The sequence below is a fragment of the Euprymna scolopes genome, chromosome 33 (assembly GCF_053919585.1).
Source record: "Euprymna scolopes isolate OS-2025 chromosome 33, ASM5391958v1, whole genome shotgun sequence".
NCBI lineage: Eukaryota > Metazoa > Mollusca > Cephalopoda > Sepiida > Sepiolidae > Euprymna > Euprymna scolopes.
The window spans coordinates 18620768-18764946 of record NC_136514.1 but is presented as its reverse complement, the minus strand read 5'-3'; the positions used below and the strand labels follow the sequence as shown (position 1 = coordinate 18764946).

Genomic DNA, 144179 nt, shown 5'->3' with positions numbered 1-144179 from the left:
GAATCAGTAATAATTCGTAAAAAAAATAAAAAATAAAAAATAAACGGTAAGAAACGCCTGAAACACGTGAGGAAGAAAAAAAATCAGTGGAGGGAACAAAAAATGCGGTAAGTTTTTACAGCAAATGAATTCGATCGAAATAAAAATGGATGCTATTTTTTTTATTTATTAATATTTTTAAGAATTAAACAAATTTATTTTAGGTAGGCTTGGTTTTAATCAAAACACTTGGAATTTAAATTATTTTTAAAATGTAATCTTGGAATTTAAATAAAAAAATGGAATTTTGGAATGCGAGATGCTGTAAAAAAAAATGTAGAAATAAGATTGAATGCAAAAAAAAAAAAAAAAAATAGCAAATGAATTTTTATGGAAAAAAAGAAACTTAGCAAGGAATTTGTTGAATATCAGAATAAAATTTAAAAAAAAATAAACGGAAAGAAACACGTGAGGAAGAAAAATGCGGTAAGTTTTTACAGCAAATGAATTCGATCAAAACAATTTTTAAGAATTAAACAAATTTATTTATATAACTATGAAAATAGTTCCCAATGTATTTTAAATATAAATAACATTAAATTTATCGGGTTTGTATTACTGTACACATAGATTCGAAAAAGTTGTCAAAAAACAAATATATAACAAATAAATGTTATCAAAGGCAAGATAAGTTACTTTTCTACCTAAATGGATATGTTTTAGTGTTTATATTTAATGTAACATATTTAATCAGCTCGAAAAACATACAGTGTTTACCGATGTATTGGAAAATTTAAAATGGCAGCCGTAGCCGACTCTCTTTTTAAGATGGTAAGTTTGGGAAAATGAGTTTAAATAAAAAAAAAAACAGACAAAATACTGTTAGAAACTCGTTCAATATATGTTACCGTGACATAGGCTGACATATATTCGGCGGGTTTTTAATCGTATTTTGAATGTTTTTTTTATTATTATTTATAACTCCTTTTACCATCCGAGAGAGGGTCGGCCGCCATTTTGAATTTTCCAATACATCGGTAAACACTGTATGTTTTTCGAGCTGAATAAACATGTTACATTGAATAAAAACACTAAAAACATATCACGTTGGATAGAAAAGTAACTTATCTTGCCTTTGATAACATTTATTTATTAAATATTTGTTTTTTGACAACATTTTCGAATCTATGTGTACAGTAAAACAAACCCGAACTTACTTTTGTAAAATGCCTACAGCGTCAATTTTATTTATTTTACGTGACGACTCGATTTATTCTTAAACATGTTGTAACGATAAATAAAAAATAATCCTTCATAAGTAAAAGTAAAAGTGCATTTTAGGTGTGAAAAGGGGTCAATTAAAATCACTGATTGAGCTGACAATTTATTCATTGTAAAAAAAATATGCTACGGCGGTTTAGCTATCGTCATCATTGGTTCATGGGAGATAACTCTATTTTACTTAGCAAATCCTTCAAATTTGCGTAAAAGAATTTAGGACGCTAATTACATAGTTACTTGCAATCGCTGTTATTGGTTAAAGGGAGATAAATGAGATTTCTTTTTTTTTTTTTTTTGGTATGAGAATTTGGAACGCTAAAATTTTGTTAGGTAAATATTCAGATACGTTACAACAGAACGGTTAAAAACGACCCTGTGTCTAACTCTGTCGTCCCGTGGGGAGGCATTGTAAATTTTTTTTTTTAGGGGTAATGGAGGTCGCTGACAACGAATCTGATAATCAAACCCGGGCAAATTTACCGTTTGCATGGTATTAAACCCTGAACCCACGAACTACTTTCCGCCATTTTACAGTTTCCGTTTACGCTACGCGCGAGCGCGCGGTAACATAAACGACGCCAGTTCAGTGTGTCTTCACGTAGCAAACTGTCTTTTCACATGGCGTACGAATGTTTGGCGGGAGGGATAGTGTCGGAAAGACTTTCTTTTTTTTTTTTTTTTCAGAAAAGAATTAAATTTTGTTTTTTTTTTTTTTTTTGTTGGCGGATAATTTAAAATTCGAGGAAAAATTTGTCTAAAACAAAATTTTAAAAATACATTCTAGTACTTTGGGGGTATAGAACTTGTGTGGCTTAACAGGTGCTTTGCTTCTGCAGTTTAATTAACCGTTTTTCCGTAAGTAACGCGCCGACATTTACCGATTAGAATACATTTTAATATTTTTAGGAGATTTTACAGTTTTCTGTTGACATTGGGGGAGGAGGCGGGGTGGTGTGTGCACGCGCGCCCCAACACCACCCTCGCCTCGTCCCTCAATGTAAACAGAAAAGGAAGGTGTTTCTGCAGTTTAATTAACCGTTTCTCCGTAAGTAAAGCGCGCCCGCCGGCCCCGCCTCCTCCCCTCCCCCCCCCAATGTAAACAGTAAAATCTCCTAAAAATGTTAAATGGTGTTCTAATCTGTAAATGTCGGCGCGTTACTTACGGAAAAACGGTTAATTAAACAGCAGAAGGAAGCACCTGTTAAGCCACACAAGTTATATAACCCCCCCCCCCAAAGTACTAGAATGTAGTTTTTAAATTTTGTTTTAAACAAATTTTTGCTCGAATTTTAAATTATCCGCCAATGAAAAAAAAAAAATTTAATTCTGTTCTGAAAAAAAAAGAAAAAGAAGTCTTTCCGGCATTAGCCCCCCCCCCCCAAGATTCGTACGCCATGTGAAAAGACAGTTTGCTACGTGAAGACACACTGAACTGGCGTCGTTTATGTTACCGCGCGCTCACGCGTAGCGTAAACAGAAGCTGTAAAATGGCTGAAAGTAGTTCGTAGGTTCAGGGGTTAATACCATGCAAACGGTAAATTTGCCCCGGGTTTGATTATTAGATTCGTTGTCAGCGATCTCGATTACCTTTCTAAAACAAATTAGAGTGGTCTGTGTTCTGTTGTAACGTATCTGAATATTTACCAAATTTTAACCTTAAAAAAGACGATATTGTAATTTTTATGTTAATACATTTTGGGGACGAGGCATTCATTTTGCAAGTACATTATTTTTTTAGATATCCAAATTTAGTACGTGCACAGTTTAATCAAGACATGATAAAATGAAAATATCGAAAAAAAAAAAAAAAAACGTTTATATTGTATGATCCCGTTATGGAATGAAGTTCTCAAAAAAAAAAAAAAAAAAAAATTTCACTTAATTTACTCAAGTAGTTTTTTTTTTTTTACAGTGAAAAAACAATTTGTTATGATACCGAACAAAAGGTTCGATTTTTAGGAAGAAAAGCTATTATTAAATATGGGGAGGGAGTGTCGGCGCTTACAACTGAGTTATCTCCGTGTGGCATGTTCTAAAATCCAAACAAAATTTTTTAAAAATTTCAAAGAATCTACTATTATAAAAACGTGTTTTTCCACTGTAAAAAAAAAAAAAAAAAAAAAAAAAAAAAAGGAACTATTCGATCAAATTAAGTGAAATTTTTTTTTTTTTCGGAGATCTTCAGTTCAAAAAACAATTAAATGACAACTTTCTTTTGCTATTGTTTATGTTAATTTTGTTAATTAGAGACCTACGTACATTTTTTTGGAAAATAGGCATTAAGATCAAGTTGACTCCCTCCCTCCTCTGAGATAAACATCTTTTAATAATTAAAATACTTTCAAATTGTAGTTAAATTTGCTATTTCATAATTGCCAATAGTCAATTTTTATATTATATGAAAATATTTTTTAATTGAAAAACCTCATTCAAAAAATTGTAGAATATTGAAATTTTATTCCATTTAAATCTTTTAAAAATTAATTATTTTTTATAATTCTGTTTTGCTGCTCTAATTTAAGTAATATATAAGTATAAGTATATATAATATAATATAATATATTTATATAAGTATATATAATATATTTAATATAGAACTAATTATATAAGTATATATAATATATTCAATATAGAACTATTTATATAAGTATATATAATATATTTAATATAGAACTAATTATATAATTATATATTCAATATAGAACTATTTATATAAGTATATATAATATATTTAATATAGAACTAATTATATAAGTATATATAATATATTTAATATAGAATTAATTATATAAGTATATATAATATATTTAATATAGAACTGCATGCCTGTGGAACTCTGTTCCGTCTGCTTGCTTCTCACCTGACTACAACTTGGATGTGTTCAAGTCCAACGTTAACAAATTCCTAATGAACTGCCCCCTTAAGTAAACACTTCATCAAATCTCCACACTTACGTAATGTACTTGCAATAACCATTATCCCTGAGTGGCTTCCGGGCCTTGATAAGTGGTGACCACTGTGTAAAAAAAAAAAAAAAAAAAAAAGTATATATTTTTGAGAAAAAAACGTTGATTTTTAAAAACGTAATAATATTGATTTTATGCCCATTTTTTATTTACAACTTCAAGGTAAATAAATAAATAATCGGTTTATCTATGTATCTATAAAAGTGAGAATGTGTGTTGTGAGAACACTTCTCAACCTATATACTCAACGGATTATTGATCTACAGACTTGAAATTTGGTATATAAGGTATTCAGATATGTGGAAAACTTATTAATCGGTTTTTATTTGGAAAAACGGGCTGCTAAGGGGTAAAAATTGAAAAATTGATATGTGGGGTTGTCGGATTTTTATCTATTTGCTAATTGTTCCACGAATACGCATGTGTGAATGGTTCGCATGACAGATTCATTATGTTAAAAAAAAAAAGCAGGTTTGAAAACACTTTTTAAAGGACGTGTCAAGCTGGCCTAATGGTCATCATACTTGACTTAATGCCTTTAGGTTTTGGTTTCGATCTCAATCGGAGTATTATTTTTTTTTACTTACAAGAAGTGAACTGTTTAAAAAAAAACATAATACTCTCATGCACATGTCTCAGTTTCTGCATGAATCAAAATATAATATTCTTGCATATTTTATAACCAGGCAACGTCGGGCAGCCAGCTAGTATATATATATAAAAATGAGTATATTTTCATTACTTAAACTCTTAAGCTTTATAGAATGTTTCAATTTTTACTGTCCTAAATTTATTTCGTTTTGTTTTCATAGCATGAAATATGGGGGGGGAGCACCTAAAAAAAAACAAATCCCTCACATATTTAGCGAAAAATGCTTATAAAATAATAGTTAATTTCAAATCGAATACGTATTGAAAATTTCATGAAAATCTGATAATTAGTTGAATTTTTGCTAGATTTTTAAACATAAATATGTCTACGTCTTTGAAACAATCACTACATAGAACGTTGTTTTAAGGTGTCGATAGTGTGAATACAATTTTGCTCTTGCATTTTCATTATTTTCGTACGTTATAAAAGTTTTTCAAAAATATTACTAATTTATTTGGAACTTCTTTTAAATGGCATAAAAGTTATGATGATAATATTAAATTGCAGTTACATCGTATTACATATGGGGTAAATCTTTGTCTCATGTTGGAGGTATGTAGCAGAAAAAATCACAAGGAACACAAGCAGGAGCACATTCTCGCAGCTGGAGATTTACATTTAAATCAAAGCTTCCCTACACAACTACACAAATTACATTTGAATCAAAGCTTCCCTACACAACTACACAAATTATATTTTAATAAAAACTCCCTACACAACTACACAAATTACATTTGAATCAAAGCTTCCCTACATAACTACACAAATTACATTTGAATCAAAGCTTCCCTACTACACAAATTACATTTGAATCAAAGCTTCCCTACACAACTACACAAATTACATTTAAATCAAAGCTTCCCTACACAACTACGCAAATTACATTTGAATCAAAGCTTCCCTACACAACTACACAAATTACATTTGAATCAAAGCTTCCCTACACAACTACACAAATTACATTTAAATCAAAGCTTCCCTACACAACTACACAAATTATATTTGAATCAAAGCTTCTCTACACAACTACACAAATTACATTTGAATCAAAGCTTCCCAACACAACTACACAAATTATATTTGAATCAAAGCTTCCCAACACAACTACACAAATTACATTTGAATCAAAGCTTCCCTACACAACTACACAAATTATATTTGAATCAAAGCTTCCCTACACAACTACACAAATTACATTTGAATCAAAGCTTCCCTACACACCTACACAAATTACATTTAAATCAAAGCTTCCCTACACAACTACACAAATTATATTTGAATCAAAGCTTCCCTACACAACTACACAAATTATATTTGAATCAAAGCTTCCCTACACAACTACACAAATTACATTTAAATCAAAGCTTCCCTACACGACTACACAAATTATATTTGAATCAAAGCTTCCCTATACAACTACACAAATTACATTTGAATCAAAGCTTCCCAACACAACTACACAAATTACATTTGAATCAATATATGGTAAATGTCGGTAGAGGAATTTGGGCAGATATGACTATTAAAAATCTCATTTCATTTGACTATTTGAAGAAAAAAACAGTTCATATATATTTTATAAACAAAATGTCTTTAAAAAAAGTGCATAAATATTAAAAAAAAAAAAACAGTTTATAAACATATTTTTATTAGAAAGGTTATGAATTTGTTATAAATCTTCAAATAAAGATTGTTTGAATAAAACTTCTATTTTTATATTTGCTTTAAAAAGAAAATACATTCTATAGAGTTTTGGTCATCTGTAGCTAAAAATTTGTCTGCTGCCACTTACGCCAGATGACTTTGCAAACACTGGGATGCGAAAGGTGAATCTAACCTCAAAACTTCTCTACACAGCTACACAAATTACATTTGATTAAAACTAAAAGTCATTAATAAGAGTCGATGTTTTCATTGTAGAAAGTTCAGTGAGAAATGTTAGAAGTTTTAAAATGAATAAATTTATATTTTTGCTTTCAATAAGCAGACGATAGTTTGAAAGAATTAACGTCTTGCAGAATGGGTATGCTTATGATTGTGTGCGTGCGTGAGTTGAGAAATGCATTTTCAAGGCCCGACAGGGAGTCGAAGGAAGGTGATGAAATGTTGATGCTAGATCTGTCATGGATTTTGGCTCAACTATTTATTGAAGAAAAATAAAAAATCCTTACTTTTTACGCATTCGGGGTGGATCCAAACAGCAAATTTGATAAATTCAGAGAAATGCATCTGATTGACTCAAAATGTTTTTTGTTTTTTTTTTGTTTTTTTTTTTCATTAAAATTCAGGCGAGTGTATATGCAGACATATGTGTGTAGAGACGATTCCACATTGATTTAGAGTTAGTAGTAGAATTAAGGAGGGGTTTATTTTCTTTTCAAGTTGTTAAAAGCGTTAATTTTTTTTTATCATAATTCGAGACTTTTGCAAAAGAAAAAGAAAAAACTTGCAAAACTTAAGAAAATAAATTAATATTTGCAAGTAGACAACAATACATAAATGTAAGATAATGAATCTATTCTGTAAGGAACAATACTGAAGTTCGTATCAGGTAGCAACAACAGTGTCATTTAGCACTTTTCCTTGTCATTGAACTCAAGCAGTGCCGATTTAAGAGAGGTGTGGTCGGGTATTGCGCCACCCTTGCTTCACTATTACATGCAAAACTACCCTTGCAGAGGTGTATTGTTACAAATATGTGAAAAAATATATATAATTTGAGACAATAATTACTTTTAATATTATAAAAAAAAAAAAAAAGTCGAGAGAGAAAATTCTGTTTTTATCGCGCTTTATATTGTCGTCTGCTCTCAGTGAATTTGTAAACATCCGGAAAAAGAAAAAGAGAGAGAGAGAGAGAACATACGAAAATACAGCAAGGGGACGCCTATAAACTGTAAAGAAAGAGAGAGGGGGAGAGAGAAGATATGAAACTAGAGAGAGGGAAAGCTGCAGGCATCCGCCTCGCTTATTATTGAGCGAGTGACGCGAGAGAGATGCAGGTACATACAGTGAGAGAGGGGGCGCCAAAGAGAGAGAGAAAGGTATACCATTAGAGAGAGGGAAAGGAGTGGCGCAGGGTGGCGAGACAGTGATGACATAGCAGCCGAGGAGGAAGGTCAGGGAAGCGACAGTGTTGGCGATGGTGACGACGTTTGTAGTGCTAACGACGGCGAAGAAATGAACGATATATTTTGACGACAGAGAAAACGAAAAATAGGCGATAATGAGGAATGACGATGTATCCCATGGACGAAGGAATGAAATTGTTTCAAAAGAAAGGAATGCGACAGAAATATTTAAAACCCGACGCTGAGTGAGTCGATTGTTTATTTTTCTCTCTCTATCTCTCTCTCTCATATATGAAAACAATAACAAAAACAAAAACACAAAAAGGATGTCCTTCCATTTTGGAGTTAAACGCAGACGACAGGATGTGAACTGTTTATTTCTTTTGCGCGGAAATTCTCTCTCGAATCTATTTCAAGTTTGTTTGTTCATCCAGTTACACATTCTCTTTTACTTTCGTTACAATATATTTTATATATGTAAATAAAATTGTGTTAAGTTTTCCATTGGCCTCGGTATTGTTACTTGGATGTGTTTTTCCCTGTCTTGTGTTTATAAATGTCTTTCGAGAAAATGGATATATCCCTCCCGTATCTAAAAACCCGGGAAAACTAATTTCTTTTAAATAATTTTTTTTATATTTTGTGTTACGACTTTTACCCCTAGACATATCGGGTCATAACAGTATCCATTGTCTCTTGAGACTGAATGGAGGCATCGCTTGAGCAAAGTCTTTAACCTTTATGTCTCTAGCATTCGTGTGTGTGTGTGTACAACTCCCAATCATCAAAGAAATATAAAGGCCATATGTGTGTACATGTCTCCTGGTCAAGAAATATTTATGCCCATGTTAGGATACTTCTGTCAAAGGAGACATTATATTGTATACGGACTTTCAATATATACCATTCTTCAAACCACTTTTACATTATTGAGTTACGGTCATTGATATATTACATTAAATGAAATCTATTTAAATAATTACCTCGATGACATTACTTATTCAACATAAAAGCTTTGTTTCAACTGTACTAATTAATTTTTTTTTAATTATTTAGTGTATTTAAATTTCAAGTTATATTTGATTTAACTTATTTTATCTGAAATCTTAAACCGTTTTATTTTCAAACCAAAACGCAGAAAATCAAAAGGGGAACTAACTGTGATAGTTTAATTGAAAAAATGTTTTAAATGGAGCACGTTATTAAATATTTCCTGTTTTTGTTTTCATTTCGAAATATCATTCTAAGCTGCATTATTATTTTTACTTTTAATTTGGAGGAAATTTTTTTCCGCATATTCTTAATTTTTAAGTAATCTTTTTTATTTGTTAGAGAAAAATAATCAAAACAAATGTCCTCGTTTACTTGCATCCTCACGAGGGCAGAGTTAGTCAGAGACACATGTGAAGAAAATCCATCATTTCCTGCTCTTTTTGTTTTTTGTTTATAAAATTTAATCAGCGTTGGCCAGGATTTATTATAATTATTATACCATAGCAAGTGTGTTTAATTGCTTGCGAAACAGGTTTTCTTTATAATTCATTTAATATCTTAAATTAAAAATGGTCAATTTTTATGACATGACCCAGCGTCGTTTAACCCCCAGAAAAAAAATGGTCAATGTAAGGTTTCTTTCCAACTTCACCAGAAACTTGTAAATAACGACTTTTAATGGTTTTCGATGGTGCTGAAAACGAATATCACATTTAAATTTGGGGCAGATAAGTAGTTTTCATGATATGAAAAATTACTTTTCCAAAAAGTGGATGATCAGTCACTTTCCTATGTAAATTTAGCATAAAATGGGCACCCACTTTCAAACTACCTAATAACTTCTTCATATCATAAAACAAATTTAACTATGATATTCGTTTTCAGCACCACTGAAAACCGGCTCTGTTTTTTTGCTAAGAGATTCGTTTATTTTTCATAATTTAGGACGTAAATAATGCTATCAGTAAGCTTACATGAGTGGTTTACAAAAATATATTTTTGTTTTTCATTTTTTTTTTAGGTGGATATTTAATTATAGAATGTGTATAGTTTTACCAGGTGCTTCTGTAGTTTACTTAACTGCCTCTTAATGTAAACAGAATTTTTGTGAAATGTTAAACTGCAGAGGAACCTGTTCACAACTATACAAGTTGTATAATGAAAAAAGAACGAAAAACAAAAGTATGCTTTTGTAAACTTACTAGTAGCATAATTAGCGTCCTAAATTATGAGATGAAAAAAATGAACGCATCTCTTAGTAAAAAAAAAACAGTGTTAATTTTCGAGGGTGCTGGAAACGAATATCACAGTTAAATTTGTTTTATGATATGAAGAAATTACTAGGTGACCAAAAAAGTGGGTGCTCATTTTAAGTTAAATTTATACAGGAAAGTGATCGCCCACTTTTTGAAAAAGTAATTTCTTCATATCATGAAAACTACTTACCTGCCCCAACTTTAAACATAATATTCGTTTTCAGCACCACCGAAAACCATAAAAAGTCATCATTTTAAAGTTTTTGGGGTAGTTGGAAAGAAACTTGATAATGACCAAAAAAATTAAGCCCTGGTTTTTTGTGGTCTAATACGTTTAAGCAGTCTTTATAAATAATATGAAAGAAGAAATTTTGAAAAATGAAATTTAACATTTTAGAGTGGGGGATAACTTTTCTGTATAAATTTAATGTAAAATGAGCACCCACTTTTTGGCCACAAAATCTTCAACCAGACATGTCATCTCTAGCATTTTTTCAAGTTTGGCGATCGAGGGGGGGGGGGTACATACAGGACAAATATAAAAATTTTAGTTTTTTGTGGTTGGGGGACGGGAATTACATTTGAAACATAAAATAACGATAAATTTAATTAATTTTTATGAAACCATTCTGTTCATTCACCTAACAATTTTATAAACAGAACTAACCCCAAAATATGACAAATTCAATTTCGGGAGGGGGGGGGATTACATTAGAAATATAAAATGACGGAAATGTCATTTAATTGTTTTTTGAATTAATTTTGGTAGATCTTCTTTTTTTTTCTTTGCACAGGCATTCACTGCTATTTTTATTGAAACAAAAGTTGTAATGATTTATTTTTAATTATCTTTTCTTTGAGGGGGAGGCAGTCTTTCTAGTGCTCAATATCCGGAGAATAGTTTCTTCTCTTTGTAGCCCTTCTGCCGAAATATCTGGTGGAGAGAGTATCACATACTTCTTTTTTGGGGCGATTACATTTACATGTTTTCATCCATTCTTTTATTTTTGTTGTGGGTGTATCCGCATTGCCCATGATGAAAATAATTAGTATACAGGTGTGTTTCAAACAGAACTTCATGTCAACCCAGGCAACGCTGGGTACCCATGCTAGTATATATATATATATATATATATATATATATATATATATATATATATATATATATATATCTTACTCTTTCAATGAGATTTTGTCTTTCTAGTCTACATATTCTATCTAAGGGGAGAGAACTCTTGCAATATTACTTTAGTGCTCTGTCTTGACGAGAGAGAGAGAGAGAGAGAGAGAGAGACAGACAGACAGACAGACAGAGAGACAGAGACAGAGACAGAGAGACAGACGCGGGTAGAGGCTGGAGAAAATACGTGGTTACAGAAAAATGTGTGTTAAAAAATAACTGAAGATATAAGAATTAATCTTATAGACTGTATGACCAACGCATATACTATTTTGTAACAAAAGAATTATCAAATGAAAGGAAAACAAAGCTTTTTTTTATAAATGACAAATAATATATTTAAGTGATCTACACTGTTGGGAGAAGGTTGTGCAAAGTTAAACCGACATTGTCCCAGTGAAGAAAGTAAGGAAATAATAAAGAGAGGATCGGTCGCTGAAGTTCTTTGAGCAATATACTTTTCCAGTGGAGAATAGCCTTTCTTGAGGTCAAACTGATCAAGGCAAGAGAGGAGACACCCTTTCTTTGTTGGTACCTAGGAACTCTCTCTCCTTCCTGCTTCAATTTTTAAAGCAGCTGGAAGCATTCCTTCACAATTCTAATAGAAATTAAAGTTAAATCCAAAAAACTCAGTTCCAAAAGTTAGGAGGCCGGAAGTGGATTCGGTTTACCTAAATATGGAACAGAATTCACTAAGCATGAAACGAAATACGAAACAATATGAAACTTTTTCACACAAATATTTAAAATCAAGTTTTTGTGTGTGATAAGATAAAAGCACTTCATACATTTTTTGTGAGAAAATTCTGTGGAAAAAACTTGTGAAAGATGTATTCTAAGAAATTTTTTAAATAAAAGTTTATTTTTTATGGTTTATTTGTTTTAAATATTTATTTGATATTTAGTATATTATTTCAAAAAGACATTTATAAAAAGGCAAATAATAAAAATTCTCATTAGTTTTTTTTTGTTTCCTGATAACACAAACGTTTAAAATATATATATATATATATATATATATATATATATATATATATATATTTATATATATATATATATATATATGTATGTATATGTATATGTATATATATATATATATATATACATATAAATGTAAAAAAACAAGTTTTTTTTTTAAATTATTGTTTCATGAAAGCACAAGCAGTTTTAAAACTAAAATAATTTTTTAAAACAAATTATTTTCGTATGCTTTCATATTTCGTTTCATGCTTAGTAACTTTCATTCCATCTCACATTTTTTTTTTAAATAAATTATTTCCATATGGTTTCGGTTGTATTCATAGAAATGTGATGTCAGGATTACTGGAAATTATAATAGCAAGTAGACAGGCTTGTTGTATTTTCAACACATTTTATTCGCGGCAGAAATATTGAATTATTTACAGAACGAAATAAATAATAAAAAATCTCATTCTTTTTATTGTTTCATGAAAGCACAAGAAGTTTTATAACTAAAATAATTTTTTGAAACAAATTATTTTTGTATGGTTTCATATTTCGTTTCATGCTTAGTAACTTTTATTCCATCTCATATTTTAGCTAAACCGTATCCATTTCCGGCATCTTAACTTTGGGAATTGAATTTTTGGATTCAACCAAAATTAATATATATATATATACTAGCAAAAATAACCGTCGTTGACTGGGTTCAAAAACAGCCTACAGAAAATGGACTCTGATTTATGAAAGTATGATAGGGTATGAAAAGGAAGGGTTGTAAAGAGATAGCTTCGAATTTGGGGGTATCAAAACCAAAGCAAAATATGATGAAAGTAAAAATAAAATAGATAAACCCCATAATTTATTATACCATATCTGTTCACACTGAAACACTTATCACAATATTCTGTGGATCTATATTAAAAAAACCTTGTTAAACTTTGTGACATATTTCCATTCTATGGCGATCAGGCGCAAACAAACACCCCATAATTTTATTATACCATATTTCTTCAAACTGAAACACAATTATCAAAGTATACTTGCGCAAATAGATATGAAAAGTCTTTATTAAAGTTTGTGCCTATTTCCATTCTATGGAGGCCAGGCGCGAACGTAGACCCCACCATTTTATTATATCATCCCTATTTAAGTTAAAACATACTTATCAAAGTATTCTTATGTGCATCTATATCAAAAACACTTTTAAACTTTTTTTTTTAATTTTAAAATTTTTTATTTCCATACTTTGTGGACCAGGTGTGAACGCAGACCCCACAATTTTAATGAACCACCGTTCTGCCAGATCAAACATACTCATTCCTGTGTCTCGATACATCTTCTATCATTATATGTAATCAGTTTTTTAAAATAGTCAACCATATAGGAGCCTATTCGTGACCAAACACACACACACACACACACACACACACACACACACACACACATACACACACACACACATTCAGCTTTATATTATATATATATATATATATATATATATATATATATATATATATAAAGTAAGAATTGCAGTTAAGTTTACCAAAATGATCCAAGATGGCAAAACTAAAGTAAATTATAAATATTAAAGAATTAATATTTATAAAGTAATCTCAACCAGATATCGAACTACTTGTTCTTATATATATATATATATATATATATATATATATATATCGCTAATAAAAACATCTACGTAAAAGTGATACATTAAGTAGTCCGGCGAGGTTAGCACCGTGGTAGAGGTTTAGGCTTCTTATCACGAGGTGCCGCTTTCGAATCTCGCTAGATTCAGCCACTCTGATGAGTCGTGGACGACGAAACACGTGTCAGTGGATAATTATATTTTAAAAATAATATATATGTCGCTCCCCATTAAAAGGGGGTACCAGATTGGTCAATGGGAAAATTATTCCCAACAAGCATTTAGGTGAAAATGCACTTTCGTATAAATACTTGAATTCATTCAAGAAAGTATCGCTAACAAAAACAAATAAAAACATCTACGTAAAAGTGATAAATTTAGTAGGCCGGCGAGGTTAGCACCGTGGTAGAGGTTTAGGCTTCTTATCACGAGGTGCCGCTTTCGAATCTCGCTAGATTCAGCCACTCTGATGAGTCGTGGACGACGAAACACGTGTCAGTGGATAATTATATTTTAAAAATTATGTATATATATATATATATATATATATATATATATATATATATATATGGAGTCTGAGTGACCCTCATGAAAGGAAATAAATGTCAGTGTTTATGTAGTAGTACTATTACACGAAACCATCGTAAGACGTATAAGAGTTTCCATTAAAATTTGAATCTGTGCATAATTTCTGAGCTCGGTGTTGATTGGTACAAATATTTAACTTCCTTTCTGACCAATCAGAGGCCATCTCAAGTGAGCTGAGCATGGGACAAGAGATTATAAAAGGGTTGACACAAAACTTTCTCTCTTCTTGGTCAGGAGATTATACTGATAGCAACTTGTAGCAGCAGGAGCACTTGCTACTTAAGATTTTGAATATATTTGTTTTATAAAGTCATTGCTGATTGGTTCTAGCTTGTCCAATCAAAGATCATCACTCATGTGAGTTGACCACGTGACTGAGTTTATATAAACGTTAAACACATGGCAATTCTCCATCTTTCTTCTTGGCTCTCACTGACAACACACTCCTCTGTTGGGGCGCAACTTTGCCCGGGCCTTTGGCCCTGGGTCGACGAGAAGAAAAACAAGCCAACATGGCTACCTCCACACATGGACTTGAATGCAATACGCACATGAACTCTCCTTTTTCCACAAGACTCTCTAATCTTTTATCCTTGTCCATACATGGCTGCATGCTTCTACTAACTTCAACACACACCCATGAACTCTTTCTCTTTCAGCAGGTCTGTCTAATCTTTAATCTACGCTCATGCATAACAGACATGACAGGAAAACAAATGAACACATATCTAAAGAAATGGCAAAAACGTTAGAGGACAACCTCCAATCTATAGTGGAATAGGGACAAAAATGGATGGTCACATTCAATGCTGTCAAGATAAAACTTGTTTCCTTCAATAACTACAAGAAATCTTCTTTACCACCAATAGCAATGGCCAAAGGCTCTTTGTCTGAAAGTATATCTTTTAAACTCCTCGGCCTAACGTTCACAGGAAACATGAGTTGGAAAAATTACATTGAGAGCATTGCCAGGACCGCTGCACAAAAGGTAGGCTCTCTCTACCATGCTAGAAAGCTACTAACGCCCAAAAGTATCCTGTACCTCTATAAGGCCACCATTCGCCCATCTATGGAGTATTGTTGTCATATTTGGGCTGGTGCATCTGCTACTAGTCTCTCACTCCTAGACAAGGTTCTAAAGAGAGTCGCCAACCTGATAGGTCCTGAACTGTCATCTAAGCTTCAGCCTCTGCCCCATCAACGAAATGTAGCATCCCTCTGCCTGTACTACAAGTACTTTAATGGTGAATGCTCCGACGAACTGCAAGCACTTGTACTCCCTCAACGTAAATACCCCCGACAAACTCGACAAGCAGAAAAATCCCACCCCTTCACAGTTGAGATCCCTAGATGTAAGAGAGCCTTCTACTCCAGTAGTTTCTTCCCAGAACAGCTAGACTTTGGAATTCCCTTCCGGGTCCCTGCTTCTCCAACTGTACTGACATGCAGAAATTCAAGTATAACGTGAACCGACATCTTGCTGCCCAACTCCCCACATAGTACCCCTGTAGCTTATGTTCCTGATAGTAACCCCCTACATCAAAGTGGCAATGTGCCTTGTTTGGGGTGAAAATGTAATAAAAAAAAAATGTATGTTAACTCTTTTCATACAAGTCATACTAACGGAGATAACCAGTAAAGTTGTTATTAAATGTTGGAATACTAACGGAGATAACCAGTAAAGTTGTTATCAAATGTTGGAATACTAACGGAGATAACCAGTAAAGTTGTTATTAAATGTTGGAATACTAACAGAGATAATCAGTAAAGTTGTTATTAAATGTTGGAATACTAACGGAGATAACCAGTTAAGTTGGTATTAAATGTTGGAATACTAATGGAGATAATCAGTAAAGTTGTTATTAAATGTTGGAATACTAACGGAGATAATCAGTAAAGTTGTTATTAAATGTTGGAATACTAACGGAGATAATCAGTAAAGTTGTTATTAAATGTTGGAATACTAACGGAGATAATCAGTAAAGTTGTTATTAAATGTTGGAATACTAACGGAGATAATCAGTAAAGTTGTTATTAAATGTTGGAATACTAACGGAGATAATCAGTAAAGTTGTTATTAAATGTTGGCATACTAACGGAGATAACCAGTAAAGTTGTTATTAAATGTTGGAATACTAACGGAGATAACCAGTAAAGTTGTTATTAAATGTTGGAATACTAACGGAGATAACCAGTAAAGTTGTTATTAAATGTTGGCATACTAACGGAGATAATCAGTAAAGTTGTTATTAAATGTTGGAATAAGACTCTTGTCTTTCAATTCTACAAACTTGCCACATTGTTTGGACAACTTCCAAATTTCTCTTCTGGGACTTAACAGAAACCTACCCAAGACTCTGGCCTTTGGTTCAGCTTTGACAGAAAGACGCAAGAAGCCCTCATGGCTACTACTGGACACACATAACACACATGTGCTTGCATACACACGTAGACACAACACGACTTTCACATATGTGTATGTAAAAGCATCTTTCCTTTATATATGAACTCTTTTCTTTTTGCAACTTTCGAATTTTTCTTTCTCGTCCATACTTATGGACATATTTATTTACTAACACCTTTTTCTTCCACTCTGCTTTTATTTACATATTAACAAAGATGACTCAGTAAAGTCGTCTTGAATATTAGAAATGGATTTCATCTTTTTTTTTTCTAAACAAGAATATGTAGAGTGGGGAAAAAAGACATTACAGACTCTCGGGTTTATATCAGATTGGAGTATTGTCTTGTTCAGTCTCAAATAGCTTTTCTCCCAAGAATTACCTTTACACACTGACTCAGTTTATAACTCGTTACTCTTAACAAAATCAGATGCTTGATCTTTGAACATCTTAGACCTTCTTGTGCCGACTCTGTTTATGACAGAACATTTCTAAAAAAATGAAATGTTTACTCATTGAGCACTGCAACTTGTGTCACCAAAACTGACGCACTTCCTTTGTATCATCATTCAAGCCAACCAATCAAATCTCATCAAAATCTTGTATTAACAGCAACAGATGGAAATACATTATATAATGGATGCGTTTCTCCACTCAGCTGCTCACTCAGAAACCATGACACTCTGGCGTCTTCACTTAAAAAAATGCTGTCTCCCATATCTCTGCCAACTACCCCTTCAGCTTTTGGTATGTAGTTGATTTGATGCTTGGTTAGGAAAAAAGTCAGAACGAAAAATGTAACTTAATAGAGTTGTGTCTGGTTGCATCTGACTGAAAAAGAATACTGAACAAGAAAAGTGTCACCATCTTCTGTGAGTAAGACTAATACGTTCACAACCAAATATCAACAAACTTTTATTCAAGCGAACACCAGAATATAATGAGAATTGTTTGGTTAACTGACTTTTGCTGATAAACGAATGCTGTATCCTGGAGTTTCATTTTAAAAGGCCACTTATGTTTAAATGACAAGAACAGAATAGCACATCATATGCAGATGTGATCAAAACTGAGACCGATTCGCAATGAATGTGGTGTGGTCCCTGACTTTGGTATAGGTCATCTTCGAGTGTCTTTGAATAGAGCCAAGAACCATACTGTCATTTAATATGAATTGGGGTAAAAAGTTATTGTTTTAATGAAAAAAGAAGATGAACGTGTGTGTGTGTGTGTATATATATATATATATATATATATATATATATATATATATAACGGGCATGCATAATAAAATGGACCAGTCAAATGATAGAAAAGTCACCAGATAACAAATGTTATCTAAAACATAAACAGAGTTTTATGGATGAAAAACGAGAAATACAAAAGTTTATAAGAAAACATTTTAATGTGAGAAATAAAAATATAAAAGTTATTTCAATGTTAGTTAATGTTCACAGTCAAAATATTCATTGTATGAATATGTGGATATTTGACACCATGGCATTGTATATGTATGTATGTGTGTGTGTGTGTGCGCGTTATGTTTGTTCTTGTTAGTGCATGTGTATATGTGCACAAATGATGAAAGGCTGGATGCGTGACACAATGAATTCTTTTGCCTTGTTATCCCAGTTCAGGGGCAAGGTGGGATGTTAAGTAGACCTTGGGTTCCTTTCGTTCAGTTGGTTGGGGGAGTCTTTCGCAAAATGATTTTATTGACGAGGTCTTATAGGATTTTCTATGTTCACACTGGCTTACTTTATTCACATATAGGTGTTACTTTTTGGAGTTTGGAAATTTTCCATTGAGTGAAAATACTTTGCTTTAACACCTTTAAAAGTCGTAAGCTTCATGAAGTGACGAAGAGAGCATTTGAAAACAAGATGGAGAAAGAAAGAGGGTAAATTAGGAGACCCATTTGAATTTTAGTATTTGTTTGAATCGTGTCTCGATGTCTAATCTACCACACATATTTTTCGTATGAAGCCTCGTTGATGCATCTTTACTTCCACACAGTTTTAAAACTTTCTTATTTCACTTTACTTCACTGTTCCGTCTGCCTGCTTCCCACCGGACTACAACTTGGATGTCTTCAAGTCCAATGTTAACAAATTCCTAATGAACCGCCCCCTTAAGTAAACACTTCATCAAATCTCCACACTAACGTAATGTACTTTCAATAACCCTTATCCCTGAGTGGCTTCCGGGCCTTGATAAGTGGTGATCACTGTGTAAAAAAAAAAAAAAAAAAAGTTCTCAGAAACCAAGACACCCCTTTCGTAGGTTTGACACTTGATCTCTATATGACAGTGGTTCCCAACGGTTTTTTGGTTCGCACCCCTCAAGAAATTTCCCTCAAACCTCGCACCCCTCAAAATTTCTGAATTCACATTAAAATACTATTCCTGTTGACGTCCAGCCCTTTCCAGTTTCCATTGATTGTCTAACTTTTTCCAATTCCTATCAGCATCCTGCCATCCTGCCACATGATATTACACATACATTTAAACAAAATAGTGTTGTATAGCTTGGAGTGTGTGTATATTTACGAGTGTATATATAGTTATTCAGTCCTGTATTTAATGGACACTTAATAACAATGCTTAACACTGAAATGAAATCGTCGCAGTAGTGAAAAGATGCCAGGTCTTGTTTTTTCTTTTTTTTCTTTTTACATAGGCATCACCACTTATCAAGGTACAGAGGCCACTTGAGGATAAGGGTTAAAGAGTGTACAGTAGTCAATTGGACAATATAGTAATCGTTAGTTGTAGAAATTCAGTAAATTTGTTAACTTATATGGAACGACTCATCAAGAACTTGTTTATGTTAGACTTGAAGACAACCATATTGTAGTCAGCTGGAAAGCAGGCAAACAGAAGACAATTCCACATGTGTGCAGTTCTAAGAAAGAAACTTTGCTCATGGAATCTATGTTTAAATTTTGGCACAGATAAAGAGTGGGGGAAATTATTGATAGTGTTTTCAGCTAAACGAGTGTTTCTTGTGAAAGTTTGGCGAGGGGGGACCATAGATTGGAGCTCAGACGAGCACTTGCCATGTCTAGCAAAGATTTGTGGAGAACAGGTAAGTAACATTTGCATGAGGGACCTATTGTTATGTTGGGCACTGCCAGGGCAATGACAAGTGACCTAGGAAATAATAATAATAATTATTATTATTATTATTATTATTATTATTATTTGTTATCGAAGACTAGATGATGAATATGAAAAATACAATAAGGGAAAATGTTGGAATAGCAAATTGTTTGGATAGCAGAAGAATTTCTTGAGTTGGAAGCCATGTTTAGTTTCAGAACAGTTTCCGATGGTTAGTTGTCCTATACAAGTCCTGGAGGTGACTAGTTCTCAGTAGACAGTTGTTCTGTAGTCACGAAGCAAAAGATTCTTCCCATGTTGACACATAGAAAACATATGCAGGGTTGCTAAAGAAAAGGTTTCATTTTTATGGAGCAATTCTGGTTTCTGATTGGTTGGTAGCAGAATGTGAATTAATTTGATTCGTCAGTTTCTAGCAGCATCGTTTATAAATAGAATCTTCCCATTGTGAGGAACCATACCACCATTATAAATAAAAAATATTGCAACAAATGTGTAATTTTAACATAAACCGAACAGGTTAGGAATTTTAGTTTATAAATACCAACAAATGAATATGTGACAAGACATCAGGTGATTTGATTCTTTAGGCTACGTGTATTGATGATGTAATTTCAAGATAATTTTTTATGTACACATAGAGTATAGTTAGTTAGCAGAGAGTTTGAGAGACAATCAAGCGGAGAAACATGCTGGCAACCAGTCATAATGGCTCTGAACTCCAAAGAAACTGTCGGGGCAATGTCGATAGAATGTAGAATTTAGGACAAGCGTGCAACTTTCCAATGAGGAAACATCTGAAATAAAAGTTACTTAAAATGCACCTGAGACTTCTGATCGTTTCTTGGGAGGAATCTTCATTTGCAGTTTCTAAGATCCATCAAAACAAGACCCAAAGATGAACAAGGTATGTTTGAATATTGACCAGATGTAAAACCCCACAGAACTGTGTTCCGGCCCTTTGTATTGTCCGTTTGTTATTTTGTTATAAGTCTTACTGAACACATGTTATACATGTATCAACTATACAATCACGAAACAGGGAAACTGGAGACAATCACAAACACTAAAGACTCTTGAATACATGAACATTTATGCACATCTACAGTGAACAATAGATAAACACAAACATTACTAGATGATCATAGAGACTCCTGTCATAAATAAATATATACACTTGTAAATATACACACACCCCAGGCTATACAACAGTATTTTGTTTAAAAGTATGTGCAATATAATGTGTTAGATTCAGTTGCGGTTTAGCTTACAAGCCCACTGACCTACCCAGTGAACCAAGTGCAGGAGAGATTCAAACAATTGCACTTAAAGAGGGCAATTAAAATCTTTAAAATTAACAAATATAATTATATTGGAAAATATTTCCGAACTGTTTAGTTCGGTCATTTTCTAGTCTCCAGAGAAACATTTCTACCCCTTATAGAAATGTTTCTTTATTAAAATCTTTATAAAAATGCTGTATAAAGTCGAGACGATTGATTTCAAAATTGATTCATTTGAGCTTTGATATCCTTTTGTAAATAAAAACATTTTACCGGGAAGTTGACCTGGGTAAAGAATTACATATTTTGACAAGAGTCAAAACATTAAGAAGAATTGTAATATTTGTTTTAAAATATTTTGGAAGAGATCCAAAATATTAAAAATATTTTCAGTAAACTTTGAATGTGTTGGAATTTTTTTGTACCAATAATGGTGCATCCCCCCCCCCGTTTACATTTATTATTTTTTTATCTGGTTCTTGTATTTGATTTTTCGTATTTTGTATCTTTTTTTGATTCTTAGTTTCGTACATTTTGGGTTTGTACGAAACTCCCTTTAATTTGGAGAAAAGGGAAATGCTAGCTCTGTGATGACGTCACGAGCCCAGCGCCAATTTCGGCCTCTTTTGAAATTCCGCTGACGTGGAGATTGGACGTTTGTTTCATTGCCCAGCGCTAAAAATGGAATTTTGACGAGCCTCCTTCAAAGAAGAAAACCCCCGGATATGTGACGAGACATACTTCTGAAAACTATCTACGTGACTACGGTTTTGCACGTATTTTAGAAGGAGTGGAATTATTTTAAAGAAAATACCTTATTTTACATGACAAGGAATTTTGGAACCTCCTACAAAGAAGAAAAACCGGTAAAGAAAACCCTGGACGAGGGACGAAGCCATACTTCTGAAATCCATCTGCGTGTCTACGGTTTGCACGCAAACATGGAGGGAGAGAAAATTCTAAAAGAACTTTAAACCAAAAAAAAAAAGAAAAAGACACGTGCCTGACTGGCTTTCAATTTGTGAGTACGCTCCTAAAATTTATTTCATATGCGAGTGTGATTAGGAGATACTATTTTGAATGTTATTATCGTATTCGTTAATGGATACATCTTCATTATAAGAACCAGTTTTATTTTTTTCATTGCTTGTTACTTTGGCGTTTTTTTAATTTAATGCCCGCAAAGGGAAAAATTTGCAACTAATTTCATTGTAAATAAAATCTCCTCTTCGTTTCAAAGCAAGATATTTATATTTTATTCTCCCCGCCTCTTTTGTTTCATGCTGTCATTTTTTTTTTTTTCAGGTTAGTTACTTTAGCGTCGAATTTATATTCCAAGAGTGAACTATTTATCTTTTGGATAGAAATCCGAAAGTTTCTAGTCTGTGTGACTACATTGTTAAAAAGAATATTAACTATTTATTGTAAAGATGAATAATAATAATAATAAAGAATATAAGAGAATGATGCAAGAAGAGTGTTTCAGAGTATTCTCTAAAAAGAATATTAACGAAAGATTTCTTGAGCTCAAATGATTTTTAATTCATTATATAAATTCAAAGAAAAAGAATATGAAAAGCTATATTTAGTTATTTCGGCTGTTTTTCAGCATTCTTCTCTTTCAGATTCTTAACAAATTTTTCCTGAGAAAAGAGCACCCCTGAATTGTTTTTCTTAAAATTTCCTCAGTCTGGCAAGATTTCAGAAAGGAAGAAAAAAGAACCCAAAAGAACTATTTACAATAGAGTTTCCGTCAAATTGCAAGAGAAAAAAAAAATAGAACTCTTTTATAAAAGAAATTGTTTGCATCCTTTATTGTAAAGCTTTGTTTTAAAGCCCCAAAAGATCTTTATGCTAAAAAAAAATGTCTGCTTCTTTAAAAAAAAAAAAAGAGAAAAGAACAAAGCAAAGAAAATACACAAACATTCGCTGCATTGATTCAGAACTTTTTTTTTTGCGTGTGTAAAAAAACTCAAACTGTGAGTAGTTTTTTTTTTTATGTTAAAAAGTTGATTTTTTTTTTTTTTTTCGCATACGTACCTGCATGCATTGTCTTACTTATTTTTTTGTCTTTTAAGATAAATTTCTTGTTCAACTTATGCATGGATTATGTAATTATTCAAGCGATTATTGTTTTTAATCCTAATTCAGAGAAACAATAAACGCACTTATTTATTGCAGTAAAAAAAAAAAAAAATAGTTTTCTCAATGTTACCACCTATTATGCAAATGAGATGGTTGGAGATAAAAGAGGCCTGATTTTCACAGAGGGTGTTCATTTTGGAGTTGGATTTTGAAAAAATAAGTTCGATCAGCAGAAATGCTTTTGAAGTTGAAAGAGTAATACCAGAGAGTTGAGGTTTTGGATTAAGGAATTTTGGCAGCAGTGTGTCTAAATCTAACAATTGAGACTTGACTAATTTAACCACAAGCTTTTTCGATTGTATGATCTAGCCCCATCCCTAGGTATCCTGCTAGTCCAGTCCAATCTTTTGATTGTATTGGCATATACATCAACCGACTCCTGTCCACTTGAACCGTTTTAGCCTTTCGTACACTTGATTATCACTGGCCTCTTCCAGCAATAGACGTGGAGGTGATAATGGACAATGGCACTGTTTTTTTGCTCAGAAGTTCTTCAAACGATGCCAAAAAAAAAAAAAAAAAATGGAAGATAAGAAGCTATTACAGGGCAGCCTATAGGCCCGGAGGAAATGGAATAGTAGAGCGACATCATCGGATGGTGAAAGCAATAGCTGAGAGAAGAAGGATATCACCTGAAGGCCATATTCTGGTACAACATGACTCCCAAGGTCGGATAGAAAGAAGACACCGTGCCACATAGATCAATTTTTAGTTACAAATGGAGGCATCCAAGGGATACGTCCCCAGAAAGTGATGAGCAAGGACCCTCCAGAATCCAAATAGGGGAAGAGGTTTGGGTGAAACCTCTGAATGCGCGACGTATGGCACAATAGGGGAAAAGAGTGATTACTGGGGTGCAATCCCCTAACAACTTGAGTGTAGATGGAATGCCACGGCACATTTTAGATTTAAGGCGTGTGGTTCATGAAGACGATGATATAAATGGTGGGCCAGGGGCCAGGGGGCAGTGGACATGAACCAGTAGAAATACACAGACCACAGACAGCCCGTACTGATCCAGTATGGGCACGGGATTATGTAATGTAAAATGATCCTTAAAGATCAAGGAGGGCGTGTAGTCTGAAATGTTTAAAAAGTTGTTACAAATTTGGGTGGACCAAAAATGAATGAAGAAATAAAAATGGCCGCCTGATATCCAAATGAGATGCTCCTGGTTGGAGATAAAAGAGGGTTGATTTTTCAGAGAGAGTGTTCATTTTGGAGAAGTAAGTTTGATCGGCAGAAGTGCTTTTGGAGGTAATAGGGTAATAGCATAGAGTTGAGGTTTTGGATTAAGGAATTTTGGCAACAGTGTGTCGAATCTAAGAATTGAGACTTAACTAATTTAACCACATTGAATCAACAAAGTTGTTTTTAAATGTTATATTTTGTCTTTCTATTCTATAACCTTTTCCAGTTTCCAAAGACGCCATCTTAGCTATTTCTGCTAATCAGATTCTGTTAACGTCCATCATAACTCCCAATCATTTATTTTCATCTTTTATACCTTTTAGGTGCAATAAAAACAAGTTATTTTTACATTGTTCACCTGCGTTTGTCAGTTCTTTTTTGTTGACATATTTTGGTCTGTCCTTTTCTTAGGTGAAAAACCTGATCATCAACCCCCTCCTCCTTTTAGGGTAAGGGGGGATTGATTCATTGCCGGTTGCCTGGGACGCCCTTATCACTTAATGGAAACAAATCCAATCTAAACAATTTTTTTTTTCTATTCACCCCCCCCCCTGTTGTGTGTGTGTGTGTGTGTGGTGGCGTCTGGATTTACCATTATAAACTGACGTCATGTCTAACTGTGTGGGAGGTTGGTACAGAAGCAGTGTGCTTCTGAGAAGCACACACTAAAAAAACAAACAAACAAAACACTAAATATTTTCTCATCAATGCCGGGTCGCCTTGCTAGTTAATAATTGTAAGTAAAAGAAACTTTACTGTGAGTTGCTGAACTGTGAGTTTTCGTAAATATTTCTAAACTAGAAACTATTTATAATCACGAAATCTACTTTATTACTCCACTGAAGCGTGAACGCCGAATTGAAGGCGGGAAAAAGCTGTAATAATTGTTTGAACTGTCACGTGTTTGAGACTAATCCGAACATATGCTCACCATTACATGGAAAGGTTATACAGACGAGTCAACACTTTTGCTGGAAGAGTGACACCCTCCTCCTGCGCGGCTTCTTTTCACCGCCGGCTTCACTTCGTTGCGTTTATTTTGAGGAAACAGAAATCGAGCAACCAAAAGAAATTCATTTACTTAAGCAAAAAAAAAAAAAAAAAAAAAAACATATTTCAGGACCCTTTTTCTTTTTATTGTATTAACCTCCTACAAAATTGTCAGGTGAGTTTGGTTTAAATAATTAATAATTTTATTTCTGGAATGTTATGACTTTTTTTTTTGTTCCGATCGAGATGATGCAATTTTTGGGTACATATGCATAATACGGATCGTGGTATTTTTATTTATTTATTTTTTAGATAAGATTTTCAGATTAAATTCAAGTTTTGCGGTTATCCTCTTTTCCTTTGTGTTAAGAGTGGTCTTGTCGTCTTCTAAATATTAACATTTCTATTTCAGCATGGTCCGTATTCTGTGTAAGTGTCAATGGTGCTTGTTAAGATAGTCGACAGATCGATTTTTTTTATTTATGTGGTTTTAAGCAAAAACAGTACTTGTCATGTCGAAAATAGTAATATATCCCAAAATTACGAAACTTCATCGAATAAAACAACTGCTTTTGTGTTTTAGTAAAAAAAAAAAAATCTATCGCTACGTCAGCCATTAAAGTGGCGAAAACTGCTTACATCTAGGAAAAAAAAATTACCTTTAACTATAATTAATTGGTGCTTGCTTTAGTGCTTCTTCTTCACTTATGTTACCGCGCTATTTTTTTAAAAATAGTATTTTCAAATTAAATTAAAGTTTTATGATATTTTTGTTTATTAAATTGTTAGGTGAAAGTACGGAATAGTTACAAAACACCCCCTCGCATGTTAAGAATGGCTTTCAAAATAACGATATTATTTCAACACGGCACAATAAATGCATTGTATCACTGATGCAATGCATGCATCATCAGTACCAAATAATTTTCCACTCGATGAGTTTTCGTAATTTTGGGATATGTTACTATTTTCGACATGACTTAAGTATGTAATTTTTTTTTGCTTAAAACCACATGTTTTAAAAAATAATCTGTCGACTCTATCTTAACAAGCACCATTTTAGGGGGGGGTACTTGTACAGTTTAATCAAGACATTTAAAAAATGAAAATATCGAAAAAAGTTTGTTGTACGTATCCGTTATGGAATGAAGTTCTCCGAAAAAAAAAAAAAAATTCATCAAGTAGTTCTTTCAGCGAAAAAACAATTTATGATACCGACCAAAAAGGTTCGACTTTTAGGAAGAAAAGCTAGTATTAAAGATGGGGAGGGAGTGTCGGCGCTTTAAACTGAGTTATCTCCCCATGGTGTGTTCAAAAAAATTCAAAGATGGCTACCATCAACGTGTTGTCATTAAAACGTGTTTTTCCGCTGTAAAAAAAAAACAAAACAAAAAAAAAACCCCAAAACTACTCAATCAAATTAATTAAATTTTTTTTAGATCTTCAGTCCCAAGCGGATTCGTACAATATAACCTTTTATATTTTCATTTTTTTAATGTCTTGATTAAACTGTACAAGTACCCTTTTTAGTTAGAAACAAAGAACATCTTAATTGAATTTGAAAAAAAATAGGTTCTTTATTGTACCTATTTACAATGCCTCTCCACAGGACAGAGTTAGACACCAGGGTCGTTTTTTAACGTGGAGAAAAGGTACAAAAATAAAAATTGTCTCGGTCGTGAAGGATTTCTCCTCCACCGAAAGAGAACGAGAAATGGAAGTGCCGCATCTGAAGAACAGATGGTATTTATTTGCTCCCCCACCGAGCAAATTAGGCACAAGGCCGATTTTTAATGTGAGGAGTGAAGGGAGGGGGAAGGGAAAAAGGGGACCAGCTCCCGAGAGGTGGGAAATGGGAGCTGGTTAATGGTCAGGCATGTGGGGTTGCCCCCACATCTGGTCTTTGCTAGTCAGAGCTAGTCATAGCTTGCAGCATCTGCCGGAACAGATACTACACTTTGATCTTGTCCCCCGTGGCCACAGAGGGCCGGCGCATCTGAAGAACAGATACTACACTTTGATCTTGGCCAAAGCGATATTCGAAAATTGAAATATTGAATTTCAAGTGAAACTAATGGTTTTTACCTAAATGTCGCAATAATGAAAATATTCAAAAATTACGAAAAACGATAAAGTAGAAAATAAATCATTAATGAAAAGTTTATTGGTGAAAATTCAGTCTTGCTAAATTGGCCAAAGATTGGTTTCAGTAAATATTTACCTCCCTTTTGTTACAATTAGAACTCTCCGTTTTTTTTTTTTTTTCGATTTTTGCTGATTATCTTCGAAAATTATTTTCATTAATAATTAATTTTCTATCTTTTATCTTTTTCGTAATCTTTGGATATGTTCATTACTGTGACCTGACAATTCAGTAGATACTATTGGTTTCACTTGAAATTCAATATTTCAGTTTTCGATACAATAATGAAGAACCAAAAATTATTCATTAATTTTTGTCTGTCTTTAATATGTCCCTATTTGTCCCACCACTCCTCGCGATGACAGAGTTAAGACACAATTTTGGTTTTTGAAGTGGTTAAAACCAGCTCCCCGAAAGAGGAACTTTGGATTGGACCAGAAATAAAAATTGCCTCTGTCTAAAAGGATTTCTTTCAGTGACCGAGGACAGAAATTATGGAGTGTAGTATCGGAACAGGTGCTACACTTTCCTCCAATGCAAAAAGACAAGAATGTGTTAAGTTTTAAAAAATAAATTCATGTTTTTTATTTGAGGGGGGGGGTACTTGTGCATTTATTGTACCGTGCTGAAATAATGTTTATTGTTTAGTGTTAAATATTCGCTCACAGCGGTTTTGCCCTTGGCAGAATAAAAAGAAAACAATCAGAAATTATAACAGGCTCACCTTAAAACTTCAGCGTAAATTTTATTAAAGTAAAAAGATCCAAATTGCAAAAGATATGTCATTTTTAGCTATCTGCCCAGCTGGACGGGTAACACCCGGAAAGGGTAGTAGTTCATAGTTTATTTTACTGTAATGCTGGATACAATACTCCGCTGATGAAGAAAAGCTGCAACAGGTCGATGAGTTAAGTGATGCCTTCCAAAGATGAATGCTGCTTGACCGGCAGTCCTCATGGAGTTCACTGTACATAACTGTCTAAATGGCGGACAAAGGACAGGTCAAAATATAGACCTTAATTTCGTCTCTGAGAGACATCATCTATTGTAATGATGAAAGTCAATTAATTCACAGAGCACAACAGTGTACGATTAATATAATATTTCACCCAACATAAGGGCATTGGTGTTTGCAAATAACATTTCACCCCACATTAGGGCATTTAAAACGTCTCAATTAGATAAAGTGGGCTTTGAGGCTACAAGTCTCGAGTGAGTTTTCGTACATCCATCTCAACCTGTTAACAGTCTGTGTGAAAACTGGCAGTCTGAAAAGATAAATTTGGCGCCAATAATACCGTCAGCAGTTAGTTAGAACAAGCAATCTGATAGTTTCAAAGAAAATCGTGGGCGGTCAGACCGACCAATGAGAAGCCTGCTTATTTCTGCAGAATTTCTTGCATTAGAAAGCCATTCTTAACATGGGGAGGATGTTTTGTAACTATTCTGTATTTTCACCTAGCAATTTAATAATAAAAAAAAAATATAAAACATGAATTTAGCGCAGTGCAATAAATGCAGAACTTTTTTTTTCTAATTAAGGTAAGAAAGGACCGAAGTTCATGTTTACATTGAAACAGTCGCTCCCAAAATTAGTTCTGTCTGATTTATTTAAATGATGTGGATTAAATTGAGTTGTTTTTTTTTTTTTTCCAGATTCTATTTTCATTTTTATTTTTGCAAATAATAATGAATAATCCAAGCAAACAGCGTGTTTTTTTTTTTTTAAATATTGTCACTCAGACTTAAGGGTAGTGAAAGGGTATGTTTTGTTTTGTAAGAAACAAATCATAAAATCAATGTTTGTGTAAATGCATTTTAGTGTTCTTCTACTCAATCATTTTTCGTAATTTTTATTAATTTCGACACGACACGTAATTATACAAATAATGTTTTTCACTATTTGTGTAATTATGTGTCGTGTCGAAATTAATAAAAATTACGAAAAATGATTGCATAGAAGAAAATTTTTTTTTTTTTTACAAGGGTGTCCCCACTTATTAAGGCCCGGAGGCCACTCGAGGATAAGGATTAGGGAGTGGACGGTGGTCACCAGTACAACAGCGTGATAAATAATTATTTAATGGGATGCCTCAACCAGAAATTGTTTACATTGGACTTAGAGATGGCCATGTTGTAGTCAGCTGGAAAGCATGCTAGTGGAACAGTTTCACAGGCGGGCAGCTCTAGGAATGAATTTTTGTTCATGTAATCTGTGTTTATCTTGAAGTGTAAGCCATGTTTAGTTTCAGAACAGTTTCCGATGGTTCGTTGTTCTAAACAAGTCTTGAGGTGACTGGTTTGCAGTAGACAGAACAGTTTCCGATAGTTTGTTGTTACACACAAGTCCTGAGAGGTGACTTGTTTGCAGTAGACAGTTCCATAGAGCAAAATATTCTTACCGTGTCGAGACGGAAAAAACATGCAAAGTTGCTACAGAAAAGGTTTAATGCTTATGGAGCAATTCTAGTTTCAGATTCGTTGGTAGCAGAACGTGAATTAATTCGATTTGTCAGTTCCTAGTAGCATCGTTTATAAATAAAATCGCCTGACTGTGTGGGATCATACCCCATTATGAATAAAAAATATCACAACAGTTTAAATTTAGGCACAGTTACAAAGTGGTAGAAACTATTGATGGTGCTTGTAGCTAGTAGAGTATTTTTAGTGAAAGTTTGGCAAGAGGGCACCATAGGTTAAAGATGAGCACTTGTCATGAAAACAATGGTAGAAAACCATTGCCGTAATTGGAGTGTCAATAATGGCTCAAAATTTCTATCAGTATTTTGTTTAATTTTGAATGTTTGAGTCATTATTGACTCTCCAAAGATGGCATGTTCTTGTCGGCCATGTTGTCGGTTTAACTTACCAACTTTACTCTACTTATTTTTCAAACCGAATAAAAGCTTTAAAATACTTTAAAATACACAAAATTTATCCAGGTAAGTGGTAGAGTAACTTGCCTTGCCTTTGGTAACATTTATTTGCTATATACTTAAATATTTTACCCTTTTTTCGTTTGTTGGCCTCTCTGATAAATACCCGAAAAAATAATATAATATAGTGGTTAACTGTGATTGGATAGGAATGCTGAATCTCATAACTGTATCCTCAGGAATACTGCTTTCCATAATTATTGTCTTACCAGGTTTTAGCCAACTAATCGGTTTCGTGAGTATTTTTTACCATGAGAAAATATAAGTCAACACATAAGAAATTGTTAAGTGATTTCTTTCGTTGGAAATTTTGAATTTTATTTTGAATACAAATATATTTATTAGAATTGGAATTTTTTCTATTTTGTTTAAAATAGTCAGAGTCCTCTCTTCTTTATGTTGAGAAAATAAAGTTATTAATTCTTAATATGGAAAGAGGTGAGTGTTGTTAACTACTATATATTTTCAGCTAACAATTTTAATAAACAAAAGAAAATGTGTTTTCGTTCAATAATAAGAATAGTTAACAAAGTCCCTTGTGAGAAGGTAATATAGCGAGAACTTTTGCAATTTACTACTAACTGCTGAATATATTCTTAGCCGGAAGTCGCAAATCTTGGTCATTATGCTAATTTACCCATTGTTATAGTTTCAGAAACAGAAAATGTTAGTTATCTCCCTTTATGACTTCCTTCTCTTTCGTGCTTAATTAAAAGAAGAATAAATAAATAACCGCAAAAGGGTGGGGTATTATTTAAATTCTTCATATTTTTTGTTGATGACAAAAAATCTTTAAAATCAGGATTTTCTCCAATTCACATATTTTTCTGTGAAAAAAAAAATATATATATATACAGTGTGGTACTTGTACAGAACTTGAACCGAATCAAACCGACTTTTGCTGAACGAAACCTAAAACTTAGGTTACAAAGAAAGAAAAAAATCAGTTTAGTTCAAATTCATCTTATATATATAATAAGCGAAAGTGTGTGTGCAATTTTTGCGTATGTCCGGCAAAGGCTTTTTTGGTGGGCGCGCTTGGTCGGGTCGCTCCTTAAAACTTTTTATATACTGTCTAAATCATAATATATACGAGTTATGAACGGAGGTCGCGTCAATCTTGCATTTGCCCGACTTTTACGTGCTATTTTCAAGATTTTTTTCAATTGCTGCGTCTTTGTTTTGCTTTTCAGTATAAAAAACGTAAAACTGAATCCGTATCACCAGTTCCCCCCCGGCACTTGTGGCAGGGACGTCCAGAAAAGCAATAAAGTATGATCAGTGCGAGGGAAACCTCTTATATCAGACAATTGCTATTCATTGGGACACTCCCCTTTTTATGAGGAGCTGATTTCCCCCTCCCTAACATCTTTGGAAAACAAACAGCCAAAGTTGGGGAACGAAAAAAGAAAAAACAAAAAAACAGCCTCGCAGTGAAAGCTGACTGCGGGATAGGTTTGACCTCATTATCATTAAAATCGCACATTTAAGTTAAATTAAATCACATTTCTGTTACTCTGCCGTGGTGGGCGAGTGGGTTACATGCCAAGATTTTTTTCTACCTTCGCCTCAAGGTTCCAGGTTTGATCCTACCTACCTACCAAAACTTTTTTTTTTTTTACCACCCGAGCGACACCGGGCAGTTTTGTTTTTATTTTTCCGATTTTTTTTAAAGAAGTTTAACATCGTTTTTAAATTATTTTTTTGTGCCCCAAAACACACACAAGCCTCCGAACACTCGGGCAACGCTGGGCATCCTTGCTAGTCCTCTATAAAAGACAAAATTGTGTGTTTGTATGCTTGCCAAAAACGTTCGACACACGCGATGGATCCTCACGAGATCTGTATCGTTTGAAGCTCGATCCTTCAGACGACAAATATTTAAAAATTGGCAAAAAACATTCATTCCTTCACCCTCAACTCAGCCATTTTTTACAATTAGGGGTCGCTTTTTTTCGTCAGCATTTTCACAAGTCATCGTCTCTGTTGAATTGACTACACCTAATTTCAACGCTTGACTTCCGCTTGCGCTGTAGACGCATCGGCTAAGATGTTACATTTTTTTTTTTTTTTTTTTCTTCCTTCACGGTACGGTTTCAAGCCTGCTTGCCTGCCTGCCTACTACCACTTTTTTGCTTTTGTTTTTAACAACACCTCCCTCCACCCAAACTGCCTACTATAATTTTGATCCCCCCCACCGCTACTACCACTTACTTACTTACTACACTACCTACACACGCTCGGGCTACGCCAGGTAACCCCCGCTAGTTAGAAGTAAAACAATAATTTTAAAAATTCAGGTACTGATCCAGAACCTGACCCAAAGTCACATCAGCATCTTCTGATTGTTTATGCATGGTAAGCAACGAGAAAAGGTCAATGCGATTTGTAATCTGTTGTCATCAGACGACAAATTTCAATTAAATTGATTGGTTGCAACAAAAACATTTTGTTTTTAAAAGGGAAAAAGAACTACAGCATACTATGCAAAATTATTAAATCTCCCTGAGGAGTAATTTCTTTTTGTCTGGAAAAGAAGGCTTGTAGCTAGAAATAAGAAATGCCAAAAGTGCAAAAGTCTCTCTGTAAGATGACTAAAAGAAATCTTTATTATGAATAAATTTGCGTAGATGTGCACAAATACAAAATATAAAACATACCCTTCCATCTTAATCTAACCTTCTAATACTTTTCTTGAAAAAAAAATATTCTTTTGGACCATAGTTGTGTTTTCTTTGAAACATCTGTTGCAAAAAAATAATAATTTATATACTTTTCTTAAAAAGAAAATATCTTTGATATAATTAAACCTGCAATAAGTCTAAAGTTCTGTTTTTAGTATATTGAATTTCTCATCTGGCAGCTTTTTCCAGCAACTTTCCTGCCTGCTCACTGTAAACTATCAGAAGATGTCAACGTGACCTTGAGTCAGGTTTTGGATCAATTCCAAATTTCATTCATCATTTCTTTTAGAAAAAAAATCATTTAATTTTGCTTCTAATTTTTTGAGATGAGGATTGATAATGCATATTATTTGGATTATCCTAACTACTGTTCTCATTTCCTAGACTTAAAAAAAATGGTTAGAGGTCCATTGTCAGAAATAGTGAAAATAACCCTCCAGATAAGGACAGTAGTTTGAATAATATGAATCTTTTAATTTTTTTTTGAAATTAAATTTTTTCATTAAAACATAACTTTATATATTGAGTTTAAAATTGATATTTATTCTAAACTAGCCTGGGTACCCGGCGTTGCCTGGGTGTTTGGCAGTATGTGTTGAGCAAAAAAAAAAAAAAAGTGGTTGTAGGCAGGCAGGCTTGAACCCGTACCATGAAGGCGGAAAAGAATATGAAAAAAAAAAAACGTGACGTCTTTGCTGTTGTGTCTATCGCCAAACCAGAAGTGACAAGTGTTTAAATTAATTAAGGTTAGTCAATCGAAAAGAGTCGACTTTTGAAAATATCGGTGAAAAAAAACGACCCCTCCCTGTAAAAAAGTGCCCAGTTGAGGGTGAAGAAATTAATGTTTTTAGCCAATTTTTTAATATTTGTCGCAAAATACTGGGACTGCTGTATTGCCATTTGGTGAGTGGATCTGGACCATGCAGTAGTCTCTGGTGGGGCCTCTCGATGCTATACTAATGGGTAATTGTTGCGGCTTTACCTTTTCGTGTGCTACAAAAAAAAAAAAAAAAAAAATTTTCCTGTCTTTTTCTCTCTTACTTTCCCTCTCTGTACTGCTCTAACCAAGTATGCCGACCTATTCCACAAATCCCAAAACCTCAACATGAAATATCTCCAGAATAAAAACTCGATTAAACCTAGAACCCCATCTTCCAACGTAGACCCCTACTACTAGGTCTCCTTCTCCAACATCAGGGGTCTACGTTCCAACCTTCCAGAGGTTGAAACCCAATTACAGGAGACGAAACCGGACATATTATTTCTAAGTGAAACTGGAATAGGGTCCACCACTTCCCTAGATGAGTTCATAATTAACGGATACTCCAATTTAACAGCTAAATCTGACACCCAAGATCGCCATGGGCATGGAATATGTGCCTACATTAAGGATGGCTTCCCGTGTAGCAGGGATATCTCTAGAGAAGATCCTAATTTACCTTATATGTGCTTCAGGGTTGCACTTGCTAACACCACTGCATTTATATTTGCCCTCTATAGGCCCCACAACAGCGGAGTTACTATCTTTAAGAGCATATCTGAGAAAATAGACCACATACTGTCTTCACATCCCTCGGCTAACATCCACATCTGTGGTGACTTCAACGTCCATAACGTGGAATGGCTGACCCATACAAATAAGACAGATGATGAGGGGAGGTTTTGTCATGATTTTGCCATTGCTTATGATCTCACTCAGATTGTTCGTGAACCCACCCGTGTGCCCGATACACCTGGTCAATATGCAAGCCTCTTAGACCTTTTTCTCTCAACTTCCCCTGAGCTATGTTCCGTTCATTCTCCTCTAGGATCCTCCGACCACTCCATCTTATCAGTTAAGATAAAAACGAAATGTAAGAAACCCCCAGACGTACCCCTCCACCGTACTGTATACCGATACTCTATGGCTGACTGGGATAGCTTCCGTACATTCATATCTGATTTACCTCTGCACTCCATGTTTAAAAAGGAAGTGTCCTCTATAGTATCAGATCTGACCGAATGGTTAATTGTAGGCATAGACCAATTCATACCATCTAAAAAATTCCAACAAAAACCTAACAGCCAACCATGGTTCTCCCCAGAATGTGCTGCTGCTATCGCGCACAGAAATCACTTTTTCCATAGCTACCAACGTAATAGATGCACTGAGACTAAAGCTGCTTTCAGGACTGCCAGCAACCACTGTAAAAGAGTAATAAAAAATGCAAGAGAGCTATATGCCCAGTCTGTTAAATCCAAGGTAGCTCCCACCAGTTTTGGCAAATAACAAATAGGATCCTGAACAGAAGTGTGCGTTCTATCCCAACCATTATCAATGGACCAGAGGTCATCTCGTCACCATCAGACAAGGCCAAACTATTTGCAAAGAACTTTGCAGCTAATTCTACCCTATGCGACGAAGGCCATCAACTCCCCATATTTCCTCCTATAACACAGAACAAACTAGGTAACATACAAATATCCGTGCATGAGGTCGCCAAGCTAATCAAGAACCTAGATTCCAGTAAAGCAACTGGCCCTGATGGCATCCCAATTATAGTGTTAAAAAAGCTTCAACCAGAACTTGCTCCCATACTTACGAAACTATTTAAGCGCTGCCTTAAGGAGAAGTGCTTTCCGACTCCCTGGAAGACCTCTTCAGTTTGCCCTATATTTAAGAATTCAGGTGATAAGTTATCTCCCTCTCAATACAGACCTATAAGTCTCCTGTGTGTTATGAGTAAGTTGCTGGAATCCATATTAAATAGAGAAATAGTCAACCACCTCAGCAGGAATAACCTTCTTAGTGACACACAATATGGTTTCCGCTCTGCAAGATCTACCGCAGATGTGCTGACGGTTATATCCCACAGGATAAGTGAATCTCTTGACAAAGGCTTCCTTTCTAGGGCAATTGCTCTTGACATATCAAAGGCCTTTGACAAGGTATGGCATAAGGGTCTACTTCACAAGATTTCCAGCTACGGTATAACGGGAAATGTTTTCTCAATCATTAAATCATTTCTCTCCGATAGGCTCATAAGAGTAGTGGTCGATGGACAAAAATCGGAGGCCTGCAATATAAATGCTGGAGTCCCCCAGGGGTCAATCCTGGGCCCAACTCTCTTCCTGATCTACATCAATGACCTCCCTAAACACATACTTAAATCATTCGTTGACATCTATGCTGATGACACAACCATCTACGGCAACACATCAAAGGCTGTAAATGACAAAGTTCTCTCTGATTCTCTCTCCTCTGATCTCGAGCGTGTGGTTCAGTGGGGGAAGACGTGGCTGGTTACCTTTAATGCATCCAAAACCAAACTCCTATCCTTACATCATCAACGCTCTGATCCCCAGCTGGCATCAATTGTGATGGATGGCTCTCGTCTGGGTGAGGCCCCGTGTTTTGACAAGCTTCTGGGTTTGACCTTTACTCCAGATCTGAAATGGAACACGTACATCAAATCTGTTGCCAAGGTCGCTAGAAAGATGGTGGGATCCTTCTACCGCTCCAGAAGATATCTCACTACTGATGCAATTCTCTATCTATATAAAAGCCAAGTACGTCCAAGGATGGAATACTGTTGCCATATCTGGGCAGGAGCTGCTAAAAAAAGCCTATCCTGCCTTGACAGAGTACAAAATAGACTTCGTGGCTTAGTGGGGGATGCCCTTTTCTCTACCTTGCAACCTCTCTCCCACAGAAGAGACGTTGCGAGCCTATCCTTGTTTTATCGTTATTTCCATGGCAGGTGCTCGTCTGAACTCCAATCTCTGGTTCCCCCCTCGCCAATCTTTCACGAAAAACACCCGTCTATCTGAATCCACTGTCAAAATTTCCCCCACTCTTTATCTGTGCCTAAATCAAACGTGGATTCCATGAACAAAGCTTTTTTCTTAGAACTGCACGCCTGTGGAACTCTGTTCCGTCTGTCTGCTTCCCACCTGACTACAACTTGGATGTCTTCAAGTCCAACGTTAACAAATTCCTAATGAACCGCCCCCTTAAGTAAACACTTCATCAAATCTCCACACTAACGTAATGTACTTACAATAACCCTTATCCGTGAGTGGCTTCCGGGCCTTGATAAGTGGTGATCACTGTAAAAAAAAAAAAAAAAAAAAAAAATTGACCCCTCCTTGTAGAAAACTGTCCAGTTGAGGGTGAAGGAATTAATGTTTTTGGCCAATTTTTTGATATTTGTTGTCTGAGACGTCTAGTTTCAAAATGATACCAATCTCATGAAAATCTGTCGCCTCTATTGACAGTTTTAAGCAGAGATACATACATACATTTAAACAGGCAGGTGAGATTTATATTATAGATAACAAAAACAACTACATAAAACGATCTTTAACAGCTAAACAGATTTTTTCTTGTTTTCTTTCACGATGACAACCTTTTATAAAATTACTCCACAACTTTGGTTATTCGCACTTGTTCTAAATAGTGAAATTAAAAATGCCACCAAATTTTAAGTGGACAAAAATCGAAAAAGAAAGTTTATAGAATGAACTGGAAATTGCTAGAGCAGTTTTTGATTTGAAAGCTGCAGATAATGTCAAAATGGCACGTGAAGGATTTTCCCTCTTCAACGAATTATAAAACTCACTTTTAACATGGAACGGAGGGTGTTAATTGATCCTAACCTTTAAGTCAGGGAGAAAATGGAAATAATTGTTTTATTTAATGCTTGTACTAATTGACTGTCTTGTGGCAGTTTGGCCATTTCTGGTTTCCATTATAATCACAATCGAAAACGTCCGTATTAATGTGGTTCTTGTTCTGTAGAAATATCCCCAAAATACATTTTACATTTTCACAGAGAGGGATCAATTTTTCTTTGTAAGCTTAACGTAAAATCGCCCCTCCCCCCTCCCCTTTTCCTACTTGATTTTCACTGTGAATACTGTTTACAAATGCCTTTTTGGATTATACTAACCAGTTATATCTCTTTAACGCACTTTGCATGACCATCATCAGGCTTGACAACAGAGTGCGCGATTCTGTTTCTCAGCAACAACTTTACATTCTTTTCCCCTTTATCTATCTTATCTTCTGTGTAAGGTAGGGCCAGCTTATTTCTTGTGTGATTAATGGCTTTTTTTTAATACAAGACACTTTTATTTCGCCAATTATTTATGGCTGTAAAAGTTAAAAATATTTAACCCGTTACCACCAAATTATACTTTCAAGTCGCCTTTCCAAAAAAACACCTGTATAGGAAATATTTCTTACTCTTATGGCTTGTCAGCTCAACTGGTCTTCAAAGTTCAGATCTATGCATGGCTTAACCTTTTGGTAATCATTTTTTTATTTTTCCTTTATCCCCCTTTCCTTGAGTCAAGAAGAACATGAATTCATGATTAAAATATTTATTGCATAAAAAAAAATTCTGGCAGTAAAGGATTAACTATTAAGAACTTGTAAATAAAGTCCTAACCTTGCAACTAACCCTAAGTTTGAGTGTGAAGCTCTTAAACATAGGAAGACCTTTAACTACAGGAAGGCTGATTGGGATGTGCTTCACAGCTTCATATATGACATTCCATGTGGTCCTATCTTTGGTATGTCTTTAAATGCTGGTACTGCTGCTAAGGAGATTCTAAGGACTGACTTCTTGGAATTGACACCTTCATTCCTCGTCATAATTTTCAAACCAAATTTCATTCACCTCTCTGATTTTCATCCGTTTCTGCTTTTGCTATTGGTCTTCATAATTATTTCTGAAATCTGTATCCTATTTCTTATTTTCATCACGCAACATGTGAAAAACGTGATACCCTATCCTCATCAACTGCCAACCAGGGTGATAAGTTTTGGTAGCTCAAGGCGTTACTAACACTCCTGGTGTTACCAAATAGCTTTCACCACCAGGTAGGGTATTAAAAAAAATAAATAAAACTGAATACAGATCAACAAGGAGAAATTATAACAGGGTCATTCCGTGTCAAATCATCCAGAAATCTGGGATTTTGAAACCCATATCCTCAGATCTAGCTGTAGTTTGCACTGCAGATAGACAATATAGGAAGTAAGAAATCCTGGAAATTTGAGCACATAACTCCAAGCTGTTTCCGATTTAGAGCATTTTTTGTTTTGGCATTAGTCGCATGATGCGACGTCCAGGCGACAATTTTGTGATGTCATTTCTTTGAATATTTTCTGATTGAAAGATCGTATGGCCCTGAAAATTCACTCAGGTAAGGTTTTTGACCCAATGAATCCAAAAATGGCATCAGATTTTCTCCAAAATGAAGTCTTATAGAGATATTAAGGGTTTTCAGATTTTTCTACATGTGCCCCAAAATCGAATTAAAAAAAAAAAAGGGTGTGGCTGGCATGGTAACGCATTACTTTTTTCATTTTTTTTTTTTTTTTTTTTTTAGACAATAAATTGTCTCTGGACCAAAAATTGATTAAAAGTTCTGCTTTTTCTCCTTTTTTGAGTGAAGAGCATTAAAAAAGAGGAATAGCAGACTTGCCACGATTAAAGAAGAAGAATCATAAAAGATTACAAGTAAAAAAAACAATTTTATCGTAAATCGCAAGTTTATTGTATTCTAAAGTTCTAGGTGATCTTCTATTCAATCATTTCTCTCCTCCCCTCAAACAAGGCACAGTACCGCCAAGTTGTAAGAGACTGCTATTTGTGACCAAATTTGCAGGTGCACTATGTAGGAAGTTGGGTAGCAAGATGTCTGTTCTCATTACATTTGAACTTCTGCATGCTAGTACAGTCAAGAAAGCTGCCAGGAGGGTGGGAGATTCTAAAGTCTATTAGCTTGATGGAAGAAGCTATTGAAGTAGAAGGCTTTCCAGCATCTATAGATCTCTACAGTGTGGGGTTGGGATTTTGCTGCTCCTCAGTGCTTTGAGTTTGTCCAAGCACTTTCCATTAAAATACTTGCAAAATAAGCACAGGGATGCCACATTTCGGGAATGGGGCAGAAGTTGGAGTTTGGCTGACAGTGTAGGACCTATTGGATTTGTGACTTTTTTTTTTAACCCTATCTAAGAGCGACAGACTATTGGCAGATGCATCAGACTAGATGTGACAATACTACATGCATGAGCAAATAGTAGCTTTGTATTTTAAGTGTGACGTAGTTTTGTATTTTAGCATGACATGTACGGACATCAAAGTGTTTTTATGTGAGATGAGCTTTTCAGTTGTGGCTTGTATTATCATACTATTGCTTTGTTATTGATGTTAACCCCCCCCCCCCGGGACAAAAGAGGGGTTGGATCTAGTAATTCACTCCCATTTGTTTGTTCTCACTTTTTCCAATAACCACACCTTGGATTTTTAAAAATTTTTGCACAAACATTAGTGATGGTAAAAGTAAATTTTTGTCAGAATGGATTTTCTGGGATAAATGATCCCCCCTCCCCCCAAGGGGGCATCATAGGATAAAATTGCCCCCAAATTGTACGTCCGTTCATACTTTTTCAATAATCACATTTTAGATTTTTTTTAATCTGCACAAACATTAGTCATGGTGAAAGTAAATTTTTGCCAGAACATTTTCCAGGATAAATCTGGTTGATTCCCTAGGAGGCATTATAGGGATAAAATTACCCCCAAATCATTCGTCTGTTCATTTGTTTGCACTTTTCTCAATAACCACGCTTTGGATTTAAAAAAAAAATTTGCACAAACATTAGTCATGGTAAAAGTAGATTTTTCACTTGTGGAGGGGGGCCCCCACATACTTGGCTTGTCTCTATATATAATATTTTGATTGCAGAAATTCCCCTCTGAACCAAATTACCGTGGGTTTGCAACAGCAGATGCCACATACAAATTTATTATGTCTGGACTATTAGCCACTATCTTATGTAACTTTAGAATGCTATTTTAGACACCTTTATTTGTTATAATAAAATCATACATTTCATTTTAGGAGCAACACCATCACAATCACAACCATCTTTAGAGGAAGTAGTTTCTAAATGTGAAGTTCTAACACCCCAGTCATCATCGGGAGGAATTCTGCACTTTCAACATATATGGAGTTTTACCCTTAGTAACTTGATCATAAACACAGACATACCATTAGCTTACACTTCTCCGACTCCTAAATAATAATGTCTTCCCAACCAGATTCCACGTAATCTCATTAGTTGTGATCTGACATTCTTATATTCTGGAATGATTGTTGCCTACATAAACGAACACTTCAAGAATTCTCTAAAATGGCGTCGCTCTCTACAGGAGACATTATTGCTTACAAAAAAACATGTACATACATATTAACTGCTCATACACAGATACTTAAATACTGGTACTCTTAATTACTGGAACAAACATGCACAAGTAAAAAAAATAGGTAATTCTGCATAAAACCAGACCCTAACTTTCAAACATGGCGGCTGGGCTGTCAATTGAGGTATGGAAGCACAAAATGGATAAATATGTCCACTATTCTTCAAAACTACTTATTTATAGATTTGGCCAACCTATAAAGATTTTTTTTTGTTACATTTTATGGCGTCATTTTGTATTTTTTCTCTCTCTCTCTCTCTCTCTCTCTCTCTCTCTATTCTTCACAACTCTCTCACTTTTTACATTTCTTTTTATGCAAAAAGAAAAACAAAAACATTACACAGTGATGCCGACAAAAAACAGACATTTATTTCCTCTCTCTCTCTCTTTCACTTGCTCGTTTTGTACATTTGTTCCAGAATTATATTTTTTTTCAAACATAATTGTTTTTTTTGGGTTTTTTTTGTGTCGCCAATTAAATAATAAATGTTTCCACTATATCATTTACTGATTCATACTTATGTTGTTCGAATTTAATGTTTTCTTAACATATGTGAAATATTCACATTTTAAAGTTGTTAAACTATTTTTATAATTAACTATATTTTATGTTTATTTTTTTCACCACTCCCCTTATAATAAAAATCTATAAAAATGCATATACCTTTTTATCAATTGATTATTGTTTTAATCGCATATCTTTTCAAATAACCGTTTATGTTATATATTTTTACTTATTTCTTATTTATTTACAGAAACATGAACAAAAAACTATCAATGTATCACATTTTTTACAGTTTCAGCAGTTACAAAAGGGGAAATGAAAACAGTTTTAAATTGTGAATATTTCACATATATTAAAATAACATTACATTCAAACAATATATTCAGTACGAATGAATCCTATAGATGCTTATTCTGAAACATTTATTTTTAAATTGGCAACAATCATAATAGATTCCGGACTGATTCTTAAGATTGCACACACATTACCTTTTTTTTTTTCTTTTTTTTTTTGTGAGGTGGGGGATAAATTTATACATTAGGTCTACCTCCACAACTCTCTTTAGAATGACGACTTTTATAGGTTTTTGACCATGCTGATTCAGAAAATCTCATTCAAATTTTGCAGAGACAAGTACTTATAAAGAGCATTTGTAGGTGGGTATTCTGACAATGATTATCATGGTTAAATTTGGGGGAATTATTTTCCCGCTCCTCCCAAAAAAGGGGGTTGTCTACTCCGAAAGCCATTTTTTACATGGGGATTTTGAGGGTGTCTATTCTGAAAACTGTTCCTAACATGGGGAGTTTAGGTTGTCTATTCCAAACGCCATTCTTAACATGAAAATACTCAAAGAAATGAAGTAAAAAAAAGATGTAATTGTTTGTTTTTACACATTAAAAAAAGATGACATAAAGTGGGAATTTAATTTAACACTATTGGTGGAAGAGTTGAAAAGAGAAAGACTTGAACAACAAACGAAAACAGCTCTGACTGCTACCACTGATTTTGATCACGCAAAACAGTTCCTATACAGGGAGAATCCCTAACTTCTAAAACTTCTGTTTTTACTTTTCATTATAATTCTAATGAACCATTCTTCGTAATTTTATTAATCCATACTGATTTACACATTCCCTTAATTGTTTTTTTTTTTTATTTTTTAATTCAAACAGTACGTGCATGTTATTGCCCCAAACCAGCACTAATCGCCAGTGAAAGCCAGATTATTTCATTTCGTCCACGGCCGCCAGTGTCTGCAAATTGTTCGGGACGACAGTGGCCACCAACAACCGTAGTTTACTTTTTTGTGAGGTGGGGGGGGCAGGCTTCCACTAAACAACGGGATCTGCTAGTTTTTAATAAAATGTTGTTCTTTTACAGTTGTCAAGATGAAGAGCCAACTGACTAGTAGCGAGGTACGACAAGAGTTCCTTGATTTCTTCAAAGAAAAAGACCATGAATACGTCCATTCCTCAAGTGTTGTGCCGCATGATGACCCAACTTTATTATTTGCCAACGCAGGCATGAACCAGGTAAAAGAGAAAATCATTTCTTTTAAGCATAAAAAAGTTTTCGTGGTAAAATAATTAAATTTCTGTTTTAACCGTTTATGACCTAGTTGAACTAATTCATTTAGTTTTAAATAAATGAATATAACGGCATAAATAAAGTGGGAATTGATTCAAATGTGCCTTGTATGTATTAGTTCAGTATCTGGGTAGATGCCAGATACCACCAGATTGCAACTGTCCATTGCTTACATTCAGTATGCTGCCATCTGTTTCAGAGAGTGAAGGATTTTGTTTGTCGTCATAAACAGTTTTTTTAAGCACAATGGATAATAATCAAAGTAAGTTTATGAAATGCAAAAATTTTCAGTGGTAGTTTAACTATTGAACTTCATAATTTTTCCAGTTTGAAGATAATCATAGTATCATTACTAGGACTAGGACAACAGCATATTTTTTTCATTGTTTTGACTCTCGAGTGTGTATCCGTTGGTATCTTACATGCTTTTATATAGAGTTATGTGGTTCTCGGTTGATTAACTCTGTCGGATATATACTCGGGAATCAAAACAATGAAAAAAATATGCTGTTGTCATAGCCCCAATCATTACTAACTAAAATTAACAATAAATATTTTTTTAGTCCTCTACATCATAATTCAGGTCATAAAGAGTTAACCAATGAATCAAAGCAACCCAAAACCGTAGTTATCGAAACACAACTGTCTTTTCCTTTTATTTGTTTTTTTGAATCTTTGTTTTTGCTGAGGATCCTACCACATGGCAGAAATTCATTTGCTATTTCAGAGTTTTCAACCGAGAGATCTTTTTAGGATTCTGTCACTTTAAGTGCAATTGTTTCTCTCTTGTTCTTGGTATATTTGCCAGGTAACTTTTGAAATTCTTTTTTTTATGAGTCCACTAGCTTTTATAATTACTGTAATTATTGAAGCCTTGCTAAGCTTCCAGTTCCATGTCTTGCATAAGACCTTGCTATTTAGTTTTCTTCTCTATCTCGACTCTTTTGGTGCTACCAGATCAGGATGTCTGAAGATACCGACTTTCTGACCTAAAATGCACCAAACATTTATGTTATTGTTTTTTTTTTTTTGTTTTTGTTCTCTGCAAAAGTCAGTCATGTTCTACAAAGCCGAAAACAATTTTTCACGACAAAACAACCAAACTAAACATAAAATAAATCAATGCTTCTGTTCAGTCTCAAAAGACAAAGGATACTCCCTGTAGAAGAAGCTGCACGTGTAATAGCGTTACAAGGGTTGCGCAATCCTCAACCACACCTCTCCTGAATCAGCACTGCTTGAGTCCAGTGGCAAGGAGAACTGGAAACAATGCCGAGATAAGCGGAGAAGAGCATATACAGCACCTGAAAGTTCTAAATGGTCACCCATCTGGTACTGTCCAGGCTCAGAGTTACTTAACTCCGGTTATCTTATGGGAACCGGTGTGTCAAATGTGATTATGCCGGACAAAATAAATACTTGAAGATATAAACAACTTTTCTCCAAAATTACTGGATTCAGCATTAAATTACTTGAAAACGTGTTGGAATGCCTTAAAACAACCAAACCAACTTATCTCTGCTTGATTTAGGCCAATATTATTAGGGACGCTAACTTCTTTCATATTTGTATGTGCATGTATGGTTTATTGTTGTGTGTTGTCATTACAAGCAATAGTTCTGTTTTTAATATTCTCTTTCAAACATTAGTTATTAATTGAATAAGGATGGCTGTATGAATTTACTGATACGTCTTGCTTCTGCTTTAGTGATGTTTGTGTTCATATTTTTAGTAGCACGTTCGCATACTTATCTACAATTCCATACACTAACATTTAATAATCAACTATGAAAGTGTTGACAGCCAGGAAAGAAATATACGCATTTCAGAGCTGTTTTGTTCATTTGCATAAAATCCATGAAATGCACAAGACCTGATATGTCCCTTAGTTATTAACAAAATATATTTACTAGATTTACAGCAAATATATATATTTTTTTTTGTTAATCTGATGGCAGCTCTCTGTCTTAGAAGACAATGGTATTCTGCATCTAGTCTGGTGCACTTCAGCATCTGTTGTGGTTATACGATTAGAAACTGGAATTGTGTCTCCAGATGCAAGGGTTATCGGGCGGTAAGGAGACCTAGGTTTGGCCAGTTACCAAGGTAACTTTGCGTTGCAGACAAAGTTTGATGGAAAGGCAAGCCAATAGGGTCGGAACCGGTGCAGCTGCAAGAAAAGTATTGCAATGTTTCACCATCTGCCTATTGGGACTCAAACCTGGATTCTTCGTCGGAGTTTACTCCTTTAGCCTCTGCCTTTCCCACGGCATCCACGAGGCAATGGAGGTAATTGCCCATAGCTGGTGAAAATTTGAAAATATTTCCAATTTTTATGAAAACAATGGAGATTCTCATTGTAGTTATAGTTGTATCAAAATAAAAGCGACATCCTCAAATGATTCTTCTTGTTAATCATTAAACTAATTTCTCGTTTGGTCAATGTCAATTCTGTATTAGTTCATTCCAACTCCATAAATATATTTATTTTCAATCACAATTGTATTTGTTTCTGGAGTTTGATTTTATTTATTTTTCAAATTTGATATGTGTTTGTATGTATCCGTTTAGTGTGTGTGATTGTATTTGTTGAAGTGCACATTTCCACATGTTGCAATATAATTTTCCATTTTTTGACATCTTCCAGTTCAAGCCAATCTTTCTTGGAACTGTCGACCCTTCTAGTGACATGGCCAAATGGACGCGAGCAGCGAATACTCAAAAGTGTATCCGTGCTGGGGGCAAACACAACGATCTTGAAGATGTTGGAAAGGATGTCTACCATCACACGTTTTTTGAAATGTTAGGAAATTGGTCATTCGGCGATTATTACAAAGTGAGTGAATGTTTTTTTTTTTTTTTTTTTTTTTTTCAGAATATTTTTATTTTTTCTTTCAAATTAATATTTCTTTCAAATTAATAGTTATTTCTTTCAAATTTTATTTCTATCAAATTTTATTTATTTATTTCTATCATTTTTTTTTGTTTTCAAATCATTCTATTCTAGCTGGAGATTTGGCAACTGGTAGGATGCCAAACATTCATCCAATATCTTATATGTTCCATCCAAGTGATCTTTTTAAGGTTCTATCCGTCCCTTTAAGTACAGTTGTTTGTATATGTCTTACACTTGGTTCAGCGGGTATATTTGCCAGATAAAATTTAAATTCTTTTTCATGAATCCGAATGACTGAAATCTTAGATTCCAATTACTGTTCATGTCATAAGATCTTTGCATTTTGTCATCTTTTTAACCCAGCGTCATTATTGTACATTGATATAATTATGTGACATCCATGTAAATGTATATTGCGTGTGTGTGTGTGTATATATATATATATATATATATATATATATATATATATATATATAATTTTTTTTTTTTTTTTTTTTTAAAGAGTAAAAAATTACTTCTAGAAAAAAATTTTTTTAGAGGAATATTTGTCTACACAAGGCAAATATTATCAGCATAATAATATGCAAAGGCACTTCATTGTACATACATTATCCCCTTTCACCACCCTTTTAAATGGCTTGATGTCCAAAAATGCAATCCAAAAATAATCTTATAAAATTCCATTTGATGTCGCTGTTGTATCAAATCTGAAACTTGGAACTGAAATACGCTGTCTTGGCCTTCAGGCTAGGACCAAGTGTAGTATCTGTTGTGTCCAAAAATGGTACAAAAATAGTGTGGAAGTCCGACCATCGATTGACTGCAAATATGTTACTAAATTCCTAAAAGGGTTTTGAAGATAGTCCCCTCCTCCTTCTCTCCCCTTCATTTCGTAGATAGATTCTGAAACTACAGTAACCAGAGTATGTAGATGAGTTGCAGCTTGAACAAAGGTGATACAATAATATGTTCATAGAATGGAAATATTTTTAAGCACTGTAGCAATGTACAGTAGATGAAGATTGCAAATGTGGAATTTCCACAGGTCCTGTTAATCTATTATATAAATCTCACCTGTCTGTTTAAATGTATGTTTGACTAAAACGTTCAACAGAGGCAACGGATTTTCACGAGATCGGTATCGTTTTGAAGCTTGACCCTTCGAACGACAAATATTGAAAAATTGGCTAAAACATCAATTCTTTCACCTTCAACTGGACAGTTTTCTACAAGGAGGGTCAATTTTTTCGTCACCATTTTTGCAAGTCATTGTATCGGTTGGAATGACTTTACTAATTTCAACGTTTGAGCCTGCCTGCCTGCCTGCCAGCCACCACTTTTTTTTTCTCTCAACACACCTCCAAACACCTGGGCAATGCCGGCTAGTAATAAATGGACAACGATTGGGGGGGGGGTAATTATGGAAAATCTACAGAAAAAATTCCGTTTGGATTTTTTATTTTTTTTTTTTAATCTTTAAGAAAAAAAATCTGATGCTTACTCTTAAAATAAATTAAATAAATGTTTCGAATTAATCGCATTATCCCTTTCATATCAGCGCTTCTTCCTTATTAGAGTGAAATACAAAAATCAAAATATTAAATTTCAAGTAAAACTAATGGGATTTACTTAATTGTCATATCACAGTAATGAACATATCTAAAAATTACGTAAAATAACGCAGAAAATTAATTATTAATGAAAATAGTTTTGGAAGAAAAATAGCAGAAATTACATTTTTGCTATAAAAAAACTCAAAAAAGACAACAAAAAAAACTGGAGAGTTTGAATCTTAACAAGTGGTACAGTAGAATCCCAAATACAATGTTTTTCCGGACCCTGGTTACGGTATTTTGCTCTGCCTTAGTGTTATTTATAATGTCATTTGATTATATACATGTGTATTATATACTGTAATGTATTTTGTTACTAATTTTTAATGCTGTATCCCAGGGTTCTACTGTAGTTATTTTCTGGAAGTTTTGAAAATCTTTTGACCATTTCTAGCAAAACTCAGATTTCGCTAATTGTTCTCGAAAACTGTTTTCATTAATAGTTAATTTTCTACCTTATTAGTTTTCATAATTTTTGGATATGTTCATTACTGCAACATGATGATTAAATATACCATTGTTTTACTTTAAATTCAATATTTCGATTTTATTTCGCTCTAATAACGAAGAAGCACCTCTACATATTTGTCTTGATGATATGAGGCAGCAGAACACTTGTGTGCACTGTTATCGGTGCAACAAGATTGGTCTCATCTGTTTAGGATTATGTAAATACTTCCTGTAATATTACAACTTTTTTTTTTTTAATTTTTAAATATTTTTTATTTTATTAATTTTTTTAATTTTCAATTTTTTTTTTTTTTTTTAATTAAAAAAAATTTTATATATTTTTTTTTTTTTTAAATATTTCTTAAAAATATTTTTTTATTTTTTGTTTATTTTTAATTTTTTTTTTTTTTTTATAGAAAGAAATTTGCACTTGGGCATGGGAGTTTCTTACTGAACGAATTGGTCTCGACAAAGATCGTCTTTATATCACATATTTTGGTGGCAATTCTGATGGCACTCTGGAACCAGATGAGGAATGCAAACAAATATGGATAAGTCTTGGGTTAGTCTTTGTATTTAAAAAAAAATCTTTTCTTTTTTTGATCCTTTTCTTTTTCCTTTAGTCATAAGAAATGTTTCGAACCATACGTATCATTTTGATTGTTCAGATTAGTGTTCTCATCTCGATTGTTATTCACATAACATTTTGGCCAATATAACCTTTGACCTTCTTCAGGTATATCTTGTTGGAGTCGGGGAATCTTTATTTAATCCACAGGCATAGCATGCTCTTGTTCTGCCAGCCATAAGTGGGTAGAAGTCCTAAGTAATTTGCAATTGTATTTTTAGTGTCGCTTTCAAGGACCCGTAGGATAGTGGATAAAGTACTTGGTAAGTTACACTCTTCTGGAGGTTGAAGTTTCAATACTCAGTGTGGGGCAACATTTAACAATACAATTGCAAATTACTTACAACTTCAACCTAGTCATAGTTGACAGAACAAGAGCATGCTACCTCCATGGAATAAATAAAAAGTTTATTTGAAATTCCATACAGATTCCCAAGATCTACATGATACACTTGAAGAAGGTCATAAGTTATATCAACCGAAATGTTGTGTGAATAAGATTCAAGATGATAACTTTAGTCCGAAGAATCCAAATAATATGGATTATCAATCCTTGTTTCAAAATTTTATAAATCATTTCGAGCCATGTGTAATCAAGGTTGTCATGTGGACCTGTAGTTTTTCTTCTATTTAACTCTTGCTCATTCCTAATAAGGCATATCGTCACTTGGACATATGGGGCTACTATATCGGACCATGCCTAGGAAAGATTAACAAGATGTTGGTTTGCATTACATTTAAACTTCTGCATATCAGTACAGTCAGGGAAGCAGATAGCAGGAAGGGAATTCCAAAGTCTAGCCGCTCGAGGAAAGAAATTATTAGAGTAGAAAGTTTTCTGGTATTTAGGGACCTCAACAGTTTAGGGGTGTGTTTTTGTTGCTAAGCGGGTTTGTTGAGGATATGTACGTCGAGAGGGGGTGCAAATGCAACGAGTTAAGCAGAACACATTCCATTAAAATACTTGTAAAACAGGCACAGGGATGCAAGATTGCAGCGATGGGACAGGGGTTAGAGGTTAGTTGACAGAATGGGATCTATTAGATAGAAAACTCTTTTTTGGACCCTGTCTAAGAGGGTAGTGGTAGATGCACCAGCCCAAATGTGGCAACAATACTCCATGCATGAATGAATGGTGGCTTTGTAGAGGTACAAGATACTCTCAGGTAAGAGTAGTTCTTTAGCATGATAGAGGGAACCCACCTTTTTGCAGCAGCCTTTGCAGTGTCCTCAATGTATTTGTTCCAGTTCAGTCTTGTTACTTTTGACCTCGTCATGTCATTTGGTACGGCTCTGGATGCTGTTCCTATTTACAATGCCTCCCTACGGGACAGAGTTAGACACCAGGGTCGTTTTTTAACGTGGAGAAAAGGAACAAAAATAAAAATTGTCTCAGTCGTGAAGGATTTCTCCTCCTCTGACAGAGAACAAGAAATGGAAGTGCAGCATCTGAAGAACAGATACTACACTTTGATCTTGTCCCGAAGGCTCTGGATGCTGTTGATCGCTTCTTTCCTCTTGTTCCGAGGTTAGTGTTATTGTTGCTGTGATTTTTTTTTCAACATCATTATTAGGGCTATGACAATAGCATATTCTTTTCATTGTTTTTACTCTCAAGTATATATCCGACACAGACACAATTAACCGAGGATCACATCACTCTACATAAAAACATATAAGATATCAATGGATATATACCTGAGAATCAAAACAAGGAAAAGAATATGCTGTTGTCATAGCCCTGATCATTATTACCATATTTGGTTTAGCATCTGTTTGACATATTACTGATATGTGTTCAGCAGTTTGTAAAAGTTGACTTTCAAATAACCTATCTCTACCCAAGTCTTCATTTATTTCTCTTTCTCTCAGGTCTCTTTTTATCACTTCCTTCCATGTTTTCCTTGGCCTTTCCCTGTTAACTGGATTTGTTAATTTATTTATCTCCTAACTAAAGAACTCTCGTTAATTCTTTAAGCGTGACCACACCACAGACATCTACTGCTTTGCATACATCTTCCTATACTATCCAGAACTAATTTTGTCGATAAAGCTCGCTTTACACATCCATCATATTATTATTGTATCATTTCTTTTCCATGCAACACATGTCCTCAATCCTCATTTAACATGTTTCAGTTTCATACATCATACTGTACACACATTGGTCTGCAGTGGTAACGCTCTGCTGGTTAGTAATGGAGTAAGTTATCTGAGTACAGCATAATCACATTGACACACCGGTTCCAGCTGGATCACCAAAGTTAAGCAACGTTAAACCTGGTCAGTACTAAATGGGTGACCATTTGGGACTTCATAGTGCTGTATGTGCTCTCTGCTTATATTTGCATTGTTTCCAGTTGTCCTGGACATCTCCGTGCCATGGACTCAAACAGTGCCGATTCAGGAGAAGTGTGGTTAGGGATTGCGCAACTCTTGCTTCACAATTACACCTGCAGCTGCCCCTATGGGGGGGGTATCCTTTGTCTTTCGAAACTAAACGTAGGCATCGAAGTTATCTGAATGTATTCCATCTACTCTTAACTCTTTCAATCGCACCTGCTCCACCCTGTGTGCCAATAGTATCACTAAGGTATCAAAGCTTCTGAACGACCTCAATAGTTCCGCCAATTTTTTGATATTTGCATTAAATAATCTGAAAAGGGTTGATATGTCGTACAACAAAAACGACCAACCAACGTTGTCCAGGTCTACAATCTTGTCACAATTACATAATTCAAATGGCTTGGAGCTTGTTTTACATGACTCGAGTCACTCGAGTTGACAAACAACAATTAAGTTCTTGTTGATCTGTCCTCTTGAATTATCAAATTCTACCCAATTACCACCATTACTGATCATCACTATTACCTCAGTCTGCCAAACACTCATTAATTCTTATCCTTAAGTCCCTCTTGGACCTTGATAAGCAGTGACCCCTTCCCGCCTTTCCAGTAAAGAAAAAAAAAAAAAGAAAAAAAAAATCAATACATGATGCTATTTTTATGTTACAACCACTTTTTCCTTGTTTTATTTATTTATTTATTTTTTCAGGTTGGGTGAGGATCGCATTCTTCCATTTGACGCTAAAGACAACTTCTGGGAAATGGGTGAAACGGGGCCTTGTGGTCCCTGTTCTGAAATTCATTATGACAGAATTGGAAACCGTAATGCCAGCCACTTAGTCAACATGGATGATCCTGACGTTCTAGAAATTTGGAATTTAGTGTTTATTCAATACAACAGGTAAAAAGGATTTTATTTATTTTTTTAATTTGATATTTTCTTTTGTTTAGCGGTAATGTGGCAGTGAAATATAACCATTTCAATATCTAAGTTTGTACACTTTCGGATAAATAAATGGGTTTCTGTTATGAAGGCGCCCGAATCACCTATATTGAAAATGTTAGAATAAAGATCTAAGATTTTAAAAACCTTTGAAGAAAAGGCAGGAAACTGATTTGAAGCAACAAAAAAAGAAAATGTATGTATACTCCAACACGATGAACAATCGAAGATTCAGTCTATTTAGTTCTGCCCTCGTGAAGAAATGAGAAAATAGAAACAAATAACAAGGATCTCGGAATTAGTTTTTTTAAGCATTGTGTAAATTCGAATCATAATTTTGTAAATTACGAAGCAAGAAATTTTTTTTTTTTAAATAAATATTTAAGAATTAAAAATCTTAAATTTTGAAATGTTTATTAAAAAACCTCAAAAAACTCTACATTGTATTGACTTCTAATAAATTCTAATAACAAGATGAAAGTTTTTTAAGCATTGTTTTAATTGGAATTTTCTTAATCAAGGAACAATACAATTTTTTTTTTTTTTTGTAAGAAATATTTAAGAATAAAAAGTTTAAATTTTGAAATGTTTATTAAAAAAAACACAAAAAAACACTGCAATGTAATGACTTAAATTCTAATTCAAAGGTTTATTGTTTTAACATCAACCAGAAACAGGGGAGATAACTCACATCTGATTCCAATGCAGTTGTTTCCTTACATATTATTTTCATGTGACTGTACCAGTTGAGACTTCATTGTGTGACATATGTCTCTATAATGGGATTAGCAATCTTCTCCATGTGATGTGCTTCTGCTAGGATCGTGTCGTTTTGATATTTTGTAGTTGGCTACATTTTACAGCCGTACAAGAAAACAGTTGGTCATGTATGTTGTATGTTGCCATTCTCACATATGATGGTGTCATTGTGTTTTATAATGTTGCCATCTACTGCAAGTGTGTGTGTTGACACAACTATACGACTTTTGTTAACTAATTGTAAGTTTTGTGCTTGTCACTTCTTTTTGTTTCTGTCTTTCTAGAGAGCCTGATGGTAGTTTGGTGAATCTGCCCAAAAAGCACATTGATTGTGGTATGGGATTTGAACGACTCGTCTCCGTCATCCAAGATAAACCATCTAATTATGACACGGATGTATTTATGCCCATATTTGAAGCTATTCAAAAGGTATCAAGATATGAAAATGTAGAAATACATATTTTAGCATTTCATTATTTATATCTATTATAATAAAGTCGTATTTCTTTCTTTTTGTTCACAATGTAATCAATATTTTCAAAAGGTTCACTATTTCGCACAAATTTTTAACACCGAAAACTGACTTATATACACTTTTATTCCAGCATGATTTCTGTAATATGTATTCAAACGAAATCTACATTCAATGAGTAATTTCATTTGCATATTACAAGAATGGAAATCTATTTTAATAATTAGTTCGATGTGATTGGTTATTTGTTGTATTGTTCGATTTAGAAATATTAATTGAAGTTGATTTATTTATCTTCGATTATTAATAGCTGAAAGCAGTTGCGTTTAAAACCGAAAGTAAGCTTATTTATTTAAGCTATGTGAGTTATTTCCCATTTAAGCTATGAAAGTTACTTTGTTTGATTTTCATAGATCAAGATGGATGTGTTTTATATTTTCCTGAATCTAACGTGGTCAAGTTAGAATATTTGGTGTATCTTAAATAGTATGTGACTAATCCCTTCGCCCGGCAATGTTTCAACTAGGCAATGTTGGGTATATACAGCTAGTATATATATATATATATATATATATATATATATATATATATATATATATATACTCATATTTCTCCCATATATGCGTATTCAATTATATTTCACCCTTTATCTATATCAATCCTTTTATTTAAACATAACTGGAGAGTATATACAAATAAATGAGAAAAAGTCTATCTTCCAAATTTCAAGATATTGTCCATCTTACCGTTTATTTCTTTCAGCATGTTAAAATGTTCAATTCTTGACTGCACCTGTTTCGTAGCACAGAAAATTTTTTTTAATTATCTTAAGTTTTGAATATTTTCCACCCTGACTCATCATTAGAATAAGAACTCCTTTAACTACCCTTGTGCATTAAAAAAAGAGTTTAGTTCAAAATTCTGTATACATTTACTGAATTTGGCATAAATTATACACCTGAAGAAGTTACATAGACTGAAACGTAAAAATAATTGGGATGAGAATAGAAATGTGAAAAATCCAAATAATACAAACATATTGTTTAAATTTCAACAAATTGAAGCATTTTTAGTGTTTCTGCTTCTCATTTATTAGCTAAAGAAACAAAACTGTAAATAATCTCATAACTTGATTAAAGTGAATTTTTTTTGTGTTGTAGGGAACCGGTTCTCCAGAATATGGAGGTAAGGTTGGAGCTGATGATGTGGATGGTATTGATATGGCATATCGAGTTCTTGCTGACCATGCACGCACACTGACCATTGCTTTGTCGGATGGAGGAAGACCTGACAACGCAGGACGAGGGTATGATTACACTGATTTTAGAGAATTTTTACGTTTATTGAAGTTTTTATTTTTACTTTTATCTATTAAATAATATCTGATTTTGAGGTATCATTGTTGATCCCCCCCGACATCTATTAAATAATATCTGATTTTGAGGTATCATTGTTGATTCCCTGACATCTATTAAATAATATCTGATTTTGAGGTATCATTGTTGATCCCCCCCCGACATCTATTAAATAATATCTGATTTTGAGGTATCATTGTTGATTCCCTGACATCTATTAAATAATATCTGATTTTGAGGTATCATTGTTGATCCCCCCCGACATCTATTAAATAATATCTGATTTTGAGGTATCATTGTTGATCCCCTGACATCTATTAAATAATATCTGATTTTGAGGTATCATTGTTGATTCCCTGACATCTATTAAATAATATCTGATTTTGAGGTATCATTGTTGATCCCCTGACATCTATTAAATAATATCTGATTTTGAGGTATCATTGTTGATTCCCTGACATCTATTAAATAATATCTGATTTTGAGGTATCATTGTTGATCCCCTGACATCTATTAAATAATATCTGATTTTGAGGTATCATTGTTGATTCCCTGACATCTATTAAATAATATCTGATTTTGAGGTATCATTGTTGATCCCCTGACATCTATTAAATAATATCTGATTTTGAGGTATCATTGTTGATTCCCTGACATCTATTAAATAATATCTGATTTTGAGGTATCATTGTTGATCCCCCCCGACATCTATTAAATAATATCTGATTTTGAGGTATCATTGTTGATCCCCTGACATCTATTAAATAATATCTGATTTTGAGGTATCATTGTTGATCCCCCCCCGACATCTATTAAATAATATCTGATTTTGAGGTATCATTGTTGATTCCCTGACATCTATTAAATAATATCTGATTTTGAGGTATCATTGTTGATACCCCGACAAAGGAAAAATTGGACCTAGTAATTTACTTCTGTTCATCCGTTTGCACTTTTCTCGATAACCGCACCTTGGATTTTTAACAAATTTTGCATAAACATTAGTCATGGTAAAAGTAAATTTTTTTCCCTTGTGGAGGGGGACCCCGCATGCTTGGTTTATTCTTTCTATATTCCTCGACCTCAAAGTCTAACACATTGTTAAATGGCTTTTTCCCTGTTGACTAAGGTATGGCAGCTGATTAGTCCTGTGCAGTTATAAGAGATCCACCGTTCAAGGCTTTGCTTCCCATTTTTAGGTGGAGTAAGTTTATTTTTGGCTGCCTGAAGCACTTTGACTGGAGAATGCCGAGGGGGCTACCCAGGCAACTTGTAATAGGACAGTGTTCCTTTAGGGATGCTGGCTTGACTCTCTCTCCACCTTCTGACCTTGTGTCACTTCTTCCAGAGATGGATATAAGTAAATAATGTCTTTATTTCCAACCAAAGTTCTATATAGTGAATCTAGCTTTTGCCATTTATACAGACAAAACTTACAGGCTATTTTCATAAGATTTAACCTTCTAATTGAGATGATGGGTATGGCACTTGAAGCCATACATGAAAGATTTAAGAAATGTGAGGATCATGATTGACTACTTATCTTGATGATCTCAGAATACAGCTTTTTTTTTTTTTTTTTTAACTTGGATTCACCCTAAACAAGGCCAAGTATCACTGAGGTGTAAAGGCTACTGTGAATATGGAACCATACCTACAGGAAACTTAAGTATGGAGTTGAGAAGCAAGATATCTGTTCGCATTACATTTAAACTTCTGCATGCTAGTTTTAGAAGATTAAAAAAAAATTGTTTTCAATAATTCTTAAAAGAAAAAAAAATAATTTCAATAAAAGAAAAAAAACTTTTCAATTAAAAAAAAAGATTGGAAAAACATAAAAAAGAGTACATGGACAAGGGAGATATAGGCATGAGAGAGAGAGGGGGGGGGAATGAAGTTTCTGATTTGCCTTGTCACCGCTTCTGGTAGCGCTACGCCGGAAGTTGGGAAATACGTTAGCTATAACCAATAATTCTTGGAGATTTTAATTTATTTGTTATCTAAAACAATCAAACTATTTTTAATTTACTTCTTAAAATTTAGTTAAACATTTTTTAGTTGAGAATTGAAATTCTTTCATAACAGCAAAGTACCCCTGATTTGAAAACCTTATTTCAAGATTTTTTTTATTTTTATGAAATAATTCTTAGAAATTAAAATTTTTTTTTCTTGTCATCTAATTTCAGTTATGTTCTTCGTCGTGTCTTGCGGAGGGCTGTACGTTATGGTACTGAAAAACTTAATGCAAAACCTGGATTTTTTGCTTCTTTGGTTGATACCGTCGTCTCTCTGCTGGTGAGTCATACTCTTATATTTCATTAGTAAACCAAAATTTATAGAAACCTTTGTGATACTACCAGGACAACATGGCACTGCTACGGGCTGTCCCAAAGCCAATAAGAGTCGAGGCCATTCTTGTAATAACCTTCTCTCTGTTAACTATAGTGTATTGCAGATCCTGTGCAGTTCTAGGAGGTCCACTTTTCAAAGTTTTGCCTTCTGTCTACTTGGGAATGCTGACTAAGTTGTCCAGACATGTATCGTAGTTCATTGTGCTCCTCCTTGGGGGCACTGACTTTTTAATCCCACTTTCTAACTCTTGTGTCTCGTATTTTACAGTGAGAGAGAAATAAATAGACCAGGACCACTGTGAGACATTAGATAGAAAATAAAGAAAGACATAAGCAACAGGCCCTTTGAATTACACAAAGTAACATTGTGACAATTAGTTGTTAATAACCTGAGGATGAAGATATAGAATTGTGAAAGTAAGCTGAGGAAAAGGAGGGTGGGTAGATATATTTGTGAAGTGCTTGCTTGGAGAAAAGTCATGAACAACAGAGTAATTGTTAGTTGATTCGAAAGTGTTTTATTTATATATATATATATATATATATATATATATATAGGAATCGCTCCAGACAAGTCATGAACCCAATTGATGTAAGGAGCTAAAACGCAAAAAAACTACTTTAAGATCAAAAACTAGTCAATAAGTGTTAGATGGAGAGATTTTGACCCAGAAAACAGTAATTCTTCCCCCTTTGTCAGAAACATCGCTCATGAAATGTGAGGACTAAAAGACGGAACGGAGGAAGCAAGACTTATGAGGCTGCCAAAGATTAACCCAAGGCTCACTTTCTACTCTAAGAAGTGAGTTTAGCATGGCGACATATGTAGCAGCAGCAGCAGCAACAACTCGCATATGCAAATGACCAAGCAGTGGCGCAAGTTGATGTCATAGTGAAGGAAGAAAAAGTGGAGAGAGATTTGAAAAACCTGTGTGGCAATAACTGGACTTGAGCAGACGTGTCGACACGGGAGGAGAAAAAGCATGTTTGACACAGCAGAGTTTTGTTAACCACATGATGAACAAAGAGACTTGTAAAACCAACAAGCAGGCATAGTTTGGAAAGTACCATGAATAAATACCTTTTATTTCAATAAAATAAAAAAAAGCAGAGTTGAATTTCTTTCTTTTGTTCCTTTGCGATTATCTCTGTGCACAACAATGTAACAACCACGTTATACACAACTGGGCAATCCTAGGAAAGAAACCGAATGATTTAAATGAAAGGTATTTATCTCCTCTCCAAGTTGAATACAAGGTCAGGTATGATTTTTAAATGTCACTGCACTATAAGCACATTCTGGCCTACAAAATGTCAACATTCCCCCAGTAGCAACGTTGCAGGCAATTAGAGAAAATGGACCTCTTCGGCTTGAACAGTCTGACAGCAGCAAAGCCTCTTTCGAATTGTATTATCAATAATAAACTGTTTACTTCTGTTTTATGTACTTTCATGTAAGAATTTGTGAATTCTTTTTTAATACATATCTGTCTAAACAATGGATTATATTAAAGAATACATTTTCTTGTTCTTCTGCAGAAAGAAACGTTTCCAGAAGTGGCAAAAGACCCAGAAATGGTAAGTTCTTTCCAAAATGATTCAATGCTTACATATTTAAATTGTTCGTGCTCCTACAAAATACAAACAAAATGAAACTGACTTTTACCAAATGAGATTTATGCAAACAGCCAGAAAAGCAAACTCAGCCATAGTCGAATAATAATAATAATAAAAATATTTACATGGTTGCGACACTGGACATGCTAATGTTTCGGACAAATGTTTGGTTAAAACCAGAAGTACTTGTCAGGCAACTTAATAAATAGTTGCTTCCTACAGAAGAAACTCGTCTTTGAGTGTCGCGGCCATGTAAATTTGTTTATGTTAATAAAAATATATCTTGCTCTTTCACTGAGCACGTTTAATAACCTTGTTTAATTTATTAGTTAGCAATCTTGAATACCTTTAACCTGGTGTGTGTGTATATATATATATATATATACTCTTCTTTTTTTTTTTTTTTTTTTTTTTTTTTTTTAATCATTAAAGAAAATTTGTACAGGTGTGTGTAGAAATTCTTTTGTAATGATTAAAAACATTTTCTTGGCGGCGGGTGCAGGGATTTTACAAGTTTGAAAAGTTGTTTTATAATGCATAATTCTTTGTAAACAAAAGTGGCGCTCAATGTTTATATAAAGACATGCATTGAGAGTGCTGATCTTATGAGTTAGGGGTAGAACTGCCGACTATCAACTAGATGATTGTAGGTTTGATTCCAGACTTGGGATGGGTGTGTAATTCCTAGTCTACCACAGGTGCTAGTCTAGCCACACTGAAGAATAGTGAAATAGTCTATCTGGATGATTATATATTAGTGTTGGGATGATTAATCGGGAATCTGAAAAATTGGAACTTTTGATGTATTGGAATCGGAAAAAGTTGTGCCTATTTTCTGATGCGAAAAATTCTTTTAATTGCCTATTTTATTTGATTTTGTTTAAAACAAAAACTTCCACTGTTGGTAGTAATATTAAAATAATAGTTGTTAATTTTAAATGACCAATAAAACTAAAATCTATAGACTATCCCCTACATAATATCTGCACATTTAACATGTTTTTATGATAATCAGAAAAAATAACTCTATAGTTAAATATTTAGAGATTTATTAAGAATCAGAATTGGTAATTCTATCGGAATTGAGAAAAATATTGGAATCATCCCATCACTAATATATATATACTGTCTGAAAGGGTTTCAGTTGTCAGCAAACAGCCAATTAGTACATAGGGTTAGTTTATGGTTAGCATTAAAAAAAGTTATTCTCTATGCATTTTTTTTCTTTATACAGATGAAAAACTACTTTAAATCTGTTTCGTTTTTGTATTCGGCATAAGTACCAAATTGTTCAATTTGATCAAAGAAGCTGTACATGCTAAAAAAAAAATTACTAAGCAGACCAAGCATAGAAATTAGCAGCATATGGAACCTCTAATTGTAAGAAAAACAAACATTTGTACAACCTCTCATTAAAATTTCAACAATAAAAGGGAGATAATCCCCTAAGCAACTTTTTTAGAGTTGCCTCCTCTTTGTCAATCAAATTTTTTTTCACACATACTAAACCATGACAAAAAATAACAACTCCAAGAATACGAAATCATCTATGGAGCCAGTACCTTTTTCTCCTTTCTTTTCCAAGATAATGACCAACGTCGAAGGCTACACTGACCGAAACATTGCACAAATAAAACTCAAGATGAGAATAATATCCTGATCAAAATAAGTAATATAAATTGATCGTACTTGCTTTTTTTCTTTCTTTTTACCTGTTATGGCATTAAAAGGCTGAAAAGAATAAGACCACAAGGAAGTAGTTAATAAGTGTCTGTATTTACAAAAAGTACAGAAGTGATGGGTTGTCTGAGACTACATTTGGTTGGTCATAGCAATTCTCTTTACGATCCCTACTATTCATATTGTCAGGAAGAGTCTATGTGGTGGTGCAACAGGATAGATCATCATAACGTTAGACTTTTTAGATCTAATCTTCCTTTGAGGTCAGTTCTGGATATGACCTTAAACTATATTCAGTGGTGAGGCCCCAGCTTGCGGGCTTTGGGGAGTGTGGAGCCACCCTTTAATTACCATTGCTCCCAGGTCCACTCTGATTCGGAGTGGTAGTACCTGTTAGGGTCCCAACTATGGGTTAAATAGAAACTGGCTTGGAAACAACAAATATATTCTATTAAAAAATTTTTCTTCAAAATCTTTGGATTCAGCATTAAGTAACCCGAAAAGGGTTGATATGCTGTAAAACAAAAACAACCAAACCAATCCTCTCAGATCAGATCTAAGCCTCTCTTTAACATGATTTATTCATACTTGATAAGCGTCGGCTTATTGAAAACTTTCTTTCTCCTCTATTTCGTTTCAGATTAAAGAAATCATTAATGAAGAAGAAAATCAATTTCTTAAAACTTTGTCGCGAGGTCAACGCATGCTTCAAAGAACAATTAACAAATTGGATGGCGAGAAATTCTTGCCAGGTGAGTCTTATTTATTTCTAGCAAGGCTACCTGACATCACTCAGATTCTTAATTCTGTAAATTACAGGCATTTGGGGACAAAGTCTGAGTAAACATAATTATGTTCCAATTGATTTGAAGTTATAGAAGTTGTCTCATTTGTAAATGAGACAAGAAGTGATTTACCCATGGGGTAAGTATAATACAATGACAGTTTAATTCATGAAGCGTATTCTCTTTATCTCCTAAATTGACATTTTTTTGCTTATTAAAAAAAAATGATGCCTTGGATTTTTATAAAACTTTCTGAAAAGTTGTAACTAACTGATTTCTACATAATTTTGTTTGTCTATGCTTCAATAACTTTTGGGTGTGCTTTAGGGGCTCTTTTAGGGCTAATAAAAACACTTAATTTTTCGAACTATTTTATCATATTTGTCCAAAATTTTCTATGTGTGTCTATTTAGCAGTTTTGCATGGTGCTGAACTCAAATTTAAATATGTTAAGGCCTTGGGGGACTTTTGGGACTAAATGGAGGAGTTCAAATGATGGACTTAGTCATTTCTTTTTTGCATGATGCAGAACTCAAATTTACATATGTTAAGACCTAAAACTGCACCGTTTTTTTCATTTTCATCAGGATTTGACATCCCTTGAAGACTTTAGAGGCTAAAATGGGGGTGGGGGGATGCTGAACTTAGTCTTTTTTTTAATGCCTCGTTCACTGTGCACTCACGGGGGAACATGCATGCTTCACTTGTTCTTTTTCTCTTTTTTCTCTCTCTCTCTTGTTTTCTGCCCCCCCCCCCCTCTTTTTTTTTTTACCTACAGATCTGCTGCTGCTTAGGTCATTGAAAATAAATTCCTCTTTTCGGCATCTTTTATATTAATCAATAATTCCATTTCAAGTTAATAAAAAAAGTTTATGATTATTCCTCCTACTTAATCGTCCAACAATAACAGTCTGACCATTACTAGCGATATGCCCTTATTTATGACTAGCAAGGGCACCCGGCGTTACCAGGGTGTTTGGAGGTGTGTGTATTTTTGGGTAAATCAAAACTTGGGGGGGGGGGTAAAATAATAAAAAAAAAGTTTTGGCAGGTAAGTATGAGGATCGAACCCACCCCCTTGAGGCAAAGTTGAAAATTAAAGTGTGAAAAAAAAAAAGTGCACTGTTAACCATTGGGCCACCGCGAAATACGTTTGAATTTATTTAAGTATTTAGAATTGGCAGGTGCATGTTTTAATGACTTAATGAGGTCAACTTTGACTGCGGGGTAGTATTTCATTTACTGCAGGAACGCTTTTTTTTTATTTTCCCAAGATGTTGGGGGGGGGGAACAAAGCTCCCCATAAAAAGGGGATTGTCCAAATGGAATAGCAATTGTCTGATATAAGGAAAATTTCCACATTGATCAAAGCTGATTGCCAGAATTAGTGTCACTTTTATTATACGAAAAAGCCTAATCCACATGTGGCGAACGAAAACTGTTGAATATTTATCTTTTTTAAGTCTAGCAAATTAAATAGACAGGCGACCTCCGTTATTAACTCGGAGATATTATGATTTATATGTGATATAAAAAGTTTTAATAAGTTGTGAACCGACCGACCGCTTCTCGGAAAAAATCCTTTTACAGACATACACAAAAAGCGAACATGCATACATACACACATTTTCGCTTTTATGTTTATAGATGATTTTAAAAAAATTAATTTATCTCGAATAAAATAACAGAACTTGCAAAGCGTGTTCATATTTTGTTAATTCTACTCGAGAAGAATTACTGTTAGAATATTTATAATTTTTCCCATAAACTTTGCAAACAAAAAAGTAAATATGTGAATAGTTAGGGATCGGATTCAATGTAAAAAAAATAGAGAATTTTAATGTTGAACAATTTAGCTTGTATGAAACAAGTGTTTGAATTGGACTCTTTTGAACAAAGTATTAATATAAATGAAAATTTTGAATAAATCCTTTTTCAAGGATTTTGAATGCCATTTGTAATTTCAATTTGTAAGAAATGCAGCAATTTCATTGGCCAATCATTGTAGATTAGCCAATAAAAAAAAAATGATGTATATCAGGAAGTTTCTCTTACTGAAAGGAATTTTGGGCCAGATATGGTATGTAATAGATGAAATCAATTAGAATTTCAATTTTCAGTTATAAAGAACAGACCAAAATAATTGGCTAGTTAGAATCAAATATTGATTTTGTAGGATGAAAGCTATTGATGATCTATTTTGAGAAATAGATTGGCTTCACTTTTGTCTTAAAGGAATAACTATATAGCGATGACTTAAAGAAAAAAACGTTAACTGCTGGTTTCTTTTTTTTTTCGTTTTGACGTTAGTGGAGGTGAATAAGAAAGAAAAACAGAAAGATTAAATTCCTGTTTATTGTAAAACTGAAGATTTTAAACAAATTCTAAAACACAAAAAATTTGTTTTTTTGTTTTTTTTCCAGGTGAAGTTGCTTGGCGACTTTACGACACGTATGGTTTCCCTGTTGATCTGACTCAACTTATTGTTGAAGAACATGGTATGATGATTGATATGGATTCCTATGAAGAAGCACGGAAAGCATCTCTGGTAAGTAAAGCTAACATCATAGAAGTTCCATTTATATTCTAGAATATTTTCAACCATTTTAAACAAATGCTCTGCGTCTTCAATTGTTTTTCCATTTTTTTTTTTTTTGTGGTTTTGGTTTTGAACATTTACAACTTTGACACTTTTTGTAGATGTTGCTTTAGAATTTTCCTTCTTCTAAAGTAGTTGTTCTATTTGAAAGTCCAGTTTAACCTACTATTTTATTTATTATCTATTACTACTGTAGTATGCCTTCTGTTAAAAATGCAGAAAAAATATGCTGCACCAGTATTGGCATTAAACCATTAGGTACTTGTACAGTTTAAGCAAGACATTAAAAAATTAAAATATTGAAAAAAGTTATATTGTACATATCTGTTATGGAATGAAGTTCTCCGAAAAAAAAAAAATTCACTTAATTTGATCAAGTAGTTTTTTTACAGAGGAAAATCAAATTTTCATGAAATCGATCTATCGTCGCCATTTGGCTGTTTACGGACACGCTGAGAGGGGTGCCTTTAAACGAAAAAAACAAGGGACAAAATAAAAAAGGATTAAAAAAAAAAGGACACAAAAACTCTAAAATAAGTGAAAAAAAAAAAAAAACCCTAAAATATTTAAGTATTTTTTTCTGCTCATGTTACAACATAATCTCGTCAAATTTTGACAACTTTAAATCGTGATTGGAGTTATCTCCCCCTGGCTCTCCCTTCTCCTAAGCAGAAAAAAAAGATAGCCGCTACCCAATCGATCTCATTAAAATTTGATTTTCCTTGGTAAAAAAAAAAAGGCTGATCTAATTAAGTGATTTTTTTTTTTTTGCATGAAAACTTTATTCCAAACCGAGTACGTACTATATAATTATTTTTCAATATTTTCAATTTTTAATGTCTTGATTAAAGTGTACAAGTACCAACCATTTATAATATAAATGGCACTTTCGCTGTTTGTTTGTACTGTAACAGAGTATGGATGCAAATACCAAGCCGTGTGCGAAATAACGTCACAGTAAGGAAATAGAAAAAGATTATAAAAACGAGTGAGAGCATGTAAGAAGACGATCATGTAAGAGACATGGATGACATCATAGTTGTAATGAGAAGTCACATGTGGAGGGAGAATGAGGAAATGTTGTTATAACGAGGAAAAACGAGTTGAAGTTCTTTCCTATTCTTTGTCTGCTGTGCAATTCAGGCTACAACATGTTGGGTAATGTTACACTTAGACACTCGATAGTGTCTAGTAGGCATTCAAGTTCTCTCCAGTAGGCATTCAAGTAAGGGATGATATGTAATTGCAATTATTTGAACTATTGCCCACATCTTGAGTGTTATTTTCATAACATGTGAAATGACGCAACAGTAAGAAAAAAAAAAAATATTTAGGAGAGAGGATCACGTGAAAAAAGATGATCACATTCAAAGAGGTAGGTGACAAAAAGTCACGTGTGGCGAAAGAATGAGGAAATAAATGTTGTTACAACAGAAACAAAATCGAGTTGAAGTTCTTTCCTATACTTTGTCTACTTTGCGACTGAGGCTACAACGTGTTGGGTAACGTTGCAGTACATCTGCCCAAATTTTGAATGTTTTTCAAGGGAAATGTTTAGGGCAGATAACTAAGCTTTTACCATTAACCCTAAGTCCAATGGGCAAAGTCATAAAACCACATATAATTGCTTTATTTTGCATTATACGATAGGACTTAGGGCTAGTAATAGGAAGGAGGTATGTCATTTACTACTTTTAACAATGACATGTTTTATACTAAAGTCTGATCATAAAAATGGTCAAAATTTAAAACAAACAAAATTGATCACACGTTCTTAAAAAAAATTCAACTGTCTGATCCAAGAGGGATGATTACTTTAAACGTATATACCGTTCATTGGACAAAACAGGGGAGGGTAGAGCGGTAGCCCTTGCTATATCTAAGGCTTTTGACAGGGTATGGCACGATAGTCTTCTAAGGAAAATTAGATCATATGGAATCACTAGAAGAATTCATAATGTAATTAAATCCTTCTTAGATAAGAGAAAAATTCAAATTGTCCTCAACAGTCATACATCTAAACAATGTGACATAAATGCTGGAGTACCTCAGGGGTCTATCCTTGGACCTCTATTATTCCTGATATTCATAAATGACCTCCCTGATAAAATTGTTTCGGAGATGGGTATATTTGCTGATGACACCACTCTCTATAGCAGATATGAGGGGAAAGCAAATGAACACATATCCAAGGAAATGGCAGAAACACTAGAGGATTACCTCCAATCTGTAGTGGAATGGGGACAGAAATGGATTGTCACATTCAATGCTGCTAAGACTAAGCTTGTTTCCTTCAATAACTACAAGAAACCTTCTCTACCACCAATAGCAATGGCCAAGAACACGTTGCCTGGAAGTACTTCTTTTAAACTCCTCGGCCTAACGTTTACAGGGAATATGAACTGGAATAGATACATTGAGAGCATTGCCAAGGCTGCTGCAAGGAAGGTTGGCTCCCTCTACCGTGCTAGAAAACTACTTACGCCTGACAGTATCCTGTACCTCTATAAGGCCACCATTCGCCCATGTATGGAGTACTGTTGTCACATCTGGGCTGGTGCATCTGCTGCTTGTTTCTCGCTCCTGGACAGGGTTCAAAAGAGAGTCGCCAACCTGATAGGTCCTGAACTGTCATCTAGGCTTCAGCCTCTGTTCCATCGACGAGATGTTGCATTCCTCTGCCTGTTCTACAAATACTTTAATGATGAATGCTCTGACGAACTGCAAACACTTGTACTTCCCCGACGTAACTACCCCCGACAAACCCGACAAGCTACTAAGTCTCATCCCTTTACAGTAGAGATCCCTAGGTGCAAGAAAGCCTTTTACTCCAATAGTTTCTTCCACAGAACTGCAGGTTTTTGGAACTCCCTTCTGGGATTCTGCTTTCCCAACTGTACTGATATGCAGAAGTTCAAGTGTAATGTGAACAAACATCTTTCTACTCATATCCCTTCATAATGACCCTGCTAAGTAAGTCCCTGATAGTAGCCCCCTGCTTCGAAGTGGCACTGTGCCTTGTTTGGGGTGAAAATTGAATAAAAAAAATAAATAAATAAAAATAAAAAAATTCTATGTGAAACTGGTTTTTGTCATTTTATTTTTACCACCAAATTTTTCAGCCTATTTACATGTAATCGCCTACAAAAAAATGGAGAAAAGCATTTTCTTTTTTTGTGTGAATTAGTATAAGGTTCAGAGCTATAATACCAACTTTTTTAATGACAAAAAGTTATAATCAAGATTTAAAAAAAAAAAAAAAAGAAAATAGGCACCGCTAATTCAATAAGTATTGGAAAAATGTTTGAGAATTGGATAAATCATGATTGATCCAATTCTAGCATTAGATCACTTTAAACAATTGATGTCCTTAATGTTCTTTTAAAAAAATTTAACTAATTTTCAATATATGGTGCTAAATAGCAAGATTTATGGTTATTTATAATGATTATTTTGTGAAATACATGTCTTCTGAAGATGTGAGCCATGCATTGAAAATCCATGGATTAAAAATAACTTTAAATTTATTGTATTCCTGTTTATTGTATTGTGTAATACAGATTCTATTGTTTTACTGTTTTTTTATTGTATTGTGTCTACAGATTCTATTGTTTTACTTCACAGAATTTAACTAATAATCCTACAATTATAATTTAAAATTTTATCTCCAGTTGGCTTCACAAGGTGGTGGTGGTACTGCTACTCAAATGGTCAGTCTTGATGTGCATGCCTTAAATGACCTTCAGTCTAAAGGCATTCCACTAACGGATGATTCGCCAAAATACAAATATGTACCTGACGAAAATGGAAATTACAGTAAGTAATGCTCTCTCTCTTATATATATATATATATATATATATATATATATAAAAACTACTTCATTTACTCACATAAATTTATATACGAAAGTATAGATTTACGCATAAACTTTAAGTATTTACTTCAAAAGTGCTCAATACGTAGGTAGAGCTAGTTAATAATATATAAAATATATATGGCGATTTCTCTTCTACAGTTTAATAGATTTTGGGGTTCTTTAAAGTACAGGATAGCAAATTTTTCATGAAGGCATAATTTACATGGGTCGTCTAAATGTCTACACATGGTAGCTTGTCTTATTATTTTCCACTCGACTACCGGCGAATGTCCGCTTTCTTTGAGTTCCCAGTATTTATTCGCTAGTGTTTTTATACAGTGTTTTTTATTGTTGAATGTACTTTTGTGGTCATAGTATTATTAAACTGTAGAAGAAAAATAGCAAATAACTGTGTTCACAAAATAAAACTTACTCTAGGATAGCGATACAAAATAGGTTTAAAACTAACAAAAACAATAGAAAATAAACAAATAAATAAATTAAATAAACATGAATATACATAAACGATCACACATATGTATGTATATGTGCATATATGTATGTACACATATGTATATTTATATATTTATATATATATATATATATATATATATTAAAAAAAAAAAAAAAGGAGGAAAAGGTCTGCCTTAAACCACTAACCTAGTTCTAAAACAGATCCTTTGTTCAATAAAATGCATGTCCATTGGCTGATAGGAAGGAGTGCGGTGGATACTAGAAAGCTGATTGGCTAACTAAAATCCTCAACAGAAGAGGACCATATAAAAATGAGAAACAACCACAGAATTCGCGAATAATCCTGACGAATCCTAGAGTGGATGAAACGCTGAATATTCAGTGTAGCTTAATCGCCATATATATTTTATAAATTATATATATATATATATATATATATATATATATAGTAAGTTATGGAAATATATTTGGCAATTATTCTATGCAGAATATTCCGCATTTCATTCTTATGAGAATTCGTCAAGCTTAGGCTGAATATTCTGTGTAGCTTGATTGCCATTTATATTTTCATAACTTACTACTTAGCTCTACCTATGTATTGAGCACTGTTGAAGTAAATACTGAAAAATTTAGGCATAAAATTATCTTTGTATATTAATTTATGTGATTAAATGAAGTAATCATATATATATATATATATATATATATATATATATACACACACACCTATAAAGTTTTTCTTGTTCTAACATTGATATTAAAAGCCTAATTTTTTCTATTTAAACATTATTAAAACAAACTTTTCAATATATATACAGTCATGAATATGCGAGCGACTACATGAAGATTAACTAATTTGTATATTCTTTTGAAAAACGAGCGTTCATTAATTACTTATTCATTTTTATGTTTTTTTGTTAGATGATTGGTTTCATTGAACTATTATGCTAAATTCTATTTATGCATAGTTTCTATATACTGCAGAATTTAGAATGTTTTAGCACATGGAAATGTTTTAAAGTGACCTTGTCGGTGTGCTTGCAAGAAGTCTCTACCAAACTCCTCTTTGAATATTTTGTCTAAAGTTGAAATTTGAAATATAGGGTATTTGGACCCTGAGAACACTTGATTTTTATCCTGTAAAAATAGCTGCTAAGTGGGTCAAAATTTAAATAAAAACAAAATAAAAACCAGTTGATCTTGGCAGGAGTAAATAAACTAACTTCAGACGATGCATATGTACACATTTGTAGTTTGAAATTGCTTAATTTGTAGCATTTTTTATCCATCTGGTGATGGCTCCGATGGTAACAATGAAGACTGAGATGCTAAATGATGGCTAAGGCTGCAGCGCTGAATGTTTTTTTTTCAATTCCAGCTGATCACACAGACGCCATTTTTTAAAAAATTTTTTATATATAAGTCTTGAAAAAAATTACTGTATATATATTGGATACAATGTAATGATTAATAGAGAATTTGCTTTATAATATTGAATACAAAATCTGCAGATCTGTAGATCTTTATACCTCTATCTCTACTTTTTCAAACTCCCCCCCCGCCCCTCTCATCCTCTCACTATCTTTACACCTTTCATCTAATTAATATCTATTTACTGATTAATCATTTTTGGTTCTTGTGCAAAATTCCTTCTATATAAAAATAAAAGAAAGAAAAATCTGTATGATGTATATATCCGTGATGAAACAAAAATGTCATATTCCAAAAATCACATAAATTGATCAAATATTATTAAATAAGAAAATCAAATTTTATGAGCGAGAGAAAAGCTAATGACTTGTCTGCCATTTTGAAAATGATTTACAAAAAACAAAAAAAAAACACAGGGAGAATTTAAACTTTTGAAATTATGTTGTTATGCCTACGAATTCCCATTTATTGCTTAAAAATAATTTTCTTTATAAAAAATAAAACTATTTGATCAATTGACATAAGTTTTGGAATAGGAACTTTATGACAGTGTATACATTTTTCTTTCTTTTTTTTTTAAATATGGGGGAATTCTGGACAAGAACCTCATTTTAAACTATAAAGACTTTTTATCTTATATGCCAATGGTTTGCATGTCTAGCTTTTCAAATTGCCATTAGGTAAAATCGATCAGAAAGAACATTTTTCATTTTGTAAAATTGTCCATTTCTAATATTTTGGTAAAATTATCCATTTCTAATATTTTGTTAATATTAGAAGTAATCCAATTTACCAAATTTCCATTACTAACGATTACTATAATATTATTCCATTGATTAATATACACTCAATAACCCTTATCCTCGAGTGGCCTCCAGGACTTGATAAGCAGTGACTCCTATGTAAAATATATATATATATATATATATATATATATATATATATATATATATATTTATAAACACTGTCTGTACTGATAAACTAAAATTGCTTTTGTTCTAAATTTCCAGTTTTTGAATCTAATTCTGGGAAAGTGATTGCTTTGCGTTTGGATAAAGAATTTGTTGAAGAGGTTCCCGCAGGTGTCGAGTGTGGTATCTTGTTGGACAGCACGTGTTTCTATGCGGAACAAGGAGGACAAATTTATGATGAAGGCTTCATGACAAGAGAAGATGAAGAGGTAAGAAACTGGATGACTTTGATGTGTTTACAATTTCTTCAGAAGATGAAGATGACAAAAGTTAGAAAGCTCAAGCAATAAAAGTCTTGATTTAGCTAATCAATAAAAGTCTTGATGTAGCTAATCAATAAAAGTCTTGATGTAGCTAATACAAATGTGTGCTCGATGAATAAACTGTAAATAACAAGGAACTTCCTTTGTATGAGAAGGAGTATCTTGTTTGTATTTTTTTTTTTATGAAAGACTAGCGGTGGGTACCCGGCATTGCCCGGGTGTTTGGAGGTGGGTGTGGTTTTGGGTAAATCAAAACTCCAGGGGAGGGGGGCGTTAAAATAAAAAATAAAAAGTTTTGGTAGGTAAGTATGATGATCGAAACCGAACCCTTGAGGCAAAGTTGGAAATTAAAGTGTGAAAAAAAAAAAAGTGCAATGTTAAACATTGGGCCACCGCGAAATACAACGGAAACACGTTTGAATTTATTTAACTATTTAGAATTGGCAGGAGCACGTTTTAATGACTTAATGAGGTCAACTTTAACTGTGGGACAGTATTTTAGTTACTGCGAGAACGCTTTTTTTATTTTTATTTTCCAAGATATTGGGGAGGGGGCAGCTCCCCATTGTCCAAATTGAATAGCAGTTGTCTGATATAAGGAAAATTTCCACATTGATCAAAACTGATTGCTTTCGGACATTTCCGGCGATTGCGACCGGAAAAAAATACTGCCAGAATTAGTGTCGCTTTTATTATAAAAAAAAGCCTAATCCACATGCGGCGAGCGAAAAATGTTGAATATTTATCTTTTCAAATTCGAGCAAATTAAATAGACAGGCGACCTCCATTGTTAACTCGTAGATATTATGATTTATATGTGATATAAAAAGTTTTAAGAAGTTATGAGCTGACCAACCGCTTCTCGGAAAAGCCTTTCTTGGGCATACACAAAAAGCGGACATACATATGCACACACATTTTCGCTTTTATATATATATAGACTAACATAAATATATGCAGCTTTTGATAAGAACCGTTCATCCTTTTTGATATCCTCCATTTCAAGTAAGTATATACATATATATATAAATATATATATATATGTTCAGTTATTTTCTTGGTCTAACATTGATATTAAAAGCCTACTTTTTTCTATTTAAAAATTAAAACAAACTTTAATATACTCAGTCATGGACTGTTTACTGTTTTTTCTTCAATTTAAATCATGGTGAGGAAAAAAAGAAAACAATGTATAAAATTCTGAGGAAGGCATATATTGCTGAAATATTAATTTAAATAAATATTTATTTTCATAATATTGTGTTGTATTTTTTGGTTTATAAACATGAAGGTTAACTAATTTGCATATTCCTTTGCAAAATGACTGGTGCTACCAGATCAAGCTATCTGAAGATATTGCCTCCTGAGAAAAAATACACCTAACATTGATGCTTTTTGTTTTTCTACGTCCTTTTGCAAAACTTAATTATGTTTTACAAAAACAACAACCCACCTGGGATCCTTCCATCGATCCAGTAGAAATCTCACTGCTGATGCAATTCTCTATCTGTATAAGAGCCAGGTATGTCCTAAGATGGAGTACTGTCTTGATAGAGTTCAAAATAGATTTTGTAGCCTCCTAGGGGATGTCCTTTTCTCTGCCCTGCAACCTCTTTCTCACAGAAGAGATGTTGCGAGTTTGTCTCTGCTTTATCATTATTTTCATGGCAAGTGCTCGGCTGAGCTTCAATCTATGGTCCCCTCTTGCCAACTTTCACAAGAAACACCCGTCTAGCATACAGCACTATCACTAATTTCCCCCACTCTTTATGTGTGCCTAAACCTAAACATAGATTCCATGAGCGAAGCTTCTTTCTTAGAACTGTATGCCTATGGAATTGTCTTTGGTTTTCCTGCTTTCCAGCTGACTACAATATGGTTGTCTTCAAGTCTAATGTAAGCAAGTTTTTGATGAGCCGTTCCATATAAATTAACAAATTTACCAAATTTCCATTACTAACAATTACTATATTGTCCAATTTCTACTGTACACTCTTTAACCCTTATCCTCGAATGGGCTCTTGGCCTTGATAAGTGGTGATGCCTGTGTGTAAGAAAAAAAAAAAAAAAAACTTTTCCCTCCTTACCTCTCCCACTTCCTAACTGGTTTCCTAAAATGTACCAAACATGAATATTGAAACTTTTTTCCCTCTCCCATTGCAAAACTCATTCATGTTCTGCAGGGCAAGGAACAAAAACGATAGAATCCACCATAAAACAACAAAACCAAACACTACAAACTAGCGACTGAAGACAAAAAGAGCTTGAAGAATAAAAACCTTCTACAAAATAACTGAATGCAACATGAAAACTGTTTCCAAAATAACTGGATTCAGCATTGAATAACCTGAAAAGGGTTGATATGCCGTAGCACAAAACAAGCAAACAACCAAATTGAAAAATGAGCATAAATTAATTACTTATTCATTTTTATGGTTTCTTATTAATATTATGCAGCATTCTGTTTATGCATAGTTTCTACATTCTGCATAATATATATATTAAAAAAAAAAAAAAGTCCAAACACCTAAAGATCTTAAGAACAGCAGAAAATTAAAAACAGAACTGCAGAAAATAATAAAAGAAATAAATGAATAGCTAACTAGCTAATAATACCAAGATAAGTAATTAAGATTAAATATTAATCAAAAAGTATGAATTATAAAATACCAACAAATGCCTGGTAAAATTAATAAAAATCAAATTGCCCAATGATCTTAGGAAAACCAGAGAAAATTGAAATGCCGAAAATAAAATAAAACAAATGAAAACTAATTAATAATCCAAAGATAAATATTTAAGGTTAAGTCATTTTCATAATATTGCATTGTAATTTGGCTTATAAATGTATTTTATACTAATTTCATTTTAAAATGAAAACAACGCTTCTATCACGGAAAACAAAACTCTGAATTTCATATCATGTACTCAAAGTTTTTTCTTAAATTTAACATCATGACGAGGAAAAAAAAATGTATAAAATTCTGAGGGTGGCGCATAGCGCCAAAATATTAATTTAAATAAATATATATTTATTTATTTATTTTTTTTCATAATATTGCATTGTAATTTGGCTTATCAACATATTTTATTTAAGGCTATTAATACAAAAATCTCAATATTATATATACCCCCACCCCATATTAATAAATTATGTATCTGAAACAGATGAATTAATTTATAATTTCTGCGAACCCACTTCATCTATCTATAAATATAAAAGCGAAAATGTGTGTGTGTGTATGTATGTATGTTCGCTTTTTGTGTATGTCCAAGAAAGGCTGCTTTCCGAGAAGCGAGCGGTCGACTCACTTCTTAAAACTTTTTATATCACGTCTAAATGAATTAGCAACAAGAGTCGCCTGTCTATTTAATTTGCTCGACTTTAAAAAGATAAATATTCAACATTTTTCGCTCGGCGCATGTGGATTAGGCTTTTTCGTATAAGAAAAGCGGAACTAATTCTGACGGTATTTTTCCAGTCGGTCGCGATCGCCAGAAATGACCAAAACCAATCAGCTTTGATCAATGTGGAGTTTCTCCTTATATCAGACAATTGCTATTCAATTTGGACAATCCCCTTTTTATGGGGAGCTGGTTTCCCCCACAAACATCTAGGGGAAACAAAAAAAAATTTTTTTAAAAAAGCGTTCCCGCAGTAAATAAAATACTACCCTGCAATCAAAGTTGACCTCATTAAGTCATTAAAACAGGCACCTCCCAATTCTAAATAGTTAAATAAATTCAAATATGTTTCTGTTAGTATTTTGTGGTGGTCCAGTGGTTAACATCGCACGTTTTTTATTTTTTTTTTTTCACACTTGAATTTCCAACTTTGCCTCAAGGGTTCGGGTTCGATCCTTCATACTTACCTACCAAAACTCCCCCCCCCCCCCGGACACAAACACCCGGGTTACCACACACACCTCCAAGCACCCGGGCAATGCAGGGTACCCCCCCCCCTAGTCTATAAATATAAAAGCGAAAATTTGTATGTTTGTATGTATGCATGTGTGTTGTGTGTCCGCTAAAAACTTTCGACAGACAGAACAAAAGTTCACAGACTTGATATCATATTGAAGCTCCATACTTCACCCAAAAAATTTTGAAAAATTGGTCAAAATCATTAATTTTTTCACCCCGAAATCAACAATTTTCTACAGGGGAGGGGTCAACAAAAACAATCCTCTCATGACGACAACCGGTTCTACACATGCGTCAGATGACGTCATGATCTGATTTACTTTAAATAGTTGAAGAATTGACTAAATTTCATGTACGTTGTGTTAGCGCGTTGGTTCATTATCTAAACGTTTTGGGTTTGAATCGTGGTGTGAGATGTCTTTTTTTTTTTTTTTCCGATTTTTTTTTAAATTTAAATATTGAACCAATGTTATTTAAGCCATTTTTCACATAACGTTCGTTTTTGTTTTTTGCTTTTTTTTTTTTTTTACTTCGCTTATTCTTAGGTTTTCATTACACCCCCAACCACACACCCAAAAACACCCAGATACCCACCGATTTTTTATTTTAATATCGAAACAGGCTTATTTAAGCCATTTTTCACATGTTTTTTTTTTTTTTTTAACGTACGTTTTTCTGTTTTCTTTTTTGTTTTTTCAATTTTTACATTTAACATCGTTCGTTTGCCTTACGTTAGTTTTTTTTTGTGTGTTTTTTTTTTTTTTTCAATGTTTTGATTACCAGGGTTTTTTAACGTTTGTTTTCCCGACCACACACACACACACCGAAAAACACCCGGGCACCGCCGAGTACCCCTTGCTAGTCTATATATACAAAAGGCAAAATGTATGTGACCATTTCGTGTATGTCTCGCAAAGGCTTTTCTTGCACACGCTCCCGGGGGGGCCGTTACTATTGCTTAGAACTGTTTATATAGGCAGTAGATTATAATATATTGGATTTGAGAATGCGTGTAGCGTATAGATTTAGTTACATTGATTTTTATATAATTATTGCTATTTTTGCTTCCCGCGTGTTGATTGGGCTTTTTCGTATAAAAAGTGAAACTAATTCAAACTTAACATCTTTCTTGGCACAGCGCCGGGAAACATCCAGAAGCAATCAGCTTTGATCAATCTTGTATATCAGACAATTGCTATTTAATCTGGACAATTGGGGGGGGGGCTGGTTTCCTCCTCCCCAACAACGATGTCGTAAATATCTTTTATTTCAGCGACTATCGGGTTAGGGTTAAATTGGCACTCTGTTACTGCTATGGCATGATATTTGACCTAGAAAACCACCTGGGTTTTTAAACGCTTATTTTCGACTCTTCTAAAGTCCCTGCCTTCGTGGCATCATGCTATGTCATCAGACTATTAACCTCAAGGTTTCGGGTTCGAGCCTACCAAAACTTTTTTTTTTTTAATATTTAACCCCCCCCCCCCCAACACACACCTACAAACACCTGGGCAATGCCGGGTACCAGCGCTAGTTTATAATAAGACCCATCATGCATATCTGAAAATTGAAAACACACCTGATGAAGGTAAGACATCCCAAAATATGGCATCACAGACACACCTACATGTAAAATATTGCATAAAAAATACACATGTATTGTTATACCATATGAATTGGATCAATAAAAGTGCAACTGTAAGTTGCTTCAGCTTAAGTTTATTCGTTACATCTTTGCATTGTTCTGCCGTCTATAAAGCTAAATTTCTCTTTGATATGTTTATAGTTTTGTTTAATATATCATGGATTTGATGTAAATTTTGTGTAGTTAAATTTGAAAAAAAAAAAGAAAAGAAAGCCTGATTTGACCAAACTTTTGAGGAACAAGATTCAATGTTCCTTACATTATTTTGCAGTAGAAATAAAGGTGCTACATTAGTGTCAGTCACAATTGAAAATCTCTCATTTTAAGTAAAAACACTTTGATGCAGATCATGAATTGCAGTTTCATATTACGTTGTTCATTTTTATTTGATTAAATGAAAGACCGACTTATCTCTCCTGCTTTACTGAAACTTCAAAAATTTCTGCTCATATCAATGGTGGATCAAGGAACTATGATAAGACCAATGTTTATTTTTAATAAAAAGTTCTAGACAATTTTCTACACGATCATTTTTTTCTAAATTTTTTGAGGAGATTTATTTCAGCATGACAAGTAAGTACATCAATCTTAACTTATACAGTAGAAGCACCAGAATAACTGGATGGCATGTTGCAATGAAAATCACAAAAAGAAACAATTTTCAAATCTTTTCTCATAAATGCCCCTCTTTCTTCTCACTTAAACAGGAAGATGGCTTTTTGGTGAAGAATGTGCAAGTCTACGGAGGTTATATCCTTCATATTGGTGTTACTGAGAGTGCCATTAAGATTGGAGATGTTTTGAAGCAGTCAATCTTTGAGGTGAGTAAGAAAGAAGAAATGTTAAACATCAAATAGGTTTGCTTTTTGCTTTTTATTGTGGACAAACTTGCTCAATGTCTCCTCACACCTTTCCTCGGCAGCTATCAAACATAACCTCTATGTTCGTTGAGTTCTGGAGGGGGGGGGCAAAGGATGACAAAAGAAGAGGAAGTAGGTTTAGCTAGTAATAAAAGAAATCAATAGACAATGGATTGGAATTTGTTAACGCAGACAAATGGAGAAATAAGGGTAGGTTTAATTTAGAATGTGCCAAATGACCAATAGGTTGGGAACAATAGGAATGACACTTGACAGGGGTGGGAGGGTCAGTCAGATGCTTAATCAATTGAGGCCTGAACTTTAAGATGGACAGTTGGATTTTGGATACGGTCTTGGGCAGTTGGTCGCTCGGAGTTTCTCGAGGGAGGGGGGGGGGGAGATGAATTGACGGCAATAGACACAGTCAGCCTTGACAGGTCGTAGATATTAGCTTTAGTTTGTAGAGGGTTGATGAGGACACCCAACTATAGTCCAACTTACATATATGTGAAGTATTGGCGTCTGTGTTTATCCTGTGTTTTTTTTTTATTTTTATACTTGTGAACTCGTATGTGTCCCCCATCGACGGCCGCTAGTGGGAAAATGACGATACGGCCATAAAAAGATGAGATGAATAAAAAAATCCATGGCACACACATTTGTGGGGTCACACCTTGATAAAACTTGTATGCCAAAGATGTCAATTATTTTTTTATGAAGGAATCACCACTTATCAAAGCCCAGAGGCCACTCAAGGATAAGGGTTAATGACTGTACAGTAATCAATAGGAAAATGTTGTAATCATCAGTAGTGAAAATTTGGTAAATTGGATTACTTAAGGGGAATGGCTCATCAAGAATTTGTTTACATTGGACTTGAAGACGACCATATTGTAGTCAGTTGGAAAGCAGGAAAATGGAACAATGTTCCTCAGGCGTGCAGTTACATGTTTTCAAGCAATACTTTTGCAATCGGGTCACAACAATTTTTTTTTTTTTTTTTTTAAACTCTTATTCACCTCAAACAAAGCATTTTGCCACTTCTACAAGTGACTCTATGTAGGGAGTTGAGCAGCGAGATGTCTGCATTATATTCAAATTTCTGGATTTTAGTGCTCTCAGGAAAGCAGGAGACTGGGACGGCATTCCAAAGTTTAGCAGTTTGAAGGAAGAAACTGATAGTAGAAAGCTTTCCTGCATCTAGGGACCTCTACAGTGAAGGGGTGAGATAGGTATTCACGTTAAAGGGTACGAGTGTTATGAATTCATCAGAGCACATTCTATTAAAGTAACTGTAAAATAAACGCAGGAATGCAATAGTGATGGGACAAGGACTGGAACTTTGTTGACAGTGCGAGACGTATTAGATTAGAAACTCTTTGTTTGGATCCTGTGTAAGAGGAAAAGACTAATGGTAGATGCACCAACCCATATGTGACAGGAATGCTCAATGCATGGGTGAACAGTGGCTTTGTAGAGATACAGCTGGCAACTATAGCTAGTTTTCTAGCATGATAGAGAGAGGCCACCTTCTTGGCAATGTCTTCAGTGTATTTGTTCCAATTCATGTTGCCTATGAATGTGAAGTGAGGAGTTTGAATAAAGAACTCTCAGAAAGGGTGCTATTAGTCATGGCAATTGGTGGTGGAGAATGTGTCTTGTAATTGTTAAAGAAAAGAAGCTTAGTCTTAGCAGCATTGAATTTTGTCATCCATTTACGTTTTATCTTTCATTCAATAATAAAGAGAATATGTATGTATTTGTATTATTTTTATATGATATATACATATATATATATATATATATATATATATATATATATATATATATATAATTAGTAATCAGAATAAGTTGAAAAATAAATTTTGGGTTTGTATTACTGTACACATAGATTCGAAAAAGTTGTCAAAAAACAAATATATAACAAATAAATGTTATCAAAGGCAAGATAAGTTACTTTTCTACCTAACTGGATATATTTTTCGTGTTTTTATTCAATGTAACATGTTTATTCAGCTTGAAAAGCATACAGTGTTTACCGATATATTGGAAAACTCAAAATGGCGGGCGACACTCTGTTTAACACGGTAAGTTCAGGAAAAGATGTTATAAAAAAATAAACTAGACAAAATACTGTTAGAAATTCGCTCATTAAATGTTACCGTGACATAAGTTGACATATATTCGGTGTTTTTTAATAGTATTTTGTCTAGTTTATTATTTATAACACCTTTTCCCAAACTTACCATGTTAAAGAGAGTGTTGGGCGCCATTTTGAATTTTCCAATACATCGGTAAACACTGCATGTTTTTCGAGCTGAATGAACATGTTACATTGAATAAAAACACAAAAAATATATCCAGTTAGGTAGAAAAATAACTTATCTTGCCTTTGATAACATTTATTTGTTATACATTTGTTTTTTGACAACTTTTTCGCATCTATGTGTACAGTAATACAAACCCTAAATTTTCAATAAGACAACCCTAACAGGATAAAGCTCTGCCTGATTAACAGGAGCAAATTTATTCTATATATCACACAAAAGTTAAAAAAAAAAAAAAAAAAAAAAAAAAATGATGGATAAATCCATTTCAAGAATTTAAATGAATTGAGAAAACAAATAACAAGTCAGACAATCCACCACCTTCAAATATATCAACATGATAAAGTTTTCCTTTTTCTTTTTTCCTTTCTACTTTCTATACTGATTTATACAAGTTTTTTTTCTTTTTAAAACTTTCTTGTTTGAGACATTTTATTTTTATTAAAAATTTTGTTTTAACTTCACCATTTCAGACATTTTTAAATAATATAATATTAGTGCAAACGGGGGAGGGGGGATATAAATATTTTTCATAGAGGATGTACATTCATCTTGTTCCTATGTTATTGCTTAATATTTAACGCCATTAACTCTGCTAGTATTATTTTATTTATTTATTTATTTTTGTTTCTAGTCGAGACGAGTAGCCATCATGAAGAACCACACCGGTACACACATGTTGAATTATGGTCTTCGGAAAGTTCTTCAAGAGGCAGACCAAAGAGGATCTCTTGTGACACCAGACAAACTTCGGTTTGACTTCTCTGCTAAGGTAAATGACTTTTTCTTTTTTCTTTTTTTTAAATGGAAATCGTTCCAGACAAGCCATGTAGTCACTTGATGTAAGGTGCTAACAAGAATGAAAAATGATTATCGCAAAGACAGAAGATGCCTATTGACCTTAGTTTTGAAAAGACTAAGGCTATAAATGGAAGCAAAACAGTGAGTAGGAAGAGTTTCACAAACTTGCATTATTACTGGAATAAGAAGCTGTATTAAAATGAGGCATCAAAACAGTGAATCGATGGAGACTACTAGACCAATGAGTCAAATGAGCTGGAACAATAGAAGCAGGGAATAAATCAAACAATTTTGAAGAACACATGCCATAATAGTACTAATGAAAAAGACTGAGACTAGCAACATCACACCTGTGCAAGAGAGAGGGTGTGGAGAAGAAGAAAGAGTGGAGTGAAACATACGTTTCTACATCTTATCAAGACCCTTAAAATTGGACAAATTCAGCAGTCAAAATATGACAATGGTACTCCATACATGGTCTGATAGTAAATTTGTACAGATACAGAATAGGTTCAGCATAATCATGCTGACAATGGTTTTCATTTGATCATTAAAGTTAAGCAATATTGAGCCTGGTCATTACCAGATGGGTGATCATTTGTATGTAGGAGGATAATGACATCACCCTTAAAAAAAACTTACAAAAAGCCAAAATTGTCATCTCCTTGACTCGGATATACCACACAGCTATGGATTGCTTGTGAATTTAATTCATTAGAAATTTCCTCCCTTTGGAGGAATCTGATTCAACCTGAACGCTGCGCTAGGTATTATTAAAATCATTCTCTGAATAGAATTTCTTTTCCGTGTTATCCTAAACTCCTGCCATTAGGTGTTTATTTTTTATTTTTTCATTAAATATTGAGAGAAAATTGTTTTAGAATATCATTTTCCTTTATGATGTGAGTTCTTCAGTTTTTACCGAAATTCTTTGGGTTTTTTTTTAATCCAGAAAAGTGAACTTCAGATTAAATCACTAGAGCTTTCTATAGATGTGAATTCTTTGCTTTTTTGGTCGGAATCTGGATGGAACTTTTTAGGTGATGGACAACGCCAGAAAATATCGGAGCCGGGCAAAACCAGTTGTAAATCGGATTGCTGGTGATGACGTCAACCCTACATTTTGATTGAGGAATCAAGATCAGAAAACAATAAGAAAAATATTTAACTCTGGATTGAAATTGTTAAAGGATAATACAATAGAAATATTAACGATATAATGTAGTTCACAGGAAAACATGAGTTGGAAAAATTACATTGAGAGCATTGCCAGAAATGCTGCAAAAAAGGTAGGTTCTCTCTATCGTGCTAGAAAGCTACTAATGCCCGAAAGTATCCTGTACCTCTATAAGGCCACCATTCACCCATATATGGAGTATTGTTGTCATATTTGGACTGGTGCATCTGCTACTAGTCTCTCACTCCTAGACAGGGTTCAAAAGAGAGTCACCAACCTAATAGGTCCTGAACTGTTATCTAAGCTTCAGCCTCTGTCCCATCAACATAATGTAGCATCCCTCTGCCTGTTCTACAAGTACTTCAATGGTAAATGCTTCGAAGAACTGCAAGCACTTGTACCCCCTCGACGTAAGTACCCTCGACAAACCCGACAAGCAGCAAAATCCCACCCCTTCACAGTTAAGATCCCTAGATGTAAGAGAGCCTTCTATTCTAGTAGTTTCTTCCCCAGAACCGCTGGACTTTGGAATTCCCTTTTGAGTTCCTGCTTCCCCAACTGTACTGACATACAGAAGTTCCAGTGTAACGTGAACCGACATCTTGCTGCCCAACTCCCCACATAGTACTCCTGTAGCTTATGTCCCTGATAGTAGCCCCTTACAGTAAAGTGGCAATGTGCCTTGTTTGGGGTGAAATTGCAATAAAAAAAATACAATAGAAATTTTAATATTATATAGATAATACAATAGAAATATTTAACTCTGGATTGAAATTGTTAAAAGTATAAATAATAATACAATATAAAAAGTCAACCAATGGAATTTTAAATATAAAAATAAATAAAAAAACAAGGATGATCAGAGTCAGAGGGAAGTGAGAGATCGACCAACCACATACCACCCCTCATACTAACCTGAACTCTCTCACTAGTCATCTGTAAAATAAATAAAACTTTGTTGATTTAACAAATTGTTTGATTACAAAAGCCACAATCATCAGAGTGTATATATGTTGGCATGCATTTTGTAAAAGTGTGTCCATAAAATATATAGATTACAATATAACAACTTTACCTTATTTTTCCATCACTATTTGTTTAGAAATTTTCTTTCTCTTCTTCTGTTTTGTTTTTCTCTTTTCATCTTGTTTTGCCTTCCTTTCTCTCTTATAACAGTTCTCTCTGAAAAATGTTCAATTTTGCCATGTCTTTCTCTTAATTATGCAAAAGAAGGGGCATGCAATTGTCAGGATTTTTCTGGCAGTTTACATAAAATGCTAAAAGGTGCCACTGAAATCCTCATTTAAGAAAGTATTTATTTGCTATCCTTGATTTATTATATAAAAAAAGCTAAATATTTATCTTGGTTTGAACAAAAAATAAAAAGAAATCATTAAAAAAATTAAATGTTTTTATTTGCTAGTTAAAAAATAAATATTTATTCATGAAACTTACAATGAGTTTTTTTTTTTTTCTTCTTGATTTGAATTTTGAATTTCAAGTTTTGTAAGCAATTTTCCAATAATTATTCACTGTGTTTTCTTCATAACAATGTTTTCAATTTTCAATTAATTTTTTATTAAATTATTGTTGTGGTGGCACACATTCATTTGCATATGTGGATAGTAATTACACATAAATAGGAAGACTCAGTTAGTCTGAGTGTGTGTTCACCAGAAGCCACCGAAGGCCACCGAGAGCAGATATGTTTCTCCAGCAAAGACTCTCTTATTTGACATCATTATGTAAATATCCTGTAAATATACCTTTTCCTAATACACTTCTTATTTGATCTACCTTTGTTTGTTGAGTCGTCATTTGTATTGCTTTCTACGTTACTTGTTTCAACCTGCAAACTTAACAGTGACGACGAGGATGAACGTCAAATATAACAGTTTGACAAAAAAATGGAAAGAACTCACTAAAAAAAAAAAAAAAGTACAACGCAACAGTTGACTTTTCTAAGGAATACAAGTTTTGACGAACGAAATAGTCGTAAAAACGGATTTTACGCTAAAGAGAAGTTCGACTCAAGCGGAAAAAATGAATAATTCAGCGAACATTGGAAAACTGTAAAATATTTTCCTCGCGAAGTACAACACTAAAAGAAAGAAACTGTTGTTTCCCAAATTCCAAGAACAAAAACTACATTCAGGTTTAAAAAAAAAAAAAAAAGTAACCTCGATTAATAGTATTTTATTTACTAAAATACTAGTCGGAAAAAAAAGAGACAAACCAAAACCTTTAATTGCAGTCTCAAAGAAAAAAAAAACTGTAACGTGGCAAAAAAAAAAAAAAGCGACGACATACGCCGTTTCCTGTGGAATCCATCTTTAAAAAAAAAAAAATAATAACAAACTGTAAAAGTGAATTTTTGTAAAATGACAAACAGATTCGTATTACTAAATTACAAGGAAGTAACATACGAAAAATAAAGTTCACCAGTGGATTTCCTAAATTGCTGTAAATACCAGTTAAAGACTTTTTGGTAAACCAAAGTTTTCTTTTCGGTATTTAAAAAAAAAAAAAATACCACAGTTAAACTAAAATCAAGGAAAGATTTTTTCTTTTTTAAACTAAAGTTGTCACTGGATAACGGATATAAGACAGTAAAACGTCACGCAAAAAAAAAAAAATTTAAATGTAGTACATACATTTTATTTTTTTCAATTGTGACTCGAGTTGAAAAACTTTCTTTTTTTTTTTCTATGTAAAGAGTTGTACTTAAGTTTGGCTGTTATTTATTAGGAAATGCCTAAAATGGAAAAGTAAATCGTATTTTGTGGTTCCAGCAAAAACCTCAGTTCTTATGTTATGGTTGGATGAGCTTGACTCGCTAGCGAAGTGAGAAAATATTATTCCAGCAGCAATATTACTATTGAAAACAGGAACTATGAACAATTTTTTTTTTGTAACACAAGCCATTTTATATGGTACGGATATTGTGTTGCATGTGAAATTGTATAATTTTTCTTCGTAACTGCATTACAGCTATAGGATACAAAAAAAAAATGGAAGATTTATCTAGAATGTTAATGCAATCTTTGCAGGCACAATCCGAGCTAGATGCACGTAGAGAGCAGAAATTATTGAAATGGCAAATGGAACAAGAAGGCAGAAGAAATTACAATTTGAATACGAAGAAAGGCAAAATGAATGTTTTGCTAAAACACGAACTATTAAAGACTAATCGAGAAAATGTCGACAGTACTAATTTCTCGCATACAACTATATTTAATAGCATAGACACATTTAATTATGTGCCGGAGGAAGAAAAGACTTTTAAAGCATACTATACAAGATACAAGGATGTCTTTCAACTGGACTGCAAAAGTTGGCCAAATAGCCAGAAAGTGAGCCTTTTACTCAGGAAGTTGGGTGTAAGAGAACACAGCAAGTTCGTAGATTATATACTACCTAAAAAAACTACGGAATTAGATTTCATGGAAGCTGTAAAATTACTAAAAGAATTATTTAATCCGAATATATCTCTTTTTCATAAGAGATGGTTGTGTATGAATCTAAGGAAGATGGACAATCAAGATTATTTGACGTACGCATCAGTTGTCAATAAAAACCATGATAATTTTAAGCTAGCGGAACTAACAGTAGAAGATTTCAAATGCCTAATCTTCGCACAAGGGTTAGTCTCCACGAAAAATGCAGAAATACGCAGACGAGTGTTGTCTAAGCTGGAATCTGAGCAAGATTTAAGACTTCAGAAATTAGCAGAGGATTGTGAAAGGGCCATTACACTAAAAAAGGATTCAAAAAAGATAGAAGAATCCAGAGTGGCATATGTAAGAAAGGTTAGAAAACCATACACACCAACCAAGAACGATACAAATAAAAGCAGTCAAAACGGAACGAGATATTCCAAATATAATAATTATAATTATAGTAAAGAATATAAGAAGTCTCTTCCTAGATATAACTGTAAGAGATGTGCAGAAAGACATTGGGAATCGGATTGCCCTTATAAGAAGAAAAAATGCTACATTTGCAAGAAAGTCGGACACAAAAGCGATTGTTGTAGATATAAAGATTTCACCAGAAAGAGAGTACAGCAAACAAAATCAAATGAAAAATTAGACAAAAATCGGCGAAAATACATAAAAGCGGAAATATGTGAAATGCCAATAAAACTACAACTGGATTCAGGATCCGATATTTCTATAATAAACTTGAATACATGGAAAAAGTTGGGTAAACCAACCATGATGAAAACAAGTAAATCAGCTCGGACGGTAACTGGTGGTGAGATAAAATTTGAAGGAGAAGTTATCCTTCCGATAAAATTGAAAGGGATTACGAAGAAATTAAAAATGTTCGTATTAAAAAATAGTGAAAACCTGTTTGGAATAGATTTAATTGAAAAGTTTGGACTCTGGGATAAGCCAATTAATACATTCTGTAAAAAAAATAGAATGTACTACTCCAACAACAGAAAATATAAAAGAGGACTTAAAAAAATTATTCCCTAATGTATTGATGACTAAATTAGGTCGTTGCAATAAATTTAAGGCCTCGTTTGAACTTACAGAAAACACCAGCCCAATTTTTAGAAAAAAGTGAAACGTTCCGTTCGCTGGGTTGGAAAAGATTAATAAAGAATTATAGATTGGAATAGACAGGAATACTATCAAAAATAGAACATAGCGACTGGGCAGCCCCCACCGTATATGTAAAGAAAAAGAATGATGAAATCAGAGTGTGCGCAGACCTTTCGACAGGTCTAAACTCCATATTACAAGATTACCATTACCCTCTACCAAGCCCAGAGGAAATATTCACAAAGTTGAATGGTGGTAATATCTTCTCCAAGATAGACTTGAGCGACGCGTATTTACAAATACCGGTTGAGGAGAATTGCTCAAAAATACTATGCATCAACATGCATAAGGGATTGTACAAATACAGCCGGTTGCACTTTGGCATCAAAGTAGCGCCTGCCATTTTTCAACAAGCAATGGACACCATGCTAAGTGGTATTGAGTGCACATGTGCATACCTGGACGACATTGTTATCAGGAGCAAATTCCTAGAACATAAGGAGCATTTAAAACAAGTATTCACTTGAATACAAGAATTCGGGTTTAAAGTAAAAGAAAATAAATGCGACTTTTGTATGGGCGAAATTAAGTATCTTGGACATATAATAAATAAACATGGACGATGTCCATACTCAGAAAGATCTGCAGCAATAAAAAACATGCCAGCACCTAATAACGTAACAACCTTGCAGAGTTTCTTAGGACTCGCAAATTATTACCAATCTTTTATTGAAGGGATGCATAATTTGCGAGCTCCCTTAAATGAGCTGTTAAAAAAGGACACACCTTGGAACTAAACGCAAGAATGTCAAACCGCTTTTGACAAAATAAAGAGCGCATTAACATCTGAATTATTTCTAACTGACTATGACAAAAAATTAAATATAGTCGTCGCTAGTGACGCTAGTTCCTACGGCATAGGAGCATGCATTCAACATATGCCTAATGGATCTAGAAAGCCGATAGCTTACACTTCAAGAATGCTGCTTCCAGCAGAGAAGGCGTATTCACAGATTGAAAAAGAAGCGTTGAGTATAATCTTTGCAGTGACTAAATTCCACCGATATTTATATAGTAGACAATTCATACTTGAAACCGACCATAAACCATTAGTCACAATCTACGGATCAAAAAAAGGATTGCCTGTATACACCAAATAGATTGCTGCATTGGGGTATGATCCTACTGAATTACGATTTCCAGCTACAACATCTAGCATCGAAAAAGATTTGCCATGCGGATGGACTTTCAAGACTGATACAACAGAAACATAATTTGGAAGAATCAGTGATTGTAGCAATTCGAACAAACGTTGAAGTGAAAAATATGGTAGCAAACATCATTAAAGAACTACCGGTAACATTGTCGGACATTAAAAGAGAAGCCGATAAAGATGAATACATAAATGATATAAAAGAAAAAATTATAAATGACAAAAAGGTTCAGGAAATTTTTTCCATATGTAACGATGTGTTATTATACAGCGAGAGAGTAGTAATACCTAAAACGTTGCAGAAGAGGATTTTGAGAGACTTCCACACAGGACATCCGGGGATAAATCGGATGAAGTCTCTAATGAGAAGCTACGTATACTGGCGTAACATGGACGTCGACATAGCTACAACAATAAATAGATGTGAAGGCTGCCAGTTAGCGGCAAAATCCCCAACTATAGTACACAAACCTTGGCCGAAAACCGACCACCCATGGTCGAGAATCCACATGGACTTCGCTGGTCCAGTAGGAGAAAATTACTACTTAATTGTAGTAGATAGTTATACAAAATGGCCTGAGGTAATGCGTTGCAGGAATCCAACAACGAACAACTCAATAGGATTCCTACACGAGTTATTTGCACGATTTGGTGTACCAGACACATTGGTCACTGACAATGGAACTCAATTCACATCCACAGACTTAAAGGAATTTTGTGACACGTTCCAAGTAAAGCATATCACTACTCCGCCGTATCATCCAAGATCGAACAGCCTCGCGGAGAGGTTCGTAGACATGTTAAAACGAGTGTTGAAAAAATCCATTGGGATACCAACGGAAAAACCTTTGCAACAATTTTTGCAAATATATAGGATAACACCGCACCCTAATACCCCGTCAAACATATCACCAGCTGATTTAATGTTTGCCAGAAAGGTGAAATCAGCGTCTGATAAACTATTGCCATGACAGGCAATTGTCCAAAACACTACACACATGATAAGAAAGAAATATAACTTGGGAGATCGAGTATATTTCAAGTGATACAGGAATAATACTTCTTACTGGGAATGTGGAGTAGTGGATAAACGCATTGGTGATTGTACATACATGATTAAAGATCCACAAAATATACATAAAAGGCACCTGAACCAAATAAAAAAAACGCCACATTCAAGATGGTGATTATACAACAGCAGTCGAAGAGGAGGAAACCATGGACATGATATACGAATCCTTTAATTTGGAACTGCCTCAATATACACCTGAACCCCGAAGATCAGGTAGAAAAAGAAAGTTTAATGAACCATTAATGTTAAATCCCAAGAGAAAAAGATATTGAAATCTGTGCGACTTCAAATCTTGGGAGGAGGGTGTTGTGGTGGAACATATTCATTTGCATAGGTGGATAGTAATTACACATAAATAGGAAGACTCAGTTAGTCTGAGGGTGTGTTCACCAGAAGCCACCGAAGGCCGCCGAGAGCAGATATGTTTCTCCAGCAAAGACTCTTATTTGACACCATTATGTAAATATCCTGTAAATATACCTTTTCCTAATACACTTCTTATTTGATCTACCTTTGTTTGTTGAGTCGTCATTTGTATTGCTTTCTACGTTACTTGTTTCAACCTGCAAACTTAACAATTATCTTTGTAATAACAGAAACATATTTTTATTGAAAAAAGATTGTCCACAATTTTTGTGAGAAAAAAAATCATGAAACTTTAGTTCAACATCTTCCGGCACTTTGCATAAACTTTTTGGAAAATTCTGACGATAACATGGTCCTTATTCTGCATAAGAACTGATTTAGTTGTAACTCATTAGAATTGTTTATCTCCGCGCACACATTGGGGGGGGGGGTCATTTATATTTCAGCTTTTTTTTTTTTTTCTAATTTTTTTATTGGGTACTCACATTTGTTTAACAATTTTTTTTTTTGCTTTCCTTTTTAGGGAGCCTTAACTGTTGAGCAAGTCCGTAAAACAGAGGAACATGTAAATGAGATGGCATCTCGAAATGCTACAGTTTATGCAAAGGAGGCGGAATTGTCTGTTGCAAAATCGATCCAGGGTTTACGCGCCATGTTTGATGAGGTAAGAAAAGAGTCAAAGCTTTGCTTTATTTATGGTTGGGGGTCTTAAAGACAAACTTAGATCTGATGATCTCAAAGGAAGATTAAATCTAGAGTGTAAGTAGTCTGTGTGCAGAACAGACGATTTCATTAGTTTGGTAAGATTGAAAATTCTTTCAATATTACCAAACTAATGAAGTCTTCTGTGTTTGCGTTAGTAGATGTAGAAAAGTTGACCTCGCAGAGGAAGGACAAGGAAAATGTGTGAGAAAGTGATTAGGATGAATTTGAGAGATAAAGATCTGACTAGAGATGGGTAAGTTTTTAAATTAATTTTTCAAAGTCGCCCTACACATGCTAGCATGTAAAGCATATGTTAAACTGAATATGAATATTGACTTTGGTAAGGAGTGCTGATTTGTAATTTATGAAGGCGCTTTTCTTATAGAAGCTTGTGTGTTTGTGCTAAAATGGGATATGTTATGAATGAAGCTGACTGCATCCGTAGCAAATGCACTCTTAAAATAGATAAGATCAACTCCATCAGACATTTTCAACAAATACTCGGACAGAACGCCAAACACCACTCTAGGACATCTAGAAAACAACCACAATACACTCTCTCTAACAACTGTTTCCTTAAATATACCAGACTGCATTGTCATAGCCTTCAAACAAAACTCTTTTCACACTATGCACAATGTTTCAAGCAAACTACAACATACTCTTCATACATGAAAATTTATATACTTGAAAATTCAAAATGACATAATAAAAGAAAAAAATAAAAGGTAATTGCAACTTTTCTTCCGATTTTCAAATTTTATAATCATGCCTATATGCATTTTCTTTTTTTTTGATGGATTGATAATTGCTATTTCTTCTGAGGAGTTAAGGGCAGAATAGATTCATTGATTGATATGATAATTAAATGAATGATTTTGTGCTCTGAAACGGGTGCTGTCAAGAAATGTGAATGTCAATGTATTTAAAGGAATAAATTGTAAGATGGTCAACATCATGAAACTTGGAATATAAGCTTTTGTCATTTATTTGTTATTTTCTCCATAAGTTTAATAAATTAAGGATTGGTATAAATAAAAAGTGAAATATAATTGAAAAAAAATTATTTCCACAAAAAAAAAATATATACAGGGTGTCCATAAAGTCTGGCTACATTATGTAGCCAGACTTAGTGGAAGCATCCTGTAGATTATGTGGCCAGACTTTGTGGGCACCCTGTATGTGTGTGTGTGTGTATGTATATATATATATATATATATATATATATATATATATATATATACAGGGTGCCCACAAAGTCTGGCTACATAATCTACAGGATGCTTCCACAAAGTCTGGCTACATAATGTAGCCAGGCTTTGTAGACACTGTATATTACAACAGAAAAATGCGAGCATGAAAAGTAATATAATTAAGATTTTAACATGGAAAGACAAAGAACAAGATATTCTAGTAATAAATATAATAAATTTATAACTTAAAATATTTTAAGTTATAAATTTATCTGGGTAGTTTTTTTTTGTTTGTATCCGTTAGAAGTACTGAGTGAAATTTGAAGAATAAAATATGTATTAAATACGTCTGAAGCCAAAACTGAAGAAAAAGAGAGAAAAAAAAAAGATTGACAAAGGAGTTTTACTCAGAAATATTTCTTTAAAAAAACACTCGTTTATTTTTAAAAAAAATTTTGCATTGCAGTTTTGGCTTCAAACATATTTAATATGTATTTTATTATAAATTCATATTTTTACTAGAATATCTTGTCCTTTTCTTTTTCAGTTTTAACAACTAGTCCTATTATACCTATTTACAATGCCTCCCCACGGGACAGAGTTAGACACCAGGGTCGTTTTTTAACATGGAGAAAAGGTACAAAAATACAAAATTGTCTCAGTCGTGAAGGACTGCTCCTTCACCGAAAGAGAACAAGAAATGGAAGTGCAGCATCTGAAGAACAGATGGTATTTATTTGCTCCCCCACTGAGCAAATTAGGCACAAGGTCGTTTTTAATGTGAGGTAAAAACCAGCTCCCCTAAAAGTAGGCAAAAAGGGGGCACTCTGGTTATCAAAAATAATAATTGTCCCAGTATAGAGGGTTTCCCCTCCATTGACTGGTACAAATTATCTTAAGTGCAGCATCTGCCGGAACAGATACTACACTTTGATCTTGACCAAAAGGCCAAGTACTAGTCCTATTGTAATCCATGATTTTTGCAGGCTTCAAGTAAATTCACTTGTTCTTTGTTTAAATTTAGTCTTATTTTTTTTGCCCCCATAAAAATAACATACACATATGTAAAACAATGTACGGCACTCGTCTGCTTTCATTCTCTCTGTTTCACTTGTTACTTGTCTTTTCGTGACAGCAGTGAATTAGTAGCCGCACTAGTCGTTAAAGCAACGTAGTTGCTATGGAAACCAGTCATAAAAACCATCGCTCACCTCCTTTTAAATTTTTACGATTTTGAACACCACTAAATTCATTATAACTTTTGTTTTACTGAATGAAAATGGAAAATTTATTTTTTTTCATAATATAGCTGAGAAGGTTATCTATAAACTGTAATAATTGTGTGAAATTTGGTCAAAAAATGAGTGAGTGGTGGAGCTTTAAAGCAGTTCTAAATGACTAAAACTGCCACTTAACCATATATTCAAACACTGCCATGTTTGAATAATATATATAAATTGTGTGATATATATATATATATATATATATATATATATATATATATATATATATATATATATATATACACACACACACCATTTTCTATCTAGACATTATTTCAGACATTCACTCAACAATCATCAAATGTCAACAGAAGTTAAATCAGTTCTGGTAAAATGTTATATTTTAATTTTCCAGCAAAATGGTTTCTAAATGAAAAATTTAATTTGGTGTTTTTAGGTTTATCCTGACCCTGTACGGATTGTATCAATTGGAATTCCGGTGGAAGAACTTGTTGCTGATCCAATGGGCCCCGGTGGTACGACAACATCTGTGGAGTTCTGTGGAGGAACGTGAGTGGAATACTTTTTTTTTTCGTTTGTTATATTGTGATAGTATCGATGTCCCCCACCCCCCCTGGTGTTTTTGTTTTACAAATTTTCTTATTCACTTTGTTTTATTTTTTGTCATCAGTCACTTGAAGACTTCCCAACACATTGGTGAAATGGTGATTGTGACAGAAGAAGCAATTGCCAAGGGAATCCGAAGAATAATTGCTGTTACTGGCAATGAAGCTGTTAAGGTAAAAAAAAAAAAAATATGTATTTTAGTTATTGTATTTTTGAGAAATTGGTTCTTAAAGAGTTGTCATAAAAAACAAGATGTAAGAATAATTGTCTTTTCATCAATTTTTAGCAATGTACATCTAAATTAGCTGTAATTTGGAATAGGAATTGACTTGAAAAATGAAATATATATTTACATCTAACTCCTTTCTCTTTTTAGAAATAATTACAAAAAAAACAACAAATAACACCATTATTTTCCTCTTGGTTTTAGTTTTCTTTTTTCATCAGTTTCTAGCAATGTACATCTAAATGAGCTGTAATTTGCTTACCCAACCCTCACAGGAATTGTTGATTTGAAAAATAAAATACCTCACTTGTTTGCAACATATTTTCTCCCAACGTAGTCCTAACTCTAATTAATCTATTAATTTCTAATGCAATTTTCCACTAAAACTTTATGCTTATTCTAGCCTTATGTGAAAAACATACCGAATTTTAACATTCTTGTTACGTTTATCTTTCTTCAGAAGGTCGTTTAAACTTTTATAATCCAACAAAGACCACACAGATTTATCCATAGTATCTGCTTTTGTGTTTCGCAGGCACGACACAAGGCCACCATGTTGGAAGGAGAAGTGACCTCTTTGAGTGCTAAAGCAAACGAACCAGAATGTAATGACCGCCAAGTGTCCAAAGAAGTCATTCAACTTGATGAGGTCAGTATATTATATTTGATATATTTTATTCATTTTATGAAATAAAAAAAATTTCAGTAAAAATCCACTTAATTTCAATATTTTTAGGACAAGATTATTGCTGAAGTCCCTTCATCAGAACAGAGAGGGAAGAATTGCTTTTTTTGTGGGTCTGAATATTTCTTTCTAGCATTTATGGCAAGTTTTGGACTTTGAAGTAGTATTTAAAAAAAAGATTTTACTTTACCTCCTTACATCAAGTGGCTTTCTGACTTATCTGGAACGGTTTCCATAAATAATATATATATATATATATATATATATTAGTGTTGAGACGATTAATTAGAATCACAAAAATTGGGACATTTGGGGGTATCGGAATTGGAAAAATGTGTACTTATTTTCCGATACCAAAACAATTCTTTTGTCTTTTTTAATTCATTTTGTTTAAAGCAAAATCTTTTTTTGCTGATAATAAAATAATAAATATTTATTGATTTTAAACTGCCAGTAAAACTAAAATCTATATATCATCCCCCATAAGTGTCTTTCTATAATAATCAGGGGAAAAATAACATAGTTAAATATTTAGAGATGTATAAAGAATCGGGTTAGGAATTGGTAATTATATCGGAATCGGAAAAATTTGTGCCTATTTTCTGATGCTAAAAACGATTCTCAGACAGACATAGTGAGTTTTATAAATTAGATTTGTCCTGCTTTATTTATATTTTTTTTATATTTCATAATTGAATTTTTTTTATTGGAACTTTATTGGAATTTTTTCTTTTTTTTTTTTTTATATTAAAAATGAAAAAAAAGTTTTGAAGTTTAAATGTTTATAAATTAAAAAAAAATTGTTTAATATTTTATTTTCTTATGTATTGTTTTGTATATACTTTTTAGCATTTATTGTTTTTTTTATTTGTCCCTTCTCCCCTTTATCCCCATCATATTGCCTCTATGAAATAATTTTTTTCCAAATTCTAATCTCCAAAATTTTTCCAATTCTCATCTGAATGTTTTTAAAGTCAGTGTTGTCTTTTTACCTTTACTTTTGTATAATGCCAGCTGTTTTGCCTCTTATGAGAAGCATTTAGCTGTGAAATTCCATGGCTTAAAGACATTTCTTATTTCTTTTTCTGTAACACTTATTGACTTAATAATATAATAAAGTTTGTAACTCTATGCTTCATCTTAATTTTTTTTTTTTTTTTTTTTTTTTTTCCCCCAAGGTCCTGGATATGACCTTAAACTATATATATTGCGGGCTTTGGGGAGTGTGGAGCACTCTTTAATTGCCGTTGCTCCCAGGTCCACTCTGACCCGGAGAGGTAGTACCTGTTAGGGTCCGAACTATGGGTTAAATAGAAACCGACTTAAAAACAATAAATATATTCTATTACAAAGTTTTTCTTCAAAATCTTTGGATTTGGCATTAAATAACCTAAAAAGGGTTGATATGCCGTAAAACAAAAACAACCAAACCAATCCAATGTAATAATAAATGTTTGTTTATTTTCAGAGCATAACACAGTCCGGCATCTCACATTGGAAACGAGATGAGCTCCGCTCGAAACTAAAAGATGTCAAAAAAGTTTTGGACAACCGAGACAAAGCAAGGAAAAATGCCATCCTCAACGAGGTAAACACAACAGTGTATCTTGACATAAAAAAAAAATTGGAGGGGGTGGGGGCAGTCATATTTCGTTTTCATAAATTTAGTCTTCATAAAACCCCTGGACAAACCTAAACAAAATTTGGTTATTGTCCAGAATTCTACCTATATTAAAAAGAAAACAAAAATAAAGAAAAATCTGTATGCTGTACATAGTTATGATGAATTGAATATTATTATATTCCAAAAATCATAAATTGATCAAGTAGTTTTATTTTTATAAAGATTAAAATTTAAATGAAAAAAGTTTCTTTGACTTTCCTCTAAGAATTGAACCTGCTACGTCAACTATTTTACATCTACTAACCCAAGCACTCTCCTCCATTTTTTTCAATGTGGCCATACTAACAAGGTTGTCTGTTTTGCATACATTTCCCGCTACTGTCCAGATTAATCTTCCTCTGAGCTCACCACATCAAAACTTATCTTTAAAGCTTGCATTACACATCCATACCATTATTTCTCTCCATGCAACACATGTCCTCAACTCTCACTGGTTAGACTTCATTTCCATACATTATCAAACTTTGCAAACGTGCCCCCCCCCTTTTTTTTTATTATTAACGATTACTATGATATTGTCCCAATGATTACTGTACACTTTTTAACCCTTATCCTCGAGTGGCCTCTGAGCCTGGATAAGTGGTAAAAAAAAAAAAAAAATGTCTAATAGAGCCCTCCTTTTGTTAACTGTGTTAATGCTTTGCTTGTTAGTAATACAGGGAGATCCCCCAAAAAACGGGCCCCAACTCTAATTAGGCCCTGTTTCTTAGTGTTTTGTCCGAATGAAATGAAACTTTGGTCATAACTAGTTTATTATATTCAAAACATCACATCAAAACACTAGAGTCTTTGGCCTTTTTCCTCCGTTGACTGTAAAATGCTCAGAAAAACAATTGAATGTCCTCTGTTTTTTTTTGGTCACTCTAAATTGTTTTTGTTTTTTTTTTGTCACCCGTACGCCAGGTTATGGAAGAAGCAAAGCAGATGATTTCCGACGAAGGTGAAATTCCATACAAAGTTCATGAGTTCAAACCCGGTTCAAATGCCAAGGTAAAAAAAATCTTCACTATTTTGCATTCAAGACTTTCTGTAAATTTAGCACCTTCAGTCATTGCAGCAGCTGAAAGAAACAGGTTTAGTCTGTCACCATGTTTGACATCACTCAAATATCAAACCTTTTTTAAAAAAAAAAATAAGTAAAATTTGGAAGACATATTTAAATTAAACTTGATCTTAAAATTGTTTTATATATTTTTTTATTTGAGAAGAGTTAGACACAAGATCAGTTTTTAATGTTACCCGTGAAGGTTAGGCTGAGAAATTAGAATGATTAACAATGAGATAGGTTGCTATTAGCCATGGCAATCAGATGTGGCAAGACTACATGCACAAGTGAATGATGGCTGTATAGAGATATAGGATACTGGCAGGTGTAAGAGGTTTTCTAGTTTGATAGAGAGAGCCCACCTTCCTTGCAACATCTTGTCAATGTCTTCTATGTATTGTCAGTACTCAGTAACTTTGTCAGACATTTGGCATTAAGTAAAAGCTTCAAATGCCAAGGTCAAAAACACTTCACTATTTTGCATTCAAGATCATATGTAAATTTAGCACCTCCAGTCGTTGCAGCAGCTGAAAGGAACATGTTTAGTGTGTCACCATGTTTGACATCACTCAAATATCAAACCATTCTAAAAAAGAAAAACTTAGAAGGCATATTTAAATTAAACTTGGTCTCAGAATAATTTTTTTCTTTTTGTTTAAAAAAAAAAAAAATCGCAAACAATTTATATTTTTTTTTACTTGAGAACAGATTGGACACAAGGTCAGTTTTTAATGTTACCTGTGAAGGTATTTAGTTCTCTCCCACTGCAAAAACTTTGATGCCAGGATCAGAAAGTCGGATTGAACCCCCCCCCCCCTCAAGGAAAGGGCACTCTGACTTGCAAAAAGTACCTGTGCAGCCCTGTCAGCATTGCCTGGAAGGGCACCTCAGGCGATTAACAATAAACTAACCCCTTCTCTAAGAGAGAAGGCAAGCCTGACAGGGTGGACATCTTAGAACTGCACAGAACTAGTATCACATTGCTATCAACAAGGACCAGATCATTACAGGAATGCTCTAATTTCTGTTGATTTTGGCACCTAGGTTAAAAATAGCCAAGGAATTAGAATGATTAACTCACAAGTAGGTTGCTATTAGCCATGGTAATCAGATGTGGCAACACTACTTCCATGTTTTTTTTTTGCATGGTAGAGGGTCGCACCTTCCTTGCAGCATCTTTGGCAATGTCTTCTGTGTATTTGTTCCAATTCATGTTGCCTGTGAATGTTACGCCAAGAAGTTTGAATGCTTAACTGACAGGTATGATGCTATGAGTCATGGCAATCGTTGGTTCCAAAGTTTTTTTTTTTTTTAATAATTTTAAAAGAAAGTAGCTTAATCTTAGTTCTTTGAAAAATCTATAAATTCATTCTTTTTGTATGACCATAGATAATTGTCTTTTAATTCTACATTATTAAAAAATAAGACTATCAAAAGAAATTGTCAGTATTTATTTATTTGTGGACTGTTATCCTCATCTTCATAGTTGTTGCTGTTTCACTATGTTTCAGCCAACTCCTCCTCTGGCCTTCTTTGGGTGTTTAACCGCGATGGAATAGGAATGCGAAGTTTCGTAACTGTATCACCAATAATTACTGCCTTCCATAGTTGTTGTTGTCTCGTCACGTTTTTTGCTAACTAAACCTCTTGCCTGCTTTGGGTAAAATTGAAACCTCTATCTTCAGACAATGCTTACCTGGAACTGTAGAGATTCAATGTCTCTATCCATTGCGCCACGGGCCTTGAAGAGCAAATATATATATATATATATATATATATATATATATGATGTGATGATGATTGCAATGTCTTGTCAGACGAGTGCCACCCCCTCAGACACTTAAAGTCCATGACCCCAAAAATGACTTCCATCGCCACAGGACCATTTTTATAGACAGATGCCTGAGGGAGTATCTATACACAGATGATGTTATAGAGTCTTAACTTTGTACGATAGCTAAGTCTCTCTCTCTTGGTTCAAAATGTTGAGATCCAGCAACAAGCAAGAGCAAGATAGCCAGCAACAAGTTAAACTGCAGACCAGCTTAATGCCGGTACTGGTCTCCCGCTTTATGGTTTTTTTAAATCAGATTTGCTTCTCCTAGAAAGGTTGCCTTCACCACGGCTTACAGGAGCCCTCTCCACCCCAATACACATATATACACACAAACACACGTGGTGCTAGTTGGCAGTTGACCCCGAAAAAGGGTTCATTTGCCCTTTGGAAGGTTTTGTTTTTAATCCTTCAGGGAGACTAGCCACTCTCCTCACCAAACAAGTCTGGTGGGAGAACCAGTTTAGTCGCCGATGACCCGACCATGAGGCAGGTAGTACTAGGTTACGTGGTACCAGTAGAACATAACATGACACACACATATATATATATATGTGTGTGTGTGTGTGTGTGTGTGTGTGTGTATATATATATATATATATATATATGTATGTTATTTGTTTTTTGTAATGCGTTTTGAATGAATTCAATTATTTACAAAAGTACATTTTTACTAAATGCGAGTTGGGAATAATTTTCCCTTTAACCAATTTGGGACCCTCATATGAGGAGTGGCATATATATTGTTTTTTAAAATTATAATTATCCACTGACATGTCTTTTGTCGTCCACGACTCCTCAAAGTGGCTGAATTTAGCGAGATTCGAAATCGGGACCCCATGGTAGGAAGCTTAACCTCTTACCACTCGTCCACCTGACTGACTGTTCGTATATATCGTGATTTACATAGCCGTTATTTGTTTTTGCGATACATTTTGAATGAATTCAATTTACAAAAGTGCATTTTTGCTAAATGCAAGTTGGGAATAATTTTCCCTTTAACCAATTTGGTACCCTCATAAAGGGAGCGGCATATATATTGTTTTTTAAAATATAATTATCCAATATATATATATATATATATATATATATATATACATATATATATATATATATATATATATATAATGAATAAATTATCAATACTTTGTGAGACATTTGGCATTAAAAAAAAAATACTAGACGTATATGTAAACTATTGGATCATAACCACTATCCTTATTTATTCTTCATTTGAAAATTCCATAAACTATGACATATCTGTTAAAACATTTTTCTTATATTTTACCAAAAATAATATCTCTAATTCTATACCCCATTTATATTTTACCAAAAATAAATCTCTTTACTATAATTCTATACCCCATTTACTGGCCTCCCTACGAGGGCAGATATAAAATCGTTTTTTCATGTGGAGAAAATTCAGCTCCATAAAAAAAGGCATTCATGATTAAGTCAAAAATAAAAATTATCTCAGTTTAGGAGGATTTCTATTTCACTGACTGAAGACAAAAGATGACCTGTAGCTTCAGAACAGTTACTACACTCTTCTCAAAGCCCAAATTTATTATATTCTGGTGGTTCTTTCCTTAGTTGGTCCATACGTTATGCTTTGAAAAAGATCGATACAATTTTTGCAAAAAAAAAAAAAAAAGGCCAAATTCACAAAATTTGGCTTTAAAAAGGCTAATTTGGCAACCCTGGACAAGAATATGAGTGCCCCCCCCTTTGATGTAACCTCGTTTTCGAATATCATTTTAATAATATATCATCATCATCATCATTGTAATGGTGTGAAAAAGGAGCTCATACTTTTGACATGCAGTGGTTCTTCAAAGAAAGAAGTCGGTGAAACGTTATATTAAAAAAAAAAAAATAAAAAAAACATTCAGGACATTTTTTTGCTGGACTGAAGGAGTAAATCAAAGATTATCTCTTACAATTTGATTATATTTATATTGAATATATAGGAAAATAACATTTTCTGAGCATTTATTAGTACTTAATTTATTTCATTTTGTCAATTCTATATTCAAAATACAATTAACACTATTTTCAAAGAAATGTTAATAAACTTATATTTGTTGTGTGTTATTGGTCTTTCTGTCCAAAAAAATAATTTTTTGCATTATCCAGATAAATACCAGCTTTATCAAAACCTATTTGTTGATTAAATGTATTTCTCATCCTGTGAAATTTCCACGGGTTCTGCTCATTATTAGTATCATTATCATTATTATTATAATATACCATTCAAGAAGTCCTGGGCCAAACAAATGAAACAACAATTTTTGACAAAATTCAACTTTATCAACATATAATCTCTTCCCAAAGTGATGCATGGATTCTAACAGTTTTTGTCTTTTCCTTCTTCCTGTACCTTTGCTCCTGGATATGGCCTTAAACTATATCCGATGGTGAGGCCCCAGCTTGCGGGTTTTGGGGAGTGTGGAGCCACCCTTTAATTGCCATTGCTCCCAGGTTCACTCTGACCCGGAGTGGTAGTATCTGTTAGGGTCCCAACTATGGGTTAAATAGAAACTGACTTGGAAAAAAAAAACAAAAAACAAATATATTCTATTAAAAAACTTTTCTTCAAAATCACTGAATTCGGCATTAAATAACCTGAAAAGGGTTGGTATGCCGTAAAACAAAAATGGCTTGAACTTGGCACAACCAGTTCATTTTTATTTTTATTATTGGAATTCTTTTGTGATTAGCAATTTATACATTTATTTATCTTCTAGTTGTTTCACAACGTTTCGGCTAACTATTCCTCTGGCCTTTGTCTGGTGATAAACCATGACGGGATTGGAATGCTGAGTCTCTTAATTGTATCCTCAGCAATTACTGCCTTCCATAGTTGTTGTTTCACCACGTTTTGGCCAACTAGTCCTCTGCCCAGTTTCGGGTAGGATTGAAACTGCTATCTCCAGACAATGCTCACCTGGAACCGTAGAGATTCATCATCACTATCCACTGCACGACAGGGGCGATCATGGTTAAATTTTTTTGGTCATATATTTATCCAAGTTTTTTTTTTTTGTTCTTATCTGGTCTTCCATTGTCGGGTCTGTCTCAAATGTTACATTATTTTGTTATTGCAATCCTTCTGAGATGAACATACATTTATTTACTCGACGAAAGTGTTTTTTTTTTTTTTTTTTGTGATTGTCTAAAAAATAGAACAGAAATTTTAATTTTGTTCAATAATTTTAATTCGCAATTACACATGCGTGAAAAATCGAGAATATGTGAAAAAATAATTTAAAGAAATAAAAATGGCTAACATGACCAACCATGTTTGTACAATTTTTGCAAATATAAAAAAATTTTTGATATCGCCAAATTTTTGGCATCAGGAAAGTTTAAGCAGAAACTTTCTTATCGAGCACGGTCAATTGCCCAAAACAGTAATGTGTTTTTTTTTTTTTTTTTTCTTCCTTTGAAGATTGTAATGCTGGGTATGGGGCAGCCAAACCAGCTGCCAACATTGCCCCGCTTTTTTTATTGAAACCAACCGAGAGCTCTTTTTAGTATCCTCGCTGTTCCCTTAAGTGCAATTGTCTGAATCTCCTTTGCACTTGGTTCACCAGGAATATTAGTTAGGTAGGACTTCAGGTTCTTCTTCATAAGTCCTGTGGCACCTATGATAACTGGTATGATTGATATCCCCTTTAGATTCCAGTTTCTTTTCATATCATACATGAGACCTTGGAAAACACCATGTTCTTTTACAGAGAAAGATAGAATGTGGCGCTGTGAAAACAAGGTGTTGAAGTGCGGCGAAAGAAAATGGAGAAAATGCTGTTTTGGTGTGAGTGAGTGAGTGAGTGTGTGTGTGTGAGGGGGGGGGTCATTTCTTGAGAAGTCTTTATTCCTTACTGGAAAATTATACTTTTTGTCAATCATTTCCTGAGTAAAATGTGGGACCAGTGAATTGTTAGAGAAAACCTAGATCATTCTCTTCTGACATATTTGAAAATTGGTTGAAGGAACAAAGTTCCCAAAGAGGTGTTGTTGAAATAGATGAAACCTTGATTGTCCGAAAAAAGTACAATCACGATGGAATCCTTAATCAGATTTGGTTATTTGGAGGTATTGAACGAGTAATAAAACGCAGTTTTGTTGTCGCACTAAAACGTCCAGAAGAAAAGAGGAATGATACCATGCTACTTACCATGGTTCAGAAATTTATTCTTCCAGGGTCAATAATCTACAGTGACTGTTGGAAGAGGTACACTCATGTGAACCAACGTTACATACATCACACTGTTAATCATTCCAAGAATTCTGTTGACCCAGGGAAAACACATAGAGCGTTTATGAAGAGACATAAAAAAGTGGATCAGGAGACCTGGAATACGTCAGGAACATATGAATCAGTACCTGGTACAGTATCTCTTTAGAAAAAGTGAGAACGATGCAAGTGTATTTCTCCACAAGTTTCTTATCATGTGAAAAACTATATAGACCCCAGTAATCACAGGTTTTCGTTTTTAAAAAATAAAAAGGGTAAATTCCATCTTTTCATGTTAATAAAAATCAAAACTGATTACATTGACTTTTTTCCATTAAATTAAAATAAAAAAAATTTGATTTTATCCGTTAAAATATTTTTTGTTACTTTTTTCCATTTAATAAAAAAAAAAAAATTGTTTTGTGTAAATATAATTTATTCCGTTTAATATAAGAATAATGTTTCTGTATGGTAATAAAAATCACAAATGATTGCATTTGATTAAAAAGAAAATTGACTTGTTTTTTTTCCGCTTAATAAAAAAAAAAAAAAAGTTTTGTTTCGTGTAAGTATAATTTCTTTTTTTTAAAATTTCCGAACAAAAATAAATTGATTGATATTCATTTTCTCCTTTTTGTTTGATTTCCTTGACGTATGTTCAATTAGAAAAGTCAATTACTGAACCAGAACGAAATTAAAATTTCCATTCCATTTTTCAGACAACCACAAAACACTTTTTCCAGTCTTATTATCCTCATCTAGTTGTTGTATCACAACGTTTTGGCCAACTATTCCTCTGGCCTTCGTTTGTTCTATCTCTTCCTTTTCTATCAGGGGTCCATAGGAGCACTTGGTTGGCAGTTTTCTCTGCGGCCAATGTTAGAGTATGTCTGAGCTAGCTAGATGTCTTTTGCAGATTATTGACAATTCTATCTGTTTATTAGTGCGATCTCTGACTTGGTTCGTAGTCCGATTGCTCCATTTGATTCTGAGAATCTTTCTAAGGCACTTGGAATCAAGCGCATCTAATTTCCTCTCTGTAAACAATCTAAGGCAGAATTTTGAGTCAGAATTGGTATCCATTATTATCTTACCCGCTTGTAATTATTAAAATCTGAAAAAGGCGTTTCAAATTTAATAACCTGCTCTGAAATAGGTATTCCAGCTAGTGTTATGCTGCTTTCTTCATTCACTGGCGGTTGGCACTCGACTTGAAGATGCTGTGATAACATCCTTTTGATATCGGATGTCATGCAAATCAACACAAACAATAAACATACCTTTTGTTATAGTTATATTTCAAACTTGAAGACACAGTGATTGGGAAGCAATGCCAAGTTCTCCTCATTAGCCTTTATATGATTTAAATGTTCATCGTTTCCATTCCCCGACTCTTCTCTCTCTGCTATTCAGCTGTTCTTATCTAACCATCTGTTCCTTTTGTTTTCTAAAATTGATCTCTTTTGATAGAAGACAATTGTGTCGTTCTTTGATGTCCGAAATCAGACCTTTTATTATTATTGTTTATTGTGTTCAAATTCTTAATTTGTATTTATTTAAATTCTACAGCTGCATTCATAGTCATGCAAATTGCATATTTACCTATTTAATTGATCCTTCTCGTTCGCTATCTAAAGGTACCAATCTATCATATCAGTCTATCGATTTATTTATTTATTTATTTTTTTTTTAGATTTTTATTTTCCTTTGTTTAGATAGTACTAAAAAAAATCAAGGGACTTCTTCCTGTGGCTAACACTTGATGCGTTACAGATATCGGAGTGTTTATTAAAGGTTCTTCTCCATCTCTCAAACCTTGAGTAAATAAAGCAGCAATTTTTTTTTTTTTTTTTTTTTTTTAGCTCCAAAAGATCACTTAACAATATTAATTTATTTTTCTTGTAATCTTTGCTTAGTTTTGCCAGATTTCATGGTCATGATTCATCTGGTCTGGTGCAGTATCCAGCCTAGTACTATTAGTTGGGTCCGCATCACTGGGAAAAGTATCACCATACATCAAATGTATTGCTGTTTAATGAATCAAAGGCATCTTCTTTTTTTTTTTTTTTTTTTTTTTTTTTTAATACTACGTTATTTTGAATGTTTAGTCGAGGTTTACTTGTAGGGCAAAGCATGCTGATATCAGGCATCTCACTTCTGACGCAATCCTTTACCTGTGTAATGTTTTGTCAAATCACAGAAATATAATTCATCTATTCTGGTGGCGTATTCAGTTTGATTTGTTACTTTTGGTAGCATCACTATGACAAAGTGCATTGTTCGTTGTATAAGCTAGTGTGTAAGCCATGTTTTATTTGGGTTTGAATACTATTTTATTGTGAGTATTTGGTCAGGGTTTATTTGTGGGGAAAATATCCTCATGTCAGGATGTTCTCACAAACCTTCATGCAGAAAAACCAAAGACACTTGAAGATAGGTTGAATACTTACTAGATACTTTCTCCAAATTAATCTTGTAGGTAACATGATATATTGATTGCGTATTCACTTGTACAAATACAAGGTGTCCCAAAAAAACTGGAAAGTACCACTTTGCGATAAATATCTGCTGCTTAGTGGTGTAACGATTCAGCTTTTTTTGGATATCCTATACATGCATAGATTATTAAGGACACAGACAGCTCCTAACCCTTATCCCTGAGTGGATCCTGGGCCTTGATAAGTGGTGACCCCCATGTAAAAAAAAAAAAAAAAAAAAAAAGTTCCTATGTCCCATTTGGCCCCAGCTGTCTACACCCTGTCCTACCACTAGATCGGGCTGGTTGAGATGAGAGTAAGGTTGGCTCTGCCCAAACCAACTTTATTTCAAACAAACTACCATTGCATGTCATCCATAATCCTTAATATTATTCTTGATGAATAATTATAGTTTTTAAGAATTAAAACCGTGAACACTTTAATCTCTACAATTTATTTTGTAATCTCACTTTTTTTTTTTTTTTTTTTTTTTTGTAAAGGCATTGGATTCTGCGATTAAGCAATACAAGAATCTCAGTCCACAAACAGCTGTGATTTTCTTTGCTGTTGATGCTGGCAAGGTGCTGTGCATGAGTTATGTACCCAAGGTAAGATTGGATTTTCAAAATGATTGCTTGTTCATTCATGAGAAATAACAGAATTATTGTGTGCAAATCTCACTAGACTTTTTTAAATGCAATAAAATTTTAATTGTATGAATTGACTTTGTCAAACTCTTCGGTTAGTATTAGTAATTCTATAGTGAAATTGATGAGACAAATTTGGCGACTCCAAACCCATACAAACGGTTACCTCTTCTCCTGTTCCTAAAATGTGGTCGCCTGTATAAATGTAAATATTTTTATTTAAGTCAACAAGCTAGAATTTTTGCATGTTTTTAATTATAAAAATTTTATTGTAAAAGAATTGAAAATAATGGAATTTTCCAGAAAGTGAAAAAAGAATTGACAAAAATTTGATATCCTAAATATTTATCAGGTTGAGAAGAAAGTTCTTGCAGAATTTTTAATTTTGATTTCAAATAATATATTTTCTAATAAGTTTTTGTTATAATACCTTTACTTTATATATCATTTTTAAAAAAATCGTTCACTCTATCTAATTGTTTCAAAACAATTAGGTCTTCTTTTCAGAACATTGAATATGAGATGGAAAAAAAGCAAATTTGCACAATCTTATTTCAATTCAAGCTAGGCCGAAAAGCTGATGAAACGGCTTGCGATATCAACGAACCACTATGAACGCACAGCACAATAATGGTTAAAGAAATTTTGTGGCAGTGACGAGAGTATTGAAGATGATTAACATAGTGGTCCGCCACCTGATGTTGACGATCAATTAAGAGTTTTAATCAAAACCAATTCACGCACAACTGTTCGAGAACAGTTGTGCGTGAATTAAACATAACTTGTATGATAATTTCCAACCACTTGAGAGATTGAAAAGACAAAAAAAAAAACTTGATAAATGATTGCCTCACGAATTGAACAATAACCAAATGAAATGCAGTTATGAAGTGTCATCTTCCCTGCGCAGCAAGAATGACCTGTTTCTTGACTGCGTTGTGACTTGTGATGAAAAGTGGGTTCTTTGTGACAACTTGTGATGCTCAACTCAGTTGTTAGATGCCGATAAATCTCCATGACACTTCCCAAAGCCAGAGTTACACCAAAATCAATCTATGGTCCCCCCTCGCCAAACTTTCACAAGAAACACTCGTCTAGCTGTAAACACTATCAATAATTCCCCCCACTCTTTATCTGTGCCTAAACCTAAACGTAGATTCTATGAACAAAGCTTCTTTCTTGGAACTGCACGCCTGTGGAATTGTCTTCCGTTTTCCTGCTTTCCGGCTGACTACAATATGGTTGTGTTCAAGTCTAAAGTAAATAAGTTCTTGATGAGCCGTTCCATATAAGTTATCAAATTTACCAAATTTTCATTACTAATGATTACTATATTGTCCAATTTCTATTGTACACTCTTTAACCCTTATCCTTGAGTGGCCTCTGGGCCTTGATAATGTGGTGATGCCTATGTAAAAAAAAAAAAAAAAGTCCTGCTGACTTGTTTGGTGATCTGTGACCGGTCTCATCCATTAGTTTTTGAATGCAGGCGAAAAAGTTCTGTCAACAAATGAATGAACTGCATCAGAAACTTCGACAACAACACCCAGCAGAAAAGTCAACAGAAAAGGCCCAATTCTCCATGACAATACCCAACCGCACGTTGCAAAACCGACCCTGCAGAAGTTAGACGGATTGGGCGATGAAACTCTGCCTGATCTGCCATACTCTCCAGAACTCTCATCTACCGACGACTTTTTCAAGCATCTAAACAGCTTTCTGCATGAGAAATGTTTCAAACATCTAAGTGATATCAAAAATGCCTTCAGCGACTTCATCGCCACCAGAATGCAAGATTTTTAGGTTACTCGCATAAATACATGTTTTGTGTTCATTCTGGTGGTGTTTATTTCGATCAATAAATTTTTGTTTTAGCTGAGATATATCCATCTGAATTTAAGTTAAAAAACGCAAAAACTTTCTTGGTACTTATTTATTTTATTCTTTAAGCTTAATCAGAATTAAGAAAAAAATTTGATATCCTAAAAATTAATTGTTTATTTTTATATTTTTAAGGAGCTGACAAATTCCTTGAAGGCCAATGAATGGGTGAAGTCTGTGACGCCTTGTATTAATGGCAAGGGAGGTGGAAAAGATATCTCTGCACAGGCAACGGGCACAAATGTTGGATCTGTCCAGGAGGCAATGGACTTGGCGGTGAAATTTGCAGACATGAAACTCTCCTCGTGATCAAGAATTTTTAATTTTTATTTTGGAGAAGGAATTTATTTCATTTTTTTTTTTTTTTTTAAACTTATCTCATAATGTTGTCTTGTTTAAAATATTTAACAGCAATTAATGTTCTACATAATCTAAATTCTATCTACAAGATCTTTCGGCGAGAGTGTCTTTATATCATATTGCCCCCCCCCCCTCCTTTTTTGTCTTCTGTGATATAAAATAATTGGGGCCTGCTCCTAGAATTTGGGCAGGAGGGTCAGGATCAATCCCTGATATGCCTGTGTTCTCATCTGTTGAACACTTGCTTTTTCATACCCCTCCCCTTTTATTGTCAAAACCTTCAGAGAGGAAATACTAGAATATGACCTTCCTTGCCTTAAGGTTATTGTTATCCCCTCCTCCCCATGGATTCAAAATTGATTTGAGAGGAAGGGGTTAAATTTTTTAGATTGTCAATAAAAAATTTGCGTTGCTTACGATTCAAATTTAAAGCTGCAACTCGTATTGATTCCATTTATTAGCCTGACGATTTCTGATGAAAATGAAATGTGGAAAATTCTGTGTAGTTTAATTACCATATATATATATATATTCATAACTTACGACTGTGTGTGTGTGTGTGTATATATATATATATATATATATATTTCGCTGAATTAAATTATCCCTAATGGTGACTCCAGAATTTCAAAGTACTGAAGCCTACAGTAACTATGGCGACTACATAAGCCGATTCTTGTCGGAAGCAAGAAAATTAAATAAAAATGTGGAAAGGATCAAAACCTGAATTAGTAAACATGAAATGATTATTTTATTCAACCAAATATGCTTAAAAGAAAGAATGCTGCATATATATATATATATATATATATATAATTTTTTTTTTTTTTTTTACATGGAGGTCACCACTTATCAAGGCCTGGAGGCCACTCAGGGATAAGGGTTATTGCGTGTACAGTAATCAATGAGATAGTATTGTAGTAGTCATTAGTATTGGAGATTTAATAGTGTCTTACTTAAGGAGGCGGTTCATCAGGAACTTATTTATGTTGGATTTGAAGACATCCAAGTTGTAGTTAGGTGGGAAACAGGCGAACGGAAGAGAGTTCCACAATCGTGCACTTCTGAGAAAGAAGCTCTGCTCATGGAATCTACGTTTTGATTTAGGCACAGATAAAGAGTGGGGAAAATTATTGACAGTAATATATATATATATATATATATATATATATATATATATATATATATATATATATATATAATGAAATAAGAATTACAATTAAGTTTACCAAGATAATCCAAGATGGCAAAACTAAAGTAAATTATAAATATTAAAGAGTTAATATTTATAAAGCAATCTCAACCAGATGTAAAAGCTCGATAAAACCAAATAGGAGATAGAGCTTATAATAAGAATAAGAGTTAAAAACATATTTAATTTTAGAAAGGAAGCATAAAATAAGTGGATAGTCCTAAGACTATCCACTTATTTTATGTTTTATTAACTACTTGTTCTTTATATATAATGGTTGTATTGATTGGTTTCCTCAATGTAAATGCAATGCAACTCGCACTATTATTAAAGAGTGTGCAATGCAAGACAGAGCTAGTATATAGTTTGTTTATTATACAAACATTATTGGTTACATATGTGCATACATGTTTCAGTGGAATCCCAATTTAAAGATAACACTTCATCAGACCTAAAAAGAATCATTAGATCAAAAAAGATATTGATTCTTTTTTGGTCTGATGAAGTGTTATCCTTGGAATGGGATTCCACTGAAACAGGTATGCACATATGTAACCAATAATGTTTGTATAATAAACAGACACATATATATATATATATATATATATATTTGTTCCACATTAGAAATATCCAAAAGCAATGACTATTGAATTTGAACAAGGTTGTTGATATTGCTCAATTAAAAGAGCAAGATATTATTTTATTCAATTTAGCTAAGCAAAATTGCCATAAGTCGCTACAAGAAATTTACAGTTTCAGTCTTAAAAGACATTGTCAAGCGATAAGAGACCTCTGTTCTTACTCAAGTCCAGTCATTTAATGAAAACCTAAAATAGAATAATATATATATATATATATATATATATATATATTGTACCAGTTGCTTCTGCTTGAGATTAAGCAATGTACAACTACTTAATATCAAGTGATATGGATTTAAAACAAAGTGCATGGCAAGAATTGATTTAAAAAAAAAAAAAAACAGGACCTTAAAATGCTTAATCTGGTCCTTTATCATATGAGCAGGTTTTTTATTTGATTAAAAAAAAAAGCTGCTATTGTAGATCATTATTATATTATGTAACCATTGACAGAAATTGAAGAGAAATATACGTTTTTTTTTTTTTTTAAGCTGGCGAACTTTAAATTAAAACAGATCACAGAAAAAATATTTTTATTATACTAATACTTGGTTTATTCTAAAGATTAATTTTTGGTATTTACAACTGATAGTTGCCAAAATCTGCATTAAAAAAAAAAAAAAAAGTTGTCAATTTAAAGTTTTTCACCTCTAAACACACACACACACACACACACACACACACACACTTTTTCTTGTTAAGAACATGGGCCAAGTTTCCTCAAAGCAAACTGAAGAATCAGAATCAAAATATGGAGTTTATTGGCTGTATGCTACTGATGGCTATACAGTAGAACCCCTGAATATGCCATTAAAAATTAGTAACAAAATACAGTACATTATATAATAAAATAACATTTATAAATAACACCGTAAGGCGGGGTAAATACGGTAAACAGGGGCCAGAAAAACATTGTATTCCACATCGTAACCTGAAAAAACTGTATTCTTGGATTTTACTGTATATGCGAAATAGACAGGCTCTTCTACGTTAGACGTATGCCTTACAGTCATCAGATAATGCAAGTTTCTTCCCTTTGATCTGATGAACACAAAACTGCCAGTCATCACACACACTGTTGATTCTCTGTACATGCCATCAACTTAGATCCATATATGCTCTGTCAGTAATATTGAGCATTTTCTCTTTATAAATATAACAACTAATGCAACTACATTTATATGAAAGAAAGACATTTCTTCTGTGAAACGTGCTAACATCGTTTCGGTCGAGTCTTAAGAATTCCTACTGCTGCAATTGTCCATTTGCCGCTTACTGATATGATTATTTTCTCTTTTTGATGTTAAACTGTTTTCTAGAAGGCATATTCACATTATGGAAAACGTTTTATTTTAATTCAAATGATTTTTGTTTTGTTTTTTTTTAAATGGATCCAATTTCTTCTGGTTAATCTTTTTTTTTTCTTTATAATAAAAATGAGAAAAAAATGTACACTTTTGTTTCTGTTTTTTATTCTTATATATATATACTAGCGGGGGTACCCGGCGTTGCCCGAGTGTTTGTTTCCGGGACGGGGGGAGGAGTTTTAAAAAATGTTATGGTAGGTAAGTAGGAAGGATCAAACCCGGAGTCATGAGTAAAAGTAGGAAAATAAAGTGTGAAAAAAAAAACAAAAAAAAAACATCTACAACGTTAACAGTTCGGCCACCAAGAAAAGTCCATTCCAGTTGTTTAGGAAAAAAAAAAAAAAAAAAAAAAACGACTACGGTAGGTCGGCGCGAACGTGAAAATATAATGTGAATTGTCCAGCACGCCAACCACTACGCCACAGAGCACTGCAGCTTACGTTAAGGAGAAAAAGAACGGTCAGAAAAAAAAATGTGATGTCTTTGCTGTTACGACCACCGTCAAACCAGAAGTGACGTAGGTTTAAATTAAGGCTAGACAATCAAAAATATCGGCGAAAAAAGCGACCCCGCCCTGTAGAAGTGCCCAGTTGAGAGTGAAGAAATTAATATTTTTAGCCAATTTTTCGGTATTTGTTGTGTGAAGAGTTGAGCTTCAAAACGATACTGATCTTGTGAAAATCCGTCACCTTTGTCGAAAGTTTTAGGCAGACATGCAAACATACATTTATATATTGACTAGCGGGTGTTTGGGGGGGGGGACATCTTAAAAAATCGGAAAAACCCAAACAAAAAAAAGAGCCAACGAACGTAAAACTTCTTTAAAAAATCGGAAAAACAAACCTCCTCCCCCAAAAAAAAGGACGGCGTTGCCCGGGTGTTTGGAAGTGTTTATGTGTGTGGGGGGGGGAGACAAAGAATAAGCGAATTAATACCCTTTTTGGAGGTACCCAGCGTTGCTCGGGTGGTTGGAGGTGTGTGTAGGGGGGGGGCTAAAGAACTTCTTAAAAAATCGGAAAAACGCAAACAAAAAAAACAGCCAATGAACATAAAACTTCTTTTAAAAAATCTGAAAAACAAACCCCCTCCCCCAAAAAAAGGACAGCGTTGCCCGGGTGTTTGGAGGTGTGTATGTAGGGGGTGGGGTGGGGGAAGGATAAGTGAATTAATAACCCTGTTTAAACTTTTTTTAAAAATCGGAAAAAACAAATAAAACAGCGAACGAACGTAAAACAATCGGATTAACAAAAACAAAAAAGAAAACAAAAAAAAAAAATGGTATAAATAACCTCGTTTCAATATTAAATGTTTAAAAGTCGAGAAAAAAAGTATATCTGATAAATGGGATTGAACCTGCAATCTTTAGATAACGACGCTGTCACTTAACCCACCGTGCTACAGACGCGTGGATGAAAGTAGGTCGGTTTTTATAAGATTTAAAACAAATTCAATGTACGTCTTTTGCGCATAATGACGCATGCGTAAAGCCATTTGGTCATGGAGATACCAGTTTTTTTAACCCCTCCTTGTAATTTAAGGATGAAGGAATGAATGTTTTTGCCCAATTTTTCGATATTTGTCGTCCAAGATGTGGAGCTTCAAAATGATACCAAACTCGTGGAAATCCGTGGCCCGTGTCGAAAGTTTTTGGCAGACATACAAACACACATACTCACACACACACACATTTTTCCTTTTCTATATTAGATAGCTCAAATTTTCGACCCAAACCGATTAAAAAGCTTGCCCTATCTCTGAATACCCTTTGTGTCAAATTTCAAATGTTTAGACCAAAAATTGTCTGAGTAATTTGGTAGAGACTGCAGAGGTCAAATTTTTTTTAACTTTGACCCCCTAACATTTATTTTTTTGGGCTTAAGTCAAGTTATAAAGTTAGATCCATGTCCAAGGAACCTATATCTAAAATTTCAATTGTTTATACCCCAAATTGGCAGGAGTTTGGTAGAGTTCTCAAAGGTCAAATCATTTAACTTTGACCCCTTAACAGGCAGATTTCTGGCCGAAAACGGATTATAAAAATTTTCCCAAATCTCAATATCCTCTATATTAAATTTCGAGTCTAGACTGAAAATTGACACTTATTGCGTAGGGAAATGTACACACACACTTTCACTTTTATAGATTAGTGATGAGACGATTCCAAAATTTTTTTCTGATTCTGATACAATTACAGATTCTGTTTTAAATTTCTGATTCCGATACGGGTACCAATTCAGGTTCTTTTAAATTTCTGATTCCGATACGAGTACCAATTCAGGTTCTTTTAAATTTCTGATTCCGATACGAGTACCAATTCAGGTTCTTTTAAATTTCTGATTCCGATACGAGTACCAATTCAGGTTCTTTTAAATTTCTGATTCCGATACGAGTACCAATTCAGGTTCTTTTAAATTTCTGATTCCGATACGAGTACCAATTCAGGTTCTTTTAAATTTCTGATTCCGATACGAGTACCAATTCAGGTTCTTTTAAAATTTCTAAACTGGAAAAGATTTGATGCTTTTTAAAAATGTTCAACTAACTATATTTTTCACTTGTGTCTAAAGCCAAGAAGTACCATAAACATTATTTCAGAAGCAGGCAACAGTGTCCAGACGGCACCAACGAAATTGAAAAACTTTGTCTAGGGCATTTTAAATCTTTTGAACTGCTTGAAACGTTTAGCGAATATATGCTACAAGGTTTACAAAGGAGTGTTTACCGTAATGTACCAATAAAACAATAAATTAGACTCTGAAAATTATGTTATGGGAATGGAATTTATAAACCATTCCGTTATTCTTCCTTTCAGATTGTAAATGAACAACTTCTAATAAATAAATAATTTCACTAAGAAAAAAATTAAAGGAATTGTTTTGGAATCAGAAATTGGGCTCCAATTTTTCTGATATTCCAAAATGTTCTGATTTTTTTTTTTATTCCATATTCCGAATTATCGTCTCAACACTTTATTTTTCATATATACTAGCAATGGGTGCCCGGGTTTTTGGAGGTGTATGCTGAGCAAAAACAAACGGTAATTTTTTAAAACTTTGACCCCTATTATGACCCCTTAATATTTGTTGTTTTGGGCTCAAATCAAGTTATTAAATTAGATCCATGTCCAAGGAACCAAAATCTAAAATGTCAAGTGTTTAGACCCAAAATTGTCGGAGGAGTTTGGTAGACTTCTCAAAGGTCAAATCGTTGAACTTTGACCCCTTAACACATCGATTTTCCCAAATCTCAGTACATTGTATATCAAATTTCGAGTCTGTAGACTAAAAATTGACAGTTATTGCGTAGGGAAATGTACACAGACACAAAGACATTCACTTTTATAGATATACTAGCATTTCAGCCCGACGTTGCCCAGGTGTTTGGAGGTGTATGTTGAGGAAAAAAAAAAAGCGATCAATTTTTTAAAACTTTGACCCCTTAAAATTTAGTGTTTTGGGCTCAAATCAAGTTATTAAGTTAGATCCATGTCCAAGGAACCTATATCTAAAATTTCAAGTGTTTAGACCCAAAATTGTCGGAGGTGTTTGGTAGAGTTCTCAAAGGTCAAATCGTTGAACTTTGACCCCTTAACAGCCAAATTTCTGACCGAAAACCGATCAAAGATTTACCCAAATCTCAGTACCCTGTATATAAAATTTCGAGTCTGTAGACTAAAAATTGAATGTTATTGCATAGAAAAATGTACACACACAGACACGTTCACTTACATATATATATATATATATAAATAAAATGTTTTATGGGTGTTAATATTGCCATATCAGAGCCCCCCCCCCCCGGACAAAACTAGGGTGGACCTGTAAATATACACTTGTTCGCACTTTTCTCAATAACTATGCCTTCGAACAATTTTAAATTTTGCACAAACATTAAACATGATATAAGTAAAAGAAAAAGTAACAGGATTTCCCCCCCCCCCCAAAAAAAAACTCTGGTTGCCTCACTGCACCATTTGTTCATTTTCACCAGGATTTGACGTCCCCTAGGGACTTTTAAGGGTGGAGGGGGGTGTAAATGCTGAACTTAGTCATTTTTTATGCCTCGTTCACTGTGCACTCACAGGGGACCAAGCATGCTTCACTTTATTTTATTTTTTAAAATGTCCTTAGCATCAAGTGAAATTTCCATGAACAGTTTCTAAGAACTTTGCATCTGTGGAACACATTATCATGAAACTGTTTCTTTGACGACTACAATATGGTCCCCTTCAAGTCTAATGTTAACAAATATTTCTCAAACTGTCATAACTAATTACACTATTCATTCATTCAGTTTTTTCATCATCCTTCATTTTATTGTATTGCCTTTAGTCAGGAGTTTAATATTTTCTGACAATCTGCAGTTTATTTTCATTGATTATCTTTAGGGTTTATTCCGTTCGAATTTCATTGTCACTTGGTGGTGGTTTGCACCCAAATTTTCTTGGGTCGTCTAACTTCCTTCCACCTCATCTTCTCTCCAGTAGTCAGTCATTCGTCTCAACACAGCCAATCGATTCCACTCAATTATATTCTTCATCATTCAACCGATAATCTATCCACAACACTTTTGTGCCGTTATAATTTGCACTTAGTCTCTCTAGAGTGAATCACTATCTATGCTTTTTTGGTTGAGATCAAGGTATTTTGTTGGTCAGAGAAGGAAAAGTCATAGATTTTTGTCCCAATCCCACGTGCTCTATTTTGGAAAGCTGGATTTTCCGCATATTATGTATTGACCTTGTGCTTAACTCTGCCCTCATAGGAAGACAAGTAAATAAAAGGATTGTGATTAAAAATTGGTACAAACCTGTTTTTGTGCAGCCTGTAGAGACTGATGGAGAAAAGAAAAAAAAAATGGCTGCTGTTTCTCTCTGTGCTTGTGACCTTGTCACCTGATATGCAAATGAGATGCTTCTGGGGTAAATGAAAAGCCTGATTTTTCGGAGGCTTCATCAGTTTCGAGTTGGACATTGGAGCATCAAGTATTGGATTTGGATGTCGGTAATCATAAATTTACATTGTATATTTAATTGTATCTCAAACCATCATGCTTTTCAGGTGGGTAGGTTAGCGCTCATGGCAAATACATTGAGGAGATTGCCAAGGCTGCTGCAAAGAAGGTAGACTCCTATTATGTTAGAAAATTACCCCTACGAGAGAGCATCCTATATCTTTACAAAGCCACCATTTGCCCATGCATGGAGTATTGTTGCCACATCTGGATTGGTACATCTACCACTTGTCTCTTACTCTTAGATAGGGTCCAAAAAAAGCCTCAACTAATAGGTCCTACACTGTTGGCCAACTTCTGTCCCATTGCCGCAATGTTGCATCTGTGCTTGTTTTACCAGTATTTTAATGGAATGTACTATGAACTCATCAACTTACATACTCCCAATGTGTAGCATCAAAATCCCACCCCTTCACTTTTGAAGTCCCTAGATGCTGGAAAGCATTCTACTCTAATAATTTCTTCTCTTGACTTTGGGATTCTCTGTTTTCTGCTTTCTTCCACTAACCTGCAGAAGTTTAAATGTAATGGGAACAGACATCTTGGTATTCAACTCCCCATAGTTCTGTTAGACATGGTCCAAATAATAATCCCTTACATTCCAAGTGGCAATATGCCTTGTCTGGGGGTGAAAAAAAAACAAAAAAAAAAAAACTATTTATAGGTTTTCTGTAAGTGAATCAGGTCAATGAAAAAGTCTTTTGGATATTCTTCCTTCACAGCTATGTTGAAATTTTTTTTACTCTTCTCTTCTTCATCTCCAGCATCAGTTGGTTTTGGTATATAAGGGACTGCAAGTGTCTTGGTACCACCAGACAATGTCTCATTCCTGGTCTTCATCTAGTACAATCCAAAAGTTGATAAGTCTTGCTGTTACTTTGTTAGTAACAATTAAGTTAACTAGTGTTGATTTTGACAAGGATCACAATGAGTGCATCATTATAACTAAAATTTGTAAAACAGAATCATTCCTGGGCTTGGATTAAGGATGGCTGAGGTTAAACAAAACAGAGGTACAAGTTAAGATGACAACTAATGTCACGTTTTCTGAGCTGAAAGAAAGCAAAAACATTCAAATGAGTCTGTCCCCGACAGAGACCAGCAACAATGCAAGTCTGCCATGAGTTGCACAAGGCTGTTGGCCAATAATGTAGAAAATGCAAAACATTACCTTGATATGTGTCACGCATTTTAGTTAAAATAATTATCTAAGAGAACATTTGTCAGTCTCTTTCTTTTTCTTTCCCTCCCTTCAAAAATAAGCCTTTAAGAAACTCTCAGTGAACATCTCCTTGTATCTTAGCTGCATGAAAAGAAGCTTTATTTGCATAGCAAACACTAAACAAAACTGCTGGGCCATTTTTATTTTTTATTTTTTTTAAATTTCACACAAATGTACTTTATGTCTGGGAGTGTTCTTAGAGATGTTTCAATACAAAACCTATCTAAGTATTAAAAATTGATAATCCAAAAATTCTGCTTGAAAAATTGATAATCAAAAAAATCCGATTGAAAAAGGAACAGTCCGATTTTGACAAAAATTAACACTTACACAGCTTAACATCACAAAAGCATTTGAGAAGTTTTATCACCGCACAAGCAAAATAGCCTTGCATACAAAAATCAACAATAGGTTCTTTGATAAGATGGGCACGTTTTAAATGAATGTTTTTGTTTAAAGTACAATTGAACCATGATACGTGATATCTGCATTTAAAACTTTAATTCAGGCCATCATACAAAAATAATTTTTTTCAAATAAACAGGTTCTCTAAAGTGCAATATAGACTACAATGTATTGTGGACTAGGTCACTGCGAGGAGGCAGGTGGAGTTTCCTCCTTGTGCACCATAGTGGGTCCCTGACTAGAGCAGACAACTAATTGATTTGATTGAAAAATGGATGATTTCATTGATTGCCACGTCGATAACAGCATTGTTTGTTGATCCTCATTTAATCTCATTCAATTTGCTAGTATTAAACTATAATATAAATAAAATATTAGGAATAAACAGAATTAAATACAATATACAAACCATTATCTATATATTAATACGATAGCATATGTGTTAGTTTTTTTCACGCTTACATCCTGGTAGTTTAATTGTTATGTACTTCCATTTCTTGTCATAAATAATTTTACCAAGAATTCTTCCAAAGTTTTGGTTTCGGTTATAGCTGATGGCACTAAAGTCATCAATTTTTTTTTTTTTAAATAATTTTACCAAGAATTCCTTAAAAGTTTTGGTTTCAGTTTCAATTATAGCTAATGGCATTCCAATAATCTATTTTTTATTTATTTATTTTTTTTTTTTTTAATAATTTTACCAAGAATTCCTTAAAAGTTTTGGTTTCAGTTTCAATTATAGCTAATGGCATTACAATAATCTATTTTTTATTTATTTATTTATTTTTTTTTTTTTAATAATTTTATCAAGAATTCTTCCTAAGTTTTGGTTTTGGTTTCGATTATAGCTGGAGGAACTAAAGTAATAAATTTGGGATTCGGTTTCGATTTAAGCTAATGAATCCAAGTCATATAGATATATTTTTTATTTTCAAAATCACAACTTTATAATATATAAAAATCGATAGAACATTAACTCTATAATAATATATACAAAATATGCAAGAATTAAAATATATTTAAACGTATTTTATGACCTGGCTACACCGGGCGTCCCTGCTAGTTTATAAATAATAAATAGTCAGAGGTAAATAATATATTAATGATATCATATTAAATAGTGCCGTATAGTGATAAGTAGTTAGATTGTACATCTAAAAACAAAAATAGGTTTAAGGCTCTTAAATTCACACGAGAATTGTCCGCAAGAACTTGTGGTGTAACAGATAAAGTATTTGTTAAAGTTCAATTGTAAGTGATACTATTCTGGAGGTTGAAGGTTCGATTGGTAATATTAAAAAATACAACTGTGAATTATTTAGGACTTTTATTCCATCATAGCTGACGAAATGAGAGCATGCTACCCTCGATTTAAAAAAAAAAAAAAGGGGGGGGTCTGTTCAAAACTGTACAGATTTCCGAGTTCGACAAGATACACTTAAAGAAAGACCCGAGGTTACATCGATTGAAACGTGAAAATAACTCAAAATAAGAACAGTAGTTTGAATAATCCAGAAACCAAGTTTCTTTTTTGTTTTTTTTTTTCAGTAAGATTCTATTTACTTAATCTCCACAACTCCAATGTGGAAGTAACTCAACAATCACAGACACATGTTCACTGATCAAAACCGCCATCTTTGTTATTCAGTCAATAATCCACAACAACAAGCAAGAGAGATCACTTAAGAACTTAACAACAGAACTCCTTTTACCCTAATATAAAAGGAGACAACTTAACACCTGAGAGCGAAATAGTTTTGTTTTTTCATCACGACTTAGATATTTGCAGAATGACACTATAATCTTCCATATATATATATAAAGTAGTAGCGTTCATATGTGTGTGTCTAAATCTCGTACAGCCCACACCACTGGACCGATCATGATCAAACCTGGGATGATGGTTTCCCACCTAGGGATGGTGCACACCAATTTCAAGGTTAAGGTCAAAGTTCAAGGTCATAGTCTATGAATATATACTCTCCTACAGCACACACCACTGGACTAATCATAACCAAACCCGACATGAGAATGATCTCTGACCGTCGGGCTGATGCACACCATTTTTCAAAAGTTAAGGTCATATTTAGTGCGGCTCTTTATAAACGTACCCACCTAGGGATGGTGAATACCACATTTGTAAATTTGGTGCAGACCAACTTTGTAAATTTAAATCAGATCATTCTCCTCCACCTCCATCCCCTCAACCAATTAAACTAATGTTAACATTGTGATTCTTTGTAATTGTTTCAATTTTTAAGTGTCACCTTTGATATAATCTATTTGCTTTAAAGTTCATAGGTGGATCTGTCACTTGAGGAGGTCGTTTTAAAAATTTTTTTAAACACCTTAAACAATAGTTGCTCTTATAACATCCACTTACTGCAAGAGTGCCCGTAAAGCGGAAACATGAGTGAACAGCAAAGTCCCATGTGAAGCGCAGGTATCTTTGCTAATGAGGTTATAATGAATATGGCATTGCATTGGGTGATAGATATGAAATTTTTTTTTTTTTTTATGTATTTATTAAAAATTGTAAAATCTTATTTTCGATTAAATTTATTTAACAAAATGAAAATTTTAAAAAATACAGCTTTATTTTTTTTAAATCCGAATAAATCTGCAAATCCCAAACAGTGGCTTGTAATTATTGCAAAATGAAAAAAAATTGTTCTTCACTGCATTAATTAATATTTTTTCTCTTCTCAAATGTGGAATCCAACAAGTGTACATTTCGTGTTTAGATATGTTAAAAATAAATGGAAGATGAATAATCTAATTAAAAAAAAACCCTATTTTTTTCTTGGGAATATGTATATGTTTTTTGTCTCTGATGAGTTGTTTAGTATATCTCTGCTATACTATGAAACATGCGTAAGACATACTTCATATGAATAAACTATAATAATTGAATACATCTGGTTTTGGAATGTAAACTAACAATATATTTTTTTTACCTTTGTTCATCCCAAACAAGGCATCTTGCCATTGAAACATAAGAGCTTACTGTGATAAAGACCAGATTCATAAGATGGAAGCAACCTGGATGGGAAATTGAGCAGCAAGATATTTGTTTACATTATATTTAAATTTCTGCCTTTTGATAAGATCAAAAGAGTGGGGAAGGAATTCTTGGTCCAAGGAAAGCAACTATTTGGATATATTAGTTTTGAGAATTCAACCATGGTACCCACAGTCCATTATGCCGTTTGGGGTTACCCGCAGGATCTTGTCGTTTATTTGCAGGTGCCACCATCGTTTCCGTGTAATATTTTAGTCGTGCCATTAAGTGCTTCACAATATCTGGTTTCTCGGCTGCCAAATTATGATATTCACACGGATCCGTTGGAATATGGAAAAGGCAAGGGTTTAGTTTACCAACACAATTATATTTTGCATTTAGGGGACGGGGCCCTCCACATTTTACTTGGACAGGTTTCTTTGCTGTTAATTTTTGGTGTTCGATTCTCTCGTTGGATGAATAATACAAGACAGTATCACTAATATTTGTATGTTCGTACGCTTGATAGGGTGGATACCAACCATCCCGTTCGGATACATGTCCAAACAGTAATTTATAGTCTCCAACCCGTAAGGCTGAAAATTTCAGGATGGGATCGATGTTATGAAGGATCTCATGACGGACAGACGGACCATTTTTCACTAACATCCGCCAGAGATCGAATCCATCAAGATTCTTCATTTCAGCAGGATCGCCCCCAGCAGCACGATACAAAGTCGGAAGCCAATCACAGACATGAATCATCTGCTGGCTGACACTACCCTTTTGCTGCAAGAGGGGGCTGTGAATAAAACCAACGCCGCGGACTCCACCTTCCCACATGGTGTTCTTCATGCCCCTGTGAAGAAATTAAAAAAAAAAAAATTGGTAAGCATTAGACACGAAATTGGATAGAAAAATACATTTTTTTTTACAACATAAAAGACGATGGCGGTTTTGGTCATTTTTAAAAAAAAAAAACTTATTCAACAAAGACAAGGAACATTATCACTGAGATACAAGAACTACTATGAATTATGTACCAGATTTACAGGGGCATCATAAGTGGGGAGTTGTGCAGCAAGATGTTTGTTAACATTACATTTACATTTCTGCATGTTAATACACTCCAGAAACTGGGTAGGGAATTCCAAAGTCTAGCAGTTTGAAGGAAGAAAGTATTAGAATAGAAGGCTTTCTCTGGCATCTATGGACCTCTACAGTGAAGGAGTGGGATTTTGCTGCTTGTTGGTTAGTTAGCGTTTATTGGAGCACATTCCATTTGTAAAACAAGAACAGGGCTGCAACATTGTGGCGATGGGACAGAGGTTAAAGCTTGGCTGAAAATACAGGGCCAATTTGATTGGAGACTCTTATTGATCGTGTCTAATGAGGAGAGACAAATGGTTTATAGGATACTGGAAGGTGTGAGTAATTTTCTAGCTGAGTAAAGGGAGGCCACCTTCTTTATAGCAGTCTTTATGATTTTAGGATTTACTAATACTAAAAGAAAATCTACTAATTGAAGAGTGGAGGTCAATACCTTTTTTGCAGTGACTTTTGCAATAAAAGGAAATACGAGGTGCCTTCAATAAGTTTCCAAACTTCTTTTGTACAGGCATTTAAAGTTGTTGTAGACTCTTGAAAAATGAGATGACTGACTAATTTTTATGATTTCGGGTTCAAATGAACAGCTACAGCAGGAATCGGAATACACCCTACTAAAGCCTGATTGTCACAGCTGGTGAATTTCAAAAATGCACTCTGGACGTGAGGACACTTCAAAAGAACGATATGCAATAAAATTATGTGTTAAACTTGGAAAAAATGCCATAAAAACGTATGGAATACTTCAGACTGCTTTCAAGGGAATTTCATGGATAAAGACTGTCTTTGATGTCAGTGTGGGAACTGTACACACAATTATTTGCAAGGAAGTGAAGATGCGGAAGATTTGTGTGAAGTTTGTCCAAGGATGCTTAGAAGATCAGAAAGAAATACGATGTTATGACAGTAGGGAGTGGATTAAGCTGATCAATTCAGATCCTGCAGTTCTTGATGCTCTGATGACTTGCGATGAAAGCTGGTTCTACTGCTATGACTCAGAGACCAAGAGACAGAATTCCCAGTGGAAGCATGCTGACTCTCCCAGACCCGAGAAGGCCAGACAGAGCAAATTCATCCAGAAATTTATGATGATCCCTTTTTTCCTGACAAAATGGACATGATCTACATGCAATTGGGTTCCCACTGGACAGTTAACAAGGAATACTATGTTAAGGTTTTAAGGGAGTTCAGAAAGAGATTCTGACAGAAGAGACCGGCACTGTTCAAATCGGGTCAGTGGCATTTTCGACAGGACAATGCACTAATCCATAACTTCATCGTTGTCGCAGACTATTTGACCAAGATGGGCATAAAGACATTTCCTCACCCTCCCTATAGTTCAGACTTTGCTCCCTGTGACTTTTGGTTATTCTTTAAGCTCAAAGAAACACGCAAGAGGACTTCTATGGGGCCTTCCAAAAATCGTTGGGATGGTACAAGTGCATTGCAGCCGGAGGAGATTACTTCGAAGGGGACTAAAGTTTGATGGGTGCACTAGCAAGAAAAGTGGCCATACGAAAAAAAGTTTGGAAACTTATTGAAGGCCCCTCATACATATGTGACACAATAAGTGAACTCTGGTTGCAAATTTCATAGCTAACATTTGTAATGATTATACAACAAGCACTTCACTTCCCATAGATTCTATCTTGTTAACAAAAACTTTGAATGTAGTCATGAAAATTGAAAATTCACACACCAGAAAAAAATTAAATAAAATTGTTATTCTCAAATCAAAAGACTCATTTGGGCTCATCAGTTAGACACATCCGAGCTCGGGATTTGAAACACGAGCCTCTTGCATGCTAGGCGAGCACTCTGAAGATCAAGCAAACCATGGCATAGATCCAACAGTGGAGTGAACCAACCTCATACCGAGCAAGGGACGTGGTCATCCAACTAGCCACAACCCAACCCGATGTATCACAAGTAGGAATTTTATACTCTGATTTCAAATCCCAAGTTTGAATATGTCTAACTGATGAGCTCAAATAAGGGTGAAACTCGAATCTTGGACTTTCGGTTTGTTGGCTTCCTTGGCTCTTGTGAGCTGCGACATTGTCTGACTGTAGATATAATTATATATTCTCTCACATTTTGAAAATTCTATTACTGATTGCTTGCTAGGTTATCGTGTCAAGATTAAATAAAAGATTCTGTTTTAAATTCCATGTAGATTCTTGAGTTTGACAAGATACACCTGAAGAAGGTCGGAGGTTATATTAACTGAAATGTTCTGAAAATAACACCAAAGATGAGAATGGTAAGTGTGAATAATCCAAATAACGGTATCACTGGTAGAATACTTAACATAATTAAATCCTTCTTAGATAAGAGAAAAATCCAGGTTGTCCTCGACGGTCGTACATCTAAACAATATGATATAAATGCGGGAGTGCCCCAGGGTTCTATCCTTGGACCTCTATTGTTCCTGATATTCATAAATGACCTCCTCGACAAAATTTCCTCTGAAATGGGTATATATGCTGATGACACTACACTTTATGGCAGGCACGACAAGAAGACGAATGAACACATTTCTAAAGAAATGGCAGAAACACTAGAGGAAGACCTCCAATCTGTAGTGGAATGGGGACAAAAATGGTTGGTCACGTTCAATGCCGCCAAGATTAAACTAGTGTCATTCAATAATTACAAGAAACCCTCTCTACCACCTATAGCAATGGCCAGCGACTCTTTATCTGAGAGTACATCTTTCAAACTGCTTGGCCTAACGTTCACAGGAAACATGAGTTGGAACAATTACATTGAAGGCATTGCCAGAGCCGCTGCAAGAAAGGTGGGCTCTCTCTACCGTGCTAGACAACTACTAACACCCGAAAGTATCCTGTATCTCTATAAGGCCACCATTCGCCCATGTATGGAGTATTGCTGTCGTATTTGGGCTGGTGCATCTGCTACTAGTCTCTCGCTCCTTGACAAGGTTCAAAAGAGAGTCGCAAACCTGATAGGCCCTGAACTGGCATCTAAGCTTCAGCCTCTGTCCTATCGACGAAACGCTGCATCCCTCTGCCTTTTCTACAAGTATTTTAGTGGTGAATGCTCTGACGAACTGCAATCACTTGTGCCCCCACGACGTGAGCACCCTTGACAAACCCGACAGGCTGCTAAATCCCACCCCCACACTGTAGAGATCCCTAGATGTAAAAGATCTTTCTACTCCAATAGTTTCTTCCCCAGAACTGCTAAACTTTGGAATATCATTCCAGGTCCCTGCTTCCCCAACTGTACTGACGTGCAGAAGTTCAAGTGTAACGTGAACCGACATCTTGCTGCCCAAATCCCTACATAGTACCCCAGTAGTTGTTGCCCCTGATAGTAGCCCCCTACACCAAAGTGGCAATGTGCCTTGTTTGGGGTGAAAATGTAATTAAAAAAACAAAAAAAACATCAACCTCAATCTTACAAATTCAAAACGTAAAAATACCTGAGAGGCCAGTTTGAGGCCATGTTTCCATCGTAGCCATGAGTAGGTCCTCCATTATCAGTTGAAAAAACAATAATTGAATTGCTATACATCCCAGTCTCTTTTAAGGCCTTCACAACTTCTCCGACGCCATCATCCAAAGCAGATACCATTCCTGCAGATGAAAATTTGAGGTTTTTTTTATTATTGCTTACGAGATAATCTCTGCATAAATTATAAGACTTCTACATGTCATCTGTAATAATCTGTAAGATAAGAATCGTCAAAAAAAAGCTAAGAATTGCCAGGACTAATAACACCTTAGCTGAGAGCTCATCGTTAAAACTCCTTAGCTTAACATTCACAGGCAGCATGAATTGGAACAAATAGATTAAGGACATTGCTAAGTCTGCTGCAAAGAAGGTGGGCTCCCTCTACTGTGCTAGAAAATTACTCACACCAGAGAGCATCCTATATCTTTACAAAGTAAAAATTCGCTCATGCATGGAGTATTGTTGTCACATCTGAATGGGCATTTATCATTAGTCTCGCACTCTTCAACAGGGTCTCGCAGAAAAAAGTGTTTCAAATCTAATATATCCCACACACTTGGCCAAACTCCAACCTTTGTCCCGTCGTCACATTCCTTGTGCCTCTTTAACATACATACTCCCGATTAACCTGCCAAGCAGCAAAATCCCACCCCGTCACTGTTGATGCTGGAAAACCTACTCTCATAGCTTCTTCCCACAGACTGCTAGACCTTGGAATTCCCTCTGTTTTTTGCTTCTCTGACTGTACTGAGTCCTGGATATGATCTTAACACTATATTCAACAGTGAGGCCCCAGCTTGCGAGCTTTGGAAAGTGTGGACCCACCCCTTAATTGTCATTGCTCCCAGGTCCACTCTGACCAGGAGTGGTAGTATCTGTTAGGCACAACTATGCGTTAAATAGAAACTGACTTGAAAAAAAAAACCCCAAATATATTCTATTAAAAACTTTTTCTTCAAAATTACTGGATTCGGCATTAAATAACTTGAAACGGGTTGATATGCCGTAAAACAAAAACAACCAACCTGACTGTACTGACATGCAGAAGTTTAAATTGTAATGCAAACAGACAATTTGTGGTTCAACTCCCCACATAGTCCTCTGTAAACATGATCCCAAGCCTCTCCTATCCAAGTGGCAATGCAATTTGTTTGGCATGAATAGTTTATGTAAATATTAGCACATAGCGTAACAACACTATAATAGTGAAATTTGAAATTTTTAATATTGAATTTCAAGGCAAACCAATGGTCTTTATTTAATTGTCATATCGCAGCAATGAATATATCCAAAAATTATGAAAAGCAATAGGGTAGAAAAAAATTATTATTATTTATTTTGACGAAAATTAGTGAAAATAAAATATTTGGCTAAAGAAACATGAGAGATCCAAAGTAAGTAGCATGTTACTATTGCCAATTTTTTTTTTAATAAATTGTATGTTTTACTTTGTTTTTAGCATAACTGAGTTACTTCCCTTGTTATTATGTCATGTCTTTACAAAGAAATATGGCGACGTTTTTTTACGATAAAGATCAAAAACTTGTATTTTCTAAATAATGCAGTAATATTTAAGTATTTTTGCCATGTCAATTAAGTAGATATCGTTGCTTTTAGTTAAAATTAACACAGTCAGTAGATACTGATTTTTAATCAATTTTTTCACTTCCAAATTTTGCTATTATAATCAGTGGCGGCTCGTGCCTAAGATTAGTGGGGGTGCTGTTTTAAAGAAAATACCTATTGTTTTAATATTGTGTAAAAATAAAACAAACATAAAAAATATAATTTATACGTATGCACATGTATAAAAATACAATAACTTAAAGGAATCCTAAATAGATGTTAATATTTTAAATATTTTACTTATTACATTCATTTGAAAGTAAACTTCATTCTTCTTGTTTTAATTTGTGAGAAAAGATTGATAATTTTCTACTTAACTTCTGGATGACTGCTGAAGAACGTTTTTTTCAGTTGAAAGCAATGCAAGTGCATTTAGTCTTTCGCAACCCATGGTGTTCCTTAGAAAAGTTTTTATTCTTTTCAGAGTTGAAAAACAACGTTCTATCTCTTATGCAGTCATGGGAATTGTCAAGATAATTTTTATGAGTTTTGTGATTTCACTAAGAACATCGTTTAAATTGTTTTCCAAAATAAATTTCAGAAGATCAATTACTTTTCAATATTCATGGATATCTGACCTACTATAAAATATTTCTAGCTCAGTTTCAAACTTTTCTTTGTCAATCATGGGATATGCTTCAGTTGTCAAGGATATCTCTTCTGTAGGTAGTTTTTTTTTCTTAAAACTAGCAAAGCTTATCTTGTAAAACAATTTAGCAAGTATTAAATGTTTAGTTGAAGAATATCTGTCCGTTATATCAACAGATATATAGTCACACAGTTCTTTAGCTTCGTCCTTGAGTGTTTGTGAAGGATTTTCACAGTATTTGGTGTTTCTTATCTCTAAAATAGCAGTTTTGAAATTTGTTATGTATTCATTGACTTTATATATGCTAATTTCCTGAGAATTAATTTCAACATGAGACATAATTTCATGAAATAGCTCAAACCAAAATATGAAATTTTCATCGTTCAAATATTTCAGAATTCCTGTCGCTTCTGCAACAGTCTCATCTACATATGATGTTGACTGAATTTCAGTGACAGTTTTTTTATGCTTGAACATTTTCATGAACTCTATTTATGTATGTTAAAGTTCCACCTTGTGGCGGATACACGTAGAATGCTTACATCTAGATGCTTCTTGAAAAATGGACAGACGCTGTGGTGATCTAGAAAAGAAAGTCAGAATAGCCAAAATGTTAGAGATAAATATTGTAGCATTTTGTGTAATGCTTGCTGCATTCCTCATTATTAAATTAAGTTGATGCGCATAACAGTGAGTGAAATGCGCATTACTATAATCTGCTTTTATTTTTGCCTGAGCACCAGCTTTTTTGCCTTTCATGACATTTGCATCATCAAATGTCTGAGCTATCAGTTTTTGGCGATTCCCTTGAAGGATTATATCTAATTGTTGTAGAATACATTTTGATATCCCATCAGCGGTTTGGTTTTCTGGAATAAAGAATCCCCAAATGCGTTCAAGTATTTTTTCATCCAAGATGTACCGTAAAACAATGATCATTTGTGTATGTTCAGACATATCTGTTGCATCATCAGCCATGATAGCTACAAAGGAAGCTTTGCTAAGTTCTGCCCTTATTTCATCAGTGTATATTTGTAAAAGACAATCAAGTATGTCATTCTGAATAGTCTTGGAAACTCCTTTGAAGACATTACTGGTTTCTAAGTGATTCTTTAAATCTGGATCTAATTAAGATGCAAAATTTAAAAATCCTCTAAATACACTTGGATTTACTGAATCATCTTTTTCATCATGTCCTTGTAAGGGAGTTTCAAAGTTCCCACAAAAGAAAATACAATCTATTATTTTAGATAAAATTTCACGGTTCTTCTTAACATTCGTGTTATGATGATTGATTGAAAGTCTGCAGGCCTCACTAAGTTTTTCTTTAATATTTATGGTCCCCAAAATTGATAGGGAAACTACACTGTCAACGTGCTTCTCATGCTTTTCAGTTCTATCTTTCATTTTGTTAATAGTTCTGAAACTATCTTGTCCATGTTACATCACCTCCTATCAACAAACAAGGAAAGCAGAAATATGCCTTTTTTAGTTCACAGCCGCAAAGCCAACTTTTCCGTTGGTACCATTAAAGCTACGAATATGCACTTTGTTGTTGCTAATGCCTGGCTGAGATATTTGAATATCAGGCGTTGAACGGCTTCTTTTCTTAATTTCAACTTTATCATGGAGAGACAGCTGTGAAAACTCAATCTGTTGAAGTTCATTTACCGTCGCAGAAGTTATTTCTTGGGGATACAAGGAGACCATGGTTAAATTCTTTTTATATCAATTGTATTGGGAAAGGTAAGTACTAGGTAGTCTATTAGTAGAATATCAATTAGGGTAGAAGGAATACAATGTTTAAGTGATCCTCTTGCAATTCAACTGAACCAGTAGTTCTAACTGAGTTGAATCATACTTTTATAACTTTTAGGTCACAGATTTTTATTAACGAAAAAAGTTTTACTATTTAACAACGGTTTTATTTATAAAAAGCTTGTTGTTAATTAAAAATATGTGTATAACAAAATAAGCTTGTCATTAAAATTGCTTTTTTTTTTAATACAAATATTTTTAACTTTGCCATTATAAGTCGTCGAAAAAGGGGTAATACGCAAAAACATTTTAATTAAAAAACACTATTTTAAATTGTGTACACTTTACAGAGTAATAAAAAAATATACAAATATATTTCTTTTAAACTTTACAGATTAAATAAAATTTTACGGGCTTTTTCCGCAGGTAAACAAACGAAAAACATTTTTTAAATACATTTTATTTACAATTTTTTAATAATTTATTTTTTCATAAAAACAAAATCTTTGAAATTTACTTGCCTGCAAACGATGGTAAAGTTAGGAGTTTACCATTTAAAAATGGTTTTATTGGATAACAGTTTTATTCAAAATTTAAAAATGTGTGTTTATAACAAAACTTTGTAAATAAAATATAGAATAAAAGTTTACATATTTGTACTATGAGCAAACAAAAAAAATTTAAAGATACATAATTTTATTTACAAATCTTTTTACAATTTTTTATATAAAAATAAAAACAAACTTTGCTATTCACTAAGCTTATCATAAAAACGGTTTTACATACTCGTCTTGTTATATATATATATATATGTGTGTGTGTATATATATATATATATATATATATATATATATATATATATATATATATATATATGTGTGTGTGTGTGTGTGTGTATGTGTATATATATATTTATATATACATATATATATATATATATATATATAAATAAGGTAAAAACATTTCTAACTAAAATGTATTTTAAAAATAAAATTTTCTTCGCTTTCTATAGAAAAAAATGTAAATATTTTTTTATTCTGTAAAGTTTAACTACTACAAAATAAATAGATTTCAAACTACTTAAAAACTCAAACAAAATAAGCCATATAGGTAAAAAAAAAAAAATAACATTAGTCGTGTTGGTAGCTTCAAGGCTAAAAGCCCAAACACTTTTAATTTTAAAAAAAAAAGTTTGGCATATTGTATATTTTTGTCTGCTTAAATAGCATTTTAACGTGTGGGTTTTTTTTTAAGGTGGAGATTTTATTTACAAGAACACGTTACACTTTTTAATAATAATAATTAAAAGAAAACATTTGTAAACAAGCCTCTTAAAAAAAAAAAAAAGCGAAAACGCGCAAACACCGCGTTTGGAACTGCGAAAACTACATTTCCAAACTGGCTCATATCAGCCGTTCTAGATTGGGCATGCGCACAAGCGAACTTCACTAAGAATGTGTAACTGTGAATTTCGCAGCTCCAAGCAAAGTTTTGCTTTTATGCTTACATGAGTATGGGGACAATTATCGATATTAAGCTTCAGGATTATATATATATATATATATATATATATATATAATATGATATATTATCACATAGAAAGAAAAAAAAATAAACGTATTCTTTTTAACGTGTATCGATAATAATGAGTAGAAATGACTTGGGGGTGCTGCAGTTCCACAGCTCTAGGCACGAGCCGCCACTGATTATAATGTAGTTGCACCAATTATTTTTACTCCTTTTCACAAAAAAAAAAAAAAAAATTGTATAGGTGCTAATTATTTCATAAACTATGATAATCTGTATCAAAAGAATCATTAAAGAAAACAATGCCCTTCTTTAAACAAACAATATATATTTATTTGTATAGTACACAGTTGGGTGTAGGTTGCCAGAAGTTAAAGCATTGAAAAGAAAGGAAATAGTGATAATAAAGCCTTTTCTTGAAGAAATAGATCTTCAAGTTTAATATGGCATAATTGTGTTGACATACTGGTTCTCGTTAGATCATCAATGTTAAGCAACGTTGAGCCTAGCGAGTATCAGGTGGGTGACCAATTTGTGAATACCAAGCGCCGTATGTAGTAAGACTTAACATTTCTGGCAGTCTCTGCGTCCCACCTGGCCTCCAGCTGTCTCAACTCTGTCCTGCTTCTTAGATCAGGCTGGTTGGGATAAGAGAGTTAGGCTGGTACTGCGCAAACCAGCTTCACTTTCTACAAACTTTCATCGGATGTTATACAAGAAATGATCAGATGATCTTGATTGCTTTAACAGACGAACCGCTTAGATCTTTATAACCCCATTAAATTTCTATGTAATTATTGCTTCGAGCGTTATCAGCGTATTTGTAAACATACTTTAAAATAAAAATGGAATATTCCAAATCGCATCAATCGTTATCAGACTGAATTCTCTTATGAAAATGGAATATTGCCAGCAAGTGCATGGTGGATACAGATCACAATACTCATAAGTTATTTATCGCTAGTAATAATTATTGTTAGTTCATAAAAAAAAAAGAAAAAGTCATTGACATGTTATTCTTTCTTCTTTTGGTTTGAAATGACCTTTGCTGCCCAGTGATATGGACTTTGGTGACCAGTGCTAGACAATTTGGGAAGAGTGATGATTTGTCAGACAGGACCTTTCAACACCCAGGCCCTTCATCAGAGTAACTGCTATGTACCAAATGATCAACTAGGACCCAGAGCGACCAAATTTGGGTGACCTTACCCACTGGACCATTCTTGAAAGAGTGAGGAGTACATTCATAGACCCATTAAATTTCTATACTCCACATAGTCACATTAAAAAGGTATACATACTACATTCATAGCCTCATAAAAGGTGTATATGCAGCATACATACCCCGCCCCCCCACGCCCAATAAATCATTATTACACATTAATGATTAATTGACGTTATAATGTATATAATTGGGTGCACAAAAAATTTAGGGAAAATCATGTAGGTTTAAAGATGATAATCAGTGCAAGAAATGGGATACAATGGAAATGAACATATTATTTGGCTTTATCGGACTACTATTCTCATCTCAAGTGTCATTTTCACAATTTTTCATTCGATGTAACCTCTGACCTTCTTCAGGTGTATCTTGTTGAACTCAAGAATCTTTCTATTGAACTCGAAAATCTTTCTGTCGAACTCAAGAATCTGCACAGAATTCCAACAGTACCCTTTATTTAATTCACGATGGTAGCATGTTCTCGTTCCATCAGCCATGACTGGATAGAGGTCCTAAGTAATTTGCAATTCTATTTTTAGTTGCCCACACTGAGGATTGAACCTTCAACCCTCAGAAAAAGGTCACTTTTTACAACTGAATTTTTCCAAGTACTTCTAACCACTGCACCATGAGTTCTTGTAGTCTTAAGAATCTAATTAATACAGAAAAAAACAATCCTTATCTCAAAAAATTCAAAAACATAATGGCGTGTACATTTTGATGGAAAGTATATTTACTGAGGTTGTCCAGAAGTTTTGTTATCTCGTTTATATTATTGGAGCAAAAGAAGGAGCAGGTGCAACTTCAAGAGTTAGAAATGGATGAACTAAGCTCATGGAACATCTGACATTACTAACCAGCAGAGCGTTACCACTGTTGACCAAGAGAAGAGTCTATCAAGCATGTGTACACAGTGTAACGATGTACGAAAGTGAAGATTGCAGTATAGAGAAATTAATGCAGAATAGGATACTTTGTTGGTATGGTCACATTGAAAGAATGGGTTGAGAGGTTTTGAACCAGTAGATGTAGAACAGTTGATATAGCAGGGTCAGTTTGCAGTGGAAGGCCAAGGAAAACATGAGAGAAAATGATACAGATGGATTTTAGAGAAAGAGGGATAAATAAAGACCTGGCCAGAAATATGTTAGTTTGGAAGTCAATTTTTGAAAGTCGTCCAACTCATGCCAGCATGTAAGACAGACATTAAAATGATGATGATGATGAAGATGATGATGAATCATTTTGGAAAAGAATTACTGTAGTAATTTGTTCCTTAAATTTATACTCGTGCAAAACCCATTACCTCAAAAAATCTCTCCTTGCTAGATGCCTTTGTTAATTCAGCCACGCCATTCGACAGCACCCAGGTGACTTCATCTGTGAAGTCACCAATCCAGCACTATCACCAGGCTGAAAGAAATGTTGCAATGGCCAACTCAAAACCTCCGGACAATGAACCAAGATGCTGAACTGATTATGGGTCTTTATGGTGTCTGTCGTTGGAAATGCAAATGGCTGTCACTCATAATGGAAGCAGCTTTGGATGGCTGTGCCTGGTCAACCAGTGTTTAGAACATGGTGAATTTGTTGGAAAGAACCGGCACAACTGACCAAGGGTGAATGCCACAACCAAGGAAAAATGTTTAACAAAAACAAATGAGGTACAACTGACTGTGAGCAATTACTTCAATCACTGAGTAAATTAATCAAAGAATGAAGATAAAAATTTACCTGCATAGATTCGCCGCCCCTGATGTTTAATGTTTGGAAATCGGTTGATGTATTTTTGAGGTGCTTGCAATCTTTCATAGTCATTGCCACTGTGAACTGCTTGATAAGGCAGATATAAAAATAATGGCTGCAAGAAATAAGATAATAAAAAAAAAACAGAAAGAAATCAAATTATTTTTATAAATCAAATAATTCTTTACTCTCAGTTTTTTTTTATACACGCATATAAAAGTGAGTGCATGCGTAGAGGTGTTAACTATTACTTGGCGGTTTATCTTGTAACTCGTGTACACCTTCCATAGAAAATGATGGGGAAAAAATATACTTCGCCAGTGTTTACAATAATCTAAATATATAAACATGAAATGGTTAAAAGAAAAAATACAACAAACATAACCCAATCTCATAAATTTATCTTAACCTTCAAAACAGGCCTTTTCAAATGAGGTAAGCCAGTCAGCTTATATATATATATATATTTTTTTTTTCTTTTGGAAAAAGAAATCGAGTAGAGTGATCAATTATAAGAAAAAAAACGAAAATAAGAGTGTTTTTATATATATTTTTTCTTTATTGGCTGACGAGAGCTTGATATGGGTATCTAAAATGGTCCTAATTACTGGGTTTGAAACTGACAGTACCAATGACTTGTCTTATCTAAAAACTTTCTGTAAACAATATATATATATATATATATATATATATATATATATATATAAAGTTTTTTTCATTTATCTCTCCTACATTAATATCAAAATGAGTTACTATAAATCAATAATACAACAGAATATCTTGAAATATTTTATAAATGGTACAGATATTATTACTCCATTTGGTCTGATATTTCTACCACCTGCCAATTCCTCTTGAACAGAGCGCAAAAATGAATTTTTTAACATAATAGGTTCCGGACTCTTGTAGCAACAACAGCATGTACTCGCGGCTTAAGATTTTGAATATGATTGTTCTATGATGATAGAGTTTATAACTGACCCTACTACTGTATCATTGCTGATTGATTGTAGCAATCAACTTCCTTTCTGGCTTGTTCAATGTTCAATCATGATCATCACTCAGGTGAGTTGATCACGTGACTGAATTTATAAAAGGTTGAACTCATTGCAATTTCCTCTCTTTCTTCCTGGCTCTCGCTTGACAATACACTCTACTGTTGGGACGAAACTTTGCCCAAGCATTTAACGAGAAGACAAACAAGCCGTCATGGCTACTTCTGCACATAGACTTCAATGTGGTATTCATATGAATTTTCCTTCTACCGCAGGACTCTATAATCTTTTATCCCTGTCCATACATGGACATATGCTCCTACTACTAACTTCAACATGCATCCATGAACTCTCATTCAACAGGTCCATCTAATCATTCATCTACATCTCCACACAGAAACTGTTACCAATACAATTTCTTTTTTTTTTATTACAAAGATAATCAATAAAGTTATTAAATGTTACAATAAGACTCTTGTCATAATCTATTCAACACTCTCTGCCAAGCTTTCCTGTCACATCACCACAATGTTGCATCCCTGCAATTCTCTTAGAAGTAATTAGACAAAATGTGCGCCAATAAACTTATTGCATTTGTATCCCTTTAATCAAAGTACCCCCCGACCCACCCGACTAACAAATTTCCACTCCTTCATTGTAAAGGTGTTTAGATGCTGGGAAATTTTCTACTCTAATAGATTATTCCACTAGGATTGCTGGACGTTGGAATTCTCTCTCTACTCTCTGGTTCTCTAACAGTACTAACATGCAGAAACTTAAATGTAATATTCACAAACATCTTGCAGCCCAACTCCCCACTCAGGTTGTCCTCTATAAGTATGGTCCCTTCACAGTAACGCTTTATGCTTCAGTGGCAATCTATCTCGTTTGAGGTAAAAAAAAAAAAAAAAAAAAAAACTTACCCGAGTCTGGTTATGCTTATGAATTAATTTGACAGCTTCCTTCGTAAACAATTCTGTGGAGTAATTGCCGAGAGCATCTTTGTCGACAAGCATATTTCTATGAAAATCATACCCAATCGCTTTCGGCTAAAAAACGAAGATGTGTTAGAAGTGTTAAGATGAAGAATTGTTGATGAAACCATTTATAGTCTAGCATAATGCTTTTCACTTTCTATTGCCCCAATATTTTACTTGCTATGCATCCCTAACCCTATAACATGCGATCGTACAACAAGCTTCTTTTACTGGAGATGATTTGAATTTTATAACTGATATAGCAGTTAAAAAAGAAGAAAACTTTCCCAAGAGATATTTTGGTGTTTCTGTAGTATGAGATTTCAAAGAAATGCATTTTAGGTGAAATCATTAAGTACTTAGTTGTCATGTCGAAATTAGTATAAATTCCAAAATTTATGAAAACAGATCCAGTGGAAGATTTAATAGATCTATATTTTTCAAAACATTTTCAAAAAAATTTACAAAAAATCCGAAATATTAGCATTCCAACGTTCTTTATTTTGAAGTGGCAGATTTTCACTGAAATCAAAGGAAATAAGTCAAACTGATTGATTGCAGTTACCTCCTCTGGATTTTGAGAACTCTTCCACATTAAAACATACAATAAAGCATTAAAACATACAATAAAAATTTAGCCATACAATAAAACATTAAACCATATGCAATAAAACATTAAACCATATACAATAAAACATTAAACCATATACAATAAAACATTAAACCATATGCAATAAAACATTAAACCATATGCAATAAAACATTAAACCATATGCAATAAAACATTAAACCATATGCAATAAAACATTAAACCATATACAATAAAACATTAAACCATATACAATAAAACATTAAAACATATGCAATAAAACATTAAACCATATGCAATAAAACATTAAACCATATACAATAAAACATTAAACCATATGCAATAAAACATTAAACCATATGCAATAAAACATTAAACCATATACAATAAAACATTAAACCATATGCAATAAAACATTAAACCATATGCAATAAAACATTAAACCATATGCAATAAAACATTAAACCATATACAATAAAACATTAAACCATATACAATAAAATATTAAACCATATGCAATAAAACATTAAAACATATACAATAAAACATTAAACCATATGCAATAAAACATTAAACCATATACAATAAAACATTAAACCATATGCAATAAAACATTAAACCATATGCAATAAAACATTAAACCATATGCAATAAAACATTAAACCATATACAATAAAACATTAAACCATATGCAATAAAACATTAAACCATATGCAATAAAACATTAAACCATATGCAATAAAACATTAAAACATATACAATAAAACATTAAACCATATGCAATAAAACATTAAACCATATACAATAAAACATTAAACCATATGCAATAAAACATTAAACCATATACAATAAAACATTAAACCATATGCAATAAAACATTAAACCATATGCAATAAAACATTAAACCATATACAATAAAACATTAAACCATATGCAATAAAACATTAAACCATATGCAATAAAACATTAAACCATATGCAATAAAACATTAAACCATATACAATAAAACATTAAACCATATACAATAAAACATTAAACCATATGCAATAAAACATTAAAACATATACAATAAAACATTAAACCATATACAATAAAACATTAAACCATATGCAATAAAACATTAAACCATATGCAATAAAACATTAAACCATATACAATAAAACATTAAACCATATACAATAAAACATTAAACCATATACAATAAAACATTAAACCATATGCAATAAAACATTAAACCATATACAATAAAACATTAAACCATATACAATAAAACATTAAACCATATACAATAAAACATTAAACCATATGCAATAAAACATTAAACCATATACAATAAAACATTAAACCATATGCAATAAAACATTAAACCATATGCAATAAAACATTAAACCATATGCAATAAAACATTAAACCATATGCAATAAAACATTAAACCATATACAATAAAACATTAAACCATATACAATAAAACATTAAACCATATACAATAAAACATTAAACCATATACAATAAAACATTAAACCATATACAATAAAACATTAAACCATATACAATAAAACATTAAACCATATACAATAAAACATTAATTATTTTCTACAGGATGATTTTTCATAATTTTTGGAATTTATACTAATTTCGACATGACACAAGTATGTAATGGTGATTTTACCTAAAATACATTTGTTTGAAAACCCATCATATCGCAGAAGCACCAATGTTTTTATTCTTCAAACTAGCTACATATACCCAGCCTTGCCCAGTTGAAACATATTGCCGAACAGAGGGATCAATCACATACTATTAAAGATCTACTAAATATTCTAACTTGTTACAAAAAATTGTAACATAGCCGTTACATTTCAACCACTTGGACCCACACGTTGTCTGGTACCATCACAGGAACAAACAAAACAGGAATAACATAAAAAAAATACAACTCAGCATTTTTCCTAGGTAAATACAAAAAGCATTTATTCTAGTAATTTCCAACAACGTATGTTTCAAAATATCACTCACAAGTCGAACATGCCAGTGGAGATGCTCTTTCATGCACGTGTCTTTGTTGTCACTTGCTATTCCACTTTTTTGACCATGCGCCGCATTTTCTCTCTCGCCGCCCAAGAGTCAAAACACGTCCAATTGCTTCTTTTGCTCGGCCACTTGCTGTCCTTTTATTCCCTTTTTCTGTCCTCCTTCTTCCCATGACGAAGCATGTGTATACTTGTTTAATTTGCATATGTGCTAAGATGGCTGCTAATTTTTTGCTAGTCAGCTATCCTATGGCTGCTGCTGATCTTCTCACACATGCACCATATACACTATGTTACATAGCATCCATTCCCCGAAAAATTCTTTACAAGAAAAGAAAATTGAAATGTTCACACAATAAAACATGAATAATTAAATTCAAATAAAAATCTCAAAGTATATACTCTGTTCGACATTTCCATTAAAATTTTTTTTTTCTCTCAGAAATTCCTTTCCTCATTCATTCTTTCTTTTTTTTTTTTTCATTCATAAAAATAAAGGAATTCCAACATATTTTTCTAAATATTTAATGGCAATGTTTTAATACGCTGAAGGGAAAAACAACTTAGTTAACTGTTTAAATAGCAAGAATATTTGAGATTTTTTTTTTTCAGAAATTTCATAGAATCAATGTTAAAATGTTTCAGCTTGCTTTTGCAAGAATAAAGCTTTAGATGTTAATATTTTGCAGCATCAGTCCAATTCATTGCAAGACCAAATCAGAGTTTAAATAGTCTTTGATGTTTGTTGGTCCTTAGTCAAGGCCCGAAAGCCACTCAGAAATAAGGATTATTGTAAGTACAATACGTTAGTGTGGATATTTAAAGTGCCTACTTAAGGGGGCGGTTCATCAGGTATTTGTTTACGTTGGACTTGAAGACATCCAAGTTGTAATCAGGAAGGAAGCAGGCAGATGGAACAGAGTTCCACAGGCGTGCAGTTCTAAGAAAGAAGCTTTGTTCATGGAATCTATGTTTTGATTTAGGTAAAGAGTGGGGAAACCAAAATAAAAATATATATTAGTGTAGAGTCTGTTCGATATTTCCATTTTTACACATTTTTTTGTCAGAAATTTCTTTCCTTATTTATTCTTTCTTTTTTCCATTTTTGAAAAAAAAAAAAAAAAAAAAAAAAAAAAAAAATCAAACATATTCTTGCAAATATTTAAAGGCAACGTTTTAAGTAATTAAGTAATTTTAAGTAATTAAATCAAAAGTAATTTTAAGTAATTAAATCAAAAGTAATTTTAAGTAATTAAATCAAAAGTAATTTTAAGTAATTAAATCAAAAGTAATTTTAAGTAATTAAATAAAAATAAAAATATATTAGTGTAGAGTCTGTTCGATATTTCCATTTTTTCATTAGAAATTTCTTTCCTTATTTCTTTTTTTTTTTCCATTTTCGAAAAAAAAAAAAAAAAAAAAAATCCAACATATTCTTCCAAATATTTAAAGGCAATGTTTTAATATGTTGTAAAAGAGGAACTGTTTTAATAGGGAGGATGTATTTCTTGGGGATTTTCAGAAATTTCAACTGAAGCAGTGTTAGCGTTTCAGTTTTGTTGTGCAAGAATAAAGTTTCAAATGTTGAAATATTTTACAAAACCAGTCAAATCATTGCAAGACCAAATCAGAGTTTTCATAGTCTTTGATGTTAGTTGGTCCTTAGTTTGTCAATTCACCAAACTGAAATGGGATGTTTTTATTTTAGTAATAAAGTCAGTTTATTTGCATCTTGACAGTTTTCATAACGCATGTGTTATTATGTTCCACGATACGTTTATACATTTTTTTCCCGTTATTTTTTTTTTGCGTAACTTTTTTCTTTGTTATTCTCTTACATCAACCCCTGATTCCTTCTCACCATCTTATCAGTCATAACATTATCTCTTCTGCTGCTGCTAATGTTTTCATTAGTCAGCTATCCTATAGCTGCTGCTGATTTTGTCCCACGTGCGACGTACATGCTATGTCGCGAAGTGACCGCATGTTGGATTTAGGAAAACATAAAACACATCCATCTTGGTTTCGGAAAATCAAACGTAAAGTAACTTTCATAGCTTAAATGAAAATAACTCTTATAACTTAAATAAATAAGCTTATTTGCGGTTTTAAACGCAACCGTTGTCAATTATTAATAATGGAAAATAGATTAAATTTAATATAAATTAAATTAAAAATAAATAAACTTCAAATAATATTTCTAAGTAGATCAACTAAAACGAGTCTATTACAACAAATAATTAATAACATGGAGCTGATTATCAAAATAGATTTTCTTTAATATAATATGCAAATGAGGTTACTCATTGAATGTAGATTTCTTTTAAATACATATTATATATAGAAATCATGCTGGAATAAAATTGTATACTTCGGAAATTGGGTTTAAGTAGGACCCTCCCACCACCACCACCACCACCACCACCACATTAGAAAAGGGTAAACATGGTAAAAGATGCTAAGAGAAATCTTTTTTTAAAATTCTAACAGACAAGATGGACCAACCAACCAACCTCACTTCTTTTGAGTTGGCCTTGTGCCTACATTTTTTGTTCATTTTCCTTTTTGTATTTTTTTCATGTGAATAAAAAATTTGATATCTCAAAGTGTAGTATCTGTTCTGATGCTGCAATACATTTTTTTGGTCTTGGTTAAATGGAGGAGAAATTCTTCATGACTGATATATATTTTATTTTTGTTACTGACCAGAGTGCCCCTTTTTGGGGGAGCTTCCCCCCGCATTAAAAACCGACCTTGTGTCCAACTCTGCCCTTGTGGGGAGGCAAGTAAAAAAAACAAAAGTGTATATAAGTCTGTTTTCAGTATTGGAATTAACTTGTGAAACAGTGTATCTAAATTGTGAACAAACAAACAAACAAGAATACCACTTTATTATAATACAAAATTCAAGAAAGCAAGGATGTTCAGGTGGTCACAGAGTTTTATAATTATTAAGATAACAACAACAGATAAATTTAACAATTATTGACAAATTCCTAGAAATTTATAGACAAATAACTTTGAATAAATAAAAGCAAATTCATGTTTCAATGATTTTTATTTCAATGTGAGATTTTTTTTTTTTTAAATTTCTGTTTAAATCGTTGCTATGGTTGAAATCTTTTTAATGAAATTTTCTTAGTGCAATGACATTGAAATGATAGTGTTACAGGGAAGGGCTGCCCCCTTCCCATGTAAATAAGAAGAATATTAGATAAGTGAAAATGAGATTAGGATAAGCCTAGAATCGAACCGTGTAGGCAAAGTTAAGAAATGGAATGTTAGAAATTTAGTCTATTGTTATATTCTATTAGAATAGTTAAACATTGTTTATATTGGGAAAAAGAGTTGATTGTCCATTCTTTTAGAAATCTGAATATTAAATATGTCAGTAAAAGAATGAACAATGCAAATTAAATTATATTGTTAAAAAATAGGTTAGAGGTATATATTGAGGATTCTTTTGTTCGCCAAAAGTGTATATGTAAAGCCACGTAAAATTGGTCACGTTTGAAAAACACACTTTTGACGTCATAGACAAAATACATTTCTCTATATTATGGGTTTGGATTTTAGTCAGTCAGCAAGAGAGCCAGAGAGTTGGTCAGTTAATCCCTCAGAAGCAAAGGGAGAACATTTAGACTATGTTGATCCAAATTTGAATTCCTGACGTCAATCGACCGGTCGACCAGATTAATAAAGAAGTCATCATTATGTTTTGTACGTGTTGTCTCGTGTCGTCATTCAGTTATAACAGAAAAGGTAAATTTGTTTATCATCAATTATGACGAACATTGTGTAAACCCTTCCAAGTTATCTCCCATCTCCTCCATCATAAGAAATGTCTCCCCTTCTCCAAGATGTGTTATAAGAACTGATATATAAATGTCTTCTCTCCCTCATCATCGTCATCTTTTAATATGTCCCCAGCTACACAAGAATAGCAACTAAAATGATCTCTGCTGATTGATGATAAAAATTGTCTCTCCTGTAAGAGATTTCAAATGTTAAATCTGGAACCTATCAATCAATTTCACTTTTTACAATTGGTTTGGTTTGATTGTTTTGTTTTATGCCATATCAACCCTTCTTGGGTTATGAAACGCTGAATCCAGTTATTTTGGAAATAGTATTCACGTTGCATTCAGTTATTTTGTAAATAGTTTTCATGTTGCATTCAGTTATTTTGTAGAAGGTTTTTTTTTATTCTTCAAGCTCTTTGTATCTTCAATCGCTAGTTTGCAATGTTTGGTTTGGTTGTTTTCTAGTAGATTTTATCGTCTTTGTTCCTTGCCCTGCAGAACATGAATGAGTTTTGCAATGGGAGAGAAAAAAAGGGTTACAGTATTAATGTTTGCCATATTTTAAGTTAGGAAACCAGTCAGGAAGTGGGGGAGATGGAAAGAGAAAAGGGAAATAGGAGGAAGAAAGAAAAGGAGGGAAAAGGTAGGTTGTTGTTTTTGTTTTTGGTTTTGCAGAACATAATTAAGTTTTGCAAAAAGAATTAGAAAAACAAAAAACATCAATGTTAGGTGCATTTCATCTTAGGGAGCCAATATCTTCAGACAGCCTGATCTGGTAGCACCAGTATGTATTTGTGTATGTTTGTGTCAGTTTTATAATGTGTTTGTATGTAATTGCGTATTTTTATTTCTGACTTATGTGTGCATGTATATACATGTTTATATGCATGTCTGGTTTTGAAACCGACGGTACCAATAACTTGTCTCATTTAAAAACTTTCTGTAAACACAAAATATATATATAAATACGCTCTTGGGGGGGGATAGAAAGAGAAAGGGGAAATGAAAAGGGAGAAAAGGTGGTTTGTTGTCTTGGTTTTGCAGAACATAATTAAGTTTTGCAAAAGGAAGTAGAAAAACAAAAAGCATCAATGTTAGGTGCATTTCGTCTCAGGAAGCCAATATCTTCAGACAGCCTGATCTGGTAGCACCAGTTTTACAATTGGATTGGTTTTGAAACAAGACGCTCATACTGTTTTATTTATATAAATTTAAAATAACATTGAAAGTATTATCATTGGTTGTATTTTTATTAACATGTAGATTGAAGGGTATCGTTCACACTGCCAGGACCCTGTTCAAGAAACTGAATAACTGCATGCATTACAAATCTCACTCCACGAATCCAATGAGCATCAACTGCTGAGAGCTTCCATCTTATACAATTTCTCTGTGACAGTTCCATTTTTTGGAATCCATCAATCAATTCCACACTTTTACAATTTTACTCGTTTTAAAACAAGACAATCTCTACGCCTGTTTTAAATCTCATCCATATTGATAAACTCTATGTGTAATGTTATGACCCTTTAGGCTGTGATCATAGCGTAGTATCTGTTAACTGTGGCAAGCGGGAGCAATAGTCAAAACATTATTATTAATGTTATTTATTTTTATTAATTGATTTGAGCGATGGATGGTCGCTGGATCAGTTATTATGATTAGAAGAGTAAACAATTAAACTGGGGAATAAATGATTGATGTGTAAATCGCAAAAGGAATGCGAAAATAGAAAATAGATGTAAACATTCATTTGGATTTGGATAAATAAATAACTAGTTGTGGATTAGATTGATATGAGACACGTAATTA

The 144179-nt window shown here is 33.5% G+C and overlaps 2 protein-coding genes across 9 annotated transcripts in view; one reads left to right on the top strand and one right to left on the bottom strand.

The window, feature by feature from the left end:
- The first annotated feature begins 25649 nt into the window (after nucleotides 1-25649).
- LOC145258159 (alanine--tRNA ligase, cytoplasmic-like) lies at nucleotides 25650-108515 on the top strand. Its single transcript, XM_080115959.1, has 23 exons — nucleotides 25650-25882; nucleotides 43617-43768; nucleotides 46471-46659; nucleotides 49199-49344; nucleotides 52465-52656; nucleotides 53742-53886; nucleotides 55090-55235; nucleotides 57471-57579; nucleotides 59175-59213; nucleotides 61573-61684; nucleotides 64141-64265; nucleotides 67988-68132; nucleotides 71089-71258; nucleotides 77589-77702; nucleotides 80703-80840; nucleotides 89774-89914; nucleotides 92829-92941; nucleotides 93063-93171; nucleotides 93760-93873; nucleotides 95378-95497; nucleotides 96497-96583; nucleotides 105690-105797; nucleotides 107853-108515. Exons 2-23 carry the CDS (start codon nucleotides 43625-43627, stop codon nucleotides 108024-108026), a joined length of 2880 nt encoding a protein of 959 aa, XP_079972085.1. The 5' UTR covers nucleotides 25650-25882; nucleotides 43617-43624; the 3' UTR covers nucleotides 108027-108515.
- Nucleotides 108516-120458: 11943 nt separating this feature from the next.
- LOC145258157 (arylsulfatase B-like) overlaps nucleotides 120459-144179 on the bottom strand; it is a 57089-nt gene continuing 33368 nt past the window's right edge. For 7 of the 8 annotated variants that reach the window (XM_080115957.1, XM_080115949.1, XM_080115956.1 and 4 more), the window contains 4 exons: nucleotides 135892-136017; nucleotides 133962-134088; nucleotides 125474-125627; nucleotides 120459-121777 (listed from right to left, as the gene is read on the bottom strand). In XM_080115957.1, coding sequence (XP_079972083.1) covers nucleotides 121081-121777; nucleotides 125474-125627; nucleotides 133962-134088; nucleotides 135892-136017 — 1104 coding nt within the window. In that variant the 3' untranslated portion in view covers nucleotides 120459-121080. The remainder of the gene's footprint in view (nucleotides 121778-125473; nucleotides 125628-133961; nucleotides 134089-135891; nucleotides 136018-144179) is intronic. The other variant, XM_080115958.1, reaches the window with a different exon arrangement.

Coding starts and splice junctions, on each gene's coding strand:
- LOC145258159 (XM_080115959.1), top strand. CDS start 43,625: ATGAAGAGCCAACTGACTAGTAGCGAGGTACGACAAGAGTTCCTTGAT. Junction 59,214..61,572: donor TGGCAAAAGACCCAGAAATG/GTAAGTTCTTTC, acceptor ATTTCGTTTCAG/ATTAAAGAAATCATTAATGA. Junction 77,703..80,702: donor TGAAGCAGTCAATCTTTGAG/GTGAGTAAGAAA, acceptor TTTTGTTTCTAG/TCGAGACGAGTAGCCATCAT.